At 44.2% G+C, this 144,179-nt stretch overlaps 1 protein-coding gene and 1 long non-coding RNA gene across 2 annotated transcripts; both read right to left on the reverse strand.

Moving 5' to 3' along the window:
- Positions 1-21,930: 21,930 nt before the first annotated feature.
- Positions 21,931-25,893, reverse strand: LOC142491990 (uncharacterized). The gene is made up of 2 exons (XR_012800638.1): positions 25,806-25,893; positions 21,931-22,285 (listed from the first exon to the last, which is right to left on the reverse strand). It is a non-coding gene; the product is annotated as an uncharacterized LOC142491990 (long non-coding RNA).
- A 25,162-nt stretch (positions 25,894-51,055) lies between these two features.
- MYCT1 (MYC target 1) lies at positions 51,056-102,126 on the reverse strand. The gene is made up of 2 exons (XM_075594760.1): positions 101,945-102,126; positions 51,056-52,169 (listed from the first exon to the last, which is right to left on the reverse strand). Exons 1-2 carry the CDS (start codon positions 102,003-102,005, stop codon positions 51,640-51,642), a joined length of 591 nt encoding a protein of 196 aa, XP_075450875.1. The 5' UTR covers positions 102,006-102,126; the 3' UTR covers positions 51,056-51,639.
- Positions 102,127-144,179: the final 42,053 nt, after the last annotated feature.

Raw genomic sequence — 144,179 nt, forward strand, 5'->3', positions numbered from 1 at the left:
AAGCTGCTTTCTGTCATGGCTTATGTCCTAATCTCATAAAGTGAACATAGGTTTGAGATCTGGCATGTATCATATCCTTCCTGAACACAGTGGTTCCAGCAAATGCAGTTTTCATTTTAAAGGAAAAGAAAATATGACTCATGTTAAATTGTTAGTGAACTTTTCAGATTAAATGTTGCAAGGAAAACAGTCTGTACTGCAGCAAAAATATGATTTTTTGCACTGAGCAGTCAAGAATTCTTTAGTAGAGAAATGTCAAGGAGTACTGTGGAATCTACTTGCATGAATAATACTCAAGAAATGAGTATGGCAGTAAGCCACACAATATATGCTAGTGCAACATAGTCCTCCAAAAAAAGAAAAGCAATCATATTTTTCTCTTCAATAATGTTAATATCAGCACATAGTACAATAAAGAAACAATGTATATCATTGTACATAAAATTGGAATTCATTTGCAACTTTTGTAATACAGCAAATCAATGCATTTTAATGCAATTATAGGAAGACTGTATCTTAAGCATATTATTCTTTTGGCTGATGTTGTTTTTTTAATGAGGAGTTGGTAACCTGTTATCCAGAATAATTACAGCAAATACAGGTGCACATAAAGCCATTTATATATGTCTTTGCTTTTACTCTAAAACCTTTCTGAACAAATCTTAGTACAGTTGTTTTCATTTGTCATTGTATAATGTTACTTCAAATATATAGGCTTAAATGTTTTTAATATATGGATATCCTCCATAAAGAAATTCTGGAACTGGAAATCTGACAAGGTAAAACAATATTGCACTCAGAATTTGCTGAATTTAATGTATCCCAATATTATGATATAGGTGCATCCCAATAGTACAGTATTAGGTTTCTCCTCCCCAAATCCTTGTCAAGACACACCCTGAATCACAAACTGATACAAATGGAGCAAGGATTGGAGCAAAGTGCCTTGAGGCAGCCTTTATTTGGTTACAGTAGAGGGAAAACAACTCAGGGACCTTCTGGTCATAACAGACCCCGTCTCTAAAAATATGACTGACATACAAACCATTTCATGGGCAAACCTAAGGGCTACAAATGTCAAGGATGTGTTACATTCAATAGCCTTACTTTATGGCCTAATTTTACACACCCACACACCCACACTCTGACAACTCCTATAAGATCAGACATCACATAACATGCACTAGAACATAGTTACATAGTTACACAGTAGATGAGGTTGAAAAAAGACATACGTCCATCAAGTTCAACCTATGTTAAATTTAGACAACAGATACTTTATCATATATCTATACTTACTTATTGATCCAGCGGAAGGCAAACAAAAAACCCAGAATCATATCATCCAATGATATCTCAAAGGGGAAAAATAAATTCCTTCCTTACTCCAAGAATTGGCAATCGAATAACTGCCTGGATCAACATCCTTCCCATGTTTACTTATTTGGTATATCTCTGCATACTTTTCCTTTCTTAAAAGATGTCCAATATTTTTTTGAACAAATGTACTGTTTCTGCCATCTCAGTTTCCATGGGTAATTAATGTCACATTTTAACTGCCCTTACTGTAAAGAACCCTTTCCTTTGTTGCTGGTGAAATCTCCTTTCCTCCAACTTAAATGATGACCCCGAGTCCTTTGTACTCTCCTTGGGATTAAAAGTTCTTATGAAAGCTCCTTGTACTGTCCCTGAATATATTTGTATATAGTTTACATATCCCCTCTTAGACACCTCTTTTCTAATGTAAATACATCCAATTTAGATAGCCTCTCCTCATAAATTAGAATGTCCATCCCCTTTATTAATTTGGTGGCTCTTCTCTGCACTCTCTGTAGTTCTAAAATGTCTTTTCTATGGAGTGGGACCCAAAATTATACTCCATATTCAAGGTGTAGTCTTACTAATGCTTTGTAAAGGGGCATAATTATGTTTACTTCCCTTCCATCCATTGCCCGTTTGATGCAAGATAAGATCTTGTTTTCCTTTGCAGCTACTGCATGACTTTGGGCACTATTGCTAAACCTGCTGTCTACAAGCACTCCTAAATCCTTCTCCAACAAGGATTCCCCCAATGTATTCCCATTTAATTTGTAAGTCGCCTTTTTATTCTTGCTTCACAAATGCATTACCTTACATTTATCTGTATTAAACCTCATCTGCCATTTACCTGCCCAAGTTTCCAGTCTCTGCAAGTCCTTCTGGAGAGAATTTACATCCTGCTCTGATTCTACTACCTTACACAATTTAGTATCATCAGCAAAGGTGGGGACTTTGCTCTTAATGCCAACCGCAAAGTCACTAATAAACAAGTTAAAAAGGGGTCCAAGTACCGATCCCTGAGGTACTCCACTCATGACCTTAGCCCAACCTGAAAAAGTTCCATTTATGACAACCCTCTGTTGTCTATCCTTCAACCAGTTTTCAATCCAGGTGCATATTTTTACAGAGTCCAATTTGCTTTATTTTGTACATAACCATTTGTGTGGAACCGTATCAAAAGCCTTTGCAAAATCTAAGTAGACTACATCAAGAGGATTACCCTGGTCTAAATTCCTACATACCTCCTCAAAGAATCAAATAAGGTTAGTTTGGCATGATCTATCCTTCATAAATCCATGCTGACTATTACTAATAATTTTGTTTTCCATTAGGTATTCCTGATTATTATCCTGTATTAAACCTTCAAGTAGTTTCCCCACTATTGAAGTCAGGCTTAGAGGTCTGTAATTCACCGGTTGTGTTCTAGCTCCCTTTTTAAATATAGGCACCACATCTGCTTTACGCCAATCTTGTGGTACTGAGCCTGTGGAAATGGTGTCCTTGAATATCAAAAATGTAATGGTTTGGCTATTACGGAACTTAACTCATTGAGAACTCTTGGATGTATGCCATCAGGGCCAGGTGACTTATTTGCTTTAATTTTTTTTAAACCGCCTATGAACTTTTTCCTCAGTTAATCAATTGTTCATTTATATGGAGGTTGTGGCTTCCTCTTGCAGCACTACTATTACAAATTATTCTTCCCTGGTAAACACAGTGGCAAAGAATTTGTTTAATACCTCTGCTTTTTCCTTATCTCCAATAATCTGCCTGCCCATCTCACACTGAAAGGGTCCTAAATTTTCTTTTCTCATGTTTTTGTTAATAAGGTACTTAAATAACTTTTTGGGGTTTATCTTACTTTCTATTGCAATTATTATTATTATTAATAATCTTTTTTTATTATCCATTTTTGCTAATTTGATTGCCATTTTGTAATTTTTGTTGCATTATTTATCATTCTGATATGATGCATCCTATTCCCATCTGACTTAAAGAATCTAAACACCTGCCCCTCCTTTTCAATTTCCACCCCTACCTGTTTATTTAGCCACATTGGTTTTGACTTATTTCTTTTATACTTATTACCCAAGGGTATACACTGATAAGTTTGCTTTTCTAATAATGTTTTAAAGACTGCCCATTTATCTTCTAAAATGTTCCCTGCATTTTTTACATATCTACTTAATCAAATGCCCATGTGGACTCTATTACATTGGCAAAACGCAGAGACAATTTAACGAATTTATGGTCGTCTATCTATCGAGCATTAGAGCAGCATTGCACTCAGGACAATCCTATCAACCAGTTGACAAACACTTCTAAACAAAGGCACACAAGCTGTCAACGTTGAGAAGCATGTAAAACAAATATATATATATATATATATATATATATATATATATTTGCTGTGCTTTTCTGTGTAGGGAGCCTGCAGCTGGCAATAAAAATGGCCATACATATGTGAAAAACATAAAGTTAATCCCTGCGCTTGTCACATTGGGCTAACAATATATGGTGAAAAATTTACTGTATGACAAAGGAGACTTTTGGTTGCATCTTTTGATCAAATTATGACAAGCCTGCTAACCAACGTCAAGGTAAGCCTCAGTAGCAGGTCCCTATGCTAAATGCATGCAAATTCTATTGAGTTACAGTATGTGAAATATGCCCTGAAGGATCAATAAATAAAGCATATACTTCTGTAACTTTGCGCAAATTCACATATTTTCCCCACTTCACAAGCAGTGAGTGTCCTAAGACTTGCATATATGTGAGTATTTTTACTGGTATACAGTATATCAGTTTTTTAACTGCACAAAGTCACAGAAGCATATGCTTTATTTATTGACCCATTCAGGGCATATTTATCATAATTCACTAGAATTTGTATGCATTTAGCATAGGGACCTGCTATTGAGGCTTACCTTGATGTTGGTTAGCAGGCTTGTCATGATGTGATCAAAAGTTGCAACCAAATGTTGAGAAGCATGCATTTAACTATGTTACCAAGCCACTTTGAGTGGGCAATGTGGGAGAAATCCTTTTATGAAGAGAATGATAGTGGATAAATTAATTCAACACTGTACAGCCTAGAGAACTGAATACCAGTTTGACTCTATCCTGCTTCCTGCAAACGAGATAAGGACAGTTTCATACAGCACTTTGGTTATGCATTATCCAACAAGGATGAGGACCAGTCATGCCATTTCTGAATATGCACTGGCATTACTATATTGGGCATTGGTTCCATGTTTGTGGGTGGGTGATATCCTATGAACCATTTATTTGCTTGAGATACATTTGCCTGACTCCACAAATGAGGTGCCCCAGGTCAGACAAGTTGTTGCACACTGGGACACTCTTGGATCAGGAGATTGCTGATGCTTCATCATGCAAAAGGTGGGCATATTCTAGACACCTTCATATGGAGTAATGTTCAAGACCCTCGGTAAGTATTGCTGCTGGAATTTGTTTTTCCTGGAAATTATGCACTTAGTCTCCTGTCCTGTCCATTGTTATTTAACTCTAAACTGTACTTTACTGTAATCTAATAAAAGATTTGTCTGACTCTGGCATTCTTCTCAGGGATGTCTTCTCTCTACCTCTTTCATATCTAAAGCTTTTTCCCGCCTAAAACCTCTCTCACTCACTGCCCCACACCTCTGGAATGCCCTTTCCCTCAATATTCGGCTAGCACCCTTTCTACCCACCTTTAAGACCCATATTAAAACACACCTCTTTAACAAATCATAAGGGTAGCTCCGTGGCTGGTACTATACGCCTCAACATCAACCTGGGCCCTTTGCAGATGCCCTTACCAGAACACCCTCCTAATGTCTCTGCACGTTCTTCCTACTTAGCTCTTCGGGCAGGGATTCCGTTTCCTAATATTACTTTTATGTCTGAAGCGCTTATTCCCAATATGTGCTATATTATTATGTCACCTGTATTACTGCTGTGAAGAACTATGCACATAGATGGCACTATATAAATAAAGATATACATAATACATAATCCCATTGTTAGCCAGGAATACTTCAATGTGATTGTCTGTTCACTAATTCAAGGAACATGTTCAATGCCGCACTATTTCCCCATTTTGTTCCCTATGGAAAAATGGATTTGCATGTTAAAAGTCCATATAGGACAAAGATTCATAACACAGAACGAAACACGTGCAAATACCATAAATTTGTGGACTTTGTCATTTGTCATTAAATTGTCTTAGTATTCTCAAACTTCAGTTAAAACAGTAATTTCTGGACAATTTAACTATTGTGTGGTATTATACGAGTCTATAAATAAGCGTAGTTGTCACTGACAGTCGAGGCACGGAGAAACAGAGTTGTCCATCAAAGATCTGCTATTGTCGGTCATGACGATCAAGCACTGTCTTGAAATCAAATAAAAATGTCAATACTGAATATCACTTAAATTCTCACATTAGTGCTACTGTACCGGAAAAGAAATACGGTTAATATAATATCACCAACTGTAAAAGACATCCATGTAACAATCGTATGCGCGACAAACTGTCCGAAAGTTGAAAATCCAAAAACACAAAACTTATTATTCTCAAGAAGGCTGTTATGTATGAACAGATACAGTATACTGACATCATGGACACTGTGGAAAACCAATCAAAAACCTAATGCACAGTGAAACAGAATCACTGCCACCTAGATATCAAAGTAAATCTGCAAGTTTTTGGTTTACCGTTTGTGAAGTGAAGAAAAAAGTGTGCTTCAAAAAAAACAGTGTCAAATCTGCAAATTATCAATGAACAGTATAAGATACATGTATACACTAAGATGTGTATACACTGAGATGTGTATTGTACACATATAAAAAAAAGTACATACAAAAGTGTTAAAAATGATTAATATCAATTATGTTATAATATGTGATAAAGTGCATAAACATCAAAAACAACATCAAATTAATTTAAAAAAAATGCAAGAATTGTCCAATCATAACTAAAAAGCAGATCTAAAACAGACTCCTGATAACTATAGTCCTGGTCTTTTCTTATATTCTTATAATAGACTTCCGTAGATGTACAGTAGTTACTTTAAACTTTAAATTTGCCTCTCTGACAGGTGCATATGCAGCTCTCACACAGTAAGATTGTTGTGTATGTGGATGTATGCAATGTGTTTGTTATTCATACAAACTGTCCTATAGGGTCAAGTTGGAACAGGCCTTGAAGGGGCTTTTTACCCCAAAGTGTTAACATTGCCTCCTGTTTATTTATCTATTGTTTTTTGTTTACTCAGTATTGTTTAATGGCTTTTCTCTCTTTGTTATCCCTGTGTTCCTTGTTTCTCTGTACCATTAGTTTGTTTTTTGTATAGCATTATATTTCCCTTGCGCTTTCTCTTGTGTGCTATGGTTTTTGAAGTGGTGGATTAGTACTATATATCTGCTTGGTATCCTTTCAACTTTAGGTTACCATTAAGTGATCATGCTTAGTTAAGTTTAGCTGTAATATTACACTCTCTGATTTACACTTTATCTTGAACGAGATGTGTGTATCTTTACATCTTAAGGTTACGATTATATTTTTATGCTGCTTTGAGCATACAGGTAGGTGTCATATTATACTCTCTGACATTTAATATCTTGAACTGGATGTGTGGATGTGTTGTACTTTCCACTTTATTTTTTATATATCTTTCATGTCTGATGCATTGTTTATTAAATAATCATTTCTCATTTTTAGTGTTATAATATAATTCTGTTTGTAGGGAGTCATTGATACTCTTGTAAGACTTTAATCTACTGAGAGTGCTGAGGACAATTTTGTAGTCTTTGTACCCATCATTTTGTATTTGCTGGAATATTATAGTAGATAATTTTTTTATGGTCGATTATCTTCTTCTGGTTGTTTCTTGTACGATTTAATTTTGTTAAATCTTTGATATAGAAATAGATTACACTGTGCTCTTGTATCTACCAGTATATAAACTGTACAGAACGCATAAGCGGTTAATTGAATTTGGGTGCATGCCCGTACTACCGGTACATGAACTAGGGAATGCATATGTGGTTCATTGAATGAGCGTTCTTAGTAAATGAAATTTACCTTAATAATCCTTGGGTAGAAGCAGAAATTTGGGTGGCAGCAAGACATAGTTGTGGTTCAACCCATTGTAGAAGTTGAAAATGGGAGGAATTGAAAGGGGTCTGCTGCACATAGTGTAAGGACCTGCCACCGCAGCAGTTCCCCCTTGGCACTGTTGCATTGCTGTATTTCTCTGTCTCTACCAGCATGGAAGATATCTGAGATTGCTTTGCCTCCCCCAAGGAGACCAGGAAGTGAACAATCTTTGCCTTCACCCAAGATGGCTGAAGTGGCTTCATTCTGCCCTTAACCAAGATGGAGCTTGTAATGAGCTGCACCTGTTCCTGGCACTTATAAGGAAGCCATTTCCATGCGCCCACTGTCTGAGCAGTGAATAAAGTGAAATAACCCAGTGAATATATATGGAAAGAACACATATATCACATAACAGCAGCTCTGTCGAACATGATCCTCAGAAGTGGATGCTCTTTGAAGAACCTCATAGAATGAAGCAAGCACAAATGCATGCGATATGGTGCATTAACATTTTACACTGAAAAGACAAACAACACAAATGGGAAAATGCCAACACAATTTCTCCACTGGTAAAAAGCAGAGAGTGAGTTCGGGCGCACTCCAACCCCGAACCCGGCCGCTCCTCGATCTTTGCACGTTCACGTGCACTGTTTCCCTGATCTGCTTCACTCACTCGCAGCATTCTCGGGTCGCCTGGCGTAATCTGGTCGAGTTACTGGTGGAGTAGTAGGATAGTATACTGGTCCTTGAAGTCAAAAAAGCCAGAAGAAGCTGACACACGGGCAAACATGTTGGGCTTTTTGGACTTCTGAGGCCACTGTACTAGCCCACTTTTCGGAGTAAAATGTTAATGCACCATATCACATGCATTTGTGCTTTCTTCATTGTATGAGGTTCTACAAGGAGCATCCACTTCTGAGGATCATGTTCCACAGAGCTGCTGTTCATATGTGATATAAGTGTTTTATCCATACATTTCACTTTATTCACAGTGTTACTCCATTCACTTTCAGTTTGCGCCATTAACACTTTTGTGTTGAGTTAGGTGCAGATAGGTGGCAGAGGATAGAAAAGGTCTGTTCAAGGGCTTTCTCATTCTGAAATTCCTGAGATGAAATATATCCGTCCAAAAAGGGTGCAATGCCCAGAACCCGCTGCTCGTGCCAGCTCATGGTATTCTAATAAAGCACTCATTAATGCTTAAGTCGTGTCTAATACAATTCTTCCATCCTTTTTTGCTGTTGTTATACAAAGGGTATTTTCTACTGATAAATCTCAGTAGGGTTACCCTCTTATCAGAACTTTCCTGAATGGCAAAATATATCGACATCACATAGTTGTACCGTGGTCTAACCAGTGATTCCTCATTGCATTTCCCTGCCATGTTAAAGCATAATGAGAAATATTTAGCTTATTTTGATTGAAGTATCTAGATCTAGTTTTTTTTTTTTTTTTTTTTTTACAAGGTCAGATTGCACAAATGAAAAACTGTCTCCAACCAGACATTTATTTCTGTTTTGTTACATTGTATCTTGTATAGAAGCATGTGTAACGTTTTTGTCAGGTACAACATGGCATGGGTAAAGATGCTGTATAGTGTGCCATCTGCCGTATACAATAAATGAATCATACTAATCACTGATAAAAAAAAAAATATTTTATATATTGGCCCTCTTTTTGGCTGACAGAAGTCCTGGTATGGGCGGGATCCTCTTCTTTCGGTCTGAGCTGGAGGGGTCAGGATCGGGCATCACATACACCATGTGATCGATAGGGACTTCTCCTCCCCCTCCTCCTCACGCTGAATATGAAATTCTGGAATGCATATGCTTTCTAGACAGTTGACATGGAGAGTACATGCACAGCAATGTTCCAACACACAGTTTAATTAATGCATCTATTTCTTGATTATTTAATAGGCGAAACTGTAATAAGATCTAAAAAAAGAAAACAAGGTGTGTTGCAAATAAGGTTTTGCTGTCATTTGGCTGAATATAATCAGGTGTTGTTATTTTATACATTTCCATTCAGGGTGGGAGTAGAAAAACTTATAAGATGAACACAGAAGGTCCATATCTCACAAACAGTGTATGTATGCCTAAGAAAAAAATGTAATATATAAAAAATATACATAACAACAGATAGGGGGCTATGCACTAAACTCAATGGGTTTGCGTTCTGATGTTCAAAAAAAGCACTTCCGTTAAAAAGTGAGGCCGGGGACGCGATTCACTAAGGCCTTGAGCCCATTTTTTAATGTACGTGCTCTAAACACCCACAGTGTACTGTACGTGTTGCTTTTTTCCCCCTGCTAGCGTTCTTAAACTTCACATACGCTAGCTGATAGAAAAAAAAGTCGCATGTAACATTTGTAAATAACTAACTAATATACCAAAACTACAGCACTTAACCTATAATGAGCTAATGCTAAAAAAAATGTGCCTTAAATTAAATGGTGTGCATACTTAATTGCGCCTACAATATAATAAAGTGCACATACAATATCAAGTGAACGTGATGACTAAAAAACAAACAAATAAAGCAGCCTAAGTTGTCCCACAGTGCAGGTTATCTCCTTAACCTACACACAAAACTCATACAAAAACCATATGGGATACCTGGCGCTAATACAGTAGAAAGTGTCTATACAGTGCAGTCCTTTAAATGTCCAAATGATGTTCCCAAGCAAAATGACGATTGCAGTTGGATTCGTTAGTCCCCCCTAATAAAGGGTTAAAGAAAAAACACAAATTGTGCAATATATCTGGACAGGTGCATACAGGACAGTACGACCACAGTGAACTACTGCTGCGGCCGAGTTTATTCGAGCATTTGCCCGTTCTCGGCCGCAGCAGTAACCTGGCGCGCGCCGGAGGGTGCCGGGCGCGCGCCGAAGCAGCAGAAGAGCGCCCTCCGATCGGGGCGCTCTCCCTCCCGCTGCCGGGTCCGCCAGGTCCCCCGGAACCCCCTGCCGCCGTCCCCCACATCGCGGGACACCAGGGCTCCCTCGGGGAGCCCTGGATGCGCGTGCAGGGGGCGCAGGCATCCGATGACGTGTGACCGCGCATCAGTGATGCGCGGCACGCTGAGGGAGTGCGGCTAGCACGCCGGGGCATCCCCCGGCTTGCGGTGCTAGCCGTGCTCGGATTAAACGTGTCGGTAGTGTACTTACAAGATTAATCTTGTAACTTTCAGTTGAGAGGATCTGTGCTTTAACCTCTTCCTTGCTGTGATCACGAATCCCACGCGAATCTTCTCAACCCTCCTCTTCTTTAGCCTCTCCCAAGTAGATATTCGGAAGGCATGATAAGGAGAGAATACAGCAAGATAGTTTGGAAAGTACAACACAATTTATTAAAATATATAAAAACAGCCAAATGTAAACTCACAAATGGATGCAGTAACACGTGCAATACTAGGATGCCGTCCGCAGCTTGCTAAAGTGTCCCTTTTGCTTGTTACAAATCAAGTACAGCGGTATGGCTCCTCTCAGCAGCAACTCAGTGCCCAGGACTCTCTTCGCCCTCCCTGGTGTGTTCTGGCGCTGGTCCCGCTGACGTCACTGCCTGAGCGCCGTTCAAACAACTGGGAACCTCCTCTGCAGATGGTACCTCTAGGGGGGAGGAGTTCTTGACCGATGAAGATAGAAGAAGGTGATTAAAGAAAGATAAAAGAAGATTCGAGTACCTGATCCGGATCTTCATGGCGGATGGCATCGGATGCTGTTGGAGGCCTTCAAGGTACGTGAGCTTCCTGTTACTCCGGGAGTCGGAGGGCCACCGATTCTAATGGTAAGTAATATATTGAATGTTTGTAAATGTCTCTTTTTACAGGTTTCTTCATTGGATGTGTTTTTTGATTTTTTGGGGGAGGCACATTGACTGATAATATTTTAATCTGTACCACTTTAGGGTACAGATGAATACATTATTATGACAATATTTGGGGGGCATTTGTGGCTTGGTATTGCTGTTGGTTTTTTTAATGTCAGTTTCTTATGTGGATGTGATTTTTTTTTTCCTGCTTAATGGTAATAAAATGTTTGTGATTGGTGTTCGTTTGTAGTTAATGTTGTATTATGTTAGCTAATGCGTTTTATGGTTATTTCAGATATTGTTTGAATGTATTTCTTTGTCTTTTAATGTTTACATTCATTAATGTTGTAGTAATTCATTGGTTTGATTGGTTAGTGTTACTATTCATTTTGAGTTGGTTTAGGAATTAATTGTTTTGGTTAATGGTTTAATTAATTCATTGTTGATGTTGTTATTGCTTGTATTCATTGGATTAGCTGGCTAATGTTTTTATTTAGTGAAGTATGTTTTTTTGGAGTTAGGTTTTATTATTGTATATCTGGTGCATTAATGTATTGTAATTAGGGTGCCCATTGAGTGCTATAGAGGCTTATCATGCCCATATTATTATTATATGGGTATGATGTACCACTATTCTACTCAATGGGTACAGGCTGGGTATAGTCAGTTCAGGGTGGGTGCTTAGGCCTCCCGGGTTTGTATCGGGGCAGGGTGGGTTAACCCCTTAATGACTATAATGGTTAGTAACCCCTACGGTGATTAAGGGGTTAGGGGCCATTAGAATGTCTTTATTATGTATATACTGTATGCTGTCTTTCAACGGATGACAGAGGGACCTGCTGTTGTTGTAAGTATAACTGTATTTATTTACTTTATTTATGTATGTGTAGCCAGGTCTCCCCAGCACTCCAACACCCCCCTCCCCTGGTGCGCGATAGCGGGTACCGCCGAGTCACAAGGCGGCCCCGCAAGACAATCACGCGGGTGAGGGCGGTCAGGTCCCGGCTCGGGGGTTGCCGGGGACGTTGTGCTACTCCTTCCCCCAGGGGGGGAAGTAGCGAAGAGCCAGTAACTGTCACTACAGAGTGTGCTCTCCAAGAAATTTTTCTGGGGGAGGCTCACGGACGCAAAAGTGAGGTACCCCCACATGTTCAGTTCGGGGCACCCCACAAATGGTCTCAGCTGGTCTCGATTATTGAGTGTGATGTACCATGTAATCTGAGGTGTAAAGTCGACCTGATAAGTGTACCAATTATGACATGCAATTTTTTATTGTGTAACCTTATGTCAGGGTATGGCGTTCTCCAAGCGAGGACGTTGGAATTTCCACCAGGGGGAGAGTGTAGCAATGTCTCCCCAGCACTCCAACACCCCCCTCCCCTGGTGCGCGATCGCGGGTACCGCCGAGTCACAAGGCGGCCCCGCAAGACAATCACGCGGGTGAGGGCGGTCAGGTCCCGGCTCGGGGGTTGCCGGGGACGCGTGCGGCCGGTTGCCAAGGCCGCACGCGCGTCTCAGGGCTCCCAGCGCTCCCGGAGCCGGGCGGATAGGGCGCCGCCATGTTGCGCCGGGTCGCGCATGCGCAGTGAGTCCCCGGCGGCCCGAGATAGTCGCGCATGCGCAGAAGATCGCGCGAGGGCAGGGAACAGTTGCGTGAGGGCAGGGAAGGCGCAGGAGAGTCGCGCGAGAATAGGGATAGCTAGTGAGAGGTTGTAGCGGCCATTAGGGATTAGTGTAGGCAGAGGGAAGGCGCGCACGCGGCCCCAATGTTATTGTAAGTGCCCCGGGACTACAATTCCCATGAGGCTTAGGGCCAGGCACACCAGGTGGTACAGTGTGGCCAATGAGGGCCAAGAGTCTGAGAGGAATTGGATACAGTTTCGCGGGCAGAGAGCTGCGAGTTTAGTGAGAGACCGGAGCAGCCCAGGGAAGGAGGTAGGGTACAGGAGTCAGGGACTCGCTGTACTAGGCCAGCACCCCCAGGGCCCGAGATAGCTCAGCTCCCCAGTAAAGTGAGTGTTGCCAGGGACAGCCCTCAGGTTAGGGACCCTGCCACTTACATTAGTGGGAGCTGGGAAAGAAAGGGTAAAGAGAGTTGGAGTCAGGGAGCTGTGAGGGAAGGAAGGGTGCGGGGAGCGAGTGCAGCATCCGGCCCCATATAGGTACCCACACCCCAGGTAGGCCCCAACTCCCCACTAGCTTAGTGGGTAAGTGCTTAGAGAGGCTTAGGGACGTGGGTAGTTAGGGGAGTGGGACAGGTCCTAACCCTTTAGGCCCATAGGAGTATCCCAAGCCACCATAGGTTGCTGTATTATAGGGACGGCCTATAGTGCAGCACGTGTCCCTTATATAGGTAGGGACACAGAGAAGTATTGCTGTTCCCGTGAAGCGGTTGGGCCCACGTTGGGGTCCACAGAGACTGTTCCGGAGTGGGATCGCTCTAGCGGCCCACGTACAAGGAGTGCGGTTGAAGGATCAGAAGGAGGCATCGCCCGACTGATCCTTTGAGAAGATTGTTGCTGACCCGAGCACCGGAGTGCTCGGCAGGTATTATACCATCATATGTGCACCAACAGGCCTAGAGGTTCTTAGTGACTGCGCAGTCACCCATTGACTATCTCTGTAGGAGTACGGGACATTGGGTGGGGTTCTTGGGACACTGGGTGGGATCACCTGGTGTCGGGGAATCGTCCTGCGAGACGTCACTGTCAGTGTCTCCTCGTGAGAGGGACACAGGTTATTATTATATGTTAGTAAAGTCATTAGTTATATAATCACTGTGTGTGTGGTTTCTGAGTGGGTTCCTATGTAGGGTCATTCTACATTTCCATAGAATCCTACATAGGTGGAGGCGCTGAAAGAAGAACCGTTCCAGAGGATTCATCCCAGGCTCTCACTAGCGGAGGCTCAGACCTCCTGTAAGCCTGCAGGTATACGCACCACACCGGTAACACCGCATGTTCTACTCACCCACACTATATACGCGATTGGGTGGGGTGGAATACCCGTTACATATGCTAATTCAGTGTTTAATAATGGGCAAATAATCTATTATCCATATCTAGATAATAGTTATTTTGCACATTATTGTACTGTATGTGTTAGGGGGGTGTATTTAGTTAGAAATAATGTTTAGTATTTTTGTAAGCACAACATTGGTACCGCAGGCCCGCGGGGACCCCGGGACGGCCGCGGGGTCAGCCGGGGACATCCGTGCGACTCCCGGCCTCCCTCGGGGACCCCCGCGGGGTCAGCCGGGGACACCCGCCGGCCTGTTGTATGGGTTTTGCGCATCCAAAAATGTAAAGCAAGACATTTTTCAAAGTCCAGCTTTTTTTGCGTCTACCTTGAGCTGACGTGCTCTGTTGAAAGCAACTTTCGCGTACGCTAAGGTTACGTAGCTTAGTGCATCCCGCTTAAGGGCAGAGTTTAACGCAAACAGGGTAACGAACGAGCAAAGTTGGACTTAGAAAAATTTCCTTAAAAAAGTCAGTTTTAGAGCTCAAAGTGCCTGTTTGCGTGGCTTAGTGCATCGTGTTCAGCGCAACATCACGTTCTAAGAGCACTTTGCTCTCTAAAAACGACTTAACAGAGCTTAGTGCATGACCCCCATAGTGTCTAAATAAGTCCAACAAAAGGAAAGGGAAGTCCCCAGAGGCAATACTTATCTGGATATAGATGAATCACAGATGTCTTGGATCTCCTCTGTTAGGGTGGAGACACGGGTCTATCTGAATAGAAATTAAAACACATGGAAAACGGTATGACCACAGCGATCTCCCTGGAGAAAAACAGAAATATATATTGATAATGCAACTATCTTCGATAAACATAGATCTTTTATGTGTAACGGAGTTTCCCTGGCCCAATCTCATGTTGACCCCCTTCTGTGGAAACTGACCCATGTTACATAAGGTGTAGTGTGGTGTACCTGCTGGCTTACAGAATCCCTGAGTCTCCCGCGATGGTATGGGGGATGGCATCAGGACTGGCTCTTGTGGTATAGCTGAGAGTTCATACTCACTCATGGTACAGCGCCTCCATCTCTTCCAGACCCCCAGCATAGTAGGGAGGAGTCTCTGAAAGAGAACCTCTTTGTGCACCTTCTTCCCGAATGACTCCACAATCAGGACAGAAGCGATCTTTATCTTTGACATCCTTTTTTGCAGCATACATTGGCCAGCTGCCCATCATAGTAGCCAGTCGTTAGCCGCTCATCACAACCCAAAGGAAGTCCCTGGACACCAATCCTAGTCAGGGCCCTAGAAGCTGTCCTTGCTCTTCCCTTACTCCCTGATGGAGTAAGGGGAATAGCGTGCCACATCACTCCCCAGAGGGAGGGCCAGAAAACCTGCCAAAGCCTTGACAGTTTGCTTGGTCAGACCAGTCTCACTCAGGTGGGGTGAGACACTGCTAAATACAGGAAATGCTGTGCACTAAATAGCTCCAATAGGCACCGCCCCTGTGTCACTGTAATTGAAAACAGCCTGATGACACTACCTTCACCAGATACTACACAGCATAGGAGTGTGAGGGAAAACCCCATGATTACTCCTGGCAAACCTGCCCTTAACAGGGATTATTGCACAGGAGGAGAAAGACATATAACCCCAAAACTACACAGGGCTACACTCTCCCTCTGGTGGATCCAATGGTCCCCACTTGGTCCTAAATTTTCTGGGCCTTCCTTCAGATGAACAACCTGCAAAATTACAAAAATATAATTTATTACACAACAACAAAAGTGCATTACTGTACACAGAAATATTTCTTAATACAATATAACTCTCCTATTCCTAGAATTACTCCCAATGGAAAATCCAACTAATAATAATGCCTGGGATCAGGTTTCTTAACTTCACCCCCGTTGTGGTCTATTATGGTAATACAATAAGACTTGGGCGGACCGTTCTCCGGTCGGTACATCAGCTTATGCTTAAAAGTGTTCCGGCTATGCTCCAGATGCACATCAGATAGCACACCCTTTCTTCTGTCCTGTAGGCAGAATGACTGGACTTTGATTTTAGGTAATCCTCTATGGCTTCCCTCAGCCAGGTGTCCCATTATCCTCAATCTCTTGCATAATGGGTTCTGGGACATACGGGTACTCAAACCCATGAGATTGTTTGTATCTGGCTACTATGGCTCTTTCTGCCCTGCTTACCTGACCAACTTCTTGTTCCCTGCTTTACCTGGCAGTACCCAGGACAAGGGCTCTACAGGTGCAATGATGTCATATAGTATAGAGGACCCTTTTGGCATGACTATCCCTTTCTGGATCTCATCCCAACTTCTCACGAGCTCCTCTTGGGCTTCCTCAGCAGAGTACACCCCCACATCCCACCAATGATCAACTACATCTCCCCGCATCAGGGTGAACCGGGTGCGGTCCAAGAAGGCCGAGTATCCTTCGTATAATGAGCCCACCATTTGGTGCTACGCCCTGATGACTGCTCCCGTATTACTATTGCAGTCTCAACCCTTCCACGTCCCACCAGACGAGACACCAGACGTGGCACTAGAATGAGTGGAAGCGCCATAACGCTTTGGCCTTCCCCATACTATATGTGTGTAAACTGTGGGGTTCATTCTGGGCGGTTTTACATAGGGCACTACTTCCCTCCCTGATCCTTCATCCGAGGTGATACAGTCCCCCCAGTCCATGGTTGACACAGGCCGTTCCTCCGAAGTATCCCGTGACTCCACAGACTCACCCTGGCTTGAACGTGACCCCACGGGAGACGTGGCAGGGGTGGAGGCATTGGCCTTGGCACTGGGCAATGGGAATGGGGAAGTGTCCTTGCCCTTAGGCAAATAAACTAAGAGTTTAGCGATGCCATGACCCGTGGTAGCTTTGGGTGTGGCCGACTCACCAATCCTCTTTTCTCTGTGGCTTTGCACAGCCTGCCGGTATCTGTCCATATCCATTTGAGACAGGCTGGTACTAATCAGCGCCACTGACGGATGCTTCCGGTCTGCTCCGCTGTAGGAACCGGAAGTGATGTCATCATCCTCTCGCGAGGTTGCGCCATCTAGGACTGGGTCCCGCACCGTAACTTCCTCTACTTCTTTGTCCGGCACCGGATGTCCAGCGACGTTGCTCGGTTTGGTCCTTGGTCGGGGCCTTCTCTTCAGCCATCTCCACCAGAGCCTGTGGGGAGTAAGAGGGTATCTCACCACTCCGCTGGCTTGCGATGGGATCCGCTTCTTCCGGTCTCATCTCCGGCTGTTCCTCCGGCACACTGGGAGTTGCCACGGCCGTGGGACTCTTCCACGGTTCCGGCCGCACCAGCGCTTGTTGCCAAGGGATGTCGATGTGCAGTGGGCCCAGGTGACAGGTAAGCCATTCTTTTTCTGCAGCACCGCTGTAGTGGTCCGCCGGTAGGCACATCACCACCGATGCTCCGCTCCCATTCTCGTCGTCCGACGAAGATGACGGTGATGAAGGTAGGGGCACCTCCGCAGGGGACAGGCCTGCACACCATCCTTCTCAGGCGCCACCTTCAATAGCGATCCCCATTCTCCGGGATCAGCCACCTTTTCCTCCTTAATCTTGGGCGGTTCTACTGCCGTCAGCATGGCTGTAGCTTCTCCTGCCCCAGCGTGGCCCGGTCCAAATGGCTCCACGGCCCACAAGTAGGGGATCCCGCATTGTGGACATCTCGCCGTTGTGCTGGCTTCGCCTCCCGGCAGTCTACACAGCATGCATAGACACCGGAGGACCTCTCTCCCCCCTGCTTTCACTACCAGGAAGCCACCTGGAAGTTGGTAGGGGTGGATATCAAAGTCCGCCATAATTTGCTCACTAGTTGCACTGGTTAAAGGAGACACTCGACATGACAGTCTCTCTTGCTCGCCAACTTTGCGCAACTGAAGGCGAGGAAGCTCACATTCGGCTCCTCCTTCACTCAGGCATCTTTGTCCCATTGGTTCGTGCAGTGACCCCTCCCTTTGGTGGAGTTTAGAGGAGGGTCACTCAGCTGCACGTCAGGACCCAGAATCGGCTCCGAGCCTATCACAGTACAAGGGGGCACGGTCACGGCTTTCGAGCCACATCCCCAGCCAGGGCAGGGTTCAGACTTTCACGCCAGTCCCGGCCAAGTTTCTGCAAAACTATTCTCTGTACACAGCCCACGCGGTCTCCCAGGTTGGCGGGAGTCGCCATTTTTGCTCACTCTGCAGCCCATTCTCACAGTAGCTTCAACTTGTGTAGTAATCACCGACTGGCAATCAGGTACCTCATATTCCATCTCACACACAATGACAATGTCCTCACTGGTCTCCTCCTCTGATGCACCCAGAGAATTCAGGCAGGCCACAAAGGCAGGACACCATGTCCTCCGATGCCAGCAAGAATGTATACAAAAATACAATCTAATGGCTATAATCTAATGGCCCCTAACCCCTGAATCCCCTTAGTGGTTATTAACCGCTATAGTAATTAAGACGTAAACCCACCCTCCTCCGCTACCCACCCAGGAGGCCTAACCACCCACCCCGGGACCCACTATACCCACCCTGTACCTGTTGGTTGGCATAGTGATACATAATACCAATAGAATACGGGCATGATAAGGAGTGTATACACAGTATACACTCACAGTGCCCCACTGTATACACAGTATTCACAGTATACACTAACAGTGTCCCCACTGTATACACAGTATACACACAGCGTCCCCACTGTATACATATGTAGCCTTCTGACTTCTGTTTACCAGTCTGCCCCTCTCCTGGCAGTTAGCCCTGGTAAGAGCAGACCCGCCAGGATTAATCCTGGGTTTTCCCCACCCCCAGCAGCTTCAGTGAGTCACAGGGGAGGCGGTGAAACTAGGCCTGTGTGCGTCCAATCAGGGACAGACCTGGTTCCTACTTTTCCTGTACTTAAGGGGCTGCACTGCTAAATTTAGTCAATGCCTCTACCTGCTTGAGAGAGGCTGGTCTACCCACAACAATTGTGCAGGGCTCTGCCAATCTGCATTCCCTTCCTTAGGGGAGTGGAAGGGAGTCTATACCCCTTACTCCACAAGGGAGTAAGGGAAGAGCAAGGACTGCTGTGCGGGCCCTGTACCTGCAGTGGAGGTCCAGGGTACATCCTGAGGGTGAAGCCCCAAGAATGCTGTAACCACTGTATGAGGTATGTATGCTGACCATCTGCAGTGTATAAGAATAAAGTGTGTTCCTGTTCAAATATACCTTCCTGCCTGAAACTGCAATCTATCAGGGGAGGGAAAAGAAGTTCACCTGTTGGGATTGTCCCCACATCCCTGGGGCTTGCAAGAGATGGAGACGCTTTCACCGTGAGTATGAATCAGTTACTGTTACTACCCCAGAAGCCTGCTCTGTTCTCCCCTACAACAACGTGGGAAGCTCAGATCTACTGTGAGCCAGCAGGTATTCACCACACCACGCCGAATAGCAGTGATCTCTCCCAGTGGGGGGTGGGGGGAGGGGGTTAACATGTTACACATAGTATACACACAGTGTCCCCACTGGATACACAGTATACACAGTATACACACAGTGTCCCCACTGGATACACAGTACACACACAGTGTCCCCACTGGATACACAGTATACACTGTTTCCCCACAGTATACACAGAATACACACAGCGTCCCCACTGTATACACCGTATACACACAGTGTCCCCACTGTATACACAGTATACACAGTGCCCCCACTGTATACACAGTATACACTCACAGTGTCCCCACTGTCCCCAGCACACTGTCCACACACACACGCTGTCCACACACATGCTTTACACACACCTCCGTAAACCTAACAAAAGAATGCTAGCTGCCTGAAGCTATCCACACAGCAGCTTAACTACACATGTCACCTTCTAGCTGCGTTCCTGCTTCTCCACCAACGGGGGGGGGGGGGTAGAAAGGGGCAGGGATTTGAGCACTTCGACCAATCGAGGGGTGGGGATTTCAATTTTAGGCGCCAAGCAAGCAGGGGAAGAAAAGGCCGAGCTCATGGTGGTGGCGTCGCTACGTACGCGCGCTTGCGTCCGTGGCACTTCCGGGACTCTTACCTGATTGCCTATGGTAGTTACTCAAGTACCTGTGGCGCTGCACGCTTCGACGCTGCTAAATTTTGCCGCCACAACTCAAATTTTGATTTCGGGCTTCAGTTGCGTTACGTCAGTGTCACTGAGCTGGTTCAGTCAATGAGGGCATACTAGCTCCGTGACGCGTCCATGACGCATTCGCCACGCCCCCCTTCCACACACCCCAATCTCCTGCAGCTAGCGCACACATCGCTGGGGGCTGCAGGAGTGCGTGCGGAGGCACGCACGGTAGCGCACACCCACACCACAACCATGAGCTCGGCCTTAAAATTGAAGGGAAATTGCTTAAAGTACCTTGTGTTGTGTAGGCGGCCATGACGGCTCTCCTGCGGGCAAAATGTACCGCCTGACCACTGTGCTGCAGTGGTCCTTCCAGAAATTTGTGAGCTGCAAGTGGAAAAATTGAGCTTCATTGGTCGAATTTCCTTGCTACACAAGCTAAAAAAATACTTTGTGACTGCCGCTGGACTATTTAGAGAGAGCTAAGTGGGACACAAAGTGGGATCACACATCACTCTTAAAAAGATCATCAATTTAAAGCCCTGGCAAGGGCAAAACCAAGTAAATTAACTATCATAAGATAGTAACTGCAGATAAACTGTGATCGTTCTGTGATCTAAGATAGCTGTTGTAGTAACTGCATAAACCACTCAATATGCGGAACCAGACACAAAGGAACGTTTGCATCTATGTTATCCTATTATTATTATTGATTTGCCTTATCAAATTGTATCCTGAATAATACAATTATACATGTTATTATAAATTGTTGTGGTTATTGCTCTGTCTCCTCATCCTCAGAATCTGTTACAGTATGTGCCTGGCCTTTCCCCGTAGGTGCATTACAGTATCTGAACCATAATAGGTACCTTGGTGTTTGCAGCTCTGGGTGGGGTTGCTATGGCATAAATGTCAGGGTTTCTCCAGAAAGAATAGCCCAAAAGGGGGGGAAACTGGACTGGGTTGTTTTCTGTGCATCTAATACTTATAACACTACCTTAACGTAGGGATTTGGTCCACTACACTACAATATTTACATTGGTCATACAGTATATGCAGCAAAAGCTAATAGTCTAAAAATTTAAACTACAGTATACTGTTCAGGAAAAGTGACCAGAAACTACAACGAACTTCCTAATAACAAACTTCCTAATATGGTCATTATTACGTTGATGCATCTTGTGATTTGTAATGCTTGCCAAACAAATTTTTGAAAAAGAGTGCATGCTAAAAAAGGTCAAAAGGGTAAGAGAACTTAGTATTATTGTTAATTATTATCGTGAATTTGTAAAGCGCCAAAATATTCCATTGCGCGATACAATAGGGTACAGAGATTTGATCACTACATAAAGAGGGTTGCATACAAATAAGGACAAACATGCACAAACAGATACAAAGATGTACTTATAACCAGTGCTTGACAAATCACCCAAAAATCTACTCGCCGCACCAAAAAATCTACTCGCCACCTAGTCCCGCCCCCAACCCCGCCCCCAACCCCGCCCCCGCTTAAAAAAAAATACATAAATAAAATAAATTGAATAAATTCCTAGTAAGAACATTAGTTTTTGACATAAGTTTATTTACTATATTACATTATACTACAATTAGTCTTTGTTACGTGTGTGTGTGTGTGTGTGTGTGTGTGTGTGTGTGTGTGTGTGTGTGTGTGTGTGTGTGTGTGTGTGTGTGTGTGTGTGTGTGTGTGTGTGTGTGTGTGTGTGTGTGTGTGTGTGTGTGTGTGTGTGTAAATGTCGGATCTAGAAAAAAAAAGCCAGATGTGAATGACTAGTTTCCTGCACCCCTTAACCAGTGTCTGGATGCCCCCGCTTCACAATATTTAAAGCAGCAATCCCGCATGGGATCTTACCTGATCCGCAGTTCTTCAATGTCCAGGTACCCTCATTCCCGCAATGTTATACCTGTCTTCTGGGTTAGGGGGGATTCCGTGTGAAGCTTGAGTCAGATCTGGAAGAAAGCAGTATAGGTTATTTCGGTGTAGTATAGGGCAGTTAATATATACAGGGTAAATAAGATATCCAGATCGAGAGTGTGAGGCAGAGAGTGAGAGAGAGACAGAGAGGGGAGAGAGAGACAGAGAGGGGAGAGAGAGACAGAGAGGGGAGAGAGAGACAGAGAGGGGAGAGAGAGACAGAGAGGGGAGAGAGAGACAGAGAGGGGAGAGAGACAGAGAGGGGAGAGAGACAGAGAGGGGAGAGAGACAGAGAGGGGAGAGAGGGAAGAGCGAAGAGACAGAGAGGGAAGAGCGAAGACACAGAGAGAGGAGAGCGAAGAGACAGAGAGGGAAGAGCGAAGAGACAGAGAGGGGAGATCGAAGAGACAGAGAAGGGAGAGCGAAGAGACAGAGAAGGGAGAGCGAAGAGACAGAGAAGGGAGAGCGAAGAGACAGAGAAGGGAGAGTGAAGAGACAGAGAAGGGAGAGAGAGCGAGAGAGAGAGAGACAGAGAGAGAGAGAGACAGAGAGGGGAGAGACAGAGAGGGGAGAGACAGAGAGGGGAGAGACAGAGAGGGGAGAGACAGAGAGGGGAGAGACAGAGAGGGGAGAGACAGAGAGGCGAGAGACAGAGAGGCGAGAGACAGAGAGGCGAGAGACAGAGAGGCGAGAGACAGAGAGGCGAGAGACAGAGAGGCGAGAGACAGAGAGGCGAGAGACAGAGAGGCGAGAGACAGAGAGACAGAGAGGGGAGAGACAGAAGGGAGAGACAGAGAGGGGGGAGACAGAGAGACAGAGAGGGGAGAGACAGAGAGACAGAGAGGGGAGAGACAGAGAGACAGAGAGGGGAGAGACAGAGACAGAGAGGGGAGAGACAGAGAGGGGAGAGACAGAGAGGGGAGAGACAGAGAGGGGAGAGACAGAGAGGGGAGAGACAGAGAGGCGAGAGACAGAGAGGCGAGAGACAGAGAGGGGAGAGACAGAGAGGGGAGAGACAGAGAGGCGAGAGACAGAGAGGGGAGAGACAGAGAGGGGAGAGACAGAGAGACAGAGAGGGGAGAGACAGAGAGGGGAGAGACAGAGAGACAGAGAGGGGAGAGACAGAGAGACAGAGAGGGGAGAGACAGAGACAGAGAGGGGAGAGACAGAGAGGGGAGAGACAGAGAGGGGAGAGACAGAGAGGGGAGAGACAGAGAGGGGAGAGACAGAGAGGCGAGAGACAGAGAGGGGAGAGACAGAGAGGGGGGAGACAGAGAGACAGAGAGGGGAGAGACAGAGAGGGGAGAGACAGAGAGACAGAGAGGGGAGAGACAGAGAGACAGAGAGGGGAGAGGCGAGAGACAGAGAGGCGAGAGACAGAGAGGCGAGAGACAGAGAGGGGAGAGACAGAGAGGGGAGAGACAGAGAGGGGAGAGACAGAGAGGGGAGAGACAGAGAGGCGAGAGACCGAGAGGCGAGAGACCGAGAGGCGAGAGACCGAGAGGCGAGAGACCGAGAGGCGAGAGACCGAGAGACCGAGAGACGAGAGACCGAGAGACCGAGAGGCGAGAGACCGAGAGACGAGAGACAGAGAGACAGAGAGGGGAGAGACAGAGAGACAGAGAGGGGAGAGACAGAGAGACAGAGAGGGGAGAGACAGAGAGGGGAGAGACAGAGAGGGGAGAGACAGAGAGGGGAGAGACAGAGAGACAGAGGGGAGAGACAGAAAGGGGAGAGACAGAGAGACAGAGAGGGGAGAGGGGGAGAGACAGAGAGGGGAGAGACAGAGAGAGAGAGGGGGTGGAGAGACAGAGAGGTGGGGAGAGACAGAGATGTGGGGGGAGAGACAGAGAGGTGGGGGGAGAGACAGAGAGGTGGGGGGAGAGACAGAGAGGTGGGGGGAGAGACAGAGAGGTGGGGGGAGAGACAGAGAGGTGGGGGGAGAGATAGAGAGGTGGGGGAGAGACAGAGAGGGGGGGTGAGATAGAGAGGGGGGAGAGACAGAGAGGGGGGAGAGACAGAGAGGGAGGAAAACTGACTGACGGGGGGGGGGGGGAAACTGACTGACGGGGGGGGAACTGACTGACGGGGGGTAACTGACTGGGGGGGTAACTGATTGGGGGGGTAACTAACTGGGGGGAGTTAACTGACTGACTGGGGGGTGGGATGACTGGGGTGGAGGGGTGACTGACTGGGTGGGGGGGGGGTGACTGACTGGGTGGGGGGGGGTGACTGACTGGGTGGGGGGGTGACTGACTGGGTGGGGGGGGTGACTGACTGGGTGGGAGGGGTGACTGACTGGGTGGGGGGGTGACTGACTGGGTGGGGGTGACTGACTGGGGGGTTACCTCTGTGTCCTGCACACACACACACACACACACACACACACAATCTCACACACACACACACACACACACACACACACACACACACACACACACACACACACACACACACACACACACACACACACACACACACACACACACACACACACACACACACACACACTCTCTCTCTCTCTCCCATACACACACACACACACTCAATCTCTCATACCCGTACACACACACACACACACACACACGGGAAGGGACATGCGCCGGAGGGGAGAGGGGGTGTAGAGAGAGAAACACCCCGCTACTTCCTCCCGCCCCGCGCCAGCAGCGGGAGCACCGAGGGGAGAGAAACACCGGCAACTGCAATATCTTCAGACCCGCGCGGGCAGCGGGAACACCGGAGGGGAGGGGGGGAGAGAGACAGCCCGCTACCTCAGTATGTGACCCGCGCGGGCAGCGGGAACACCAGAGGGGAGGGGAGGGGGGGGAGAAACAGCCCGCTACCTCAGTATGTGACCCGCGCGAGCAGCGGGAACACCGGAGGGGAGGGGGGGAGAAACAGCCCGCTACCTCAGTATGTGACCCGCGCGAGCAGCGGGAACACCGGAGGGGAGGGGAGGGGGGGGAGAAACACCCCGCTACCTCAGTATGTGACCCGCGCGAGCAGGGGGAACACCGGAGGGGGGGGGGGAGAAACAGCCCGCTACCTCAGTATGTGACCCGCGCGAGCAGCGGGAACACCGGAGGGGAGGGGGGGGGGAGAAAAAGCCTGCTACCTCAGTATGTGACCCGCGCGAGCAGCGGGAACACCAGAGGGGAGGGGAGGGGGGGGGAGAAACAGCCCGCTACCTCAGTATGTGACCCGCGTGAGCAGCAGGAACACCGGAGGGGATGGGGGGGGAGAAACAGCCCGCTACCTCAGTATGTGACCCGCGCGGGCAGCGGGAACACTGGAGGGGAGGGGGGGGGGAGAAACAGCCCACTACCTCAGTATGTGACCCGCGCGGGCAGCGGGAACACCGGAGGGGAGGGGGGGGGGGGAGAAACAGCCCGCTACCTCAGTATGTGACCCGCGCGGGCACCGGACGGTGGGGGAGGGAAACACCCCGACTTTTGCAGTATGTTCCGACCCGCGCGGGCAGCGGGAACACCGGAGGGGGGGATGTATCAGTGTATACTGTATATAAATATTTAATGTGTATTATATTCCCCCCACCTGAAGCATCTGTCCAAACTCCTCCATGACCGGATCCTTAAATTGTAAATTATAGGAGCTGACACAATTATACAGGAGGATATGAGGAGGAGGAGGAAGGGGAGGAGCAGCAGACGCGCATGCACGCACTCACTGCCCCCCCCCCCCATTACTTACCCGTGAACAAAGGGCGGTTTGAAGTCCTGGCAACTCCATCCCGCGTCACAGCCAATCAGCTACGATTTTTTTTTTTTTTCAATTTTTTTTTTTTCTCGAGCAGGGGATTTTTTTTTTGCAGAGCAGGGGAAAGGTTACTGGCCAAGAGCCAATATCCGATCGCAGCTGGCGAGCTGGCGACCGGGTTTGTCGAGCACTGCTTATAACCGTAGTAGAATAACCGTAGCCATTGTGTTACTAGCAATATTAAAATCAGTGCCTGACTTGTAAAAAAAGAGAACCCGCATGGCCTGCAGCTTAATATAGTTTCCTATTATCAAGAATCAAATAAACTGCTGCAACTGCTTTCTATGGTTTGTCAATACTTGAGTGGAATTAACACTACTTTAATATTCTTCCTAATTGCCTTTTGTGAATGTGGTGTATTTTCGTTGATGTGCTTTAGTGTTATCACCAGCTTTATACCCAACGTGGAAATCAGCACAGCAAAATGAACTAAACAAAACAATTATTCCTTCCTTTGTCATTTTTATTTCTCTCTCTCACCTGTATAGACTTTTGGAAGTAGTTCTGTAATTTGTTTATATTGATCATAGAGACATTCTGTTATTTGCTTGAAAAACATTGTTTTTCTTCGATAGGCTGCAGATGAGACGTCATGCACAAAGGGCAGGTGGCAGGAAAATGAACCTGCATGCTTCCCATTCTTTCCTGAGAGATTATTACATCACTAGGAATGCACTGCTATCCACCTCAAGTCTTTTCCTTTTCTTAATTGTATTGCTCCCTGCATTGCACAGTTTTTTCAAAATCAATAGCTTGTTGGTAAACTCTGCCAATAAATATAATACTTTAAACTTTGCAATATTCACTTGAGTACTGTTGAGTTTGACCTTATATAGCGAGGTTTACCTTGTCTTCGTGATTGACATTACATTATTTGAGATATGTATCTATAAAGTACATCACCCAAAACTAGAACCGTGACAGTAAAATAATTGGATACAAATGCAACACCATACAGGTAAGTTATGTTTTAAAAAACTTTATTTTTTGGAGAGTGGCAGGAGAAGGAGTGGTTCTGGTGCCCTTCCTGTAATACTGAGGGATTTTTTCTAAAGCCTCAGTTAGCAGTGCAGGTAGAACCTCAGGCTCAGCAGCAGCATATGTACCCTTTGCTTGCCTAGTACCAGCAGCAGGAGTAGTAGTAGTAGTTCTGTTGCTTCACCCCTGTGTGCATGCCTCAGGAGCCTGCAGCAATAGAGCTCTAAAGTACTCTATGCTGTGGACAGTGGTGCTATCCAGCATCTGAGATAGTTCAATGCTAAAGCTGCTGCCCTGAATAGCAGAGGTTTTGGGTTATGATCCTGTTGGGCCTACCACTAGTATCCAATTCATCACTAGGAGGGTTGGGAAGTAATCTAAATATACTTTTCATATTTCAGTAGCTCATCTCCCAGGTATCTATGGTGTGCTCCTTTTTGAACACAGTTGTTTCTCCATATGTCATTTGGAGGGAGGTTTGAGGTGGGGCTTGGGACTTTACTAAAAAAGGCTCCCCTCTCTGACTCAGGAAGTGCTAACTTAATATACCTACAATTCTTCCCCCCTTGAACTTTCAAATATATTTATGTTACTATAGCCCCATTCTCTCTCACCCCCTCCCATTTCACCCCCCTCCGACTACTCCTCTCTCAACCCCCTCCCACTCCTCTTCTCTCACCCCCTTCTTCCCTGCACCTGCTCTGCAGTTCTGCCAGTCTGCGGAGCTCCTTGTAATCGGGGAGAATGTGCGGGCGGCCATTTTGCGCATGTGCAGTGTCGGCAGGAGTGGTGGCCATCATTGAATGGCTCTGCATGCACCGAGGCAGAACTACAAGTCCCAGAATCCTCAGGGGGGGATAGAACACATGGGCTGGCTGAACCAATGGGAAGAGATGCAGCCCTTGAGAAGCAGGATATCCTATGTGGGGATCAAAGTGACTTTGGGGAGTCCGGATGGAGGAGGAAGGTACTGTAGTGTGCAGGGAGCAGTTGGCTTCCTGGACTTGGCCAGATCTTGCCATTTAGGCCCCAGATAGCCCTACCCCGTGAGCGGAGTATTGTAGGGAAGGCCCCAGATAGAGACTTTTAGAGATGTGTACAGAGGTACTTTTAATGGAGACCGATTAGAGTGAAATTATATCTTGGGTTTATTGCACCTGTTCCTTTAACATGGCAAAACATATAAAAACAAACAAAGTAAAGGCCTACTTCACTTTGGAGAATAACTAAACCTTCACTCCAGCAATTTCTAACTGGGCGGGTAGCTAAGCGCTATACCAGCAGTCTCCAATATATTCGGCTCTCGCCACATGTAGCGAATAGGACTGTAACGCTTGCGCTGCCCACAAGAAGGACAGGACCCCGGTACTGAAGTGGGGAAGTATCAAACAACGCACCCACTGCAGCGGAAGCATGCCTGGCAGGGGGATTGTCAAACGTATCCCGGTTGGAGAGAGTGGGTTAGTTGATACTTGCCAAGGTCTAGAAATAGAGAGGTCAGAATAGTCAAAGTCTGTTAGCCGTGGTCTGGGGTTGGAGAGGTCAGAATCATGGAAGTCCGTAAAGCTGTGGTCTGGGGTTGGAGAGGTTAGAAATGTGGAAGTCTGTATAGCCGTGGTCTGGGTTGGAGAGGTCCGCAGAGTCGAGGGCAAGCCAGGGTCAATATCCAGAGGTGTTTCAAGGTCAAGCCGGGTCGGTACACGAAGAGTCAAACTGCAAGAATAAAACATAACAAGGAACAAGGCACAACAGACGCAGGAGCTCAAGGCTACAACAAGTTATGCTCAGAAAGGTAGGAAAGGAACTGCAGGGTATTTATAGCACCCAGGAAGCAGTAGCAAGGAAGGCGGAGCGGTGGCGCGGCCTCCGTGGAGGCAAGGATTGGCTGCAGAAGACAAGTGAGCTGGAAGTACTTGCCACGCAGCTGGGGAGTGGTACATGACATCACGTGTGCGCGCCGCGTGCAAAAGAAGCACGGCGCATCCGAGGGGGTGGAGCTAAGCTCCGTGGCACTCTAGAAGAGCTGCGCTTGAACTCTGTAAGCAGAGCGGGGGTGCCAGAGTGGAGGTCTGCACAACAACAGGTAAGGAGGGAACACGTCGCAAAGGATGTGTTACCTGATTACTTAAAGTACCCCCCCCCCTTTAGGATCGGCCTCAGGACGAATCTTGTGTGGAAGCCTGGCGTGGAACTGCTTAACAAGCCGGGAGCCTGAATCTGAAGAAGAGGTATCCATGAGCGTTCCTCTGGTCCGAAACCTTTCCAGTGTACGAGGAATTGGACACCTCCTCTGGAGTATCTGGAATCGATTATGGATTGTATTTCGAATTCTTCTTGACCCTGTACAATGACAGGTGGAGGTTTAGGTGAGATGTCAGGAAACTGAGAACTTTGAACAACAGAGATGTGATGTGAGATGTGAAAGACTGCCGGGATTTTCATAGATTGAGGCAGTTGTAAGCTGTACCCCACAGGATTGACCTGTTTAAGAATGGTGAATGGGCCCAGGAATCTTGGGGCCAGTTTCAGTGTAGGTGTCTTCAATCTTATGTTCTTAGAGGAAAGCCACACTGTAACGCTGTGCTCACCACGAACAAGGAGTGACCCCGTAACTGAGGTTGGAAGGATGAAACCCGCACCCGCAGCTGCAGAGGCACGTCTGGAACGTGGACAGTCATTATAGCCGGGTCTGATCTGAAGAGATAGCGTAAGTCCAGATACTTTCTGGGTACTAGGGAGGAGCCAGGAGAGTGGTCGGTGCCGAGAGCCGTGATCGTAGGTTGGAGCCGGGTGGTTGTTGGTATCCAAAAGCCGAGGTCGAGGGTTGGAGAGGTCGGATGGTCAGGAGGCAAGCCGGGGTCGATTTCCAGAGAGGGTCCTAAGTCAAGCCAGGTCTGTACACAGGAGGGAATACGAGAACGAGGTGAAAGCACTAAGGACAAGGCAAGGCACAAACGTGGGTAACACAAGGCTACAGGGAACTATGCTCAGCCAAAGAAGGAATGGCTGAGCAGGGTATAAATGGGAGCAGATTCAATAGGAAAAGAGTTTGGAATGGAGGAGCAGCCCCAGAGAAGGCTCCTTCTGAATCTCCTTCTGAGATTTTGCACCCATCCCTGTCTGCACCATGATGTGTTAAATAAAGAAACTTTTTACTTCACCGCTGCTGTCCTGTGGAGTCCTGTTGCTGTGATCTGCATTGCCGCATCCTGTGGTTATCAGACCTTATACTCAACCCTGCAGAAGCATGCACACCAGAGGAAAACGGGCATGGTTCACGTGAGTCATTGTATTCATCAATACACTGGGAAATACATTACAGGTGTTCATAGGCGTTTTTAGACTTGGTCCTCATTGGGAGTGATGCGGGGGGGCTCATATATCTCCACCCACAACACTCACCAGGACTTTATATATATGTCTTCATCATACGCCCACCTGCATATCCCAGCACTCACTTGTGTATAATTCCAACCGTTCATTGCCTTTCTTCAATCAAGAAAATTGTTGTTTATTATATATGCATTACCTTGGGTCGTTCAGAGCACTATTATAGAACTATGTTCTTTTATCTTGAAGGCCTAGAATTACCTGTACAGAGGGTGAATGTATAACATCCAGTGAGATCTTTTCCTTGTGACCGTCACTAGTGATACACACAAGAAAAACCCGCACAGCTTATGCTAACCACAATGAGGTGCTGACTGGATGGAGACTGATTATATCATATAGGAGAAAAAAGGACCCAGTCTTCCAGCACTCTATCACAACAAATGTAGAACTAGTCACTAGTGGAGAGAGTGAGAGTAGGAGTCTCTAATTGTATTGTATTGTATGTCTTTATTTATATAGCGCCATTAATGTACATAGCGCTTCACAGTAGTAATACACGTGGTAATCAAATAAATAACAGATAATATAAATAGATCATGGGAATAAGTGCTTCAGACATAAAAGTAACATTAAGGAAAAGGAGTCCCTGCTCCGAGGAGCTTACAGTCTAATTGGTAGGTAGGGCGAACGTACAGAGACAATAGGAGGGAATTTTGGTAAGTGCGTCTGCAGTGGGCCAAGCAATATGTATCATGTGTCCAGTATAATCCACAGTGCTATTCATATGCTTCTTTAAGCAAGTGTGTCTTAAGGTGAGTCTTAAAGGTGGATAGAGAGGATGCCAGTCGGGTATTGAGGGGAAGGGCATTCCAGAAGTACGGGGCAGTAAGTGAGAAAGGTTTAAGGCGGAAGAGGGCTTTAGATACAAAGGGGGTAGAAAGAAGACATCCCTGAGAGGAACGCAAGAGTCGGAATGGTGCATAACGAGAAATTAGGGCTGAGATGTAAGGAGGAGCAGAAGACTGTAAAGCTTTAAAAGTGAGGAGAAGAATTGAGTGTGTGATATGGGATTTGATCGGAAGCCAGGAGAGGGATTTCAGGAGGGAGACGCGGAGACAGATTTAGGAAAGAGTAGAGTGATTCTGGCAGCAGCGTTTAGGATAGATTGTAGGGGTGACAGGTGACAGGCAGGAAGGCCGGACAGCAGGAGGTTACAGTAATCAAGACAGGAGAGAATGAGGGCCTGAGTCAGAGTTTTAGCAGTCGAGCAACAGAGAAATGGGCGTATCTAATGAAATGAAGGATGACTGAAGAGGATGTCCGTCGATAGCCTCTAGACCCACTGATATTGATTTTTTGATCAGCGGAATCTTATGTTTGGTAGCAAAATCGTGATCCACAAAATTTCCCCCAGACCCGGAGTCAATGAATGCAGAGGCAGGGACTAGGAAGCCACGACCCTCAAGGAAGTTTGGCAGCAAGACCCTGGTAGGTAGACCTCTCTTAATAGGAGGGGAAGAAGAAATGGTACCCAATGAGACCCCCTTATACCTTATTGGGTGTTGGCGTTTCCCGGATTCGTGGGACAGTGAAGCACCAGGTGACCCGGCAGTCCGTAGTAAAGACATAATCCTCCGACGTTGTTTCTCTGAAGGGGAGAGCTGGTGACTTCCTAACTGCATTGGTTCTGGAGCCTCAAGAGCTGGGAAAGTAGAAGGAGACAGACTGGGAACAAGAGCAGTTGGTGTGAGAGAACGTGAGTGATGGCGCTCAAGCCTCCTTTCTTGAAGGCGTTGATCCACCCGAATACACATGGCAATAAGATCCTCGAGCATCGTGGGTCTTTCTTGAGCAGCTAATTCATTCTTTAATGTCTCGGAGAGACCTTGCCAGAAAGCTGCAGATAACGCCTCATCGTTCCAGCCCATCTCTGCCGCGATGGTCCGAAATTCCAGAGCGTATCTTGCAACCGGTCTGTGACCCTGAGAAATGTGAAATAAAGAAGAAGCAGCAGTAATCTTATGACCAGGGGTGTCAAATACTTGTTTAAATTCCTTCTTGAAGCGTGGGAAGTCTTGGATAAGCTCCGGTCTCTGCTCCCAGATGGGGGATGCCCATGCCAGTGTGTCTCAAGTTAATAATGCAATAATATACACCACCTTAGATCTATCAGAAGAGAAGCGGAAGGGGTTAACTCGAACTGTATGTCACATTGGTTGAGGAAACCTCGGCATCCATGGGGATCTCCCGCATATCGATTGTGTGTGGGGATACGTGGCTTGAGCGAGAGAGAGGCTTCAGGGGAAGAAACAGACAGAGTAGCAGGTCTAATAATTCTGGATTGTGATTGGTTAAGAGAAACCATGGCCAGGTTTTGAGTCAGGGAAGCAATCTGATTATCCATGTATTGAAAATGCTCAGACATAGAAGACAGGGCTTGGCCCACCTCAGGAGGGTCCATGTTTGTTTGGCTGAGCATACTGTAATGCTTTTGCTTCCCACGAGCAATACAGGACCCCGGTACTGAGGTGGGGGAGTAGCAAACCACGCACCCACAGAAGCGGATGCGTGCCTGGCAGGTGGATTGTCAAACGTATCCCGGTCTGGGTTGGAGAGAGTGGGTTAGTTGATACTTGTCAAGGTCTAGAAATGGAGAGGTCAGAATAGTCAAAGTCTGTTAGCCGTGGTCTGGGGTTGGAGAGGTCAGAATCATGCAAGTCCGTAAAGCCGTGGTCTGGGGTTGGAGAGGTTAGAATCGTGGAAGTCCATATAGCTGTGGTCTGGGTTGGAGAGGTCCGCAAAGTCAAGGGTAAGCCGGGGTCATTATCCAGAGGGGTTCCAAGGTCAAGCCGGGTCGGTACATGAAGAGTCAAACTGCAAGAATAACACAGGACAAGGAGCAAGGCACAACAGATGCAGGAGCTCAAGGCTACAACAAGTTATGCTCAGAAAGGTAGGAAAGGAACTGCAGGGTATTTATAGCACCCAGGAAGCAGTAGCAAGGAAGGCGGAGCAGAGGCATGGCATCCGCGGAGGCAATGATTGGCTGCAGGAGACAAGTGGGCTGGAAGTACTTGCCACACAGCTAGGAAGCAGTGCACGACGTCACGTGTGCGCACCGCGTGCGAGAAAAGCACGGTGCGTCTGAGGGGGTGGAGCTAAGCTCCGTGGCACTCTAGAAGAGCTGCGCGTGCGCTCTGTAAGCAGAGCGAGGGTGCGCGTACTCGCTGCTACCAGAGTGAAGGTCTGTGCGACAACAGGTAAGGAGGGAACATGTCGCAAAGGACGTGTTCCCCGATTCCTTACTGTGGCGATATGGGGTTAACCAGGCCACTAATAAAGGCATTATACCCGGCTGGTTAACCCTAAATCGCGTTGGGACTGAAGGGGTTTATTGTGTGTATACCGTTGTAAGAGATGTGTGCAGAGGTATGCAATGGAGACCGTTTTTAAGGTGAAATTAAAATAAGGCTTTATTGCGCTTGTCCCTTTTAACACAGCAAAACATATGAAAACAAAAAACGCCTATCCCTAATTAAGGGCTCATTTACTTCCCCAGTCCCTTTCTCCAGGGCTGGAGGGATCATCCCATTGCCATCCTATTCCCCAAAGTCTCAAGAGATACCTTAATGCAGGTGGCCCTTCATGTCAGTCTCTGGTAGGTTGCTGGGTCCCCTTTGTCCAGGAAATAGGTCTTTGGGTGTCTTGATCTCAGCAGAGCCTTTCTGCTCAAGACCTTTTTCCTCTTGTCAGCACCCTTGTGTACTGAGGAAAATCTCCCTTCCTGTCTCTGAGGCAGGCTTTTTTGACACCTGTAATCAGCCAGTTGGTGTTGGTTAATTGTCTACCAGCAGTTAACCACCACACTGCTGGATTAGAGGCACATTTCTGACCTGTTTTCCCCTCCACCATCTGTATTGTCCCCATTTTGCAGCTCAAAACCTAGCTGCAGCTATGAGAATTTGTGTAAAATGTGCCAATTATATTTGCGATACAAGGGGGAGCTGCTAGCGCTAAACCAAGCGCTGATTGAAGAAGCGTGCCAATGAATGGGTGGCCGCTTTGAAGTATTGGGATCACTTCCTAAGCCCTAGACCTCTAAACCGCAAGGTCAATTGGATAAGTGGTTTGCGGTTTAGCTGAAGTGCTTTTCTGTCAAAATGTATCCGCCAGTCTTGTTAGCCACTTAACTTGAAGGGAGAAAGTATATTGACGTGGGAACTAGGTTAAACCACAGACCACCTCACAGCCTGTCCAATTAAGTGGCTAACTTGCACTAGGAGTGAGCTAGCAATCTAATTTTTAGATCCCAGGTAGCTGAAAAAATATGACACACATATTTGTTTTATATTGTTTATAAAGATAGAAACCACATATAAAGAATAAAATGTGTTTCAGTGCTGGTTTTAAATGTGAGGACAGGAAACATTTTTCTGTCATCCCAGTAATCAATCCTTCAACATGCAAATATGTTAAGGGTGAATGCGCAGAGGGATTTTTCATCTCCGTACTTCAGAGGCACCCTGCAGAGTTGGTGCCTCAGTGTCTATGAGAAGTTCGGAGTTGAAAAGCCTCAGAGATCATAGATGTTAGGATGGCCGGAGATTGTAAGTACCAGATACCGGCGTGAAGTATGGGCACTTCACACTCGGTGGCCAAACCCCAAACTTAGTGTCGCCAGGTAAGTGGTTGGACCCGGTATGCTAAGGAGCTCAGGTGTGAGGTTAGCACATGCTCCGTGTAAACCGGGAGGCAACTTCTGCCCTTTTTGCAAAGTACTGGCAAGTCGGGGATAGGTGGGAGAAATGTTCCCATGGGTGGGATTGGTTGTGCAGGTTAGGTATAGGGCCCTTAACCCTATAAAAATGCCTGCTGACCAGTCCCTAGCAGATTCATCTAAGATTTTACCAATTAGAGCGTCAGCGGTTCCGGAATGTGAGGGGTTAATTATATCGTAACCAAGGATCGTGCACCTCTTCTGGAATTCATTAGAGCTAAGGGTTCCCGAACGAACCCTGTAAGGACTGAACTAACTTTTCCCTGTTGGCGGAGATATAGGGGTGTCAACTTGTGCCCCTAGCCAGGAACTGTTACACGGATCAATTTGCGCACCCACTTGCATGCGTGCAGGGGTGCCCAGAAACTTTGTTTCGTTCCAAAAACATTTGATTTCATTCCCTGTACCCAGTAAGCATTTTATTAAGTGTAAATTGTGAAGATTTGTGTGTTTGTCTGAAAAGAAATAAATTACAATTTATTTTACTCATCTTGTGTGCCCAGTCCAGAATCCCGGAATTAATTTGTATATAAGTCTTGGTCTCCCGTGACACTTACAAGGACAATATTGTCATGGTAGCCACAGGGTTATAATATACACCAAATCATCTGGGTTGAATTGAATACAACTGTGATATAATAAAGAGATTTTATTCCTTAAAAGACAGGTGGACACACAATGTTGGACATATAACAAATGGAATATATACACTTACTTGGGAAGGGACAATGAAATAACCAGGATTCAGGTTAGCAGTTCATTAGGTATCAGGTACAATTCAGGTATAATCATGAAGAACATGGGCATAGAGCTTACAATCGTTTATACACTGGCGACACACTTTATTCGAGCTTGGCTAGTCCCACGAATTCGGGTATACCCGGGTGTATTGAGGTTTGTGACTGTTTTCTGCCCGAGTGCATTGAGGTATTTTCCAAGCAGGGATTGAAGCATTTTATTCCCGCTGGCTGCAATAATGCACAGTATATATATATATACTGCATTACAATTCATGAATTTATGCCATCTGGTAGACACGCGAAGCATTGCAGCCTATTAAATCCTAATCATTATCATTTAACAGATCAGCCGCCCATCAGCCAGGCATGAACCCAGGCTGGGAAGGCAAATGCAACGGGGCTTGTCAGAGGTGAGGAGTGGCGCATTCCAGGTATCTGCCAGGTACATACCGGGTATTTGCTCGAATAAAGTGTGTCGGTGCAGTATGTGATTTGGGCCCTATCCCTAACATTGGGACTCAGGTATTGGATGACAATTACCTGGACCCAATTACCTTTTGCCAGCTAACGTGGAAAGCAGCAAGGTACCTGCCCCCAGGTTGTTGGCACATGCGCACAGCTCTCTAGTCAGAGTCCCATTTCCTGAACCCCACACTAAAAGGTTGGCGTCTCCAAGTCTGCCATTTGGGATTCTGGCCCAGGAAACTCCGACCAAAGGTGTGAAGTATGACACTTAATACAAGTACCCACATCCTGCTCTTCCCCGCCCTAGAATACTTAATCAGGGTGGGGGAGCCTTTGATCAGGGTATTCCCTGTAGAAACACTGTCACACCCTGGCCATTAACATACCTCATGGGCCAGTAACTTTCGCGGGCTTTACTGTGGGCATGAAATATAGTAAACCTACAACATTTTATATATATAAAAATATTCCGTTCGGTTGGCCGAGCGGGCTAAAAATTGCCAGGCCCTCATGCCGTAGGGGACTCTCCATGGTGGCCAATTTTCAGCTCACTGCGACCCACCGAACCGGAGATAACAATATTGGATTTTAAAACCTCATGTTACACAGACTGCATTTCTCTGCCATTGGAGTAAATGGCAAAACCACATTTTACACAGTGAACCGCACTCCGTTCGTTTAGTCTGAGAGGGCTGGGAATGGCCATGCAACCATGCCGGAGGTGTTACTACCTGGTGGCCCGAATCCCAGTCCTCTAGCCCTCACCGAACCGGAGATACGGATTTCAAGTTTATATAGTTTTACACTTAGCTGTTTAAAACCTAGCGGCTTTTCTTCGCTATTGTGGTCAATGGCGGCGACCCTCGTGGCGGGCGCGACTCTTTCTCGCATTCATTGTCCATTGGACCCTGTTGGGGTCGAGTGAGGGGGTCCCCACGAGCTAGGGGCAAAAAGAATTTTATTGCTAGCTGCCCCAGAACCGGAGTTATCAACTTTAATTGATGGTGAACTTGGCCGTAACCGAGTTCCCACGGCAATTTAGCGATCAAAAGCTCTTTTCATTGAAATAGTAGCGGTACTCGGATACTGCGGTTTGGCAGGCAGCCAACATGGTTATAATGTATCACTTCGTTCTTGGAAAGCGGACTCGAGGTATTTCCCATTGAAATACATTACGCCATTCATTTCAATGGGGAAGCTCCGCTCATCCTCTCGGGCGCCATCTGCTGGTCTTCCTAGGTATAGGGTCAAAAACCTCGCAATCTCCATTGACTTCTATGGAGTTCCAATGGCGACCTATGGACAGTGCCGGCAAATGGTGGGTGAAAAGGCGGGAAGAGGAACAAAGGGCTATAAACAGTGGTCGACAAATCACCAAAAAATCTACTCGCCGAACAAAAAAGTCTACTCGCCACCTAGTACCACACGTGTGTTGCTTGGGCCAATAGGAGCTCGCCACGATGTTAAATCCACTCGCCCGGGGCGTGCAAATGTATAGGTTTGTCGAACACTGGCTATAAACATACAAAGACAGTTAACCCTTTCCCTCCCGACCTGATCCCAGTGTATGTGCTTGGTGTAGCCACTGTAGGATCAGAACACATGTAATCAATAAAATACATTACAAACAAAGGGGGATACACATTGTACTGAGGCAGGGGAATAAAAATACATTTAACCATTTTTATAGTTAACCCCTCGCCTCCCACATGATGGTGGGGGTTGCCAGCTGGGGAATAACCCCTTTATTACCGGCTGGCAACCCCCCTCGTGACAAATGTATTGTGGCGATATGTTAGGGTGTGGAGGAGAGAGGTGGAGGTGATGGGGTCGAGCGAGAGGTGGGGGAGAGGTGGTGGGAGAGGATGGGGTAGCGGGGTGAGAGAGAGGAGTGTAAGATAGAGAGGCAATGCAGTGAGCATCGCAATTCTTGAGCATGACGCTATTGTTCCTGATACAAAAATGTGGTGTATATGAAATGACAGTGTTTTTTAGCTTTGAATTCCTATTGGATAAGAAAAAAGAATTGGTGCAATTAGCGCTAAAAGCTAAAATGAGAATCTTATTGAAAAATATTATACGTGTAATGCAAGTGTTTACACTTAAAAACCTTATAATATTAAGGCAAGGCTGCCAGGAATAACTGACCCAAGACACAGTCAGTGAAATCATAAAACAAACAATACAAACCGGCGCCTAAAAAGTCCAAAAACAGTCTGTATAGTGTCAATTGGAATGAAGTGCAAGGAATTGCTTCGAATCTTGTACTTCCTAGGATATTGATAGATCCACAGCAAGGTGTTACGTGGTATATGAAAAACAAGCAAAAAAAAACATCATAGTGCAAAGTGCTGGTTAAACACACAGACAACACAAACACTAAACAAACAAATACAAAACAATTGACAAATACAAGCAAGGCTGGAAAATTAAAGGCTTTAAGCGCCGCCCCTCCTTTGTAACGCTAAACCAAATAACGTCACACCACACAAGGTTGGAAGAAAAGGTCACAGCTTTATTTTAACACCCGCTGTTAAAATCAACCAGCCTTCCCGCCAGCCCAGCAGGATCCATGCAAAATGGGGGGGAGATCCTTGCCCAGACAGCCAGCAATTGGCCCGCTCCCTCCCCCCGCCCGTATCATGTGCATGGGGGGGAGATCCTTGTCCAGGCAGCCAGCAATTGGCCCGCTCCATCCCCCCGCCCAAAAGCACTGTAAAATGGGAGGGGGAGATCCTCATTCAGCCAATGTTGGGCTGCTTCCCTCCCCCTCCCGCCCCTAGGGTCATCTTAGGACCAGCCCTAAAGCTGGCACCCAGCCTTTTACCAGCGTTGATTGGGCATAGGCCGGCCCGGCCCTAAGCCGGCGCCTCCAGCCTGCCGAGCTGTTCTAGGGGCTCCAGCTGACAGGCGTACCCTAAAGTCCTCGCTCGTTCTCCGTCTCCTGAGCTTGGCTGGTGCGGCAGCTCCGCCACACGGAGGCCCCTCTGCCGGGCACCGGCTCCCCTGGGGCCGACAAGCCCACCCAAAGCTGCGACCTCTGACCTTAATTCCTCCTGAAAACTCCCCTTGATGTTATGTAGGAACACCTCCAAACCCTTTGGCGATAGATGTACACCATCTCTTTGGTGCCCAATGGATGAAGGAATGACCCATGATCCAAACTTCCAGGGTTCTTGCACGGCTACCTACTGAGAGGGAAAAACATGTTAATATTCTTGCATCCGCACGCTGCTGTGCCCTTTGGCCCTGATGTAAGCTCTATAGGCACTGGACTTCCACCTCCCCAGTTTTTTTATTTGCTCCGGCGTACAGCCGTTTTCAGCTGCCGCTGTAGCGGCGCCGATTCTGAAGGAATGAGTACCAAATAAACTAGGATCCATCCCCCCAGCTGCAAGGCACCACCTAAAAACGCTTTGAAACTGGTACCTTGTGAGCGGTGTCTCGTCCTGATGGACGAGGAAATTGCCCCCTACCTTGGGCCTATGCCTTGCGTAGCGCTTAATCAGCGCCACTGGGCACACTTTTTCATTACGGTTCCTCGTGAGATGAACCCACGCTCCCCTTCCCGCTTGGTCGGTTTTAGACCTGTGGATCTTGCACGCCACCGACGTAGCATTAATAATCACGTTTGAGAAAAGCAAACCCACGCCCTGGCTTGCTTTAGATGCTACCACTAGCTCGCCAACCCTGAAGGCGCCAAAGAAAGACACGGCAAATGCTACTCTGAACAGTTCCCTTTCTGCTGTATTGACACATACCTCTTTTGCTGCCATCATCAATAACCCAAGCCTGTCTAGCGTTACCGGCTCCCTACCGTCAGTTCTATTGGCTTCGCCCCTACCCCAGCCTATGAGGATTCTCCTTACTATGAAATCCTTGGTTATGTCCTTGCGGTTATGGAGCTTCAGGAAGAAAGCCAAACCTGCCAACATGGCCCCAACACTGGTCCGCGTCACCCCAGCTGCCTTCTGGGCCTGGAGGAAGCTAATTATCAGACTACCTCTACCACTACCCAGTAGCAGACTACCTCGCTTACCCTCAACGCTGTCCTTGAATGCTAGCCATGTGTGCCAAGCCCGGAGGTAGGTTTTCCAGGTGCGTGGGGCTAGCGACTTCTGGACCAGGTCCATTAGTCCGATATCCCTATCTGCCAAAGGTGACGTGGGCACGTTAGACCTATGGCATTTGCCACTGGCGCTGCTCACCTAAACGCAGTCCAATTGAACCATGATAAGGCGTCTGCTATCACATTTAATCTACCCGGGACATGCTTGGCTTTAAAGTTGATGTTGCTGCGCATGCAAAGCAGCACCAGCCTCCGCAACAGCCGGATCACCGGCTTGATGTTGCGGAGAGGCTGTTTTCTGCTCCCACCACCCCCAGGTTGTCAGACCAGAATATGATGTGTATATTACTGAGCTCCTTAGCCCAAAGCTCTACCGCCACTATGATGGGAAAAAGCTCCAGGCAGGCAATGTTCTTTGTTAAACCCGAGTCTATCCATGCCTGGGGCCATGGTTCTGCGCACCATTCCCCTTTTAGGTAAGCCCCGAAGCCTAGCGACCCTGCCGCGTCTGTGAACAACTCTAGCTCTTGGTTACTATGGCCCCCTTCTATCCATAGCTTTTTGCCATTAAAGTCCTGGAGAAAAACTTCCCAGACACCCAGGTCTGATCTAAGCTCTTTAGTGACCCTGATGCAGTGCAGTGGTCGGGATGCCCCCGCGGTCGACCTCTCTAATCTCCTGCTGAAAATCCTGCCCATGGGTATGACCCTACATGTGAAATTTAGAAGCCCATGCAGTGCCTGCATCTGCCTTAGTGTAACCTTCCTAGCACCCTTGCATTCCTGATTAAGACCCCTCAGTTTGATAACTTTATCCCTGGGCAACCTAGATTCCCCAGCCACTGAATCGATCTTGATCCCTAGGAATGATAAGGTGCTGACCGGGCCCTCTGTTTTGTCCTCAGCTATGGGTATCCCCATGTTATGCATTAGCGCAGAGCTGCTCTCTAAGAGCCTCTTGCAAAGTGTGAACTCAGGGGGCCCCACGAGGAGGAAATCATCCAAGTAATGTGCTATAGTGTCACACCCCGTACGCTCCATTATGCACCAGTGTATAAACGTGCTAAATGCCTCAAAAAAGGCGCAGGAAATGGCGCAGCCCATGGGGAGGCACATGTCCATGTAGTAAGCCCCCTCGAACTTGCAACCCATGAGCCTGAAACTATCTGGGTGTAATGGTAATAGGCGAAATTCTGACTCTATGTCAAGCTTGGCCATAAGGGCCCCACTCCCATAAGTCCTGACTATGGTGATGGCCCTATCGAACGATTGGTATTGGACATGGCACGCCTCCTGATCGATAGCGTCATTGACGGATCTGCCCTTGGGGTAAGATAGGTGCTGAATGAGCTTGAATTTGCCTGGTACTTTCTTTGGAACTACCCCTAAGGGGGATATGATTAAATTGTGTATGGGCAGTGAGTGAAATGGCCCTGCCATGCGTCCCAGGCTTACCTCCTTGTTAATTTTTCCTGCACAATGTGCGGATAAATCGAGGCGGATTTAAGGTTGCGACTTGCGCGGGTGGTTACCAAATTGGACCCAACTGGAATGACAAAACCCTCCCTAAAACCTCTCTCGAGAAAATCCGCTGTCGCCTGACAAGGGTAGGCCTGGAGCCATGGCAACATACATTCTAATTTAATTGGCGTTTCTGACCTTGCCGGGGCCACTATCAGCCTGCTTGCCGGTGGTCTTGGCTTTTCTAAAACATTTCTGAGCTGGGTGGCCGCCGCGGCAGATTGAACAAACGTGTAGGAACCTACACTCCCCTCCCCTTGAGCAAGAGTTTTTATTGAAGTCCCAGCACTTTGATCTCTTGGGTTTACCCAGTGGTTGATTAGCTGGCCGCCCACCCGGCCCCCTGGCAAAGGGAGCCAATTTCTCCTGTGTAAACCGGCGGATCCATAAGTCCAAGTCCTTAGTGCCAAAATTCAGAACGGGGTTACCGTGCATCTTGTGCCTAAACTCCTCATCATATTCGTGCCATGCTGTGCCCCCATACGTTTTGTGTGTGTCGTGTATCAGTTCAATGTATTTAAGGACATTCAGGCCCTCCTCTGGGTGCTTCTCCAGCAGGCAGCTGGCTAACACTAGGTAACCCCTTAGCCAGTTGTCCATGGTTTTATGCTTGTTACCGCCCTCATCGCCTGCAGCCTTCACTTTTTTCTTGGCCTGCAACCCCTCAGTAGAAAGGTCGTATACGTCTGTGAATTTCCCTTTTATAATTGCTTTTCTCACCTTGGGTGTAACCCGACTGGAGAGAGAGGTCATAGCGCAGGCGTATGTGTCCTTCCCCTTCATCGCTGCGCTGGCACTGACGTTACCGTCCTTTATTTTTGGGGCCTTGCTCTCCCCCGCTGCCGCCTGCGTTGCCCCGCTTGGCCTAGCCTTAAGTGCCCGGTTAATTCCCACTAGCTGTTTCTTTAGGAATATATACATAAGGGTCTTGTGTAGTCGTGTTGCACTCTCTGACTCTGAAATGTCGCTGTCGCTGTCACTATCCGAAGCGCTACTCTCAGTACTATACATAGGATTCATTTCCTTACCCTGAATCCCGTTGGTCGTTTCAGCATCCTGCGCTGACCCAGAGGTGGAGCATGTCGACTGGGTGCGGCGTCTATTGTCCTCTTCGCCGTGCGCCGCTGAAGGTAGGTAGAGGTCCTGGTCCGACTCCCAGGCGTGAGATGACCACTCATTGGCCGCCGCTTCCTGCTGAAACTGAGAAGACCCAGCCTGCGGTTCCCATGCGGGAACCAGGGGCTGGGTCACATTAAATCCCCCGACCCGACGTGACCCCCGACTGGACCGCTCGCGCCCCTGCCAGCTGAAGGTAAGTAGGTGGGATGGTTGGGTATAACGTGTGGCGGTATGTAATAAGTTGGTGTTTCACGGTAGTAACCCTGCTCACAGTCTGTCCTGTACTGTGAGGGGTAAGGTTGAGGTCGCCCTGAGGGGTGAAATTGAGGTCGCCCTGCAGTACCGCTAGGGACCTCATGGTGGCAATGCTGCATTGAAGGGCCAAGGCAAAAGCCTGCCTCTGCAGACCTGCCTGTGACCTCCTGTCCCCTTAAGGAACTCGGGCAGGGAAACCCCCCCTCCCAATGCTCATAGAAGCCTGTGGAGTGAGAGGGAAGCAGGGGGAGGGGCCAGGCTGCAGCCCGCGCGGGGCAAGACCGCCCCTCCCTCCCCTGCTGCTGCTGCACATGGGAGGGAGGTGAGCAATGGCACCGAGGAGCACGTTGACCCCGGCCGGAGGGGTAAGTGAGCAGGGGGAGCGGGTCCCACCCCACAGCCGGCGCCTGGCAGTCACCCCGATCCGGTTGAGAAAGAAGGAAGGGGGGACCTGGCCAGCGTGCGCCCCGGGCGGCGCCTGATATTCCCTGCGATCGGGGTGAGGAGATTGGTGGAGCTGGATGTGGCCGGGGGGGTGATTGAGCAGGGGGAGCGGGGCCAAGCCAGCACGCGCCCTGGCCGGTGCACGCGGCGCCAGATGGTTCCCGCGGTCTGGTTGGGAGGGCTGGTAGTTGGGAGTCAGGCCATCGGGCAGCGCGTTGCCGTCACCGGCAGGGGGATGAGCGGGCTGGTGACGCGGGGGGGCTGGCGGAGGCGAGGCCGCACACTATTGAGGGCGGAGTGGCTCACCCCAGAGATCGGGTCCTCCAGGCATGAAGGCTGTCGGCGGGGAGCCCAGCGAGACCACGCTTGGGCAGGTGAAGGTGAGCGCGGGCGGCGGGGCTTCGCGGGGGCCCGGACCGGGAGGTGGCTGCGGGAAGAGGGGCGCTTGGGGGAGAGCCTGGGAGCAGTGGGGGGGGACAGGGGAAGGAGCGGACGCTGGCGGGAGGCGTCTGCGCTTGGCGGGGGACCTGGCCGGGCTGGGGGAATGGGCACATGGGTTTCTGCCCGCACCTCTGCACTGGGATCTGCGCGGGGCAGACACACACCTGATCCTCTGTTGCAGCCGCAGCATAGGATTCAGGATCCAGGTGGGTGAGGCTGGCAGGGCTTGAGGGGTCTTCATACAGCGGGGAGCTGCTGTAATCCACGAGGCCTGTCATCATATCTGGAAGATGTGCAGATCCGCAGCAAAAATCCTGTAAGGTAAGGTAAAAAATTCCGTTAGCCCTGACTCTTCCCCCCAAGGACCGTCCCTTTATAACCTCTCACCCCCTAGATGGGAGGGGACAAGCAGCCTTCCCACTCCGTGGGGGAAGGGGGTTATCCGACCCCCCAGCTCACGCCAATCAGGACGTCGCAGCCCTTAAGGAGCCTACGACCCCATAATGGGACCTCTGCCTCATCAAAAAAGAGTTAATTTAATACAACATCTATTTAAAATAACAAAATGAAAACAGTGGCAGGCAGCTGGTCCGGTCACATAAAACCGGAATCCTACTCACAAGATGTTACGAGTAAATGCGCATTGATTAGCTGTCACTGGGAGGTGTTGGTTATATCTCCAATGGCGTCGGGCTGATGCAGGAACTGCTCCGACGCTATCGCACTCTACTGGACCGGAAATCCGTCACTGGGGGTGGGCCTTGGGTAAAACCGCCTCTTCCTGCTGCTGTAATGCAATTGAACGCTACCAAGTTGCCTGCGTTCTGTTGGTGACAACTCTAGAATACTGCCCTACACGTTTCGTGCGCATGCGCACTTCATCATGGGATACCGCAGCTCTTTACAGTAGGTATATGCAAAGGTAATGCATACACTCACAGCACACTGCACACACTCACAGCACAGTGCATACACTCACTGCACACTGCATACACTCATAGCACACTGCACACACTCACAGCATACACACCACCAGCACACAGCACACTGCACACACTCACAGCACACTGCATACACTCACTGCACACTGCATACACTCACAGCACACAGCACTGCATATACTCACTGCACACTGCATACACTCACAGCACACTGCATACACTCACAGCACACACAGCACCAGCACACAGCACACTCTCACAGCACACTGCTGTAACGCCTGTATGCCCGCAGACCTGGCCAGTCCCCAGTACTGAGGTGGGTAAGGCTATAACATGCACCCACAGCAGTGCGGGCGTGCCCGGAGTGTGGCAGTGCGTTGCCGGGCCTGTAGAGAAAAGGTTAGCAGATACTTGCAATGTCCTGGGTATGAGAGTTTGGATAGTAATGTTCGTGTGCCAGAGTTCAGGGGTAATAGAGATCAGCGTAATCAAGTCCATAAGCCGGTGTTCGAGGATAGGAGAAGGCAGCGTAAACGTATCCGAATGCAGGGTCCAAGGGCAGGAGAAAGCAGGGTAATACAATTCAAAGCAGAGTTCAAGCCAGGGAGATCAAGAGGTAAACAGGGACAGGAACCAGCACTGAAAGAGACAGGAGAGCCAAGCATAGAGACTGCACACACTGGGGTCACAAGAAGCTATGCAGAGCAATGAGCTAGAGGACAGACAGGGAATATAAAGGAGGGAGTACCAATGGGAGAGAGAGGAGGAGCAGAGGGTGGAGTGAGGGGTTGTAGAGATGGGTGAGAAGGAGAAAGGGAGGAGACAGGTAGATCAGACAGGGAAATGGCATGCACACTATGAGGGGCGGAACCAGGGCTCAGGGAAGACCTACAAGTGGAGCGTGTGCGCGCGCCTTCTTTAAGGGCTGGATGCACACGCACAGTGTGTGCCAGGGAGCGTGAGGAGCGTCGCGCCGCAGGGGCGCTCGCCAAGGACGGCGACGGGGCAGAAGGAGCAGCTGATGAAGGTAACGTGGCAGGAGAGGGAATCGAGGAGCGCCGTGAGCGATGAGCGCCGCGGGAGGAATTTGGAGTTTGGGGATAAGCGCGCACCTTGCGGGGAACGCGCGTGAGGGCTGGGCGTGCGTCCGAACAGGGCGCAGAGGAACGGGTGCGGGAGGAGGAAGGGAGAGATGAATGAGGAGGCGGAGGAGGAAGGCCAGAGGCAGGGAGAACAGGGGTGACGGGGACACATTGAGAAGCAGGAATCCCCTGAACCGTCACAATTGCACACACTCACAGCACACTGCATACACTCACAGCACACTGCACACACTCACAGCACACTGCACACACACACAGCACACACACCACACACACAGCCTCCCCTACCTTTGGTGTCACAGCCCACCTTTGGGGGCATCGTGGGGCTGCTGGGTGAGGGGGGGGAATGGTGCAAGGCTGGGGGATCGGTGCGAGACTGGGGGGTTGGTGCGGGGATCGGCGCGAGGCTGGGGGGGGTGGTGCGGGGAACGTCGCGAGGCTGGTGGGGGGGCGGTGCGGGGATCAGTGCAAGGATGGGGGGGGAATAGGAGGGGGGGATCAGTGCAAGGCTGGAGGATGGTTGCTGGTGCAGAGCTGCTGAGGGGAGTGCGGGGAATGCTGGGAGAACTACTGTGGCTGCTAGGGGCCATGTAGGGCTGCAGGCGCCTCACTCCACCTCCCTCCTCCCCCCTGCCATATACATGGCTTTAAAACACACATTTTCTACCTTGCTAGCCTCCACTTCCCCCACCATTACAACTAGCAGAGCGGCCCCTACCACTGATTGCACCACTCTCTCTTGCGAGGGTTGGGCTGGCACCCACTTCTTTTATGGCCCGATCCATGGTGGTGAAACAAGCTTGGTTGCAAGAGGAGTCAAAGATGGCCCTCCCTCACTGAGGATCCCCCCCTGCTCATCGAGGGCTTGCAGCCCTCCCCATAAAATTGAAGCCCAGTTGGATGTCCGGCCATGCTACCCACCAGCCGGCCCATAGGCCGCAGCCTCTCCTACTCCTGAGAAGACCCAGGCAGACCATGCAATTCAGGGGATAATTGTAGCTGTGTCACCGCAGCCTTACCTGAATAAATGCTCTTCCCCTCAATACCCGACTAGCTATATCCACCTTTAAGACCCACCTTAAGACAGACTTGCTTAAAGAAGCATATGGCTAGCACTGTGGATAATACTGGACACATGATACATAAAGCTTGGCCCCCTGCAGATGCACTTACAAGAATGCCCTCTTACTGTCTCTGTATGTTCTCTCTATCTACCAATTAGATTGTAAGCTCCTCAGAGCAGGGACTCCTCTTCCTTAATGTTACTTTTATGTCTGAAGCACCTATTCCTATGACCTGTTATTTATATTATGTTATTTATTTGATTACCTCGTGTATTACTACTGTGAAGCGCTATGTACATTAATGCGCTATATAAATAAAGACTTACAATACAATACAATGACGCCCTGCTTGCTCTCCTACTGTTCGCAGGCCCTGGGAAATCCCCTGCACTCACCTTGGGGATAACTGGGACCTATGCCCAGAACCCACTGCTTAGGGACCAGCCACAAAGGGGTGTAGGCAACCTCTGAGGATCTGGGGGATGACAGAGATGCCAAAGTCCTCCTCACCCCCAGCCATTATTAATGCTGCTGCATTCCTGTTCCTTGGGCATCACGCGAGGCCCTCCATGCCTTGTCCACTCCAATCCCTCCATGAGCCATATTGGCAACCTTGTCTGCCTGCCTGACTGCTGCCCCCATCCTTAGATACTCTCCTGGGATGCAGAGGAATAGTTCTTCATGGTGAACTCAGTTGAAGAGTGAAGTTCTGTGTGTGATCAGAACTCTACTAGCAGCATAAGTGTGTGTAGGTCTATATGGGGAAAACAAGTGTGTGTGTGTGTGTGCAGAACTCTGCGTGTGTGTTTGTGTAGAACTGCAGGGGGGTTAAGAGTGAGTGTGTTAGTTACTGTATTAACTGTGTGTTTCATGTATAGGATTCTGTGATGTCACTAAGGCCTTGTCTCCACTGCTCGCGGCTGTTCGCACGAATGGCGTGCACGGCGCGAACAGGATACAGCCTTCTAAGGGGCCGGTCCCAGTTACTGCTGCCGTGTGCCGGCAGAAAGTGCAATGCGTAATCTCCTGTGCCAAAAGGCAAGATTTTTGTCTTTTGGTGAGGCGGCCGAGCATTTTGCACGTCACTGCGGCAGTTCAGACAATGAGGGCGAACCAGCCATGTGACATCATGGCCACACCCTCACCGTGCCCCACCAAGCATCCGCATCGCGAGTGATCTGAAGTCCTCCAGATCACTTAGGTGCATTGAACGAGCGCCACCAGGCACCCCGTCGTGCACACAACGCGTGCACTGGGGCCGTTGCCTAAGAGTGTGTGGTGTGCGTGTCAGACTGTGTGGTTAATGTGTACCTGAAGCCAGACATACACACCTGATTTCACCCATGCCTCCATGTCATCTCTTCCCCTGTAAAGTGTGTTAACCCTCTCATTTTAATACTGACTAACCTTAAAACTTGCCCCACAAATCAAGCATCCCAATAGCCTGCACTCATGGTTACCATCCCACACTCAGTAACTCCTACTGTTCCACTCATTGGGACCAGGCACTGCCATCTACAGCACTTATTCCCTCACCTTCTGTCTCTGCAAGTTCCCCATCAAACCTCTTAGATTGTAAGCTCTTCGGGGCAGGGATTTCCTTTCCTATTGTCTGATTTTATTGCACTTATTGTATTATTATAATACCCTGTACTTTATTATTTGGGATGCGCTGAGTACACTTTTGGCGCTATATAAATAAAGACATACAATACCTAAAAAACTGTGTGTGTCATTTTGTGTGTTGGACTATGTGGGGTCAATAAGTGTGTGTGAGATATAAATACATTTATTTTTGTGCCAGCATTTCCTTATGTAAATATTTGTTGTATTAATCCTACAGTGAATATCCAGGTATATTGTGAATCAGAAGGAGGACATGAATACTTGACTTCCATTTGTAGCAGACAAGAAAAATTAGAAACAAGGAAAGCTCAGCCGGTTAGTGGCAATGCAAAAAAAAAAATAACATGATTTTAACAAAGAATAATGATGGTCAGTTGCATCTGAGGAATGAATTGCATAAACCCAAATACCCCTTCTTTTCATGAAACTTAATAAAGAACATTTATGTGCACGTCTTACGCATGTCCTCCAAACCTATTATATATCTGAACCAGAATGATTCCTGCTGCTGAGGTGGGGGCCTGAGTTCCTATGGTCTATATCAGGGGTGCGCTAACTTTTTGGCTTGTGCCCCCCTGTCTTCTCTCCCCCACTTTTTGCGACCCCCCTTCTTACAGGCTCCTTGGCATGGCAGCGTCATATGACATCAGAACATCATGTGATTTCGCGTTGCAATGTGCTGCCATTTGACCTCGCCGCGTTGCCAAGTAGCCTGGTAAGACCAGGTCAGAGAGACTTACAGAGGCCTCGCACCTCCCCCGGCATTTCATTTAAATGCTTTGGGGAAGAGCACGGGTCTCTGTAAATGCCATGCCCCCCACCTAGATAATCTCGTGCCCCCCTTGGGTCCTCCCAGTTTGGGAACCCTTGGTCTAGATGACATGCTACCCGTGGCTTGAGGTCACATAACGAGAAAATAACTACAAGGCTGGTGTGATATATCTGTTTATATATATGATATTGAGACTAGAGAATCTGGTCAACATAACTTTACACAGACACTGCATGGGTTTATGTCAGTGTCAATGAAGATGTGGCCACCCAATTCTGGGTATTTAGGCCTATGTGATGCCAGAACACCATTGGAGCCAGTGGTAGATATTGCATTGGGCCCGATAGGCCTAGGGCTGCAAAAAAGCGACACCATGTGGTGTCATACTGTAATTTGACGCTTAAGAAGGAGCAAGGTAGCACGAAGGAGGAGGGCGGCATGAAAGAGGTGCAAGGCACCAGGTAGGTGCCTAAGAGTGGCAGTTTTCTAAATCCACCACTCGCTGGAGCTCTTTAATGCAACAAAGTGTAGCAGGCCTGTACCTTGTAAAGTACTTCAGTACAACTGTAACTGCAACCATTGAAGGTCACCTCCAATGGCGATCATACTCTGTCTAACTTTCAGTTGATGATCTACTAGGCATCTCTGTCCGCTGTGCTGCTCTCCCTCCTGTTATAGTCCACTCTCTCTCTCTTGGTGGGACACAGACTGGCCCTGAAGCATGACTAAACCCGTATATTATTTTGTTGTCAAATTTGTCATTTTACCCTTTTTTTTATTCTATAAAAAAAAATCTGCTACCGTAGGTCTGAGGCTGGCAATCTGTCAGATGTAAGAAATGGGGTTTTCATTTGATGCAAATCTGGGCACAAATATGGTACTTTTCTTAAAAGGAAACTTTCTGTTGTGTTCACAAGTAGATTCATTTTTTTTGTACTTTGACTACTGTACATCGTTTAAAAAAAAAGGTGCTGTGCAAAAACAAGTCCTGTTACACATTTGAAGATTGCTGCCTTGGTGATGCAGTATTTCTAACATAAATAATCAAATTTTTGCATCACAGGTTCAGCTGTTGCGCGTTGGTTTCTTTCAACACTCACAAAGCTCAACTGAAGGAGAAAGGCAGAATAGATTTCTGGACTATCCCCAGAGGTTTGCCACATAGGGAAATTTATTGATTACGAGTTTGGAGACTTATCTTTTAAAATATTAAGGGCCAGATTGACTAAAATTGCTCAGTCACATGGCACTATTAGCCACCTTTTAAAATATTCAGTGCTATATTTCTTAATATGAACAAATGGGCCTTAACATGCTTGAAGATTGAGCACCGTTCAGTAAATCTGTCCCTTAATATTCTAAAAATAAATAGACAATCAAGTGAGAAAAAAAACAAGATAGGTTTATTAGGGATTCATAGTCATATTTCATAAAAGATAAATATTTAAAATACACACATTAACTGTTCAAAGACGCAATAATTTTAAGATAATTGAAAGGAAAGACTGCACTGTATATTTGCTGTTGTTGATGTATCATTTAGATAATACAATCCATATGCTTATAATGAGGGTGATCAAATATTGTCCCCAATGTTGCTGCTGTCCAAAACTGTCACAAGTTTACACCCTATTACTTTACTGATATAAGAATGTTAGCATCCCTAAACATTACTCCCCCCCCCACCCCACCCCCCAGAGCAAAACAGAGAAATAAATCCATACATCGTTCCTTAACAAACCACAATACACAGCAAAATCAAACAAACCATGATACACCACCACTTCAAACAAACCATGAAGATGATATTCAAGAAGGTCCAATAAACTGCACTTCAGAAGTGAGCACACTACTGTATTTAGTGTTATATACTGTATGAGCCTGGAAGCACTAAGGAATTAATTTTTCAATGTGCAGGAAAAATCAGTTATTTTTTAAGGACTACAGTATATCAAATATTAATGTTCAAGAGTCTGGAAAAGCCTTTATGATGCTCTCATACGCAGGTGGAGGAGTGTGAGTTGAGTGACCAAGACGGAGGCTATTATTTGACCAGTGGAATTCAGGGCGGCTAAGACTTCCACTCCTGTTGACTGTTGGTGATGTATTGTTGGTACTGGGTAGAGTAACTAGTTGACTATCAGCTTCAACTGTGAGAGGGGGGCACTGCAGGAATGGATGGAAAGTTGAGGCCCGGAAGCTTGGTTTTCTAGTGAATGGGTCAGCCTGCTCTTGAGAAGTCTGTCTTTGGAAGGTCAGGCTGGCCAGACTGAGGTTACTCCGGCGCTCACAACTGCTGTTGCGGTAAAACCCAGACCTGTTTAAAGCATAGTTATGAGAAGATACCCTAGGGCGGCGACTTGAGGAGCTGGGCATCCTTGAGGAGATATGTGCACTGGCTCTACGGCGGGATAGGCATGTAAACAGAGTCCATATTATGCCTCCAATGACTAGTCCAATCCCAATGGAGACAGTAAACGATAATATCACACCACCTGTGTAAAAAGAAACACTAACAGTTATTAATAAGTGAATACATTTTTATAAGTAAATATTATAAAGAAAAAGCTAATTAAAAAAACATTTTTATCAGTATGTAACTTATTTGGCTGAAAATAATGTGTACAAAAAAAAGAATGATCTCAAGCTGTATACACTAGTATTTCAAATGCAATTTCAGTTTTTTGTTTTACCTACAGTATTTTGAAAAAGGAGATAATAAAAATTATTGCATTTATTATTCACAGTCAAATTGCAAACCTATGGAGCTACTGTATTCTGTCTCTTTGTGTATATGTCATCAAAAGTTAAGCTTGCGGAAAAGCACATGTAGAAAGCCCTTGTTAAGAATTTCTTACTACTGAATCTGCAAAAAGCCCCCAAAATTAGCTCTCTGCTGCAAACAATTATTTAATAAGCTACTAAAGCTTATCATCTTATTTGATAGCATCATATTAATTTAATATTTATCATTAAACTTGTGCAGAAATCACAAATATATATTGCTCTTGTGTGCGCCTGTGTGCGCCCAGGTTCATAATCCAAACATCACGACATTCATTAGTCTGGTGGAAGCGGATACCAGGGATGCTGTTAAAAATCAAAAAAGAAGCTTTTTTAACCTCACCAAAGAGGGCTTGCAATCAAGTCACTTAAGGATAATACAGCAATCATTATTAAGTCAGCGGACAAAGGGGGGGCATAGTTGTGATGGACAATGAACAATATAGAGCAGAAATAATGCGGCAACTTAATGTATGCTTGCATTACAAAGCACTGAAAGGTAATACCACCCACATTTATAAAAAGGAGATTGATACCATAATACAACTTGGCATTAACAATAGGTGGATATCGGAGGAAACGGGGAAATTCTTAACACAGGAATTCCCGATCACTCCAGTAATATACATTTTACCCCAAAGGGCATAAGTCTTTGACCTATCCACCAGGGAGACCCATCATTGCGGCGATGGGCTCCCTATGTCACCCCCTCTCTCAGTATATTGACTTTCATCTACAGCCGATTGTGGTCAGTACGCCAAGCTATATAAAAGACACCACTGAGTTTATTAATAAATTGGAAGCCTTGGATTTTGACCTTACTAACTGCCTCCTGGTCACATTGGACGTTTCGAGCCTTTATACGAATATTGGGCATGCTGAGGGTATGGAAGCAGTAAAGGATCATCTAGACAAATTCATTGGTTATACTGGTCCGCCAATATAATTTTTACTTCTGCTTATAGACATTGTGCTCCATAAGAATTTTTTCAAATTCGAGAAACAATTCTTTCTACAATGTATGGGCACAGCGATGGGGTCTAACATGGCCCCATCGTATGCCAATCTGTTTATGTCCCAATATGAACAAACCCATATCCTGTATGATTCCCCATATGCTAATAATATCAGGACATATATGAGATATATTGACGATCTGTTCCTGATATGGGATGGCTCTGAAGCAGACCTGTTGCAATTTTTGGAATACCTGAACTCTATTCCGTCAAACATAAGATTTACCCTCAACTACAGCAATGAGCAGATCGTCTTTCTTGACACTGTTGTTTACAAGGGACCTACCCGGCTGCTGACGAAGATTCATCATAAAGCAACGGACAGAAATACCCTACTTCTGGCCAGTAATCACCACCCTGAAGCTCTGAAGAAGGGGTTGCCGTATTCTCAATTTCTTAGGGTCTTGAGGATCACCAGTAGGAGTGACGAATGTGAGGAAGCGCTACAGTGTATGACACACAGGTTCCTTGCAAGAGGTTATAACCACAAAGAGGTGAAAGAGGCCTTAGCCAAGGCAAGAAGGTTTTCCCGTGATCAACTCCTGAAACGAACCATCCAAACCAGCACTTCAGATCGTTTTGGGATTAATACCACTTTTAGTACTTCATCATGTACTATTCGTAGAAGTATCAGGAAACACTGGCACATCTTGGAAAACGACAAAAGGATTGGGAAAACCTTCACCAACCCACCATTATTCTGTTACCGCAGGGGCCAAAACATAGGTGACCTATTGACACAGGCAGATCCGGTATCCAAGTATGCCAGCCCTACGAATTGGCTCTCCAAAACTCCCGGTGTACATAAATGTCATGGCTGTATAAACTGTCAACACATGATATTGGGGAAAAGCTTTGTCCATCCACACAGTGGAAAAGCCATTAAAATAAAGGATTACATGAACTGTGAGAGTAAATTCGTTGTATACATCATCCGGTGTCCATGTGACCTGTATTATATTGGAAAAATCACACGTATGTTGAAGGAGCGTATGAGCTTGCACCGCTCCTCCATCAGGAAGGCATTACTTGACAGTACGAATAATGAGGATCTCAAACTGCAACCGGTAGCGAGACATTTTAAAGATCACAAGCATAGCTTGGCAACGCTACGATGCATGCCCATCATGCAAGCACATGCTGGCCCCCGTGGAGGAGACAGGGGCAAATTGCTGTTATAACTTGAAACACGCATGATTTTTGAACTGAACACAATGGCTCCGCGAGGACTAAATGAAGATTTCAAATTAGGATGTTTTTTGTGAGTGCATCTTTTGAATTTTTGTTCTGTGTCCTTTTCTCTTCATTAATGCATAGATGCTCATAATTAGGTTTCCATTGCCGGGACTTTGCATTATTGTTCCCCAATGGTGCAGCACTGAATATTAATATTTAACCAGTATGCCATTTACAATTGCCTAATGTATATGCATGTTTTTGCTCTACCTCCTCCTTTCCCTTGTTATCCCTCCCTCCCCTTGCCATCTAAACAGTCACCCTCAGCTCTGGAAATTGTTTTTAATACCCTTATGTGTTGATTCACTTGTTCCTTCACTGTCATTTTCTTTAGGGAGCTGCCACGCTGATGCAATTGACACTGAATGGGGTACCAGATTGGCGTGACGTTCTGGTGCTGTCACAGAGCCTTACACATGCGCAACTTTACTTTGAGCTGACTTCCCAGGACTTTATGACGCCACAAATGCGTTTCCTAGCAACATTGGACGCTAGGATTTTTTTGTCCACCGGGGGGAGCCTGTACTCATCTGCACATGTGCGATAGCATACATTGCTCTGTCTCCTGATTTCCAAGATGGCCGCCGTACTACCTCATACACTGATTGCACTCGTGGAGCTCCAGGATTGTACAATTAGCTGCCTCTAATTGTCCACACATGGTGAACTATGGGGTATATATGTTCTCTGGGTGTCATTCTCTGGTAGCACCCCCCTGAGGAAGGTCCTGCCAGGACCGAAATGTTGGGTTTATAGTGTGATGTTTTGTCACTGCTAATACATGTCTTTTTGCTATATATGAGTGTTGCTGCTTTTGTGCCTTCTCTTATGGGAAGACAGGGTTTCTATATTGATTTCTATGGAGCATGCACCTTGACTTTACATTTGTTGCTTGGAGTGCTGGCTGCTGCTTTTTGTTATATATATATATATATATATATATATATATATATATATATATATATACAGCTTAACCCCATTATAGCGCGGTCCTCGGGGGCCACCCGCGACCACCACGTTATAAACGGGGTCGCGGAAAAAAAATGGCCTCCGAAATGTATTTTTTTTTGTGGTGGTACTGTGTCCGCCGGAGGGGGAAAGCTGGGAACTCTCCCAGCGTTCCCAGACCTGGTGGGGCAGCGGCAACAGCACACAGCACTTACCCGGCATCTGGCAGCTCTTCTCCCTGTCTCTGCTTCCTGCTTCTGCTTCTGTCTTGCTAGAGCAAGCTTCCTTAAAGAGACAGTGTGTCTGTGTGTGTGTGTGTGTGTATTTGACTGTGTGAGACTGTGTGTGTGTCAGTGTGTCAGTGTGTGTGTGTGCAGTGTGCTGTGAGTGTATGCAGTGTGCTGTGAGTGTATGCAGTGTGCTGTGAGTGTATACAGTGTGCTGTGAGTGTATGCAGTGTGCTGTGAATGTATGCAGTGTGCTGTGAGTGTATGCAGTGTGCTGTGAGTGTGTGCAGTGTGCTGTGAGTGTGTGCAGTGTGCTGTGAATGTATGCAGTGTGCTGTGAGTGTGCTATGAGTGTATGCAGGGTGCTGTGCAGTGTGTTGTGTGTGTGTCAGTGTGTGTGTGTGCAGTGTGGTGTGTGTGTGTGTGTGTGTGTGTGTGTGTGTGTGTGTCAGTGTGTGTGTGTGTGTGTGTGTGTGTGTGTGTGTGTGTGTGTGTGTGTGTGTGTGTGTGTGTGTGTGTGTGTGTGTGTGTGTGTGTGTGTGTGTGTGTGTGTGTGTGCAGTGAGTGTATGCACTGTGCTGTGAGTGTGTGCAGTGTGCTGTGAGTATGTGCAGTGTGCTGTGAGTGTGTGCAGTGGGCTGTGAGTGTGTGCTATGTGCTGTGAATGTATGCAGTGTGCTGTGAGTGTGTGCAGTGTGCTGTGAATGTATGCAGTGTGCAGTAAGTGTGTGCAGTGTGTGTGCAAAAAAAAAAAAACTTTAAAAAAAAACTTTTTTTTTTTAATTCGGGATCCATGCTCAAACCGCGTTATAAGCGGATCTGCGTTATAGTGGATCATGCTATAACGGGGTTGAGCTGTATGTATATATATACCTCATGGGCCACTGTTGGTGCCAGCACGGTGTTGGAGCTCATATACAGCTATACTATAATTCTAAGTTGGATTCCGTCTGTTTGTTTGTTTGTATGTCAAAGCATCGAAATCTCAGAAACGGCACCACGTAGCACAACAAAACTTTCATTGTACATTCTGCTGCGGATTTGTAGGTCAACACAACTATTTTGAGCTTCCAATGTGACTCACCTCCCAAATTATGGGTATTCTAAGTTTCCCTCAACTGTCCAGCAAATCTGTTAGAGCAGGAGCAGGGGGCGGGTGGCGTTACTACTAAGGGAGGGGGCATGTCCTTGTCTGGATCGGGGCTATGTGTGTGTGTCTCTGTGTCTCTCTGCATGTGTGTGATGTGAGATGTGCGAGGGAGATGTGCCAACTGGGGGAGGGGAAGATGTGCCAGCAGGGGGGAGGGGGGAGAGATGTGCCAGCTAGCGGGGGGAAATGTACCAGTGGGGGGAGATGTGCCAGATAACAGGGGGACAAGTTCCGGCAGCGGGGGGAGATGTAACAATGGGGGGAGGACGTGAATATGTGCCGCCAGCGAGGAGAGATGTACCAACGGGGGTGGGGTGACGGGGAGATATGCCGGCAGCGAGGGGACATACCACATTAGCACGAGTAGATGTGCCGCCAGCAGGGGGGGAGGTGGGGTGGGGACATGTTCCGGCAATGGGGGAGACACACACACACACAGACACACACACATATACACACAGACCCACACACATATACACACACACAGACAGAGACAAATCTCACCCCGTACTACATATAGTACAGCAGCAGGGGGGGGGGCCTGGGGGGATGTGCCGGCAGCGGGGGGGATGGGAGGGGCGGGGACATGTATTCAATATTACACAAAAGCACAACAGCTAGTATATATATATATATATATATATATATATATATATACAGTTAGGTCCGGAAATAATTGGACACTGACACAATTTTCATTATTTTGGCTCTCTATGCCACCACAATGGATTTTAAATGAAACAACCGAGATGCAATAGAAGTGCAGACTTTCAGCTTTAATTCAAGGGGTTGAGCAAAAATATCATATGAAACGTTTAGGCATTGCAACCATACACAGTCCCCTTATTTCAGGGGCTCAAATGTAATTGGACAAATGAATACAATCATAAATAAAATGTTCATTTTTAATACTTTGTCGAGAATCCTTTGCAGGCAATGACTGCTTGAAGTCTGGAACGCATGGACATCACCAAACGCTGGGTTTCCTCCTTTGTGATGCTTTGCCAGGCCTTTACTGCAGCTGTATTCAGTTGTTGTTTGTTCGTGGGTCTTTCTGCCTTAAGTTTTGTCTTCAGCAAGTGAAATGCATGCTCGATCAGGTTGAGATCAGGTGATTGACTTGGCCATTGCAGAATATTCCACTTCTTTGCCTTAAAAAACTCCTGGGTTGCTTTCGCAGTATGTTTTGAGTCATTGTCCATCTGTAAAGTGAAGCGCCGTCCAATCAACTTCACTGAATTTGGCTAAATCTTAGCAGACAATATATCCCTATATACTTCAGAATTCATCCGGCTGCTTCTGTCTTCTGTCACATCATCAATAAACACGAGTGACCCAGTGCCATTGTAAGCCATGCATGCCCATGCCATCACACTGAATCCACTGTGTTTACAGATGATGTGGTATGCTTCGTATCATGAGCCGTTCCAAGCCTTCTTCATACTTTTTTCTTCCCATCATTCTGGTACAGGTTGATATTAGTTTCATCTGTCCAAAGAATGCTGTTCCAGAACTGGGCTGGCTTTTTTAGATATTGTTTGGCAAAGTCTAATCTGGCCTTTCTATTCTCGAAGCTTATGAATGGTTTGCACCTTGTGGTGTATTTGCACTCGTGAAGTCTTCTCTTTATGGTAGACTTGGATAATGATATGTCTACCTCCTGGAGAGTGTTCTTCACTTGGCTGGATGTTGTGAAGGGGTTTTTCTTTACCATGGAAAGGATTATACGATCATCCAGCACTGCTGTCTTCCGGTGACGTCCAGGCCTTTTTGTGTTGCAGAGCTCACCAGTGCGTTCTTTTTTTCTCAGAATGTACCAAACTGTTGATTTGGCCACTCCTAATGTTCCTGCTATCTCTCTGATGGATTTTCTTTTTTTTTCAGCCTAAGGATGCCCTGTTTCACTTGCATTGAGAGCTTCTTTGACCCCATGTTGTGGGTTCACAGCAACAGCTTTCAAATGTGAATGCCACACCTGGAATCAACTCTAGACCTTTTACCTGCTTAATTGATGAAGAAATAACGAAGGAATAGCCCACACCTGTCCATGAAACAGCTTTTGAGTCAATTGTCCAATTACTTTTGGTCCCTTGAAAAAGAGGGGGCTACATATTAAAGAGATGTAATTCCTAAACCCTTCCTCCAATTTGGATGTGAATACCCTCAAATTAAAGCTGATAGGCTGCACTTTAAGCCCATATTAATAATTTAACTGTAACTTGAATTTATTTTGGAACACAGCCGAAATAACAAAACTTGCAGCAGTGTCCAATTATTTCCGGATGAAATAACCGGTTTGAGGGTGGCACCATAAAGCCTATGGAAGTTGGAGGCGTGTATCATCCCTAGAGGTTTAGCAGTGAGGATTCCCCCCGAGCTTCTAGCACAGGACCCACAGGATCCATCTCGCCATGAAAATGTTTGAGTGGTCATTCATCCAAGCTCTGGGATAAGCTTCAGAATCCTGGTGAGCCCAGCAGTTGGATTTTGAAGGGAGCCCAGTTGATTTGGATAAAGTGGATTTTCCTGAACACCACAGAAATAGCTAAGACCACATTTCTCTGCTCATGTTCATCTGTTATCTTGTAAATTAAATTCTTTAGCAGGAATTTGATAGTACTATATACAGAGTGCACTATGGTCTGTTTCTCTTTTTGTCTCTCCTGTGGGCTGTAGTTCCACCCCCCAACCCCCCTCTGTAAGGATACAAGAGGATTGGTTTCTGTTGAGACATGAGGATAGAATCCAATACAATAAGGAATGGTTGCTAGATTCTATGTTTGCCAGTGTGATTGGGTAAATGATATGCAATATCTATATGGTCATAACAGCATTAAGGGCTTTATTTACTAAATGCAGTTACCATACAGCAGCTAACTGCATGTAATATGATTACACTCATTTTTAATTGAGTCCCTAAGTCAGCTGTGTCCTTATGGGATCAGCATTTCATCCAGGTCTCTTCTTTATCTTTCATCCTTTATCCGCACGTATTTTATGGAAGATAACAGCACATATTTTGGTTTTACGAACTTCCTGTATTTTATTAGTGAGGTAATGTAATACAAGGATCAAATTGCCTGTACAGCTATTCTTAAAATAGGACAGTGCTGTGGGTCTGGTGGGAGGCAAGTCTGTTCTATTTTATACTTATTGTTATAATATGACAGGGTGCATCCACATGGAGCTGGACGTTTTGCTGAAAATGGGCAAAGACAAGTTTAATGAAAACTCCAGGTCAGTGACTTATAACGGTCAGGGCAGCCAATCCTTGAGTCATCTGTTTGTTTTGAAGTTTTATCTGTAACCCTTTTTCTGCCATAGCTTGAGTAACAGCAGAGGCATAGCCTCTAATAATAATAATAACAATAATAACTTTATTTCATATAATGCTTTTCTCCCAATGGGACTCAAAGTGCTTCACAATTACAGTATAGCGTGCGATATGCAGCATTGTACATAGGATGGTTACAGACACAGTCCCTGCCCAGATGAGCTTACAATCTATGATTTTGGTGCCTGAGGCAAAGGGAGATAAAGTGACTTGCCCAATGTCACAAGGAGCTGACACTGGGTATTGTATCAGGCTCCTGCTTCATACTCGGTGTCATTGTTCTAAGAGTCAGCGCCTTTATTCACTGAGCCGCTGCTTCTCACTGTAATAACATTGCCATGATAATAAAATGTCTGGGGCATTCTGGGTAGTTTTAAGTGTTAAAAACAGAACAAAAAGAGTGATTGTACTAAAAGATGTTTTAAAAATAACATTTTGGAATGTAAGAAGCAGTGCTTTCCCCAATGGCTAATATTTTGTACGTCATTCAAATCATTACTGGTAAACATTCAATGACAGTGGCTGAAGAATTCCACACAGGGGGTCCATTGTAAGCAGAGGAATGGCGCCCCATGGAGCTGGCCATGACTTGTACGGAGTGCATGAAAGGTTCCAAGGTCAAGTGAGAAATCTACAATATAATTTTGTATTCAAAGATAGAGGTGCCACCAGATCCACTTTTCTGCACTACAAAAGTAATATTAGCTCAGTACAAGCCACGCAACTGAAATATTCATATTTCATAAAATGAAAAGTAAACCAAATGTAGTCATACATTATATTACTAGTAGTAAGTATACATGGAAATATGTATCAAATGGGTATACATACGACAGCAGAAAGACAGAATAAAAACTTTTTTTTTTTTGCATGTTCCTTTGTGAAATGTAATAAACTTGTTCATCAAGCATTCTACATTTCACACAGATTGTTAGAGCATATTATATTGAGGCAGTTTGCATACAGTGTTTGGGCTTAATACAATGGCGAAAAAAATGATAGCCCTGAATTTTACATTTTTCATATAAAAATTTAAATCAGGACTCATTCTTCTGCCGGATTGCAGAATTCGGAAGGAAAAACACAATCTTGATGCTAAGATGCATGTTTAACGGGTATCCTCAAGGCTAATTATATGCAAAAACAATGGCCGTTAGATATCTCAATAGGACGCCATGTGAATTTAGCATTGCCTCACGTTAGCTTAATATAACTCGCGTGACACTTGTACCCTTGACCTTCGCCCATTTTGTCCATTTTGACACATGTGCCATTGATTCTTGCCCTTTCCATTTAATGTCACCCAAATGAATTCAGATACTTTGGTTGGGTACAAATGACCACAGCCTTTTATTAAATATAAACTGCAACTTCATGAACCTGGCAAGCGAGTAGCACCAACCAGTGAACCCACTTAAAACCCACTGCCGCTACATGACCCAGTGAGGTCCCGCTTATGGAGGCCAGCTGCACCTGGCCCTGACCCAAGAGAGCATCCTGTTGGACTCCTCACATTCCACCAAATTAACCACCTTGGAAAAAACTGACCAGTCCGCACCCCTGCGACAGTGACAAACACAATGCCACCAACAACACCTTTAACCATATCCTCTGTTTTTGTTATTGTTTTTTTTCTAAAGTATAAAATGTCACAACACAGTTATAACAATAAACATAAACCTGAAGCCCAAAATGGGATGGGTAGGCAGTCAGAAGATGGGAGAGGTAAGTTACGGGGTGATACACCCTTAAATTACCTCTCACTTCCTCATCCAACCCCAACCCCAACATATCACTCATGTGTGAGAGACAGAGAGAGAGGAATAACACACTGAGGGACATCTGTGCTCAAAAAGGAGCTGGTAGACACGTTAATGGGATAGTCAAAGTATATTTAAATGACTCGCACCACACACCTCCTAAAAGATTTCCGTAAGACCTACTGTATACTGAAAAGACTTAGACATTGTAAGAAAGGGAGCACCAATGTCAGGCCCAGCAGGATCAGAACCCACAACCTCTGCTATTCTGGGCAGCAGCTCTAGCTTTGAACTATTTCAGATGCTGGATAGCACCACTGTCCACGGCATACTTTAGAAATCTACTGCTCACACCTGTTGCTAATCATACTCATCGTGGACTCTCCCCCTGACTTTGTTAAACATGATTGGCATAAAAATATCAAGTGAGATCTTTAAACTTTCAGAGTCTTTAACATCAGTTTTTCATGCAATAATATTGTTCAAAAGTTGGATTCCTATTACTTAAAAGGCTTTTTTCTCTGGCTTGTAACTTAAATGTGACAGTGGGTGGGGGAGTGGGGAATGTGGATGGACTGGGCGCTTCCCAAATAGTGTTAAATTGGTGTAATTAGTGACACACCTTAGGTACACATAATAAAACTTACACCACAAAGTGATAATAAAAATAATAGTGTACAAGTGCAGCTCAACTTCCTCTGGTGGGACAGTTCCAAGTCCCAGGATGTAGAATTTTCTTTTCTTGGGGTTGAGGAGGAGTGCAGGATAAGCTCGTGATATGCAAAAAAAAATAAATATATATAGTGCAGATGGTAGATCACTGCTAAAAAGATAATCAATATAGGAAATGAACTCACAAAAACGAAACCGGAAGTGACGCGACGGCAGAGACTGATGCGGAACTACACTGTGAGGTGTAAGTGAAAGTGAAGCACCGGGCAGCAGCCTTACACTTCACCACCCTTCTATCGGCGGTTCTCTCCACCACCCATCTAATTTATGGAAAATGTGAGTTTCCTTAATATTTGTGACTAATACATATTTATAGTTTATACAGTATGCACTATTTGTGGTTTCTTTCACTTGCATATCATCCACTCCACTGAGAGGTATCCTGACCCCAGCTACTGTACACAAAGGGCTCCAGTCAGGGACAGATGGATCTCTGACATGCAGTAACATAATACGATTTTTGTGGGTTCATCTCCTATATTGATTATCTTTTTAGCAGTGATCTACCATCTGCACTATATATATTTTTATTTTTTTGCATATCACGAGCTTATCCTGCGCTCCTCCTCAACCCCAAGAAAAGAAAATTGTAACTTAAATGCAGCTTTGTTTTATTTCCTCCCCCATGTAGAATGCAGCAAAATATGTGTAAATAGTAGGATAAAAAGGCAATCATGCTTGCATTAACGAGATTTTCAGTGCAATATTCAATCTCTGTCAGTTAATAGCTTCACTGTGTTAGCTCATATATCCTGTCATTTGCATAATGCGTAGCTTGCCTACTTCTGCATGTATGTTTGACGTCAAGATGGGGTGTTCTGAGAAAAGATTTAGCAGACCGTGCACAATGAAGTGTATGTAAAATGCATTATGTTTGTCCAATATTAACAGCCGGTTTGAAGTTGTCATTCCGTGAGTCATGCTTATACAGATCTACTAAGGCAATAGTTAACATCTTTGATGCCGCGGCAGCTAAAGGTCACGTCACTGCAGTGGTCGCAGCACCGAAGAATCCAATTCAGACGCATGGACACCACCGCAGTACGATTGTGGCAGACACTGATGTCCCCAGCGCTTTGGACTTTTGCCTGTTTGTCCGCGGCGCTGGGGACAGTAAATCTTACTACATATGTACACAGCTCTCAATCTGTTGATTTACTTAGTAAAAAGATTATCAAGAGTTATCACTCTAAGGGGGATACTCACTTTAAAGAGTAATTCTAGTCAAGTAAACAGAGCATCTGATATGCGTAAGATGAAGATCCTGACTTTTATGATGGTTACCTAACTGACGTCTATAGAGCATCTGATGTGGAGTAAGGTTATTATCTTGATTTTACAGTGGTTCTTTATTATTGAATTGAATGAGTGGGTCAACGTATCAAAACAATTCTTGGTCAAAAAATCTGCAACCTACTTATCAACGAAAAAATTCCCATTTAAAGCAGTAGGACTTTATTCTTTGATACATCTGATGGAATTGGTTTTGCCCCAGAATTGTACCACTTTTTCCCTAAGTATTTTATTACAAAGCTTAGGTCATGTCCATGGTCCGCGTGACCACATGGAGGAGTGCGCGCATGGCGCAATCACAATGCCTTAAGGCAATGATCGCGACCATATACCGTGTGTGTGCAAGCGTGTGCCAGCGCGATGGGGGCGTGCGGTTCGCGAAGAATCAGATAAACTTGATTCTGAGGCACAACGGCCAGGTCACATGAGTGGTTCGCTGAATGAGGGCGAATCAGCTCCGTGATGTCATGGCCATGCCCCCCGTTGCGTCTACCCAGTCCACAAATCGCTGCAGCTAAAACGCGATTAGGGTCACACGTATGTGCACGGTCGCGAGTTTACCATGGACCCAGCTTTATTCCACTGAATAGCGCCAATGTCTTCAAAAGTTTTTTTGCACATTTTATCACAAGTTTGCTGGAAATGCTGCATTTGTGCTAAATTATTGCAAAGGGTCAATTTGCTTGAAAATAAGCAAAATGTTCCACTTTTTGACAAAGCACTCTAAGGGCCTCATTCAGAGAGGGTTGATAAAAAATATCGCCAGGGAATTTAAAATGACTGTTTTTTGGGTGTTGCTATCACAGTATTCAGAAAGGCTCGATTACCAGTGAAAGCAAAATTCCCAAAACGGGGGTGTTGCTGCCAGCGAGAGCATCGAGCCTCTGAAAAGGCCTAAACCGGTGATTCAATTCTGCTGCAGACAGAGCGACTCTGAGAGAGCCGCCTCTCACAGCGGAAATGTCGCCCGAAAATTATTTATTTAAATATATATTTCTTTAATAGTGTAGAGGTGCAGGGGGTCTCCGGAGCTGAACCACGTTGGTTTTATGTCCGGGGACCCCCTGCTTCCCGAGATACAGGCACCTTTATGGGGTGCCGGTATCTCCTATGCAAGGAAATGTCCCGGTCACGTGACGCGGGACATTTCAATGCAGAGGGATACCGGCACCCCATAAAAGTGCCTGTATCTCGGGAAGCAGGGGGTCCCCGAACATAAAACCAATGTGGTTCAGCTCCAGAGACCCCCTGCACCTCTACACTATGAAAGAAATGTATATTAATAAATATTTTAATAAACATTAATACACGCCCACCCCCCCCTCCTCCGCCCAAACCCATACGGTACAATAATGGGCCAAATAACTATTATCCAGATATGGATAATAGATTATTTGCCCATTATTAAACACTGCATTAGAATACAAAAATAAAGTAAATAAATACAGTTATACTTATCACAACAGCAGGTCCCTCTGTCCTCCGCAGCAAGAAAGCATATACAGTATACAGTATATAATAAAGACTTTCTAATGGCCCCTAACCGCTTAATCACCTTAGCGGTTACTAACCGCTATAGTCATTAAGGGGTTAACCCACCCTTACCCGATACAAACCCGGGAGGCCTAAGCACCCACCCCTGACTTACTATACCCACCCTATACCCATTGAGTTGTACAGTGGTACATCATACCCATATAATAATAATATGGGCATGATAAGCCTCTATAGCACTCAATGGGCACCCTAAAGACAATACATTAATACACAAGACATACAATAATAAAACATAACTAAACTCCCCAAAAACACCCTTCACTAAATAAAAACAGTAGCCAGCTAATCCAATGAATACAAGCAGTAACAACATCAACAATGAATTAATTAAATCATTACCCAATCAAACCAATTAATTCCTAAACCTGCTCAAAATGAATAGTAACACTAACCAATCCAAACAATGAATTACTCCAACATTAATGAATTTAAACAGTAAAATAGAAATAAATAAATTCTAACAATCTCTGAAGTAACCATAAAACAAATTAGCTAACATAATATAACATTAAGTACAAGGAACACCAATCGCAAACCTTTTATTACATTAAGCATGAACAAACAAACAATCACATCCACATAATAAACTGCAATGAAGCCGCTAAGGTAATGAAGTTGCTGTACATGCATTTTTCCTGCATCGGATGCATGCCGGGGGGGTCCGGAGCTGCTATTAATAGCTATCAGCTCCGGAGACCCCCGGCATCAATCCGAGACAGGAAAAGGGACTGATTTTTTCTAAGTCCCGACACATCGCAGCTCATCGAGGCCATCTCCCGACCAATTTACCAAAAGTTTGAGGTGAATTGGATTTGGGGAGAAGAATGCCTTTTAGGGCTGCGATGGGCTGCGATAGGCCGTGACAGCCGACTCGCGGGTCTCTGAATCACGCGAGTTTATGATCCTTGAGAAAATGGTCGATAAGCGGCTGATCGCCGCTCAATTGGCGAATTTCTGTTGGTCATAAAATTTTGTGTCCTACAGGCCGTTATCGAGCACTTATCGAGGCTTTCTGAATACGAGTAGCCATTTTGGTCGATAAGTGCTCGATAAGGGCCTTATCGAGGCTTTCTGAATGAGGCCCTAAGTGTGAAACATGTTAGAGGTGAAGCACGTGTGAAACACGTGTGAAACATGTTAGAAGTTTGCCAGCACTACTTCGCTACATGATTTTATTCATTAAATACCTTTTTGGTCACTTCATGTTGCTTCATTTTCGGCTGTGCACCGGTTGTTCCTGATTTGATCTCCTCCTGCTACATACCCTTGCCTGGGAGCACGCCTGACAGGAGTCGGCCGAAGCGGTCCATAAGTAATACAGCAAGATCACCATTATTGGGCTTTAGAACAAGCCAGCTGATCTTTACAATGTATACAACCCTCTCTGTTTCTTCGTGGTGTATGACTGCGCTGGGTGTTCTGTTCTTGCAGCATGCCTGCAGTAGTCTCCCTCCTTTGCGAAGTGGCTACAACACTATATATATATATATATATATATATATATATATATACACACACCACACACACACCACGGATCTTGACTACAGCTGACATATTAAGGACATTTGAAACTGTCATGCTGTTCATTATTTTCTATTGTGTGGCCTTTTGAGCACCAGACTTAAGGGTGTTTAACCCATTTCTACCCACTTATTCCACTGAATAGCGCCAATGTCTTCAAAAGTTTTTAGCAAATTATTTCACGTTTGCAGGAAATGCCACATTTGTGCTAAATTATTGCAAAAGGTCACTTTGCTTGAAAATGAGCAAAATGTGCCATTTATTATATAAATTTCAGACGAATTTTATGAAATTTCGAAAGTGATGGTAAGAAGCACTATATAGAGAGCTAAAGCACAATGGGGATGAGTTATGAAAGCAAATTTTGAGCATCATTTATGCAAATTGTGTAGTTTACATCTTGTGTCTCTTTGCACCAATGTATCAAGGTCCTTTCTCCAAGTCTTGCGCAGTGTGCGTCAGCTTCCAAATTGAGGGATGTCAGTAGGAGCCCTAAGGGAGAAGTTACACGATGCACAGATTATAATGACAGGTTCCAAACTCTTCTTCTTGGCTCATCTTTACTTGTGTCTGTGTGTGTGTGTGTGTGTGTGTGTGTGTGTGTGTGTGTGTGTGTGTGTGTGTGTGTGTGTGTGTGTGTGTGTGTGTGTGTGTGTGTGTGTGTGTGTGTGTGTGTGTGTGTGTGTGTGTGTGTGTGTCTGTGTGCGTGTGTCTGTGTGTGTCTAGTCATATACCGAATGTAAGACAAGGAGAGTGTGTGGGGGAGCAGCATGACATTTCTAATCTCATGGAGAGTTAGCACTTTAGGAATAAAGGGGCCTCATGGGAGCTAAAGGGAAATCTGTGCAACTTGTTGATGAGATATCAGCACAAATGAAGAGAGTCTTAGAGCTTTGGTAAACAGGAAAATGCACAAGGAAAATATGTTACAGAAAAGGGAAACCCTGACCCGATACAAACCCGGGAGGCCTAAGCACCCACCCCTGACTTACTATACCCACCCTATACCCATTGAGTAGTACAGTGGTACATCATACCCATATAATAATAATATGGGCATGATAAGCCTCTATAGCACTCAATGGGCACCCTAAAGACAATACATTAATACACAAGACATACAATAATAAAACATAACTAAACTCCCCAAAAACACCCTTCACTAAATAAAAACAGTAGCCAGCTAATCCAATGAATACAAGCAGTAACAACATCAACAATGAATTAATTAAATCATTACCCAATCAAACCAATTAATTCCTAAACCTACTCAAAATGTATAGTAACACTAACCAATCCAAACAATGAATTACTCCAACATTAATGAATTTAAACAGTAAAATAGAAATAAATAAATTCTAACAATCTCTGAAGTAACCATAAAACAAATTAGCTAACATAATATAACATTAAGTACAAGGAACACCAATCGCAAGCCTTTTATTACATTAAGCATGAACAAACAAACAATCACATCCACATAATAAACTGCAATGAAGCCGCTAAGGTAATGAAGTTGCTGTACATGCATTTTTCCTGAATCGGATGCATGCCGGGGGGGTCCGGAGCTGCTAGTAATAGCTATCAGCTCCGGAGACCCCCGGCATCAATCCGAGACAGGAAAAGGGCCTGATTTTTTCTAAGTCCCGACACATCGCAGCTCATCGAGGCCATCTCCCGACCACTTTACCAAAAGTTTGAGGTGAATTGGATTTGGGGAGAAGAACGCCTTTTAGGGCTGCGATAGGCCGCGACAGCCGACTCGCGGGTCTCTGAATCACGCGAGTTTATGATCCTTGAGAAAATGGTCGATAAGCGGCTGATCGCCGCTCAATTGGCGAATTTCTGTTGGTCATAAAATTTTGTGTCCTACAGGCCGTTATCGAGCACTTATCGAGGCTTTCTGAATACGAATAGCCATTTGGTCAATAAGTGCTTGATAAGGGCCTTATCGAGGCTTTCTGAATGAGGCCCTAAGTGTGAAACACGTTAGAGGTGAAGCACGTGTGAAACACGTGTGAAACATGTTAGAAGTTTGCCAGCACTACTTCGCTACATGATTTTATTCATTAAATACATTTTTGGTCACTTCATGTTGCTTCATTTTCGGCTGTGCACCGGTTGTTCCTGATTTGATCTCCTCCTGCTACATACCCTTGCCTGGGAGCACGCCTGACAGGAGTCGGCCGAAGCGGTCCATAAGTAATACAGCAAGATCACCATTACTGGGCTTTAGAACAAGCCAGCTGATCTTTACAATGTATACAACCCTCTCTGTTTCTTCGTGGTGTATGACTGCGCTGGGTGTTCTGTTCTTGCAGCATGCAGCACTCCTTTGCGAAGTGGCTACAACACTATATATATATATATATATATATATATATATATATATATATATATATATATATATATATATATATATATATATATATACACACACCACACACACACCACGGATCTTGACTACAGCTGACATATTAAGGACATTTGAAACTGTCATGCTGTTCATTATTTTCTATTGTGTGGCCTTTTGAGCACCAGACTTAAGGGTGTTTAACCCATTTCTACCCACTTATTCCACTGAATAGCGCCAATGTCTTCAAAAGTTTTTAGCAAATTATTTCACGTTTGCAGGAAATGCCACATTTGTGCTAAATTATTGCAAAAGGTCACTTTGCTTGAAAATGAGCAAAATGTGCCATTTATTATATAAATTTCAGACGAATTTTATGAAATTTCGAAAGTGATGGTAAGAAGCACTATATAGAGAGCTAAAGCACAATGGGGGTGAGTTATGAAAGCAAATTTGGAGCATCATTTATGCAAATTGTGTAGTTTACATCTTGTGTCTCTTTGCACCAATGTATCAAGGTCCTTTCTCCAAGTCTTGCGCAGTGTGCGTCAGCTTCCAAATTGAGGGATGTCAGTAGGAGCCCTAAGGGAGAAGATACACGATGCACAGATTATAATGACAGGTTCCAAACTCTTCTTCTCCGTAACATTACCTTTTGTATCTGTATCTACAAAATCTGTCAGGTCTAAGGTGGCATAACATTTTGTGGCTAACAATTTGTGCGTGTGCGTGTGCGTGTGCGTGTGCGTGTGCGTGTGTGCGTGTGCGTGTGTGTGTGTGTGTGTGTCTGTGTGTGTCTAGTCATATACCGAATGTAAGACAAGGAGAGTGTGTGGGGGAGCAGCATGACATTTCTAATCTCATGGAGAGTTAGCACTTTAGGAATAAAGGGGCCTCATGGGAGCTAAAGGGAAATCTGTGCAACTTGTTGATGAGATATCAGCACAAATGAAGAGAGTCTTAGAGCTTTGGTAAACAGGAAAATGCAAAAGGAAAATATGTTACAGAAAAGGGAAATGTTTAGATGCTGCCAATGGGAAATAGCACATACCATAAACAGCAATTTCCCAGTGTAGTTTCTCACCCATTCCCATGTGATAAAAGCAGCACTGCACCTTTAGGAACACCATCATCTCCTTTGAAAAAAATTGTGTGTGTGCCGAGCACACGCATTTTAAGTGAAACTTCTTTGTCTTTTGCCACAGAAATTGTATTTGTAATGGTGATGTTTTTACTTAGAAATAAAAACACAATTTCAGTGCCAAAACGCAAGGAAATTTGACTTAGGCCATGCCTATAGTGCCGTCGATGGCGACGGCGAAACGACGGGTGACGTCACCCGTTGCCATCGCCACCGGCGAAAGTTATATTTCGCTGAGCGGCGGCGCGGAATTCTGGCAATTTGATTGGTTTAAGGGCCGTCACGTGACACGACAGCCCTTGAAAAATCTAATTTTGCCGGCTACCAGTTTTGGCGACATCACTCCTTCGCTTTGTCGCCGTCGCGTGCACTATAAGCGCACGCGGCGGCGGCGGCAATGCTTTTGTTTTTGGGCAATGTCGCGTCGCCATCACCGGCACTATAAGCATGGCCTTAGAACACTTGTTTTAGCTATTTGCACTTCTATATTTATAATAACTGTGAATTCCATGTGTGTGTGTGTGTGTGTGTGTCAGTCATTGTGTGTCAGGCAGTGTGTGTGTGTATGTGTGTGTGTCACTTAGTGTGTGTGTGTCAGTTAGTGTGTGTCAGTTAGTGTGTGTGTGTCAGTCAGTATGTATGTCAGTGTGTGTGTGTGTGTGTGTGTGTGTGTGTGTGTGTGTGTGTGTGTGTGTGTGTGTGTGTGTGTGTGTGTGTGTGTGTGTGTGTGTGTGTGTCTCTCTTTCAGGGAATGTGTGTTATTCTCAGGGTCCTCTCCTGACTCTCTTCACTAGAAGCCTTTTTAGTTTAGAGCATACAAGGAAAGTGGTTCCTAAACCAAGGTGCTCCCCCTACAGACAGCAGCAGTGCTAACTGGTAACTTTACTCCAAAGCGTCTGTTTCGTGCTGTTTTTGGATAAAAATTCCCATTGACTTTCACAGCCATTTTGGAGTTTAAAGAATTGAACCCTAGTCTAAAGATTCCATGCTTGACATAAAAAAAAGTAAGTAGGGGAAATACTTATTTAACGCAGTGTCCGATAGCTTGCCTTACTCACAGGTATATTAATTCATCGGTGCACTATTGTCATTTCTAATTATGAAGGATGTGCCAGAAATGTAAAATTCCTACAACATTCTCAGATTCATTTTTTTTTATTGCGTTGAATACTGAGGGAGAGTTCAAAAGAGTCTTTAATGTAGACCAGTAAGTAACACATTAGCCATAAATGTGAGAACCCTGAGGTATGCATTGTTATGTCAGCTTGGGTTTGCTGTACATGCACTTAACAGTCACATTTGACTAAATTAAGTTCCTTTGTGTTGTCCTGTGTGTCTAACAAACAATACATTCTGGCCACCTTTCAAATTCAACATGAGAGAAAATGCCTAATGCTCATCCATAATATATCATATTTAGAAAGATGATACTGAGGTGCATAGGGATAATATAACACATAGGTACAACGTGGCCCAAAGGTGTCAAAAAGGTCCCTAGTAAATTGCACTCTTCAGGTAGAAATAATAATAATATGATTATATGAGTACCTTTAAAGAGGATGCATGTGTAACAGTGTTTCCCCCACCCTATGTGAGATTCCCCTGTTACCAGGTGTATGGTGCATGCTACCTGTTGGCTCACAGAATGCAGAGTGGTCCGGCGATGGTTGTGGGGACTTCTGAACAGGCTTCTGGGGTACATACCAGACATTTATCTCTGGTAACACAGCGCCTCCATCTGCTGCAGGCTCCAGGTGTATGGAGACAATCTCCTACAGATGAAAGGTACTCCACCCCCCACCCCCGAAAGATTGCACACCAGGCAGGAGTTATAGTGAACTGGAACCAGATTATTCCTCTGCATACACAGTATCACATAGGCTTCTGCCCAACACAGCTCAATACAGGTCTCCAATCTTTGGATGGTCCCTGGACCTCCAGGCCAAGGGCACCCCGAAGCAGTCCTTACTCTTCCTGTTACTCTTCCTGTTTGTTACCTGTCTCTCCCAAGGTAGAGACAACTGCCTAAATTTGGTGGTACAGTGGAAGGAAGGTACAAGGTCTGAACCCAGTATTGGGTGGAACACAGTCCTTGTCCCACCTCCTCCCCTGTCACTCAATGGAGTTGCCTCTGTGGGGAAACCCCATGATTGGTTCTGTCACTGCCTGCACTGTTACCAGGGCTTACATGACAGGGAGGGCTGACTGGTAGCCAAAGCAGGCATAGCTACACATGAATAAAAATAATAAAGTTTTATTGCATCAATAGACTTAAACATGAATCATTGTATACAGTACAGTGAACAGAATATACAGTATATACTTTTAAAATCTGCATCAGTGAGGTGATTCGTGTACATGCACTTAACAATCACATTTGACTAAATTAAGTTCCTTTTGTGTGGTCCTGTGTGTCTAACAAGCAATACATTCTTGTTCCTAGGTTTACTAATTTCAATAATTAAAGAATGCTTCAGAGTTTATTGCAAGACACCCCATTTCTTTCTTTTTATTTTTTATTTATTCTAGGCTCTATTGTAAAATTATTTCCCAGTTTATATGTACATATAGAAATATATATCTTGTATTTTACCTTTCCCATTAACTGATTTCAAATTCAGCACTCGATGACTGTAACGTTGGAATTGTGGCACCTTTCTCCAATTCATGTGCCTAAAGTTATGTACAGTATGTATTATAGTTTGTTTTTTCTTATATACAGTAGCCCTGACAATTTACACACCACTATAAATAGAATGACTCATTAGAACTTATAAAATACATTGTGCCTGAGGCACAGGGAGATACAGTGACTTGTCCAGTGTCATAAGGCGTGCTAACATTGGGATTTAAAAATGGGTTCATCTGTTTCAAATTACATATTGAGTAGTATTGGTTATTATGATGACTGTGTCCTAGAGGTGCACATCGCAGAAGAAGATCCCCCTGCTGACCTTATGCTGTTCACCTAATATAGGAGGACTTTCCAGACGTACCATTTCCTGTAGCTGGGAACTCCAGATTAAAGGTTTTTTTCCCCCTTAGTACCAGTAGGCATTTAAAAGAAAGAAGCAACAGACATATTTCACACCAAATAAAGCTACACTTTACTTTATGAAATAATAATAATGTTCAAATGCGTACTGAAGTCTTAATCTTCACTTCCTTAAGGAAAGAACATGCATAGCTGTAAAGTGTTAGAGTATGTTCAGACAGCAGAGAAAGTCATTATGACTCCTACTGGCATATTGCAGCAGGGCACCCCGTAATAGTCTAGTGGAAGATACAGCCATTCAATACTTTGCTGCACCAGGGGTGATCAACTCCAGTCCTCTAGCCCTCCCAACAGGTCAGGTTTTCAGGACATCTCAGCTTCAGCACAGGTAGCTCAATCAGAGGATCAGTCAAAGACTGAGCTTCTGATTGAGCTATATGTGCTGAAGCAAGGACTGATTGAGCTACCTGTACTGAAGCAGGGATATCCTGAAAACCTGACCAGTTGGGGGAGGGGGAGGCACTAAGCCATATGCAATATGTTCATAAATTACCTGGAAAAAAAATTGCTATAAAGATCAGCAGAAGGATGTAACAACTCAGGAAAGAAAAAATGGATCCAATGAATACAGTTTACTGCAAACTACAGCACAATGTACCGTATAGCTGAGGTCAAAAGGACAAACCGAATGTTAAAAATAATGAACAAAGACTAAAAAAAAAAGATATACTGTATGCAGGAAGTATAACAATGACATTTTATCAATCTTTAAAGCATTCACTGTTTGTTTAAGATCAGGAAAATGAATCAGGACAATGGTAGGCCAGGTCCATAGTGCCTTCGCCTGTATGGAGGCGTGCGCGGCCGTGATGTCACTCGCTTAAAGCGGTGCGTTTTTTGGCCATGGTACGTACGTCGTCCGTGGGCGTGTCTGGGGGTGTGCCAGTGACGTCACGAGCTGGTTCGCCCTCATTGGGGGGAGAACCGCTCACGTGACCTGTCTGTCACGCTGAGAAATCAGTTTAACTGATTTCTCACGCAATGCCCGCCCCCTCCTGCTTCCTGCCTTAGGGCAGTCTGTTCGCTCAGCGTGTGGATGCCTACCCACGGTCTGCAGTACCATGGCCCCAGCCTAGGAAGGGGGGGGGGGAGGTTAAATGCTATGCGGACATGTTGTGAAGATTAGTCCATATTTTCTGGCAAGTAGGTAACTGATGGAGGGTGTATCATTAGGGTGAACAGACGTTCAGGTTTACCCAGGACAGTCCCATTTTTTTATGATGTGTCGCAGTGGGCCGACATACCGCAAAATGTCCCATTTTTTGTTGAGTGTCCCAGTTTTCGCAGAGGATTGGCCTAGCAGAGAATGATGGGGGCAGAGATGGATGGGGGCAGGGAGGAGAGCAGAGCAGATGATTGGCCTGGTAGATAAGGATGGTGGTGGGGAGGAAAGCAGAGTAGATGATTGGCCTGGTAGAGGAGGGGTGGGGGCGGGGTTAGCATCAGAGAAGGGTGGGGGTAGGGTTAGCAGCAAAGGAGCCCTTTTGGTAAAACCCAGAAGCAGTGAGTACTTCTGATGTCTGCTACCATGGCCAAAGATGGGCTCCCCTCTGCTCCAGTGACAGGCAGGGTCTGGAGAGACAGAGTGCTGACACACACACACACACACACACATTGGGGAGAGAGACACACTGACTGGGGGGAGAGAGACACACACACTGACTGGGGAGAGAGCGAGAGACACACACTGACTGGGGAGACAGAGACACTGACACACACTGACTGGTGAGAGAGAGAGACACACAGACTGGGAAGAGAGAGACTGACTGGGGAGAGAGAGAGACTGACAGGGGAGAGACACACACACACAGACCTGGGGTGGGGGAGAGCGAGAGACACTCACAAACCTAGGGGGGGGGGAGAGGGAGAGACACACAGACCTGGGGGAGCGATATATTGGGAAAAGGATGGAGGCATATAAGTAGTACTGCAAACATTTTTTTTACTGCAATAGAAGAGCTACAGGAAAGCGTTGGGGGCACAACCCCTTCCTGAGATAAAAGCTACTTGTGTGGGAGAGAGAGACACAGATTGGGGAGAGAGAGGGACGGTATCTGTGTGTCTGCATGGGGAGAAGGGTAGATATAGTGGAGGAGGTGAGGCGTGAGGAAAGAGGGAAAAGGTGTAGAGGATAGAGATAAATTAATAAAACAGTATAAATGGTGACGCTATTGGACAAATACATTATAATATTTATTTTTAAGTGATTTGGTTTCAATTTTTATTATGTCCCAGTTTGACTTTTGGAAATCTGGTCACACTATGTATCAACAAAAAAACAAAGAAGCCCAAAGCAACATCCAATATAACAAAACTACATAGTGAAATACCTTTATATCTCTTAAAAAAGGGTAATTTAGTTAAAAACGTTGGCCAAAGTGTTATAAGCCTGCTAGCCACATCAAGGCATGACCATTAGCAGGTCCTAACACTAACTTATTAAAAGTCTTATTTACCTCTATAATTAGAGGAAGAATGATTGGATTGGATCTGTCACAACCAGCTGCATTCAAGACCTGCTCACTTAAAAAGTGGGGAGGGGTGAGCTTAAACCCTGGGAGGGAGGGGCCATTGACCCCCAAAATTGCTGAGACCAGCAGGACAAAGTTAATAAACACACAGATACCCAGCAAGCTCTAAGAAACCCTATATATCATACAGTTCCAGATAAACATACATGTAATAGAGAAATTGAATATACTGTAGTGCCCACGGTTATTCTAACACAAACCAGTGGCAATCACCAAAAAGATCCAGGTACACCCAGGTACATGCTGGATACATGCCTTAAACTTGCCTTAAACTAGACCCAGCATTTCTGCATTGATTAATGGCCCATCAGATTAACAGCGGGGGTCCCTGACAGTCCCATTCAAACTGAATGGGACTGCCAGGGACCCCTGCTGTGTTAATCCTATGGGTCATTAGTCAATGCAGAAATGCCTTAAACTTGCCTTAAACTAGCCATGTTACACCCAGCTTCATACCCAGAATGTAACCGGGCTAGTTTAAGGCAAGCTTTAGAATACTCGTGGTCTCGTCTGTATAACATGATATACAGTATGAAACCATCAGAGGGTGCAATCAGGTGTCAGGTTCTTGTGACCTTTGGCAAATCACTTCCTCTCTGTGCCTTAGACACCAAACATAATGTATATTGTAAGCTTGTTGGGTCAGGGACTGTGCCTATAAAATGATATGTGTATGTATGTGTATCGCATGCTATATTATAAATGTGAAGCACTTTGAGTGCATTGGGAGAAAAAAACTGTATGTAGATTAAATTAATGTATTATTATCCGTACTTGTACTCTCAAAGTCTCCAAGTTTAGGAAATATTGCCTCATATTTCCAAGCAGTATTAAATCTGCAGACCAACCAACATCCTACATCAGTTCTGTACTATGAGAAATTACTTATAGCATTTTTTATTTTAAAAAAATCACTAAATTGGAGACAAACGATGACGTCACTGAGGATGATGGAGTAGCGAGAGAGTTCTGAAGACCCTCATAAAGAATCTATATAAAAAAGACATTTTACGATGGATTTTGCCGAACCCTACAGGTGTCCTACACCCACCAGATAGTCAAGCATGACTGGAAAACAAAAAAAGCTGCAATCGCAGGACATTTCTTGTTATTTTAACGCAGCTCAGCAAACAGCAGGGCTAAGGGGGGTTGGGGGGGAATCAAAATGGGGCAGCTCCTAACAGAAAAGGGGAGCTAGTGCCTGAAGTACCAAGAGGAGAGGAACTCACGAAAACATATATGGAAAATGTATTCCTAAAGATGTGGCTCGCTTTTCAAGAAGACCTGAAAAAGGCAGTAAGTGGCTTCAAGTTAGAGATCGACGGCCTAGCACAGCGCACCACAGACCTAGAAGCTAAAATGGAGGAGGCCCTCCAGCTTCAATCTGCATCGGACAATGAAATAGCTCGCCTGGGACACGAAATGAACTACTCTAAAGATGGCCTAGAAGGACAGGAATATTGTGACAGACATCAGAATATAAGGATTAGAAACATCCCTGAAACAACCATGCAAGAAAACCTCCACACTTACTGTACCTTACTAAGCTCTTAATGGTAATTGTACCAGATCTTCAGGAGACAGAGCTAGCAACAGATCTTGCCCGCGGGGCCCCGGGCCCTAGGCCAGAGGACCCGAAGAGGAGGAGGGACACAATAGTCCGGCTACACTACTATGCAAGCAAAGCAAAATTCATGAACGCATGCAGGGGAAAAGAAAATATCCTATTCGAAAATGAGTCACTGCAACTCTTCAATGACCTCTCACGAGTAACAATAACTAGGAGACGAGAGCTGCGTCCCCTAACAATACTTCTAAAAAACAATTGGATCCAATATCGTTGGGGGTTCTTACTTAAGTTGATAGCAGTCAAAAACGGGAGGCACCTCACCTTGAGATATCTGGAAGAAGCCAATCTGTTCCTCAAATCACTGGGTATATCCCCCGAAGACCAGAAAAAGGAACCCGCAAAGACGCAGGTGACAGATCGCAACATGTTCCCCCCACAAACATCGGAAAGACATGTCTGGGGCGACCATTCCTGCCGCACTCAAATCTGCACCAACAATACCGGACAGTCCTAATGAAACATAGAGCTTCACGGAATACATCACCAACCCTTTAGCTGAGGCCCCCGAGCGCTGTCTTCGAGTTGTGGATTCGGATCTCATCTCCCTCTCCTCCGCCTCTGGCAGAGAGATGTGGCAGGAGGATTCAACCTCGTGGGGTCCTTGATATAAGCGCGTGGGGGGATGGAGGATAAGGGAATGTGTCCTAGCCGGTCCTGGGGGCCAATGGTGCGGCCTCGTGCAACGAGAGGGGGTCCTGAGAGACTGACAATGGATCACGGAGACTATCTCCCAACTAGTTAGACATAAGGCCACAAAAGGTTCAATTATGAAGGGAGAGAGGCTCAACATCAGCATCACCCTAGACTTGGTGGGTGGGTGGAGGCTTTACGGAGGAACCTTTACACAAAAGGAGACAACCCCGAAATAAGGAGCCCCTACTCTGTTAGCAGCACTAACTAATAATAACTACACGTAGGGACAAGCAACAGCCAAGTTACACGCATCCCTGATCCACTCATATGGGTGCTTAATGTTAATCTTTGTGTTATCAAAGTCAGATATGTTCAGAAATGTTTTGTTGATACTAGAAATGTGTGATTACACTCCGATGAAGTTATAAGATGAAGAGGTTAAAATGTTCTAGATAGGAAGTGGTTTGAGACCCCCTCCCCCCTACACATCTCTACAAATGGAGAAAAATCCTGCAGCACAGGGTAGCAAACAGATATAGACTAGAAGAAAACAAGCGCTCTCCCTCCATGCACTATGCATCACCCCTTCCACTCCTCCCCCTTCCCTCTAACCCCTCTCCCCCACCCCATTCACCCTCCCTCCCCCTCCTCCCCTTCTTCCCCCCCTCACACCCTCCGTTCCCTCCACTTCCCCCCTCCCCCTCCCCCCCATCCCCCTCCTCACCGCCGCCCATCCCCTCCCCCTATCGCCTCTCCTCTCCCCCTCGCTCCCCGGAACCAGATGGACTTTCAAACCTATATTATAAAAAGTTTCTTCCGATCCTCTCGCCATCTATGTTGGAGCTGTTTAATTAGTTCCTTGAAGTCGGTTAGATCCCAGCGCCCATGGCGGCAGCGAACTTAGCCATAATAAATAAAGAAGGCCGAGACCCACTCCAATGTGGCAGCTACTGCCCAATCTCTTTATTAAACACGGATCTTAAGATCTATAGTAAAATCCTAGCAAATAGACTAAACCATATCTTGCCTATGTTGATCCATATAGACCAGGTACAGTAGGGTTTATCTAGGTTAGGCAGGCCTCAGATAATACCTGGAAAATAATTTATATTGTTGAGCACGTGTATCTCACCGGAACTAATGTGATCCTGCCTTAACGCAGAGAATGCATTTGATAGAATAAATTGGCAATTTTTAGATAGAATGAAAAAAATCAGATTTGGGGGCCCATTTCTACAAGGTATTAGAGCCCTATCTCGGAATCCTACAGCCTCGATCAAACTTCCGTGTAATAACGGATACTCAATAAAAATCCAAACGGCACCAGACAGGGCTGCCCCCTATCTCCTCTGCTCTTCGCGCTGTCAATAGAATCCTGCACCTCAAATATTAGAAACAACCCACACATCCAAGTTATTGCCATAGGTGACAAGGATTACAAAATATCCCTATTCGCGGACGATATTATCTTATCTTTGACAAACCCCCAAATAACCCTTCCCAACCTTCAATCCACATTAACAGAATTTGGCAAAATTTCCGGCTATAAAATAAATAATGGCAAATCAGAAGCCCTACATTTGACCCTCCCAACACAAGAAATTGATCTGCTACAAATACATTTTAAGTACAATTGAGAAATTCTCACATTTGTAAGTATCTGGGAGTCAAAATAGCCAGAAACTATGGCTCCCTCTACCAATGCAACGACCCCCCTTTATTTGATAAGATTAAGAAGAACTTACAAAAATGGATCAAATATCAGATCTCTTGGATTGGAAGAATAATATCAGTTAAAATTAACATTCTCCCCAGACTGCTAAACTACTTTCAGACTCTCGCAATCCAAATCCAAATCCCAACCTCAGAATTAAAAAATCTACATAGACTAATCTTCCAATTTATTTGGCAGAATAAAAGGCCGGGGACAGCAAGATCAGTCATGTTAGCATCGAAAGCAAGGGGAGGTATGGGTGTCCCGGACATACTAAAATACTACCAGGCTGCCCAATTGGTCCCGATGGGATGCGTGGGATCCATCTGGAATAGAACCAAAGGAAAATTTACTTATCTAATTTCCATCCCAGTTAACACCTCTTCTCAATAATCCGGATTTTCCCAGTTCAATCAATATAATAATACAAATATATGGACAGTGGCAGACCTTCTGAGTAAGGGGAAGATTCTTAGCTTTCAGGAACTATGCATCAAATATGAGGCTCCTGGCCTTCATATATTTAAATATCTTCAGTTACGGAATTTCGTGAACAAGATATCCCATAACTCAGCCTTTCCTGAGATTACCAGCTTTGAGTCATACTGTCAGAAGGGAGTATATCAGAAAAGGCTGATTACAAAAATTTACCTGGGAATAGAGGCATCAGGAAATCATCAGGAAATCACCCCTGATCATAATTACATGCTTAGATGGGCAGAGGACTTAAATGTTACTATAGACAGGGATGAATGGGAAGATATCTAGGGATACGCGGCCAAAACATCAATCTGTACCACGACAAAGAAAACATATATAAAATCCTATTCCATTGGTACCTAACCCCAGATAGACTTAGACAGATGTACCCAGACTTGTGTTGGAGGGGTTGCGGACAGAAAGGGGATATGGCCCACATATGGTGGACGTGCCCCACAATACAAGACATTATAAAAGACACCACAGAGGAAACGATCCAAGTGAACCCCCTCATATATTTTCTGGCAAAACCAATAAAAGATATAAGCCACTCACTGAGACGGCTAATCTCATTCATATTGACAGCAGCCAGATGTTCAATAGTGGCCTCATGGAAAAAAATATCTCCGTCTTCCAGACGCACAGTAGAGGTAATGACCATGGAGAAACTAACTGCATTCTTGAAACAATCGACAGATACCTTCTGTAGAACATGGGAACCATGGATTGAACACTAAAATAAACAGAAAATAAACATTTGATTGATGCTGGGCTTGGGACGGAGGGGATGAGGGAATCCAACACCCCCTCCCCCCGGTACCCCCTCCCCTCGTACCCACCCATCCCTCCCACTGTTGTCTTTCGGAATATAATTTATTTTATTGTCTGCCCCACTTTTTACGTTTTATAGACAGCAATGGTATAGCTCAGTTGCTTAGATCAACCAAGAGGATCACTAATTCCACACCAACCTGTATGTATCCGCTGTTTAGGGGAAATACAGAATGTTGGATGGGGATATGTTAAGTTGATTCTGTACAGCTGTATTTGATGCCTGCTGTAAGGTTTTGATTTAACATATGCTGTAGAACTCAATAAAATTATTTGAAACAAAAAAAACCCACTAAATTACATTTTTAATGTATTATAATGTAACAAGCATTATCTGTTTCTATAGCAACCATTTACAGTCACATCCCCTTCCTCTTCTGAAACAAGCTCTGGCACACACCTTTTTGAGCCTACACTGCCGACACACTTAATTGCAGTGCGGCCAGATCCGCAAGCCGGGAGATTTCCCGGCTTGCTAGTGGCCGCCCCTCGGCGTGCCGCACGTCATAGACGCGCGGTCACGCGTCTTCGGGAGCCTGCGCCCCCTGCACGCGCGTCCAGGGCTCCCCGAGGGAGCCCTGGTGTCCCGCGATGTGGGGGATGGTGGCAGGGGGTTCCGGGGGACCCGGCGGACCCGGCAGCGGTAGGGAGAGCGCCCCGATCGGAGGGCACTCTTCCGCTGCTTCGGCGCTCGCCCGTCACCCTTGGGCGCGCGCCAGGCTACTGCTGCGGCCAAGAACGGGCAAATGCTCGAATAAACTTGGCCGCAGCAGTAGTCCTCTTTTTAACAGTACACAAATTGTATCTAGTGACTGCCTGGTCACATGATTTTCCTCACAGAACTTTGCATCTTTGGTCCTCTTCTGTTGCACTAACAGTCATTTAGTGAACTCCTGAGCCGATTCTTCGCCGATCGATCAGAGGAGAACGGATCGATCGGCAGCTTAGCTAATTACTTATCATTGTGTGGATTGTATTGATAGACATATTAAAAGGGGGGGGGGGAAATAATAAAAAAACAGCAGCTTTGACTACGGCTTTAAGAGGTAAAAATGGACTAGTGGCTCTTTACTATGCCATAAGACCATACATTAAAATCAAATGATCTCTTCTACTGAGTGGAAAGATTAGAAGATGTGTGCATGTAGGCCTAACACAATTTTCCCTGAACTGCTATAGTTTCATCCATATGAGGCCTAGACCCATTTATTTAACCTTTTGGTGAATTGTATACCTATCCAAAAAGATAGGCTTACAATTCCTTCCTTTAGCTGATATTAATGTAGAAATGTGTGTCTTTGAAGCAAAGATGCTTGGATGAGTGAGAGGTAGAATTAGAACATGCACCCCCATCAAATACTACTATTTTGTACAATATTAATTAATTGTATTTCAATTTCAACTTCATCTGCTCTCTCTGTCATAGTTAGTGGGGCAGGATACATCTAGCATGTGCTACTAATAAGATTTTCTGTCATTGCTTTATTTAGGGTGATTTGTGTGCCAACACTGTGTAGAGTAAGACTCACTTACAGTACAGATACATCACAGTTCCTCAAATACTGCATATAGTAGCTGCATATGGGTATTGATTTTGAACCAGTATAGTAAGCATTTTTCTGAAAATCTTTGTTGTTCATTAATTAATGCTTCATTAGGTGGCCTCGCCTGAATCCTCTCTCCTTAAGAGAGCCTAGGTAGCTCCACTGACAATCCCTTATTTAGAAGCTTTGAAATGCTTTTTATATATGTGTATGTATATATATATATATATATATTATATATATATATATATATATATATATTTATATATATATATACTGTATATACTATATATATATATATTCAAATGAATATCAAGTGCGCAAAAACACAGGGGTTAAAAATTCCTATACAATGCAGCCACAATGCTGATTTTAACACAAAAACCCAAATATCAATGATACAGATAGCATCCGGCGCAATTAGAAATGAGTGGATAAGTAAGGGGTGGGTAAGTATGACTGTATTAGTATATTATGATAAAATGGATCTTTGTACCTCTACCCAATTTGAACAACAATGTTTACCCTATAAAGGGCACCAGTATTGATACAGAAACAAATTAGTAGCATACAATGTTGCTAATGAGACAAGATCGAAATGGAGATAAAGATATAATAACAGTGTCTCTGTGCCTGCTGAGAGTTTATCAATACCTTTATTGTATACTGCTCCAAAATTAAAGTGGGTAATGGGACCTTGACGCTGCAAGTATTCACTTTTAGATATAATGTGCCTGATAATTCTGGCACTACAGCACCCCAGCCTTCCGCCGAGTCATCCTCCAACACCACAACCCGCAGCAACAAATCTCCGTCTGGCTCTTTGAAAGACCTCCGAGTCAGGTATTTGCTCGGTCTGCCCAGATCTTTTTCCGTGTCTCTCCGATTCCACTCCGCAGCACCTCCACTAGATCTCCCAGGTCGTCCCCAGTTTAGCACACAGCCCGCCTGGACGTTCGGCCACTCACCACGTACCACAATATCTCCCAGTTTATAATGATTTTTTTAGTATTAATTATAATTATTGTTAAACTTAATATATACATATTAAGAACATTTAGGTTGAATAATTTTCCACATAGTAGTAACAAGAATGTATAGTAGAATATTAATAGGTAATTTATGAGATAATTAATGACTGTATTCTATGTAAAATTAAATATTTTAAATTAATGTTTTGATTAATACACTTTTAACAATTGAATTATACTTTTTATTTATATTTACTTTTTGGTGATTGTGGTTATTGAATGGGATTGGAGTATTGTTTGGTGGGCAAAATAGGAACATACTATAAATTATATTATTTATATTTTAAATATTATATTGTATCTATAAATTTTATTTGTGTCTCTAACTAGTGTACTATAAAAAATGGGATAATTGTATCCCCACAGGTCATTCCATTAATTTTTCAGAATAAATATCATTGAATATGCAATATGTACCCCCATTAGATATTTATTAATGTAATTGATTAATTTGTAGATTCTATTTAATGTTTTGCATTTTATTGTTATCACATTTAGTATGAATATTGTAATGAACTCCTTTTAATTGTAGTTGATACCTTTTCTAATGTATGTCAAATGGTAGCGGTATATGGAGTTTTGATAGGAGGTATTGGATATGAGCTGCTATATAAGGATACCTCTAGGTAAATGGAGGAATTGTACCTATACCCCAGATTAAGAAAGCACAGAGCTTTTGAAATGCGTAGGGTGTACAGAGGATAGACGCAGGGTCAGTGCTTTCTATTGTCGCCAATTCAAAGTCTCCTGAAACCCCTTGACCCCCTCCACCTACACTGAGGGAGATCGGAGTGTGATTGGGAAGTACAAGGACGCGTGCGCGAGTGCTTGTGCGTGCGCCCGGGTACCGACGGCGATTGAAGGAAGGGAAGCACAAGCGAGGACAGGAGAGGCACGTCAGAGGAAGCTGACACCAGATTATTTATTAATCATATGCGGAGTCCTAGTGCTGAGTGCAGCATCACAGAATGTGAGTGGGATTTATCCCCAAGTTTTTATTGTGTTTTTTCTTTATTAAAACAATCTGCACCATAGAGGGATGTTTGTTTGTGCTCTTCTCGTTTCCACAGTTTTTTTCTACTATTTATATGAGAGTTTGGGAGTACTCTCGAGGATGAAGCACCCACCCTAAATTGGACGATTAGGCTTTTCTATTTTTAATGCCTTTGGTAATTTTTATTATTGGTAAATCATAGAAATTGTACATTTTTAGCGCTTTTTGGAAGTTTTTATGTATTCTACAGTAGAGGGGCGTTTGTAGGGGGTGCACATTCTCCATTTTTTTTTCTACATCATACAGTAGAATAAATAGATTTATACATACAGTAATACGCAATTCATTGTTTGAGTGATACAGAAAGTGAACACGACAAGCCAGAAGACTGTTGGTTCAAAACTAGTTAAGATATATTTTGTTTCTAATAATATATCTTTTGTTAGACTAATTATTTTGCATTGAAAAGTCAATTGAAGGTTAAAAATAGATTCCAGTTAGAGCTGAAGTGGGAACACCCAACTATGTTTCTCATGCAGTGAAACAATACTGTAGCTGAATGAGTCATAATAGTTCAGCTGTAGCCAAAGTTACTGCACCCACTGGTAACGCAGAATATCGTGTTAAAACGCAGACTAGCACAAAGTTTCCATAGGATTCAATGGCAGTGATAACGCAGAATATCACAGAATATCCCACCATATTGCACCAGTGAGGGTAATAACCCTGGGTACTTTATCAGAATAATGCGTTACAATCGAATTATAAAAGCAAAAGACAACAAGAGGATCCAGAATAAAGCAGTGAAATATTAACCAGATCAAATTATTGGTAAGATCTCATCTAGACTACTATGTTCATTTCTGGAGACCTTGATATGTATTTATTAGATTTTCCCGGTTGTAAAACCATTGCAAAACCTATGCAAAAATGAACCGTATTTATCAGAGAAATGTAATCCAGTTGAATGCAATGGGTTCTGGTCAATTCTAGTTAACCGATTTTGCCCCAGATTAGCCAGGAAGGACTTAAATAAATTAATGAGTGTGCAAAGAAGGGCTACTAAAATTGTGCATGATATACAGCAGGGGTGCACAAACTTTTTCCTGTGCGCACCCCTGCCTGCCCACCCCCTCTTGACCCTGGCGTCAAATGATGCACGGGGTCATGTGACATCACATTGCCATGGTAAGGCTGGAAGGGAAGGTAAGTGTATTACAGAGGCCCCGCTCTGTCCCCCAGCATTTAATTTAAATGCCTGAGGGGGGAGCATGGAACCTCAATAAGTGCCTCACCCCCCCTCCCCAGGGAAAATCTAGCCCCACCTGGGGGCACGTCCCCCGGTTTGCGCACCGCTGATATACAGCATAAAACTTAATAGGTACAGTTTTGAAGACAGAAGGGAGAGGGGGTAATAGCCTCCCAAAAGAGGTCATGGAATCCAAAAATCATTAGGAAAGAGAGACATCATCCTCTTCAATGTTTGAATATAAGCCAAGAATCTAACAGTGTCTGAGGTTTTCCAGCTGATAGATAAAAGGGCAAACTAGATGGACTAAGCTGTTTATAGCTGCTATCAAATTCTGTTTCTATGTTTTAATATTATACTAATATTATAGTGTTTAGAAATATTTTTCAGAGTTAATTTTTAAAGAAGTAAAGCTGAAATGTTGAAGGAATTTAACTGTAATGGTTCTCAAACCTTTCCTCTCAGACCCCTTGACACAAATTAGAGATAACCAATGCACTTGCACATATGTAGGTGAATGTACAAAGTTTGTGCAGATGCAGCCACCAGTATCCGCTGATTTGCTTTGGAAATCTGGAGCAATCTCCAATAAACTGCATCATTTCAGTGAGATTTCTGCAACCAGACTCATGGCCCATCGGATTAACACAGCGGGTGGTCCCTGCAGTGTTAATCTAATGGGCATTAGTCTGGCAGCAGAATTTCACAGAAATGTTGAGGCATTTACTGTGAGATGCCTTAGTTTTTACCTAATCAAGTGGTCGGATATGGGTGACATCTGTATATGAATAGAATGTTGGCTAGTAACCTCAGAGAACTGGTGTGGCTTAGGGCACTGGTGACAGGCATGGAAACTCATTAATTTCCAATGGCACTCATTCTTTTTAAATTTAAAGTGATATTATTACAGTTTGATGAGAAGTAGAGTCGTTCTTCTTCTTCTTGGGGAGCTGGCATTCCAAAGTTTGCGGAAGCATATAATTGACATGAATTCTGATTTTTAGCCTTTGATGGAAAGAAAACTTTCCTAATTTCCAAATATATATATATATATATATATATATATATATATATATATATATATTGTGACAGGGTCATTGACTCTGTATACATTAGTAGGAGATGGCAGTATGCCTGCTTTCCAGTAGACGAGGGGTTAACCCAGCTTATTAAGCAGTCCACAGGTGATTCAAATTAAGCTAGCTCACCTGCTTTAAAACAGGAAGAGGAAATGCCTCTGGAGAAGCAGTTGCTCTCAGGCACAGAGAGAAGACAGAGGAGTGTTGACAGACAGACACAGGCTGCTCAGATTGATCCTGTCCCAAGGGGGAATTAAGCTCCCAGGTAAGGAGCCAACTGGTGTTGTTGAACATTGTTGGGCTGGACTTGGTTAGCTAGCCAGCCAGGTTCATAGCCTGCACTTTTGTTTAGTCAGTTCCCCGACCGGGGATAGGTTTTGTTTACGTTTATTGCCTTAAAAGGACAGAGTACCCATTGTTTTGGTTACACTTTTGAACAAATAAATCCACCAGCATAATATTTCACCAGAAGAGTCGTGTTGTCTCCTCACTAACCACGGTCATCCTGCCACACGTGGTATCAGAAGTGGGATATCGAACACCCTGTAAAAGGGGCGGAGCTACAGATTGCGACTGGTGGAACCTGTCCACGCGGTAACTGTCAGCATGGAGGACGTTGTGAAGGCCTTAGTACACAGCACCGCTGTCCAGCAGGAAGCTAACAAACAGGGACTGGAAAGCACGGCTGCACAACGCGAGACCAACCGCCAAACATGCCAAATGTTAGTGGTATATGGACTTTTGAAAAGAGGTATTTGATGAACTGCTATATAAGGATACCTCTAGGTAAATGGAGGAATTGTACCCATACCCCTGATGAAGAAAGCACAGAGCTTTTGAAATGCGTAGGGCGTACAGAGGATAGATGCAAGGTCAGTGCTTTCTATTGTCGCCAATTCAAAGTCTCCTGAAACCCCTTGACCCCCTCCACCTACACTGAGGGAGATCGGAGTGTGATTGGGAAGTACAAGGACGCGTGCGCGAGCGCTTGTGCGTGCGCCCAGGTACCGACGGCGATTGAAGGAAGCGAAGCACAAGCGAGGACAGGAGAGTCACATCAGAGGAAGCTGACACCAGATTATTTATTAATCATATGCTGAGTCCTAGTGCTGAGTGCAGCATCACAGAATGTGAGTGGGATTTATCCCCAAGTTTTTATTGTGTTTTTTCTTTATTAAAACAATCTGCACCATAGAGGGATGTTTGTTTGTGCTCTTCTTGTTTCTACAGTTTTTTTCTACTATTTATATGAGAGTTTGGGAGTACTCTCGAGGATGAAGCACCCACCCTAAATTGGACGATTAGGCTTTTCTATTTTTAATGCATTTGGTAATTTTTATTATTGGTAAATCTTAGAAATTGTATACATTTTAGCGCTTTTTGGAAGTTTTTATGTATTCTACAGTAGAGGGACGTTTGTAGGGGGTGCACATTCTCCATTTTTTTGCTACATCATAGAATAAATAGATTTATACATACAGTAATACACAATTCATTGTTTGAGTGATACAGAATGTGAACACGACAAGCCAGAAGACTGTTGGTTCAAAACTAGTTAAGATATATTTTGTTTCTAATAATATATCTTTTGTTAGACTAATTATTTTGCATTGAAAAGTCAATTGAAGGTTAAAAATAGATTCCAGTTAGAGCTGAAGTGGGAACACCCAACTATGTTTCTCATGCAGTGAAACAATACTGTAGCTGAATGAGTCATAATAGTTCAGCTGTAGCCAAAGTTACTGCACCCACTGGTAACGCAGAATATCGTGTTAAAACGCAGACTAGCACAAAGTTTCCATAGGATTCAATGGCAGTGATAACGCAGAATATCACAGAATATCCCACCATATTGCACCAGTGAGGGTAATAACCCTGGGTACTTTATCAGAATAATGCGTTACAATCGAATTATAAAAGCAAAAGACAACAAGAGGATCCAGAATAAAGCAGTGAAATATTAACCAGATCAAATTATTGGTAAGATCTCATCTAGACTACTATGTTCATTTCTGGAGACCTTGGTATCTATTTATTAGATGTTCCCGGTGGTAAAACCATTGCAAAACCAATGCAAAAATGAACCATATTTATCAAAGAAATGTAATCCAGTTGAATGAAATGGGGTTTTTTCCTTTGATAAATCTGGTCAATACTATTTCACCGATTTTGCCCCAGTTTATCCAGGAAGGACTGGATATCCAGGAAGGACTTAAATCAATTAATGAGTGTGCAAAGAAGGGCTATTAAAATTGTGCATGATATACAGCAGGGGTGCATAAACTTTTTCCTGTGTGCACCCCTGCCTGCCCACCCCCTCTTGACCCCGGCGTCAAATGATGCACGGGGTCATGTGACATCACGTCGCCATGGTAAGGCTGGAAGGGAAGGTAAGTGTATTATAGAGGCCCCGCGCTGTCCCCCGGTATTCAATTTAAATGCCTGGGGGGGAGCATGGAACCTCAATAAGTGCCTCACTAAGGGGAAAATCTAGCCCCACCTGGGGGCACGTCCCCCGGTATGTGCACCGCTGATATACAGCATAAAACGTAATAGGTACAGTTTTGAAGACAGAAGGGAGAGGGGGTAATAGCCTCCCAAAAGAGGTCATGGAATCCAAAAATCATTAGGAAAGAGAGACATCATCCTCTTCAATGTTTGAATATAAGCCAAGAATCTAACAGTGTCTGAGGTTTTCCAGCTCATAGATAAAAGGGCAAACTAGATGGACTAAGCTGTTTATAGCTGCTATCAAATTCTGTTTCTATGTTTTAATATTATACTAATATTATAGTGTTTAGAAATATTTTTCAGAGTTAATTTTTAAAGAAGTAAAGCTGAAATGTTGAAGGAATTTAACTGTAATGGTTCTCAAACCTTTCCTCTCAGACCCCTTGACACAAATTAGAGATAACCAATGCACTTGCACATATGTAGGTGAATGTACAAAGTTTGTGCAGATGCAGCCACCAGTATCCGCTGATTTGCTTTGGAAATCTGGAGCAATCTCCAATAAACTGCATAATTTCAGTGAGATTTCTGCAACCAGACTCATGGCCCATCGGATTAACACAGCGGGTGGTCCCTGCAGTGTTAATCTAATGGGCATTAGTCTGGCAGCAGAATTTCACAGAAATGTTGAGGCATTTACTGTGAGATGCCTTAGTTTTTACCTAATCAAGTGGTCGGATATGGGTGACATCTGTATATGAATAGAATGTTGGCTAGTAACCTCAGAGAACTGGTGTGGCTTAGGGCACTGGTGACAGGCATGGAAACTCATTAATTTCCAATGGCACTCATTCTTTTTAAATTTAAAGTGATATTATTACAGTTTGATGAGAAGTAGAGTCGTTCTTCTTCTTCTTGGGGAGCTGGCATTCCAAAGTTTGCGGAAGCATATAATTGACATGAATTCTGATTTTTAGCCTTTGATGGAAAGAAAACTTTCCTAATTTCCAAATATATATATATATATATATATATATATATATATATATATATATATATATATATATATTGTGACAGGGTCATTGACTCTGTATACATTAGTAGGAGATGGCAGTATGCCTGCTTTCCAGTAGACGAGGGGTTAACCCAGCTTATTAAGCAGTCCACAGGTGATTCAAATTAAGCTAGCTCACCTGCTTTAAAACAGGAAGAGGAAATGCCTCTGGAGAAGCAGTTGCTCTCAGGCACAGAGAGAAGACAGAGGAGTGTTGACAGACAGACACAGGCTGCTCAGATTGATCCTGTCCCAAGGGGGAATTAAGCTCCCAGGTAAGGAGCCAACTGGTGTTGTTGAACATTGTTGGGCTGGACTTGGTTAGCTAGCCAGCCAGGTTCATAGCCTGCACTTTTGTTTAGTCAGTTCCCCGACCGGGGATAGGTTTTGTTTACGTTTATTGCCTTAAAAGGACAGAGTACCCATTGTTTTGGTTACACTTTTGAACAAATAAATCCACCAGCATAATATTTCACCAGAAGAGTCGTGTTGTCTCCTCACTAACCACGGTCATCCTGCCACACGTGGTATCAGAAGTGGGATATCGAACACCCTGTAAAAGGGGCGGAGCTACAGATTGCGACTGGTGGAACCTGTCCACGCGGTAACTGTCAGCATGGAGGACGTTGTGAAGGCCTTAGTACACAGCACCGCTGTCCAGCAGGAAGCTAACAAACAGGGACTGGAAAGCACGGCTGCACAACGCGAGACCAACCGCCAAACATGCCAAATGTTAGTGGTATATGGACTTTTGAAAAGAGGTATTTGATGAGCTGCTATATAAGGATACCTCTAGGTAAATGGAGGAATTGTACCCATACCCCTGATGAAGAAAGCACAGAGCTTTTGAAATGCGTAGGGCGTACAGAGGATAGATGCAAGGTCAGTGCTTTCTATTGTCGCCAATTCAAAGTCTCCTGAAACCCCTTGACCCCCTCCACCTACACTGAGGGAGATCGGAGTGTGATTGGGAAGTACAAGGACGCGTGCGCGAGCGCTTGTGCGTGCGCCCAGGTACCGACGGCGATTGAAGGAAGCGAAGCACAAGCGAGGACAGGAGAGTCACATCAGAGGAAGCTGACACCAGATTATTTATTAATCATATGCTGAGTCCTAGTGCTGAGTGCAGCATCACAGAATGTGAGTGGGATTTATCCCCAAGTTTTTATTGTGTTTTTTCTTTATTAAAACAATCTGCACCATAGAGGGATGTTTGTTTGTGCTCTTCTTGTTTCTACAGTTTTTTTCTACTATTTATATGAGAGTTTGGGAGTACTCTCGAGGATGAAGCACCCACCCTAAATTGGACGATTAGGCTTTTCTATTTTTAATGCATTTGGTAATTTTTATTATTGGTAAATCTTAGAAATTGTATACATTTTAGCGCTTTTTGGAAGTTTTTATGTATTCTACAGTAGAGGGACGTTTGTAGGGGGTGCACATTCTCCATTTTTTTGCTACATCATAGAATAAATAGATTTATACATACAGTAATACACAATTCATTGTTTGAGTGATACAGAATGTGAACACGACAAGCCAGAAGACTGTTGGTTCAAAACTAGTTAAGATATATTTTGTTTCTAATAATATATCTTTTGTTAGACTAATTATTTTGCATTGAAAAGTCAATTGAAGGTTAAAAATAGATTCCAGTTAGAGCTGAAGTGGGAACACCCAACTATGTTTCTCATGCAGTGAAACAATACTGTAGCTGAATGAGTCATAATAGTTCAGCTGTAGCCAAAGTTACTGCACCCACTGGTAACGCAGAATATCGTGTTAAAACGCAGACTAGCACAAAGTTTCCATAGGATTCAATGGCAGTGATAACGCAGAATATCACAGAATATCCCACCATATTGCACCAGTGAGGGTAATAACCCTGGGTACTTTATCAGAATAATGCGTTACAATCGAATTATAAAAGCAAAAGACAACAAGAGGATCCAGAATAAAGCAGTGAAATATTAACCAGATCAAATTATTGGTAAGATCTCATCTAGACTACTATGTTCATTTCTGGAGACCTTGGTATCTATTTATTAGATGTTCCCGGTGGTAAAACCATTGCAAAACCAATGCAAAAATGAACCATATTTATCAAAGAAATGTAATCCAGTTGAATGAAATGGGGTTTTTTCCTTTGATAAATCTGGTCAATACTATTTCACCGATTTTGCCCCAGTTTATCCAGGAAGGACTGGATATCCAGGAAGGACTTAAATCAATTAATGAGTGTGCAAAGAAGGGCTATTAAAATTGTGCATGATATACAGCAGGGGTGCATAAACTTTTTCCTGTGTGCACCCCTGCCTGCCCACCCCCTCTTGACCCCGGCGTCAAATGATGCACGGGGTCATGTGACATCACGTCGCCATGGTAAGGCTGGAAGGGAAGGTAAGTGTATTATAGAGGCCCCGCGCTGTCCCCCGGTATTCAATTTAAATGCCTGGGGGGGAGCATGGAACCTCAATAAGTGCCTCACTAAGGGGAAAATCTAGCCCCACCTGGGGGCACGTCCCCCGGTATGTGCACCGCTGATATACAGCATAAAACGTAATAGGTACAGTTTTGAAGACAGAAGGGAGAGGGGGTAATAGCCTCCCAAAAGAGGTCATGGAATCCAAAAATCATTAGGAAAGAGAGACATCATCCTCTTCAATGTTTGAATATAAGCCAAGAATCTAACAGTGTCTGAGGTTTTCCAGCTCATAGATAAAAGGGCAAACTAGATGGACTAAGCTGTTTATAGCTGCTATCAAATTCTGTTTCTATGTTTTAATATTATACTAATATTATAGTGTTTAGAAATATTTTTCAGAGTTAATTTTTAAAGAAGTAAAGCTGAAATGTTGAAGGAATTTAACTGTAATGGTTCTCAAACCTTTCCTCTCAGACCCCTTGACACAAATTAGAGATAACCAATGCACTTGCACATATGTAGGTGAATGTACAAAGTTTGTGCAGATGCAGCCACCAGTATCCGCTGACTTGCTTTGGAAATCTGGAGCAATCTCCAATAAACTGCATAATTTCAGTGAGATTTCTGCAACCAGACTCATGGCCCATCGGATTAACACAGCGGGTGGTCCCTGCAGTGTTAATCTGGCATTAGTCTGGCAGCAGAATTTCACAGAAATGTTGAGGCATTTACTGTGAGATGCCTTAGTTTTTACCTAGGCAAGTGGTCGGATATGGGTGACATCTGTATATGAATAGAATGTTGGCTAGTAACCTCAGAGAACTGGTGTGGCTTAGGGCACTGGTGACAGGCATGGAAACTCATTAATTTCCAATGGCACTCATTCTTTTTTAATTTAAAGTGATATTATTACAGTTTGATGAGAAGTAGAGTCGTTCTTCTTCTTCTTGGGGAGCTGGCATTCCAAAGTTTGCGGAAGCATATAATTGACATGAATTCTGACTTTTAGCCCTTGATGGAAAGAAAACTTTCCTAATTTCCAAATATATGTATGTATGTATATATATAATATAATATATATATATATATATATATATATATATATGTATATATATGTATATATATATATATATATATATATATATATATATATATATATATATATATATATATATATATATATATTGTGACAGGGTCATTGACTCTGTATACATTAGTAGGAGATGGCAGTATGCCTGCTTTCCAGTAGACGAGGGGTTAACCCAGCTTATTAAGCAGTCCACAGGTGATTCAAATTAAGCTAGCTCATCTGCTTTAAAACAGGAAGAGGAAATGCCTCTGGAGCAGCAGTCTCTCTCAGGCAAAGAGAGAAGACAGAGGAGAGTTGACAGACAGATACAGGCTGCTCAGATTGATCCTGTCCCAAGGGGGAATAAAGCTCCCAGGTAAGGAGCCAACTGGTGTTGTTGAACATTGTTGGGCTGGACTAGGTTAGCAAGCCAGCCAGGTAGATAGCCTTCACTTTTGTTTAGTCAGTTCCCCGACCGGGGATAGGTTTTTGTTTACGTTTATTGCACGTAAAGGGAAAGAGTACCCATTGTTTTGGTTACACTTTTGGACAAATAAATCCACCAGCATAATATTTCACCAGACATGTTGTCTCCTCACTAACCATGGTCATCCTGCCACACAATATATATATATATATATATATATATATATATATATATATATATATATATATATATATATACACTGAATATATATATTGTATATACACTGTATATATACAGTTTATATACAGTATATATACAATATATATATATATATATATATATATATATATACACAGTGGTCGACAAATCACCCAAAAATCTACTCGCCACACAAAAAAATCTACTCGCCACCTAGTACCAAACATGTGCTGCTTGGGCCAATAGGAGCTCACCACGATGTTAAATACACTCGCCCGGGGCGAGCAAATGTATAGGTTTGTCGAACACTGTATATATATATATATATATATATATATTAGTTTTCTTTAAAACTAGTTCAAAACAAGTGCAAAAACTGCAATTCAATTCAATCCAAATTCAATTTTAAAAAATTCAATTGCAGCAATTAGGGTCTTTTCTTTTAAATCTTGTTCAATTCAATTGTCCCCACTAACAATTTTCTTGTTATGTGGGACAGTCTCTCAACAAATTGCTCTAGTAAACTTACACTCCATATTATGTTAAACTTTCTCAAATGTGTCCCAATGTTGAACCCCCAACAATGTTTTTTTTTACTAATTATACTGGTCTATTTATGATTAATCCAAATGTTCACTGAATATTGATTCTTATATATTGATGTCAGTGTGGATTTGTATTTTAATATGCAATAATAAATAATAATTTAACAAGACAGTCTGTATTCCTTTCCCTCAAATTCTTCTCACTGCCTCAAAATGACGGGAAGGTGACAAAGGATGTTCAAGAAGGTGTATAGGGGCACTTGTGCTGGCAGGTGCAACCATACTATAAAACCATGAACCATATACCCGGCTAAAGCTAGTTGCCAACATACTGTACAGTTGAGGCCGGCATTGCAAATAAGGCCTTAACACTCAAATATTAAAGATACAGAAAAGTGATGCCCCCATTCTTTGGTATGTCAGATTGTCCATGGTTTTAACAGCGTTCAGGGAGACAGGATGAAGGCAGAGAGTACTAAGAATCCCCAGAGGTTAAACACCAGCTTTCATTGAAAGTGCCATCTTGCTACCTACAACTGCCAGACTCTTGCCAGGTGAAGCAGCACTGCAAGAACTGGGAAGATCAGTTTGAAAAAATTAAACATAATATTGTTGACCTTAGGGAAGTAAGAAGAAAAGATATGGGGACCTATATATTACAGAGTTACAGAAAATGTAGGAATCAGTAAAGTAGGCTTCATCATTAACCAGAAAAAGTAACGAGAATGACCGCTCAATTAATAAAGAGAGAAGAGTATCAAAGATAACTAAAGTTTAAAGAAGATAAATCAGCGACTTATGATTTGGAAGAAGCAAATCACTGTATTTAAACAAGATGATTTATCAGCAATAAAAGACCATGCACTTGTCATAAAGAGAATTAAGGACTTCTACAAGAAATTAGATCAAACAGGGCATAATCAAGAAGAAGAAAAACGAGAATATGTATTGAGTCATTCTAGAAGTAACAGAGGTAATAAATCCATGAACAATGGGAGGCCCCAGGGTTAGATTAAATTACAACTGAAGTCTTGATAGAAGCTGGGGAAGACGTAACAAAAATCCATGCAAAACTCCTTACATGCTGCTTGCAGAACAGGACATTTAGAAAACAGTGAAGAAATGCCATACTAATGTTTATCCATAAGAAAGGAGACAAAGAAGACCTCAATAACTACAGAACAATTAGTCAACTTCCAATCACTTACAAAACTTTTATACTCAACAATTGACTGCCACAGGCCCTAGAATTTACCCAGCCTAGAGAACCATTTCATAGTGGATACAATAAAATGGACCACATCCAGACTGTGCAAGAAGTGATTAACAGAAGTCATGAATGTGACCTACCACTCATTTTTGGATTAGTAGATTACGAAAAAAAATGTGTCTATACCATAGACATGCATTAGGAAGACAGTGTTTAAGGAACATACAATGATATTATAAGTAACATTTACAAGAATATCACATCAGTCATTAGATTACATGAAAATACAAGCAAAATAAGGAATGGGATGGGTACGCAACAAGGTGACACTATGTCATCAAAGCGTTTAACTGCAACACTAGACGAATTGTGCCAAACATTGAATTGGGAAGAAAAAGGAATCTACAATGAATACTTGAGTCACCTACAATTTGCAGACAATATTGTTACAGATATATCGAGACTTACTGTCTCCGGATCTGCGGCTCAGAAAAGGTTAAAGCACTTTGGGATGGTTCATGCTCCTGAATAGAACCCTCCAAAGTGCTAATCCTCTGGCACCGGGGCAGTTGTGGTCCTGCAGCTTTCCCCAGTGCCAAAAACAGTAAGGGCCTCATTCTAGTAGCTTCGATCAACTCATCGAGGATTTTGAGCAGTTTTCGCAAAATTTTGCTATGTAGCTATTCCGAAAGCCTCGATGAGTTGGTTAACTCATCGCACATTTTTGGTGATTACTCACTCCTGGCAAAACCCATCGCTCGGGAGCTGCAAAACATCTGCAAATCGCATTTTGTCTGAAATCACAGTATTCCAGTCGCTCCGATTAGATAATCTGAGCTCTGTAATTGCGGGTTATCAAAGATTCATCCCATCAGCCCTAGGGTGGCGAGATGGGATCTGCGAGCAGGTCTTTGAAAAAAATGTAATTATCATGCATCAGATTGAAGCGGGAGTCTCCGGAGCTGATACACATTAATACCAGCAATTTGATGCAATAAAAATGCATTTATAGGCAGCTTCATTACCTAAGGCAATGAAGGGGTTAACTACCAGTGCCATATTTATTGCGGGTAGCGGGGGTGGGTAAAGGAGGTATTTGGCCTGTGGTGTTTAGGCCTTTTTGGGTGGGGGTTGCAGGAGGAGTTAACCCCTTCATTACCGTAGCGGTTAATACCCACCTGGTAGGTATAAACACCCACCGTGGGGCAACAACCACTTTCACCCATCACCGCTACCCACAATAAACATTAAAAAACACAACTCTAATACCCACCTCCTCTACCCCCAACAACCCTCCCAACACAGCACAGTAATGGTGAAAGAAACGAGAGAACAGTCCTTGGTGCACTGCCAGATAAATGAAACTGGATGTTAAAAGTCCAAAACCTCTGAATAACGTCCGTGAATAACACTGATGTAGATCTTGGGCTCTCTTGGAGGTAAATCAATATCAGAAAAACAATGAGACAGAAAAAAACATTGCACAGTATCTCTGGTTATGGCGACAGACACAAAAAGAGAAGCTAACTACTTACATAAAAGCAGAAAGCATAGACCTTGAAAGGTATCTTTGGGACTGGACAGCAGAGGGTCTCTGATTTCTCTGCACTCCTGTCTTCTCCAAAGCTCAAATGATATGGAAGTCACGACACACATAAAATACAGAAAGGATGCAGAATAGTGTAAAACCATAACATTTAATAAAAACAAAAAAATCGCAAACAATTGCACTCACATGCTGTTGGATCTTAAAAACAGATGACAAACGTGCCGTCCGCAGGCTTGATTACTGGGTGCGTTGTGTATAGGTAGAGGTTAGGTAAAGGGACTGTCTCCTCCTCTCGGCCACGATTCGGAGCACCAGACCACTCTGATGACGCCACCAACACAGCGCCGTTCCCCTCTTCCTCTCCCCTGTGTTGGTGACGTCATTAGAGGTGGTCTGGTGCTCCGAGTCGCGGCTGAGAAGAGGAGACAGTCCCATGATCTAACCTCTACCCATACACAACGCACCCAGTAATCAAGCCTGCGGACGGCACGTTTGTCATCTGTTTTTAAGATCCAACAGCATGTGAGTGCAATTGTTTGCGATCTTTTTGTTTTTATTAAATGTTACGGTTTTACACTATTCTGCATCCTTGCTGCAATTTATGTGTGTCATGACTTCCATATCATTTGAGCTTTGGAGAAGACAGAAGTGCAGAGAAATCAGAGACCCTCTGCTGTCCAGTCCCAAAGATACCTTTCAAGGTCTATGCTTTCTGCTTTTATGTAAGTAGTTAGCTTCTCTTTTTGTGTCTGTCGCCATAACCAGAGATACTGCGCAATGGTTTTTTCTGTCTCATTGGTTTTCAGATATTGATTTACCTCCAAGAGAGCCCAAGATCTACATAAGTGTTATTCACGGACGTTATTCAGAGGTTTTGGACTTTTAACATCCAGTTTCATTTATCTGGCAGTGCGCCAAGGACTGTTCTCTCGTTTCTTTCACCATTCCCCACTAGCCCATATGGATAGGCTTGTTATTTGCCCTTTTCTTCATACACATGGTTTTTGGGGTTTTTATATTATATATTGCACTATAGAGGTTATTAACTCTTTTATTGCACTATTTTTTGTCACTTTTTAGTAATAGGTTGAGCGCTTAGTATATGTGTTAGTTCTTTTTTTGTATTATACAGTACAGTAATGGACACAATTACTATTGTCCAGATATGGATAATATTGCATTTGCCCATTCAAAATAAAAACAACCAGCATGAAGTAAATAAAACTTCTACTTACCCCTGCCAGGGTAAAGGCCTCCGCGTCATGTCCTTTGTTGGCTGTAACACAACAAGAAAAAATACAATCTAATGGCCCCTAACCCTTTAATCACCTTAGCGGTTAGTAACTGCTATAGGAATTAAGGGGTTAACCCCCCTCCACCACTACCCACCCGGGAGGCCTAACCACCCACCCTGGCACAAGTACCACCACCCTCTATCCATTGATTTATACAGTGGTACATCATGCCCATATTATATGTGCATGATAAGCCACTTTAGCAGTCAATGGGCAACATGAAAAAAAATCATGAGGCCCAAAAATACACAACAATAAAATAAATGTAACACCTACCAAACATAACAATTAAATTTAACGCCTAAACAATCTAAAAATGTAATAAAAAAGCCCTAGAAATACATAACAATTAACTCAAAACAATAAACAGAAATAGAAAACATAACCATTAATTAAACCTAAAGTTTTTAAACATACAGTATTTTAATAAATGACATAAATGTAGAGAATATATTAAATAGAGTTCACTCTAATAAATGTTGCTACGCAGTGCTGCCCCTCATTCTAACCAATTTTAGTCAAGGACCATATTTACAAAGTAGTTCCAAAACAAAAAACACCATAATGTGTTATGGCTTAGTACTACTTACTGTAGTTAATATGGCCGTAACTGCCTAGTTGTGTGTCAAAGTTGTTAAAAGTCAGGAAATGTCAAGATAATGTCATTTTTCTCCATTAGCAGACATTCTTTTACATCAAAATGCATCATTAGCAAGTATAAAAACCTTGTAATTTTAGTTTACACCTAATAAATGATTGCGTTTCCAGGTTTGCACCACCTTAGATCTGTTGGGCTTAAATTACACAATGAGAAAGGCAAACTATTCTATTTGCATGCAGGTAGAGCCAGACATTAAAAAGGTTAAGGTGGGTATATAAAAGTGTCAAAAACCCTCCACCTTACAGTAAATAAAAATACCACTTGTGGTGCTTTTACATGTCTGACCCCAAAAGTCTTCAGCTGTCTATGAGTAGGTTTACTGGCTATGCACTTCTTTAACCAGGTTGTGTTGAAAGGCTGTGCATATGTTTATAGAGTTCCATGTTAAAATGGATGAGAAGTAAAGAGTGACACACTGTGCTCATTTAAATGTCATTTCCCAGAATCCCTGGCTGTAGTGAAAGCACTTTTTGCCAAGCGATAATGGGGGAAAGACAGGGTTGCAGACCTGTCTGAGGCATGCAAATGCCCCACACGTGGTATTTTTAGTTGATTAAGCCAACTTTGATGCATCTTATTGCACCTTAATTGGAAGGCTATCAAATACAGTAGCTCCAGAACTCAGAATGCAAAATTAGTCAATCCTATTTTATAATCTTCTGTCTTTTCTCAATGAAAAATGGCAACAAATCTAAGAATACATTGGGAAACAAACAAAAACTACTGAATTGGCTCAATTTGTTTCAGTGACCTTAGGTCACATAATAGCTTTTAATTATTTTCGGGTGAGCAGCTTTTGACTATGTTTACATAAATAGACTTATTTTAGCAGTATAAATGTTCTCGCTACTATGTGGCACATGTAAGAAGGCAAAAGTGGTGCAATTCTGGGACAAAAAAATCTGCACAGTATGTGTCCAAGACAAAAATCCTATTGAATCAATAAGATTTTTTTCCTTTTGCCCCAGAATTGTACAAATGTTGCCTCGATACATACATTTTTAAGTTTCTGGTGAACTGTGCATCATTTTCATAAATTAGCATAAGCCATTTTAAGAAAATAAATATTCTTGTTATAAATAGATCTTAGATTGTAAATCATTAGGAAGAAATATTATGCCTAAAGAACCTTGTATTGACGCTTCATTTCAAGTTTCTATAATGTTACATTTCCTCATGTAAAGCTCTTGGGGATGATTCACTAATGTAAATTCAGCGTTAATGTTACCTCGAACAGTCTTTAACTGCCTTTGACTTGAATGAGAGTTAAAGTCCATTTGGATGCATTTACCCTTAACTGGCTTAAATGAATAACTCACAAAGGCACTATCAACACTATGTAAAGAGAAAATACAGATAATGAAAGTAATAACTGATAAACTAATATGGAGAACCCAGTATTTTGTCAGACAATTATACTAGCAAGCCATGTAACACAATTATTTTTGATAAGTTATTGGTTATGATTAAAAAAACAAGCTTATTTTTAACATAAATTGAAAAATTCTAAACAATTGAAATAGGCATCCTGATCATAACCAAGAAATAAAATGTCAGCCTTACCCCAGAAATTTTCCGGAAATAATGCAAACCATGTACTGTTATGAGCAGTGTTGTTAGCCATAAGATCCAAAATAAAAGCCCAATTTAAATATATCCAAGCTAGTCATGCAAGAGCTCTGAACTTGTGTGTGTTTCAGCAGAGAAGTTTTTCTACATGCCTAATACATTTTGTTTGTATCAAAGGAAACATGAGTAGTACACTTCCTGCTTTTAGGCTCAAAGTTAGCAAGTAGCTCCTTATCTGGGGGCACCACACAGTTCCTGAGACATGGAACAATTTCCTTTTCGTCATTTCCTCAGCCATACCGAATTGACTGCAAACAATGCACAATTCCCTTGCCTTGTAAAATACATTTAGTTCTATCATTAATGGATGACAAGCAAGACTGTAATTCCTCCCTTTCACATCCCTCTTGACACATGTCTGCAAAACCAGTTCCCTTTACTGTATTTTTTCTCTTATGAAGTGTATGCTTTGCGTTTTTCTGCTACTGTATTAAATACAGAAGTCACAGTGAGTGCGTGTCTACAATAGGATGTCTATGGAAAACTATATGAATAGTTTACTAAGTTTATATTGTGCAGAGCCCAGAACACCCTTCCCTATTCTTATGCAGTATCTTTAATATGACCTCTAAGATTTGATCGTTAAAATCTGAATTTGCTCCTATATTTTAATAGTGTTCTTTCGTATTGTTGTTGTATGCATTTAGCTGGATATTTGTTCAATGTTAAATGTTTCATTTAATACTGTACTTGTGTCCATTTGTATACAGTATATAGTACATTTGTGTGTGTGTGTGTGTGTGTGTGTGTGTGTGTGTGTGTGTGTGTGTGTGTGTGTGTGTGTGTGTGTGTGTGTGTGTGTGTGTGTGTGTGTGTGTGTGTATATATATATATATATACTTTATATAAATGTAGCGGTCATGTAAAATGGCTACAGTCATCTCTCCTGCTGACAGTAAGGCCTGGTAAGTTGTGGGCATGCCAGCAGTAATTATGGAGGTTTGCCCTCACACCCTGGTGGGGTGCCCTGTGTATGGATGGGAGTGGTCACATGCTCTGACTCCATGGTTAGTGATGTCAGAGGTGTGTCAGCTTCCAGAGTGTACATAAGGCACAGCACTGTGTCTAAAAGTTAGTCTAGTTCTGGCAGGAGTTCTGGTTCTAGTACAAGTTCAGCTAAGAGAAGGAAGAGTTCTAGTCCTAGCCTGAGTTACTGGTTATGTTTTAGTAACTGCAAGAGACTGTGTCCAGGGACCTGGCACAGGGTAAAGATATCCCGGCTGGGATAGGGAATCCCTATTATAGGAGAGCTTACCTTTCAAAGGGAAGCACTGACTCAAGATGAGTGGCTAGACATTCTACTGCGTGGGGCAGCTAGCCCACATCAATCAATAAAGATGCTCTTATTCGAACACCCTCTTGTGTACATGTGTAGAGTGAATGTACAGAGAGGAGCACCACGGAGGAGTTCCTCAACAGGATCATCCCCATGCGGACGCAGGGACCCTGATGAGGTGGAGGCGCTGCACTGGAACTAGGTGAGACTCCGCACACTACCTCAGCTGCCTGTCTGGACGGGTCCTCCCCACACACAATCATGCGGGAGACTCAGGAGTCCTGTTGCCAACAGGTGCACCACCAGACACTACCACACTGTAATGGGGGCCGGTTAGACCACAGGGGCCAATGTGAGATTGGGTGGGTCAGGCCGGTTCACACAAAAACCGTTACATTTGGAGGCGAGCTGCTGAGATCAGATCTGTCATCAGGACAGGCTCTAGCTAGGCACACTGGCGCCACTCTGTGCTGCGTAGCGACGGACCTAGGGGTGGTCAGGGGGCTGACGGGGTATTGTCAGTTCGCAGGGACGACCTAGGGGCCTGAAAGGGGTGAGGGGTTTGGAGCCGGGCTATAGCTGACCGAGTCACCTTGAGGTAGTGCTAGTTGGTAGGACGCCAGAAGGGATAGCCTGTTAACATGGTCAGGAATCCTGGAGAGGGTCTGCGCTAGGCTGACCAAGAGAGGTAGACGCCCCAAGTACTGCATGGCAGAGCCAGAGTACTCTAGCCCATTCCAGACACTTACCATAGGGAGCACAGACTGGGAGGAAGGAGTCACAGCAGACACTGAGAGAGTGAGCCTAGCCTGAGGTAGTGCAACATGAGTCCAGCCTAGATCAGGTACACATGTGGTGGTGCATCTGAGCAATCTTTATTGTACTGATGTGGAGGCTGCCCCGCAGAGCGGAGCCCCATGTACGATAACTGTTACGAGAGAATGGAGGATCCGCGTGGTGCGGAGAACACAAAATGGCGACCAGAGGCTGATGGGGAAGGCACCCGTGGCGTGCGCCCCACTGAAGAGCAAACTGTCGCCGAGTTATCATTAACCAATCTGCTCTGGAGTGGAGCGAAGGCCGTGGCTGCCCCGTTTTTATCCTGTCTGGGACATCGAGGGGCCACCCTTGAAGAGTGTGAGGAAATTGTGATAATTGGGGGAGAACCCCGCGAGGAGAGCAAACAAATTGACTTTTTGGGCTTAAAAACCAACCAAAATGGCGGTTCCCGCTTGCTAGGGAAACCGCATGGGACAGTCACAGAGAAAATGGCTGATGCAGAACTTGCAAAGAGCTGGCCGGGAATGGCGCGAACAGCAGAGCCCCGCCCTGATGGGGGGCATGGCGCGAAAGCTATGGCTGCGCCTTTATGGACAGTGACTCACTCAGCCCCTGTGTTGAGTCAACCGCTTAGTCTATGGGACCCTCCCCTGATTTCCACCAGGGGGAGTGACTTTCAATTATGGCCTGTGGGAATGCACCCACTGGTCCCAGGGATTGATATCCAGACGGCGCCACTACAAGAAGTAGTTCCGGCCGCGGAGGTAACGTGCAAAAAGGAGGGATATTTTGCACGAAAAGCAGCAGCTAGGAGAAGGCGGGAACTAGCCGCGGGAAAAGAATCCAGCTCTGAGGAGGAAACTGGCGCAAAAACGCAGACCGCGCCCACCAGGACTGAGAGAGGCGCGGCCTTAATTAAGGGGCATGATATTCCCCTGTGGGACCCACCCATAATTGCAACCCCTGGGGGCGGGTTCCAGCTATGTCAGCGGAAGGAGGAGCCGAAGCAGGAAGTGGCTGGCCCAGAAGCTTCTACCGGTCAGTTGCGAGGAACCACTGACCTGGAGAGACCCATACTGAAAGTGCTCCCTACAAAAAGAATGGCCTGCCCCTCCGCTGTGGGAACTATGGTCTCCACCCAGCCCTACTCAGTACCCGGCGGGCTACTAGTAGTAAGGGTGGCTAACACCGAGACGGTGGTCGGGCTCTGCCTACAATGCGGGCTGCCCGGAGGCACTGTCAACACGGCGGCACATTGCCCACATTGCGGGACATTATATTTGTGGCCCATGCCCACATTCATACCTATCCAACCTGCTGACCACCTGGGGGACATGGCTAAACGCTCCGCCGAGTCCCCTGGCGCACTGTGGCTCAACCGTGCGAGTCCCGGAGAAAGGGGACTGGAGTCGACCAAGTCGGCTGGGTCAGCATCGACCGAGGCGGTCGGGTCGCTCCCCGACCGCGCAGAGAAAAGACTTTCGCCACGCTCGGAGACCCCGAGATCCGGGAAGGGAGATTACTCAGATGAGGACCTCCGTGAAGTAGCGGTGGCGAAATCGGGATCCAAGAGGGACCCAGGACGGACGACACCCTGTGGGGTGAGTGGCAGCTGTCAGAAAGACGGAACGTCCCCCGCAGATCGGCGAGCCGAGAGACGGAGTCCCTCCGCCTCAGAACGTGGCGGCGACGGACGAGAGACGCCGGCACCCCTGCGGACGGGTAAGAGGAGTCCCTTCACTTACCTTGCCCCAGCAGACGTGTAGGAGCAGAAGGGCCGTGCCAGGCCCGAGGCGCACGTGGAGAGACGGCATTACTTCCGGTGAAGACGACGGCAGAGCTTCCGGATGTCGTCATCGAAGAAGAGATCCCGAATGGGGGTCCAACCCGCGATGACGGCGTTTCCGGTTCCGGGGAGGACATCACTTCCGGTGGCGACAGTGGAACCGCTGGGAACAAAGCAGCGACGCTTCGGCCATCGGGGGAAGGTCCCCGATCACCTCCAAGGCCCAGAAGTTGGATGGGCGATCCGAGGACTGAGGAGGGTGAGATATCCTCATTGGACCAGTCTACGGACAGCCAGGAACGGGTCGTAACCCCGTGGGGTCCTATCACTCGCCCCTATGCCCCATCCCCTGGCCTAGATAAAGCCCCTGCCCCTGTCACCTGTTCCACGGGATCCCCGCCTAGCCTGGAACTCATGGACATACCTTTGGGGGGGGAGGAGAGACGGACTGGGGAAAGACAGCGCAGTGGCGCTACGGAGGGTGATTCTCAGGGAGGGGGAGAGTTGAGAGTGGCCGTGGTAGGCAGGTGGTTGCCCCCTGCAGTTCCTGAACCGGTGAAAAAGGCCCCGGGATCTTATAGGTGGTCTGTACCGCGATCTGAACGGTCGTCGGGGGTATTTTCCCTGGAAGATGATAAGGAGTCAGGGAGGTCAAATAAATTTAGAGAGAACCGTTGGTGGGCCCCACTATTCGAAGGGTACTCCGCATGGATGGACCGCACTCGGTTCCTCATCCGGCGAGAGGATGTAGTGGATTACTGGTGGGCTGTGGGAGAGTTCACACCTGAGCAAAGGGACCGAGAGTTGCAGGAGCGGTGGCTACAGATTGAGCATAGGGAGATAGAACCCATGGGTCCTAGCATCCTATCAAACCCTGTGGACCCTGATGAGCCCCTATCATGAGTGTTACCTGGGAGGGCCGGTAGAGCTGACCTGACCAGGATAAGTAGGGCCGAGCGGACCATAATGGCTCGTTATAAATCATCCCACGGGTTGGAGTACCCGTATGTCCCCGAGCCTCTCATGGACGAAATAGAGGAAAACAGAGGGAAGTGGCTTAGGGGGGCCATTGAAATGTACTTAGTGGGAAGAGGAAGTGCAGTGGTAGGGAAGAAGGCTGAGGAGCGCATAGAGCACTTAATACGCATATGGGGCATAGGAAGGAACATCTACAAACATAAGGTGACCTATAGGCCCGAGAGGGGACTGCCGAGACATTACTATGTTACGGTCCTGGATATGGGTGGTAGGGAGGTACGTAAACCTGACCCCAGTCACTACTTTTAGGGGGTACTGATACATTGCGCGGGTTCGTGGCTGCTGGTCGGGGCGGGCTTGGCGGAATGTACTGTAGACATTTTTTTCTGTGTGTATTATGAAAATTTGTAAGATGTTCTAATTATGTTTTGTGTTTCAGTGCTTCCTGGAAAAGGGTAACCAATTTAGGTCCCAGCGAGGACGATGGGATTCACCAGGGGGAGAATGTAGCGGTCATGTAAAATGGCTACAGTCATCTCTCCTGCTGACAGTAAGGCCTGGTAAGTTGTGGGCATGCCAGCAGTAATTATGGAGGTTTGCCCTCACACCCTGGTGGGGTGCCCTGTGTATGGATGGGAGTGGTCACATGCTCTGACTCCATGGTTAGTGATGTCAGAGGTGTGTCAGCTTCCAGAGTGTACATAAGGCACAGCACTGTGTCTAAAAGTTAGTCTAGTTCTGGCAGGAGTTCTGGTTCTAGTACAAGTTCAGCTAAGAGAAGGAAGAGTTCTAGTCCTAGCCTGAGTTACTGGTTATTTTTTAGTAACTGCAAGAGACTGTGTCCAGGGACCTGGCACAGGGTAAAGATATCCCGGCTGGGATAGGGAATCCCTATTATAGGAGAGCTTACCTTTCAAAGGGAAGCACTGACTCAAGATGAGTGGCTAGACATTCTACTGCGTGGGGCAGCTAGCCCACATCAATCAATAAAGATGCTCTTATTCGAACACCCTCTCGTGTACATGTGTAGAGTGAATGTACAGAGAGGAGCACCACGGAGGAGTTCCTCAACAGGATCATCCCCATGCGGACGCAGGGACCCTGATGAGGTGGAGGCGCTGCACTGGAACTAGGTGAGACTCCGCACACTACCTCAGCTGCCTGTCTGGACGGGTCCTCCCCACACACCATCATGCGGGAGACTCAGGAGTCCTGTTGCCAACAGGTGCACCACCAGACACTACCACACTGTAATGGGGGCCGGTTAGACCACAGGGGCCAATGTGAGATTGGGTGGGTCAGGCCGGTTCACAGAAACACCGTTACATATATATATATATATAAACGTAATCCACTCCAGCAGGAGCAGACACAAGACAGCACTCAAAGGTGAGTAAGAAAACTTGCATTCAAAAATAAACATAGCACACATGTTTCAATACAAGTGTTCTTACTTTCCTTTGAGTGCTCTCTTGTGTCTGCTCCTGCTGGAGTGGATTACTTTTCTCTTATTATTGGTATAGGACATGCACCGCAAATGGTTCCCAACAAGCCCAATTGTCAAGGCAAAAGAGGAGCAGCGAAACTAGAGCAGGGAGAGTCATTCAGTGTACTGTATATTCAATGTATCTACTGTCCAATTATCACCCCATCAGTCATCACTGTTAGAGAGGGGCCTGTCCTTTTCACCAAGTACAGGCCCTAATGCTTTTCAGTTATTTGTGGACCCTAACAGTTTCATAAGGAAAATCACACTGAAAAGATATTTTAATATTCAGGACAATAATAAGAAACTAGCTAGTTTGACAGTGTCTATTAACACACAGGAAGATATGTGTATTGAAGCCCGTACAAGTTTATTGAAGGAGTCTGGAGAAGTTTCAGGCTTTTCGAGTGATGCTATTGACAATTTTGAATTGTCTTTACATTCTACGAGTTTTATTGACCTGACCTGGAATTGGAGGAGGATTTAAGGATTGTATATTCCCCCTTCACACCCAGGGAAGAAGAGAGGGTGTAGGGGAGAGAGGGTTGGGGGAGGGGTGGAAGAAGACGACAGAGGTAGTAAACACTACAAAAGAGGCTACAGGAATTTTTAATCTTAGCGACCTCACACTAGGAGAACAGGAAGTAAAAGTACTAAGTAAAGGTCTAAATTTTGCAACCGCTAAAAGAACATCCTCATTCCAACTATTCATAGACATGCAGAAATATGTCAGAAGATTAACCCTAAAGAGGTATTTTTTTAAATCTAAAGATGAACAGAGATAACAGACATATGGGATTATAAGAGGAGATGCTGATAAATTCAAACATACCACTCTGAAAAAAACCCTCCAAATTTTACCCGAGTCATTGTAGAGGCCCATATTTAGAAACTTTTCAAAAACTCATTGAAGAAGATCTGAAACTATTATATGGTCGGGATAAACAAAGAGACAGTAAGAGACACAATCTAACTAGGAGGGAGAAAGAAGCCCTAGACAAATTATCACAAAATAAAGATGTGGTAATCAAACCAGCAGATATGGGGGGGGGGAGTGTTATACTCAATACCACAGACTATATAGTAGAAGCTGAAAGACTACTAGGAGATAATAGTACTTATAAGAAATTAAGAAGTAATCCAATATCAGAGTACACTCAAATAATGGATCATCTCATAGAAGATGGTCGACAAAAGGGAATTCTGACTAAAAAAGAATATGAATATATCAAAATAGATAAACCTAAAATTCCAGTCTTCTACTACCTTCCGAAGGTTAATAAATCACTAGAGAGACCATCAGGATGACCGATTATATTGGGTATAGGGTCTCTTACCCAGTATCTGTCATCCTATATAGATACCCTCCTCCAGCCCTCAGTAAAGAAATTACCATCCCACCTCAGAGATACAACTCAAGTATTACAAATTTTAAATGATATTGTCTGGGAAGAAGATTACATTTTGGCTACTTGTGACATTACAACACTGTACACATGCATTGAGCATCAACAAGGATGCGAGGCTATATTATACAGCCTCAAAAAATATGAGACAATGGAGGATAGCAAATGAATTTTATATTAAGTGGGATTGAATTCATATTACATCACAATGTCTTCTGGTTCGGGGGAGATTTCTTACTCCAGACGAAGGGCACGGTGATGGGTACAAGATTTGCACCTGGCTACGCCAACCTATTTCTAGGTTGGTGGGAGGACCAGACCATATGATCCAATGCGAGCTGTGGCGCGGGTCTCGTACTCTATCGCCGCTACATAGATGACATCATAATCATTTGGAAAGGGAGTCAAGATTCACTAGTCACATTTTTTAATGAAATTAATATCAACAAATGTAACTTAAAATTCACATATAACATCAGTACCACACGTGTGGAGTTTTTAGATCTAGAGATTCTTATTGAAGGAAACAAACTACAATCTAAGACCTTCTTTAAAACAGTCAACTGTAACAATTATATTAGTGCATCAAGTTGTCATAAGAAAAGTTGGTTAGAGAATGTGCCATATGGCGAGTTTAGACGCATTAAAAGAAACTGCACGAAAAAAGAAGATTATGAAAGTCAAATCATCCCGATGAGGGAGAAATTTATTGCAAAAAAATATCAAACTAAAATCATAGACAACGCTATAACAAAAGTAAGCAAACTCGACAGTTCAGATATGTTGGGGTATAAGGACAATACAAGCAGAAACATATTAGAGAACATTATGATTCCATCCATGACTACTGTTAGCACGCAGTCAAGTAAAATTAAGGGAATTCTGAACAAACACTGGCACATACTACAGACAGATCAGTGGCTGAAAGATATAATTGGTACCAAGCCCGATGCCATATTTTCAAAGGCACCTAATCTTAGACAGAAACTAGTGCCCAGTTATCTGAAAAACACAAAAGAAAAATGCTGGCTAACTGAAAATTCTAAAGGATTTATCAAATGCCTAAACTGCAAGGCCTGCAAAAATAACAAGAAACAGGAGACAAAAATCAAAGAATTTAAATGCAACATATCTCTTACAACATATACAGTCAAATCAAATATTGCATGTAATAGTAAGGACATTATTTATGCCCTAGAGTGTAGTTGCAAATTACAATATGTAGGCAGGACTATCCACAAATTGAAGACCAGGATAGTAGCGCATGTAAGAAACATTCTGAAGGGATTAGAAACTCACAGTGTGTCCCAACACTACAAAATAAAGCATAACCAAGATCCAGGTTGCTTGAGATTTTGGGGGATAGAGCACGTGATGCAAGATTGGAGAGGGGGGGACTTTATTAAAAAAATGTCCAAAGGGGAATCCTACTGGATTTTTACCTTACAATCATTAGCACCGAAGGGACTGAATATCAATATGGAGGTTACATCTTTTTTGTGATCCCCTGCCCTCTACATACCCCTATGAAGGCTATACACAGATATGCCCTCAAAAGGGATGCATATCCTCTTTTAGATCTATATTGTCTGTTAAAGTGGAAATAGCTTTGGAATATCCCTCAGAATAGACAAAGCGTAGATTCCACAATAATTTTTTTGAGTACTGCTTTTTATACACAATTTTAAGTATTTATATTACAGTATATGGTTTTACATGGAAGTGGAATCGAAGACAATATACAGGGAGGAGGAGCTTATATATGTATACAGACCTATGTACCCATTGTGATGTGTACACCTACATTAGGGATGTTTTTATTAAGGAGTTTTCAGTGTTTGGTCTATTTTAACAATATGTAGGATTAATGTATCTTTGACTGTGGATATGAATTTAATAAACTTAGAAGAAAGCATGAGCATTATATGGTAAACACCGGACTGCTTGCCCCAGCTAAGTATGTACAAGCTGATTGCAGCCAATTGCATGGAAGCAAGCAGTATAAGTATGCTGTACAATCAGTGAACCCATACACCACTGAGGAAGCCTTTGGCAAAACGCGTTTGGTGGATTTTGGACGTTGCAAGCCACCGTACTTGGAAGGAACAGAACTCTGCCCAATCAGCACGAGAACCGGCGATGCATGCGCAGACCGAGTCCCAAATGAGGGACAGAGCTAGGGAGGTGAACCAAGGCTGCGCGCAATCCTTGAGGAATCCCTGCATGCAGTGAACCGGTGATTATAAGCTGAGAAGGCGTCCACGTGGGCATCCCCAGGATTGGGAATAACGTGGAGAGACTGTACCTGAGGAGATACGCTGGAAGCTTACTCATAAAGCATACACAAATGGCCACTTGTGAGTAGGATTTTAACTGTGTGTGCTCATTTAATAAAACGTTATTACGCCATGCTGTTTTTCTTTTCTACTTTAAGCCACTGCTGAAGAGAATATGGAGAAGTGCATCTGATGAGAGGAAGGCACTAGTAAGTGTCAAGCCCTACAATTCTAAGGTTATTCTGATTTTCTACAATATCAACGTGTATTATACATTTCTCTGTGTTCTGTGTTTTCTCTATATCTCCCCTCTACACATATTGAGGAGAAGAAGACTTAAAGTCTACGCGCTGGAGGACTCTGCTTCTTCTCTACTTTTCTTCCCGTATCATTTTAAGGGAGGATTTGTGGACACTTTCTACAATCTAGTATTAAAGGATATCGAGTCACTGTGTTCCAAACCATATGAATATAATTCAAATCTTTCCAGGGGTGAACTGGATGCATTGAACATTCTCAAAAATCACAATGTTGTCATTAGACAGGCTGACAAGGGGGAGGCATAGACATCAAGGACAAGTCTGATTACCTCAAGGAGGCATTCAGGCTCCTGGGTGACTTGGCCTCCTATTCTGTCTTGTCGACTGATCCTATTGAAATTTATCAGAAATTGTTGAAGGAACTTCTCACTAGAGGGTATTATTTCAAAATTTGATTTTAAGTTTTTATTTTGTTCACATCCACGCACCCCCATTTTTTATAATTTGCCAAAAGTGCATAAGTCGCTGTTTGATCCCCCTGGAAGCCCCATTATCTCCGGGATGGAGTCGATGATGCCGGGCCTATCCAAATATGTTGATTATTACCCTTTGTAGCCTGTCACGGTGGACACAAAATTATCAACACTTTTTATATTTTTGGGATTCTCGATTGAACACAAGAAGGAGCAAAATAAATTGTGATTTATTTCCTTACTAGACAAACACACGACAACTTCAGAATACACTTAATACAATACTTACTGGGCTGGGGAAACTAAATAAAATGTCCTTTGCGAGAAAGCGCAGGAAATGCAGTCTCTGTTTAAAGGTCCCGTCGCTAGATCGCAACTTGCCGATCTAATAACTTGGCCAAATCAAAGAATTTCGTTAATGTTCATAGACATTCATTCGGGAGTCACCAGGGCTAACGAATTCCGAAGTTTGGGGTAAATTCTTGGTTTCAATGGTATTAACCCCTTGCGTACTGGAACCGCTACCGCTGTGCTTGAACGAAGTCCTTCGTAAAGCGTAGTCACATCATGAATCGTATCTGGATCACTCTGGGGATAGTCCAGCGGCCACAGTTATAGGATGATCCAGGCTATCCTTAACATGTGCACCCAATCCCCTCAGAGATTATATTTCACCCACCAATCTCCATTTGCCCGCAGTTTACAAAACCGGACGAAAAGGCTTTCCGGTTTGCAAAGCGCAAGTTTCAGCTTGACACCTATGCAACTTAGCATACCTGTAATACACCCTTTTGTTGGTGCCCCTTAGTCTGGGGTTTGGCCCCAAGATGTCAATGGCCCGGAATCTGTAACTTATCAGGATTCGGCCATGTTTATATTATGGTGTTCTGAGGCTTTTCATTCCTGTCACATCGCTAGACTGCGGGTCTCTGGCTCAGCTGGACCTCTTTGAAGTGCAGGAAAGAAAATATCCTCAGCTCATTCACCCCTAACATATTTACAGGTCAGAGGATTTTTCCCAGGCTCACAGAAAAAAACTGTTCCTGCCTGTACAGTTTAAATTCACAGTATTACACACTTTATTAAAACTTCATGTTCTGGGTGTACAATGACTATAATTTTTATATGTATGTTTGTGTTTTACTGATTTATACTTGAACACCAAAAATCAGGGTGCTGGGTGCCTCCGTTTGCGAGTTAGCCCCCTTAATTGAAATGCTGGCTTGTGGGAGCCAAGTTCACCTACTTCCCACGTCAATTGATACACTTCCCACGGCAATTGACTTTCTGCCTTTCAAGTTACGGGGTTAACAAGGTACGGATACATTTTTATCTGTAAACCACTTCAAATCTAACCGCAAGCCACTTATTCAATTGACTTGTGGTTACGGGGTTGAATAGATAGAAATGGATACCCATACTTCAAACAGACCACTAACCGCAGCCACACTTCTTCAATCAGCGCTGGCTCCGGAACTCACGACTCCATCTTGTGTCTCAAAAGAATATAGCAGGCATTGCATTTACTTTTGTTACAGCAGGCAGGGAATAGCCTGCAAATCGGGGTTAAGAAGGCTGGGACAGGGCAAATACAGCAGTGCAGTGCAAATACTTTTAACCCTTTAATTCCCAATGCGAGTTGGGATTAATCAGCCAGGTATAATACCTTTATTTAGGCCTGATTAACCCTGTTCTCACCACATAGCCAAGCTCAGGTCACATATTAGGAATACGCTCCACGTTGTTGACTCCATCTCGGAGTTTAAATGGAAGCCTTCTTATCTCTGGGCCACATGTGATGTGGCTTCCTTATACACATGCATTGATCATTCCAGGGGGATTTAAGCTATCAAGTATTGGCTTGATACCGACTTATCCATTCTGGCTATTCACAAAATATGTATACTGCACCGACACACTTTATTCGAGCAAATACCCAGAATGTACCTGGCAGATACCTGGAATGCGCCACTCCTCACCTCTGACAAGCCCCGTTGCGTTTGCCTTCCCAGCCTGGGTTCATGCCTGGCTGACGGGCGGCTGATCTGTTAAATAATAATGATTAGGATTTAATAGGCTGCAATGCTTCGCGTGTCTACCAGATGGCATAAATTCATGAATTGTAATGCAGTATATATATATATACTGTGCAGTATTGCAGCCAGCGGGAATAAAATGCTTCAATCCCTGCCTGGAAAATAACCCAATGCACTCGGGCAGAAAACAGTCACAAACCTCAATACACCCGGGTATACCCGAATTCGTGGGACTAGCCGAGCTCGAATAAAGTGTGTCGCCAGTGTACTTGATAGTATTAGGTTTATTTTGACTCACAATTATTTTTTGTTTGAGGCTTAATTTTATTTACAGATCTGTGGAACGGCCATGGGCGCGATGTTCGCACCTACCTATGCCAATCTTTTTATGAGATATGGGGAAGAAATATCGGTGTGCCAGAATACGGAGCTCAGGCCTCGTGAAATATGGCCGTTTCATAGATGATATAATATGATATGGGATGGCGAGGAGGCTATTCTATCCAATATTCTGAGTTCTTTCAACAATAATAATCTAGGACTTAAATTTACGTTTGAGATCAATGCTTCTTCTATAGTATTTTTAGATCTCGTTCTAGCTTCAGATTTAGATTTCAATATTGTGACTGCTACTCACTTCAAATCAGTATCTCTGAACAACTATGTGCATGCATCCAGCAACCACCATGAACAGTGGCTCAAAAATATCCCGTTAGGACAATTTCATCGGTTAAAAAGAAATTGTACTACAAAAAAAAGATTTTTATTGTCAATCAGAAACCCTAAGTGACAAATTCATAGCCAAAGGCTATGACACTAAACTTGTCTCAGACTCCTTCAATAAAGTAAAGGCTATGGATAGGTCCCTTTTACTTAGTAAGTCAAAATTGAAGAGGAAAGCACACTTAAGTTATGGCACCCCTAGAACAATGGTTGAAAATAACACCACTGGTTTGAGGTTTACAACCACTTACAACCAGTCATCCAGGTTAATTCGTAATATTTTGAATGACCACTGGAATGTCTTAAAGTATGATCCTCAACTACTGTAGGACCTATTCTTCCGGACAAGGCTTCGATCATCTTTTATATATGTATGTCACTTGTTATGATAGCATTATATATATTGAGCCCTTATGCTAACAGTTTTCAGGTTTTTCTGAGAGCTGATTATCTATTGGCTCAACAATCAAGAGTTAAACCAATGAAAGTGGCAGTCACTGGTTACTAGGCAACCTCAGGAACATAAATATACAGCCTATGGACTCCTATCTATCCCCTTTGAAAAAGTCGCATGTGTGTGACGAAACGCGTTAGGGTACGTCATCACGCATTGACATTACGTCATCACGCATGTGCACGATCAGCCGGGTCGCACACGGAGCAGATTCGTGGCTTTACAATACAGGAGGCTTGATTCCTGTTACAAACGGAACCTTTAAGGATGCTTAAGAGGTGTTTTCAGCCTCAGCGGACCACTGTCTTTTCCAGTCCAAGAAGCAAGACTGACTGTGGATAACAGGCGCTGAGATATCCAGTTGGCGGTGATATTGATTCACAAATGGCCTATTTTTACTCTATCCTTGTGAGTGATATTCCTCCCCTCCCTCCCCTTTCCCATCAATAAATGTACTTTTTCACTCTATGGGGCGTGCGCTCTCTCTTCTCTCTTTTCTCTCTCTCTCTCTCTCTCTCTGTCTCTCTGTCTCTCTCTCTCTCTCTCATATAAAAAGCATCCGGCGCAATGTAGAAATATAATAATTTTAAGAAAGATACATTTGCTACTTATGATAATCCCTAGTACATTACCAGGGATAGCACTAGCATTGCATAAATAATAAACCAACAAACAATCAACCGACTAAGGGCATCATGCAGTAAGCAGCGAAAAAATGCATTAGCCAGTTTAGCAATTAGCCATGTTTTTGGCGTGTTAATCTGGCTGTATGCTGTAAGGGGCGAATCCCTGGCGAATGAATTAGCCACCACCATTTGATGAAATGGTGTGTAACCGGTGGCGGGACGGCTGCCTGGCGAGAAACTGCCGAGAAGCCGTCCCCTGCCGAGTTGTGTTTGCAGCAGAGAGAGATCCGCTGCTCTCTCGGCGCAAACATCAGCACAATCAAAATTATTTTGAAAAACATTTTTAGTCATAGTGTACATGTGCAGGGGGTCTCCGGAGCTTAACCGCATTGGTTTCTGGTCCGGGGACCCCCTGCTTCCCGAGATACAGGCCCCTTTATGAGGTGCCGGTATCCCTCTGCATTTTAAGGTCCCGATCACGTGACCGCGGAATGTAAACAAAGCAGAGGGATACTGGCACCCCCTAAAGGAGCCGATTCCTGCAGCCTGCACAGCTGCCCAGAAGGAGAAGGTGCCGAGTCTGCGGTTCCCCTGCTGTCTGTCAACCTCTGTATGTTCCTGATCGGAAGCCGTCACCCTTGCGCCGGAAGTGACGTCAGACGCCAGTCATCGCGATCCGACGAGGAGGACTGGGAGTTGCAGCAGCTAGAGGCTATCCACATAGACGCCGGTTTCACCTCTAAAGTAAACGCTACGTGTACATTGTTTATGTACTTATTGTAAGTACAACTTTTAACCCGTTTTTAATACAAACTGTTTTTGTCCGATCTGTACCATGGTCTTTCTCTATTTATCCTGTGGCATGTGTACCTGAGTGAGATCTCCTTCACCTCAAACTCGTGAAGATCCTGTATTTGCAGCCTGCTACACACCACCTTACTTTGCAAAACGCTTTATATACACCTACTTATTGTAAGTAGACATTCTATAGAGCCAAGATAACTCAGAATTCGCTTTATCACAACATATTGCACTATTATATTTCCTTTTATTTTTTGGATGTTCCTGCGACTTTTGCTCCCTTCCAACCACCTGTATCCACCCCCTAAAGGGGCCTGTATCTCGGGAAGCAGGGGGTCCCCGGACCTAAAACCAAAGCGGTACAGCTCCGGAGACCCTCTGCACATCTACACTATGAATAAAACACACATATCAATAAAGACTCGTTCTTTACCTTACAGGGTATCTGCTATGGTACCGAAGCAGCATGAATATTTATTTAATAATACTGTACAGTGAGCAGGGGGTCCCCCGAGCTGAACCGCATTGCTTTGTGGACCAGGGTCCCCCTGCTTCCCGAGTTACAGGCCCCGATATGTGTGATCGGATGGGCAGTGTCGCCGCCATGTTTATAGCGTCCCATACGCTACGTGCCCGCAATAAACATGATGTCCACACTATCCGATGCCCCAAATAGGGGCCTGTAACTCGGGCAGCAGGGGGTCTCTGAGCCACAAATCAATGCGGCTCAGCTCAGGGGGCCCCCTGCTCCCGCACAATATTATTAAAATACATTAATGCTGTAAATTGCTATGTATGATACTCAAATACGCAAACGATTTACCTACCGAGAATTTGGTGATGTCTGAGTCAGTCTTGTCTTTTGTTTTCTTGTCGTCCCCCCTAGTGCAATATATCACTTCTTCATGTTAGCTGAATTTTATTCGAATTGCTTATATCAGTGTCATGTTATACTTTGTTCCTGTACCTTACCTGAATAAAAATACAAGTTATAAAAATAAAAAATAAAAAAATGCTGCTTCACTGCCATAGCGGATAGCCGCTAAGGCAATGAAGGAGTTAACACATAATAGCATGTTTATTGGGGACAAATGCCCCCAATAAACATAGCAGCAATACACAACATACAATACAGTAATGGGCAACATTACTATTATCCACAAATGGATAATAGTGCAGTTGTCCATTTAAAATACATACAGAACAATAAAGACATTAAATACATATAGCACTCACCCATGTGCGGCTGCCACGATGAAGGCCATCCTCCTCTTCATCCTGCCCCATCCGCTTCTGCAAAACAGACACAAGAATAAAAACATCCAATGTAATGTCCCCTAACCCCTTAATCACATAGCGGTTATTAACCGCTATAGTCATTAAGGGGTTAACCCACCATCACCCACATACACTACCCCACTACCCCCCCACCCCCTGAGGCCTAACCACCCTCACCCACTACCCACAAGGGAGTCCTACCACATACCCTTGGGGCCAACACCCCCTCCCCCCAGCACATAGCGTACAATAATGTGCCAAATAACTATTATCCACATAGGGATAATACATTATTTGGCCATTATTAAACACATTAAATACCATAGTAAAATAAAAGAAAATTCTACTAACCTCATCAATAAGAAGGCCCCGTCGCCAGCATCATCATTCTGTTCCGTTGCCAAAATAATAAATAGCCAATACATTTCAATGACATTCACATACCAATGAACCCCTTAATCACCTTATCGGGTACTAACCTCAAAGGTAATTAAGGGGTGAAGCCATCCTGCAATGGCAACAGCACTTATCCATAACATCCTCAATGAATTAAAAAGCAATTTCCTAAACAAATCTCATGTAATCATTCAATCTAAAGCCTCAAATGCAAACATTGCATTTACATTGTATACATGTAGCATAAAATGTAAGCTACATGTACACGCTGCAAATCAATGTTAACAATACAATAATCCAACTAAAATAGCATTACATCACAAGAAGTATACTATGTTAACCAATAAAGTCACCATCAATAAATTAACATACATGAATTACATCCCTAAACAATTAAAATACCATCCATACCAGTTACACAATTAACTACTGTATAGCAACCGTTACAGAGAACAAGTTAGCATCATGCAAAAAAGGACACCAAAAATTTCAATATACTAAAGCAAGCCTCACCATTACCTACAATACAGCATAGAAGCCAAAAAATTACATCTCTCTAATAATAAAATACATTTAGCACACATCGATGCATAGCAGCATAGCCAAAATCATTTACAATACTGCAAATCAAGCTTTAACAACACTATCATTTCTTACCCTGTATGTATATATCTCTCTAGACATACATACATACATACATACATACATACATACATACATACATACATACATACATACATACATACAGTGGCAAGCAATGATGTGCATAAAAAAAAATAAACACATGAAAAAGCAAAAAAAAACACATTTACTTTAAATACATTTCTTTATTTAACTTACCATTACTTGACCCACTCACCGACCGTTGATCAGCTTACTCACGAACCAATCCATGAACCGGAACCCATAAAATAAAAAACCATAAAATAATAAACATTAAAATAATAAAACACGGCAATCCAGGGGTCTTCTAGTTGTAATCCATCTTCATTTGTATTCTTCTATCTTCTTCCGGGGTCTTCTCCCCATCTGGTGCCACACCGTGGTCTTCTTTCTTCAGTAGGAGGTCCTTCCTCCTCGGCGTCTGGCTTAAAAATGAGACGACATAGGCTTTTAAAGGCCTATGACGTCACATTTTCGTCATATGGTTCCCACGGCTCTGATTGGGCCGTGAAAACCATGTGTTTTTGCCGATAAAAAAAAAATGATGACGTCACTTAAAGGCAATGAAAGCACAATCAACATGGCCAGCCTATCATGGTACGGCAGCCAATCAGAGCATGGGAAGTCTATCCCTACTCTGATTGGTTCTAGTACCATGTGACAGGCTTTCAATGTCGTCATATCCGTTCTTCCCCAAGCCTCTGTCACATGGTCTACTCGAGCCAATCGAGTTGGGATGGAGTTATTAGTATACCAATGAGATAAAATAATGGGTATTAAAAACAGTGATCGCTGAATATTTCGCCTTGAGAAAGCTCTCGCGAAACGCGCGCGTCGGCGGCTTGGTCTTCACACATGCACGCGCAGGGGTCTGATTCCCACCACATCCACAGTCTCTAACCGTGAGTTGATGCGGTTCCCTGCCTGCACGATCTATACAGGCTCTCAGAGTGCCCCGATGGACACTTTGAGCCTCGCTGTAATTTGATAAAGGCAACTGTTGCTCTTATGTGGCTAAAGTATCTAGTTTTGTTCCCCTCTTACTGCTGTTATTCAGGGATCTCCTGACAGCAGCTATAAGGGGATACTTCACTTCCAACACACAGTCTGTTTCACTCAGCCTACCTACATGTGATCACTAGTGTGTCACGATTCCCCTGAGCACTACTATCACAAAGGTGTGTTAGTCCATGACCCAGTATATACAGACCTCTACATCTGGGTATCTGTCAGCGTTAACCCTCAGGTCTACAAAGGCAAAGTGACACAATGTAATACACATCATACTATTCAAATCATAGTAGGATTGAGCTGAGAGCATTATTTAGGCATCAATCACTATTTGGTGTTTTTATACTGTATGAACCAGTACCACTATTTTATAATTGTATACACTACCACGTGGTCTAGACAGTCTCTGATATATGGGAGACTGAGTTTATTCTGTGTCACTATGCACACTGTGCAAATAGCCTTTTCTTTAGCGTCATAAGGTTATTAGAGGTCATATCCTCCCTACCACCGCACACAGAAGGAGGTTACCTTAGGTCAACCTGACTCAATATCCAACTTACCTTAGAAACATTCTACCGAGACTCATTGTATGCTGGAACTGTTCAGATCTCATGCAATCATAGTTTATCCACTAAGATTTTACATTATTATTCAGTTCATTTTACTCTGCCACTAGTGATTTGCACCCCAATACTTACCCTAGAGCCACCCTGTAAGAATTGCTTTTCACTTCAGATCCTTATAAGGAATGTTGTTTAGTGTGTAACTTGAATATCACGTACACACAGCTATCATAGACCCTGAACCTATACGGTTCGAGTATTGAAGGTCAGATTACCTTCAGGTCGTCTGTTTTTAATACCCATTATTTTATCTCATTGGTACACTAATAAAGTTATGTTTTAAATCATTCACTCATCATACAGAGCGTGAACCTGAGTGCTGCAATTGGGTTCTATCTCTACCCTACTCCCCTTACAGTAGATAGAGACAGGTACATCAAGAATCTTTAAGATTGCTAAATGACACAGACATACTTGAAACTTGCTAAAAATCCAACAGAAGGTTTCTTGTTGGAATTAGAGAATCACTTGACAATAGGGTTAAAGAAAAATATCCTTACCAGAGATGAATTGGATTTTATTCTTGTTAATAAACCTACAGTACACTACCAGTATTTTATTATTTACCGAAACTTCATAAGGATGCAATAAATCTGCCCGGGTGACCAATTATTTCGGGAGTTCAATCCATTACTTCTAATCTTTCTGCTTATATAGATTACTTTCTCCAGAAAACGGTTCAAGATCGTAAATCACATTTGAGAGACACTACGCACATACTTAATTTATTAGATAATATCACTTGGTCAGATAATCACATATTAGTCGCATGTGACGTAACATCTTTATACACTGTTATTGATCATGAACAGGGGTGTAAGGCAGCACAACACTTTCTTGAGTTAGATACAACACACACCGGCACTTAATGCTTTTCTTATTAAGAATATTCACTTCACCCTCACACATAACTTTTTTTAATTTCACGATGATATCTATCAACAAATCACGGGTACCGCTATGGGCACCAGATTTGCGCCTAGTTATGCCAATTTATTAATGGGCCTATGGGAAGAACAGAACATCTGGGCAAATAACGATTATGGCACAAATCTGGTGCTCTATAAACGGTACATATATGATATCATTATAATTTGGTGTGGCGATCAATATACTTTAAGTTTATTTTTAGAACACATTAATTTAAATTCGTTTAATTTAAAATTCACGAGTAAGCACAGTAATCTTGAACTAGAATTTCTGGATTTCTCGTTCTCCGAGATCCTGTTCTGCACCCTCATCTTCCAACAACACCAAGGGTGGTGTTCACTAAAGCAAATACAATTAAAAAATACATTGCACCCAGCTGTTTAAAAAGTACTGTAATATAGAAAGTACAGTAACTCAAAATCATTTCTGAATGTCAAAGGATTCTTTAAATGCCTCCGTTGCAAAATGTTCAAACTTAATTTTCAGGAGGCAAATCACATCAAGAAATTCTCATCCACTCACACAAAAGAAGAATTTGTTATAGACAAGTTTATCAATTGTAACTCTGTGAATTCGGTATATCTTATACAATGTCCATGCAATAAACAATATATAGGCTTATATATATATATATATAGACAGTATACTTCGTTTTTCACTTATGGTTCTCCATTTTGGCTTTATTTTTGTTAAATAAATCATGACAAAGTGTAATATGTCATGTGTTGTTGTTCATCTGAGGTTGTAACTACCTAATTTTAAGACCTGCTAAGGAACAGATGATTGTTATTATGTCCTGATATGTAAAACCATAGAATTCAACATTGTGGAGAGACTCAGAGCCCTCCTGTTGCCTCACAGGTATGCACAGCACTAGGAAACATACATGTAGCGACCAAATCTCACAGAGGGTGGGGTTAAAGGTGCTACATTACAAATACTGCTGCGGCCAAGTTTATTCGAGCATTTGCCCGTTCTTGGCCGCAGCAGTAGCCTGGCGCGCGCCCGAGTGTGACGGGAGCGCGCCAAAGCAGCGGAAGAGCGCCCTCCGATCAGGGCGCTCTCCCTACCGCTGCCGGGTCTGCCGGGTCCCCCGGAACCCCCTGCCGCCGTCCCGCAGATCGCGGGACACCAGGGCTCCCTCGGGGAGCCCTGTACGCGCGTGCAGGGCGGCCACTAGCAAGCCGGGAAATCTCCCGGCTTGCGGTACCGACCACACTGCAATAAAGTGTGTCGGTACTGTAGGTACTCACTGTACTAAAGGGAAAAAAAGCCTCTAGGGAGGAAAGTGGAGCACAGCACAAGGACGGACAGCAGGACCAGCACACCATGAGTTAAAACTAATTTATTAGTATATAGGGGGAGACACCATAAAACCGGACAACCACTCACTCTGACGCGTTTCGGGCTAAGCCCTTTGTCAAAGAGGCTTTTTTTGCCAACTCTGCAATCAAGTTGGAGGCACGCCTGCATGGATTCTCTGCTGATCTACACTACTCTACAATCAAAAAAGTGAGTGGACTATGATATATATACTGATCTCTGACTGGTTCACCTATTCTGTTCTGTGACTTACTTGAGTGTGGTAGGAGAACAGGGAACTTTCAGCCTTTGGCGTTATGTTCCCCTAATACCTATAAATCCCACTCTAAGATTGGAAGCCCTATTGGCAGTCACATATTCATGAACAGTTTAAAAGGTTGACTATGGATATTTATCCTCAAGAAGCAGTTTTTCCTCACTAATAATTCAAGCATAAAGAATAAATATACGTGGCATATGGGACTTGTTACATTATATACCTGTGTTATATACCTGTTGCACCATTTGGACTCAAGTCCTGTTCTCTATTTACACACTGTACTAATATTTTAAATAAACTCTGCTTTATAATTCATCAAGTCAGTTCTGTACTATGAGGAAATACTTGTAACATTTTTTTTTAAAAACAACTCTAAATTAAATTTTTATGTATTATAATGTAACAAGCCTTTTTTGTTTCTATAGCAACTATTTACAAAGTCACACTTTGAATACTCCTCTGCAGACATTTAGTGAACCCCCGAGCCAAATCTTTGCCGTTCGATCACAGGAGAAAGAATCGATCGGCAACTTAGCTAATTACTTATCATTGTGTGGATTGTATTGATGCACATATTATAAGGTAAAAAAAATTAAATTAAAAAAAAAACCAGCAGCTTGGACTGCTGCTTTAAATTTAGATGACAGATATGTATCGTATATTTGTAGTTACAGTATATTTACAGTATATACAGTATATTTATCCAGAGGAAATCAAACAGAAGACTCCAGTTAAACATTATCCAACAATGTCTTATAAGGTGGAAAAATACATTCCTTCCTGACTCCAAAAATTGCAATCAGATTTCTCCCTGGATCATCATCCTCATAAGGGGAAGACACCGCCACCGGGACGACCTATAGTCTCAGGCATTGGCAGCTTAACTGAAAATGCTAGTGATTACATTGACCGGGTCTTGAGACCGTTTGTTGTAGCCCTTCCATCGCATCTTAGGGACACCAAAGACATTCTCTGTAAAATAGAGGATGTCAATGTTACTGCAGATACTATCTTGGTGTCCTTAGATGTCGAGGGGCTATATACAAGCACCCCTCATGAAGTTGGCATATCCGCAGTATCGTACTTTCTGAAAACTAGAGGTACCCACCTCTTAAAACACAATGAGTTTGTTCTTAAGCTTCTGACATTTGTTTTAACCAAGAATTATTTCTGGTTCAACAAGATACTCTACCACCAGACCCAGGGTACAGCAATGGCACTAAATGTGCTCCTTCATATGCTAAACTGTACTTGGGCTGGTGGGAAGCTGAAGTAGTATTCTCTGAAAATATGAAAAACTTTACAAACCAAATACAAATGTGGTATAGGTATATAGATGATATACTTTTACTCTGAAAGGGGTCAGAGAAAAAGCTGTTAGAGTTTATTACCATACTGAATACTAATGCTAATAACTTAAGACTCACCATTGAAATTGGTCCGACTAAGATTTCTTTCCTTGATCTCAAAATCTCAATCAAGGAAAATGGGGACCTATCATCAACTACATTCAGAAAAGCAACTGCAACCAACAGTATCCTTAGGGACAATAGTCACCACCCCCCGAATCTTATTAGGAACATCCCAGTTGGTCAGTTCCTTCGTATAAAATGAAACTGTACCACATCCTCTGAATTCAAAAAAAAGATTCCTGGCCCATGGTTATAGCAGGAACAGTGTGAAAATGGCTTACAAAAGAGCCAAAAGCACCTCTAGGGAAATTCTTCTTAGAGATAAAATTCATGAACTTATTCCAAATTCCATCAGGTTCATTGGAACCTATAATTCTCAATGGGAACAGGCCAGAAAAATCTTCCAAACACACTGGAATATTCTGAGAGCAGATTCAGATCTAAATGAAATACTTAAAACTTGCCTTGAAATGACACCACGAAGAGCTAAGAATCTACGTGACCACTTGGTCATGAGTCATTTCGAAGGTGAAAAGAATCCAAACACTTGGCTACCAGAGAAACCAATCGGCTGCTTTAGTTGCCATAACTGTAAGGCGTGCAAGTCAATAAAGACCTCAAAAACATTCCAAAACTGGGACAATACCAGAAATTGTGACATAAGAAGATTCATTAATTGTAGATCTTCTGGCGTTATATATCTGGTTACTTGCATCTGCCAAAAGAAATACGTGGAAAAAACTAGACGGCCCCTTAGGCTCCGCGTATTAAAACATCTAGGTACTATTCACAACCAAATGGATACACCTGTAGCCAGACATGTTTTGGAACATCACAATGGAGATAGCAACGTTTTAACATTTGTTGGTATAGATCAATTTTCACTCGGCCCCAGAAAAGGTGACTGGGATGAGACCTTATTACAAAAGGCATCCAGATGGATTTATACCTTAGGTACACTCTCCCCTCAAGGCCTGAACGAGGGATTTGTATTCTATCCATTTATTTGATAAATGTCCCTTACCTTCTGGGAATATATCCATCTTTGCTGCTCCAACAGTATTCATCTATGACTATCTGGTTTGTACCGCTAGAGGCCCTCAGAGACTGTTTACATTGAGACTGTCCTTTTCTACACACATCCATTCATAATTTTTCTGACTACCAGAAGCCCTCGGAGACAAACATGATACCAATCAACAATCAACCAATAGGGTACATGCCCATTACCTTTAAATAGCGGATATTTGGAAGGGTTTGCTTTCAGCCTCGACAAAGCCTTCAAGCGAAACGTACGTCGGCATTGGGCATACTTACGTCATAGGTGGCGGCAACCGAGACTTTCCGGTCCGCCACTAACGCTCACTGATCAAACTAACTACTCCATCTCCTATGTTGGAGTTGCACTCCATGTGTCTGTATACTCAGGAGGGGGGGATTTAATGCGCAATATGCGCGGAAGGACTTATGATCAGCCTCCGGTTTAGTGGCAACACAGTGTGAGTCGTGACACCAAGAGACAAAGTGTCAGACGTTCCTAGTCTGTTACTTTGTCCAGTCACGCAGTGTGTATGCTGCTTTTTCTACCATCACTACCTTTCTAATTGTGATACAATGGGTCCATTACTATATGCAAATCTAGACTGTTCATATTAAGTGCATATAATGTTTACAGCAATATGGTCAAAACACTAAGACTTATTAAGGTTTTCCGGCACAAGACGTTGTCGTCTAGACACCTTGCCAGACATTACTAGTCTGCCAATCTGTCTGACTCGCAGCTCTGGATTTACCTCATTTATTGATTACTATTTTATCTAGCTGTATTGCACATTATGACAGGCGGGATATACGTCCGCGGGATACCTACTAGGACGTAGCCAACTACAATTATCCACTTTAACATTGCGGTATCACATTCTATGTAATTCCATAGGTTCCCTATATACCATTCGGGACATCCTGACAGACGTGTTGCAGTCTGTCTTCCTGTCCTAAATACTGAGTTTATGCATTTGCTTGTGTTGGCTAGAACCTCCGTCCTATCCACATTGTCAGCGCATGTTCATCTAAGAATATCCTCTTAGGGCTGTGTGTGATATATTGTGAGCTCAGTCACATGTTTAGTTGTGTCTAACATTTATATTCTGTGTCCTTTAGGCTCACAACTATCCACCAGTGATTGTTAGGTGGTGCAAATTAGTACCTACTGCTGCGGCTCATCTGAGTCTAACACATCGCCGATTTTTCCCTGGCTTTTTCCTGGAATGTGACGCACTTCACCTGGAGCATGCCGCATTCATTTTGCGTTCTCAGCCACGGGTCATGCGCGGTTGACGCGCGGTTGATGCGTTTATTAAGAATGGTTCGGATTTAATAGGTTGCAATTCTTCGCCTGTCCGCCAGATGGCAGATATTCATGAATTGTAATGCGCATTCGCTTCAGTAATGTGTCGACTTGCAGGTGTTTCGTTTAAAAAAGATACCACAGGGTGCTATTGTAACTTGGCCTTGAGACTGAAGGAAGAGGTTGCAAAAATGTATCAATTTAGGCTTTTCATATTAAAGAAAGACAAAGACCTGCCGCCCGCCATGAGTGTTCAAGTGCAGCCCGTTTTCCAAAAACCTGACAGAAGTTACGTGTATTTGATATGGGCCACGATTAATGCAACAGATGATAAGATGGCAACAGTTGTACAAATGTATCAGTATTTTATCGAAAACTATGACTTTTACAAATTTTCGCCAGCTCCTCATATGTGGAAGCGTGCAATAAGGAAAAGGTTATGTAGCGATCCCTGTTTTTATCGTATTGAGCCACAATTTGTTGGAGGGTATTGGTGTGTATCACTGGCTTTTTCCTGTATCTATGATCATGCAGATGGCAAAAGGTGAAGAGTCGTGTTAAATCCAACTAAGAAACGACAGTCGCTGCCAAGAAATGCACCGGCACCGGCTTCCAATAACGGTCCCACCGTCAGTGACAACCCTTGCTGTCTATCCAGAACGCCTGAGCCGGATTTCGCGTGCAGTTTCGATCAAGCTAAGCTTGCATGTACCTAAGCAATTTCTAGCCTCCTCAGCTGACTACAGGTGGACTAGTCCTGCAGCAAACTATCGAGGTGGATGATCAAGAACACTGGACTGGCAGTGGACCGGCGCCGGCGCCAGCTGAATGGGAAATTCTATGGTGAGTATTGTTGCCGTATTATTTTCTGTGTTTTTTTTATTTTGACAATACAGTCAATATCGGTGCGATTCAAAAGTCAAGCGATTCTCCTGTAAGCAATATCATTGGCTGAGCGGCTTCTACAGTACTGTACTTCAGATACAGTACTGAACAATTGGTGGAACGCTAGGCGCATGCACATTGGAACCTTCTTGAAACGCATATGCGTGTCATTACATCGACGGTAGGCGCATGCGCATGTGAACAGGAGACGCCCCCCGAGAAAATTATTGGTGGGACTGGCTGGGAACTTCTTTAGGGGGCTGACCATTACAGTAAAACTTTTCTTTTTGTTTTTCCTCAGAAAAAAAAACGGCTAATGGAGGGATTTCGATGGATAATATCGCTCTGTGTAACAATGCCTGCACATTGCTGAATCGGATTTAAAAACCCACGTACCGGAGTCTACAGTTTAGAGGCCGTTGTTATTGATTAGGATAGAATACTGTATCTGAAACAGTATGCTGATGTTTTCCGGCAGTACAGTATACAATACTTTTTTTATATACAGTATACTGTGTAATAAACCCGAAAAAATAAAAACTATGCATTTATTCTACATGTTTCACAGTACTGTACATACATTATGTGTCTTCTACAGTATACAGGCATACCCCGCTTTAAGGACACTCACTTTAAGTACACTCGCCAGTAAGTACACATCGCTCAATAGGCAAATGGCAGCTCACGCATGCGCCTGTCAGCACGTCCTGAACAGCAATACCCTGTACCGAAGCTGTGCGCAAGCGGGGAGGCTATAGCGCCTGTTACACATGTCTTATTTACATCAGTTATGCACGTATATGATGATTGCAGTACAGTACATGCATCGATAAGTGGGGAAAAGGTAGTGCTTCACTTTAAGAAAATTGCACAGAAGCGCACAAGAGATGGAATTAATAACAGTATTTTAATAAAACAAACACATAAATAGCTGAGAGGATCCAACCCCTTCTCAGCTCAAGAAGTAAAATGCCCAGAAACTAAAACCATACATATGGTCTCTTAACATAAAATGTCTAGGGAAAATACATCACATACAACAAAAAGACATATGCATATGATCCATGGATAAGGCTTATACACCCCTTCTTTAAAAAGAAAGCCCTGCATATTAGTGTGATCACTAGTCTCTGTCATCAAGAAAGGCTTCATTTTTCAGAGGATACAAATGAGTAGGTCTGTTTTGCTTATGAGGCACGAAGCACGTGGTGCGAAACGCGTAGAGGTCACGACAGGTCATCCTGCGCGTGTTTGCTGAGAGGCTGAGACGGAGCCTGCCTGAGGCTCAAGTGGTGGCTGTTTCATCTTCCCTGGTGCCGCGATCCGGATCCTGTGCGGTCATCTGTGGACCCCCACCTTTGCCTTAGTGTAAGTGTTCGTCTCCCCCTGTCAGCGGTTATATAGTCCTCTATGGCGGTTTTCATTTAAATCCCCTTGGGCTGTTAGTACTTTCTTTGTTTATTTTTACACTGATTGTCTTTTTGTTGTATGTGATGTATTTTCCTTAGACATTTTATGTTAAGAGACCATATGTATGGTTTTAGTTTCTGGGCATTTTACTTCTTGAGCTGAGAAGGGGTTGGATCCTCTCAGCTATTTATGTGTTTGTTTTATTAAAATACTGTTATTAATTCCATCTCTTGTGCGCTTCTGTGCAATTTTCTTTCTCTGTTTCTCAGGGTGTCCTCCCCCCTTTTTAGGGGGGATCACCTCTGAAGTGGGAGCCTCTGGGGAGACGCTCCATGCACGTGCAGCACAGGGATTTTTCCAACAATAACTTCTGCAGCACGAGCGCTGAATATCCTATTCCTGCTTCACTTTAAGTACATTTTCGCTTTACATACATGCTCTGGTCCTATTGCGTACGTTAATGCGGGGTATGCCTGTACAGTGCCAGTACATACAGTACAGTATAGTATGTGTCTTCTATTTTTTTAATACTCTTATACTGGGCATGCTTACAGTATACAGTGCAGTATGCCTCAACATTCTAGAAACACTGTATTTTGGTACAGTAGCAAAGGCGCCAATGGAACAATGTAAAACAAATCAATATGTTCTTTTATTGGTGGAGTAAGTACAAAAACATTTATTTACAAATATTGTACAATGTAGAAACATTTTAAGTGCACAGCAATTCAAAACATCAACAGGTGTATGGTTTACGGCTACAGTAGTGAAAACATTTATGTGTAGAAAGTAAAAACATTTACAGTCAGTCAGTATGGTTTACAGTCACATGTTTTAAAAACAAATTCTTTATTCATAAAATATACAAAATGCAACATCTCCTTTATTAAATTACGGCAAGTCAAAACATATACAGTGGAATGGTGTGCAAAACAGTCTGCACTAGTACAGTCCTCGAGGGCAGCAAACAGGCCCGGTTTTCAGGGTAACCTTTGAAAACCGTGCCTATTTGCGGCCCTCAGGGACTGGAATTGTGCAGGTCCTGTGTGTGTGTACAGCAAGTTAAAACATTTCTGTATAAATACAAGTTAAAAATCACACAACAACATCTCCTTTATTTAAGTACAATAGGTCAAAACATGTACAAATGTACAATACAGTTAAGCACAACAGTATGGTCTTACCTGTGATTAAAAAAAATCTTTATTCATAAAATACAGTATACAAAACGCAACATCTCCTTTATTAAAGAAACATATACAGTACAGTGGGATGGTGCGCAAAACAGTCAGTCAGGCCTGCACCACTACAGTCCTAGAAACCTTGAAAACCATGCCTGTTTGCGGCCCTCAGGGACAGGAATTGTGCAGGTCCTGTGTGTGTGTACAGCAAGTTAAAACAGTAAGTTAAATACAGTACAGAAGGTCAAAACATCTCCTTTATTTAAGTTCAGCAGGTCAAAACATGTACGGCACAGTTCAGCACAACAGTACAGTATGGTCTTACAGTTCCCGTGATTAAACCAGAAAGTCCACCACATTGTCCGTCCATGGCCGATTCCTTGCATGGCGCAAAACGCCATTAATGCAGTCTCGAACGCCTTGCATTACAGGATCTGTAATTGGATAAAAGCGCCGCATTTCATCCAGAATGTTCTTTCTTAAATTGGCAGGAAGCGCCTTTTTTACGCGATTTCCTTCGTAGTTCACTCTGAAGGCCCAGTTGCAGTACAACGAGTAGGGAACATGGTGCTTAAAAAGTAACAAGGCATACTTGTGGGGTGCACCAGCACTCATCACCCTATACTTCTCCCTGAGCGCCGGTGGCAGATCGCACAGGGTGATGTCGGGCACCGTAACGATGCGAGCGAATGTAGGTCTTCTGCGAGCGGCTGTGCTTGAGGCGACGGGCAATGGTAGGTTGTCTGGGAGGAAGCTTTCCTCCGGTCTTGGTCGCCGTGATGTCCTCTGGCGTAGTCTTGACGGGGTTGTCATGTCCTCCTCAACGGCATACATATACACTACATCTTCTGGTGGAGGGGGTGCACTTGGTGATGGAAGGGGGTCGATGCTCCCATTCATCACATCCATGTCACCCCCCTGCTCCGGCGTCTGGGAAACAGGGGCATTAACACCGAGCAAATGATGTATACCCGCTATGTCAGCCTCTATCTTCTCCATCCGACGATCCATCCGTTGATCCATATGTTGCATCCGTTGATCCATATCTAGCATCCGTTGATCCATATATATCATCCGTTGATCCATATGTAGCATCCGTTGCTCCACATTTAGCATTGTCTCCAGAAGCAGATCTATCTTTGCCAGCACAATAGAGTTCCCGTCGAGATCCACACTTGTCCCCTTCAGCATCCGGTCTAACGAGCTGATTCTTGCGCATGGAATGTGGACATCTGGGTGGTTGGGTGCAACGGAGGATGAGATGGGGGTTCCATGGAGAGAAGCGGCGGCATCGAAGATGGGTGTAGGAGGTGACCTGTGGATATCCGGTAGAGGAGAAGCGGCAGCATCGTTGAAGAGGGATGGAGAAAGTGACCTTTGGATTTCCGGACGAGAAGCAGAGTCATCTATGAGCAAAGGAGAAAGTGACCCGTGGATTTCAGAGGCAGCGTTGTCGGATAGAACTGGAGAGGATAGACTGTGGGTTTCCGGGAGGGCGGCGGCAGCATCCAGGACGAGGGGTAGAGAAGACGGGCTGAAGATTTCCGGGACAGCGGCGGCAGAGTCGTCGAAGCGTATGTGAGGAAGAGGTCTGAGGGTTCGATGGGTTGGCTGCCAATCATTTTGCGTCGAGAGTACAGCACCGTATATCTTCTTGACATAATAAGGCTGACGTCTATCAAAACCCTTAGCCTTTGGGGACAGCAGAAGGTTTTCTTTATTGGCCTTAGCCTGTCGCTTTTGCCTTGGCGTGGAAACGGCAACCGCCTTTCGCTTTTTCTGCTTGACAGGCACGGCAGAGACGAGTGGGTTCCTGCGTCCGTAGAATTGGGGTTGATCCATGGAAGCAGAAGGCATAATGCAGTATCTGGCCAAGGGCAAGTTCAGATAAAGATCATCGAGTGGTGGGCTATGCAAAGTGTGTAACCTTTTATGCATGGCAGCGAGGTGGGCGTATTCTAATGTGAGTCATTACCATATAAATACACCATCCATTTTGTGGATTCACTGCACATTGAATACACATCGACTAAACATCGAATATACATTCTGTGTTTGTATTTCTTTCTACTCGCAGCAATGCCTGTTAAAAAGATTTCCAAGGATCTCAGCATGCGAATTAAGGAGATGTACACGAGCGGACACCGAATTACTGCTATCCAACGCTGGTTAGCTACTTCTGGCCTCGTTGTGCCAGCAACCACGTGAGCTATCATGCACACGGAAAAAACAGAGAACGCAAAAGGGCACCAAGGGCAACAAATGCGTAAGTATATTTATATAACTTAAAAAAAATTTTTATATCAAATAATATACTGTAGATCTACAGTACTGTATCTAATATTTTTGTTATTTCTGTATATTTATATTACAACAGTATATATATATTTTCTATTTATATTTATATTACAACAGTGTATATATTTTGTATATTTATATTTATATTACAACAGTACTGTATATATATTTTTTACATTTATATTACAACAGTAAATATATTTTGTATATTTTGTATATTTATATTACAACAGTACTGTTTATAATTTTTTTATATTTATATTACAACAGTATATATATTTTTTATATTGCTGCATATTAATAGAACAATATATTGTATCCTGTTGATCTACTTTCTCTAATATTTTTACTTACCAGATTGTTTTTCTTTACATTGTAGGGAGACAACTCTTCTGGTGGACAAAATAAGTGAGGAAAATGATGAGAAGAGTTCATTAAGGGTCAAATACACTCTGCAGGAAAATCACAATTTCACTGTATCCGAGACCAGCATAAAGAAGATGAGACACAGCATTGGATGGAAATATGGACATGTGAGGTTAGTACTGGACATTACAGGAGGTAAAAGTGTTGTTTAGGAAACTTTACTGTACCGCTAAAAATATTTATTCCTTGTCATTACAGAGCGTACCCCATGATACGGGACGTAAACAAAATAAAAAGAGAGGTCCAGGCCCAGGCATGGATCGACAGTGGGGAAACTTTCCAGGATTGCATCTTCACTGACGAGTCTAGTGTGTCGCTGGAGAGCAAGCTTTGCATTCCACAAAAACGGCCGCATATCTTTGAAGCCGCGTCAAAAACACCCCGTGAAGCTGCATGTGTGGGGTGCCATCTCTAGGCGTGGACCAGGATGCATTGTCATCTTTGAAGGTAAAATATATGAAATATAATGTAGCCTTATGCACTGTACTTTACTAGTGTAGCCTTACTGTATGCACTGTACTGTACTATTGTGCAGTTTTTTGAGCACTTTTCTTTTCTTGCTATAGGAATAATGAATAAAGCTTTCTTCCAAGACAACATTGTCCCTGAGATAGTGCAATACATCACACGCGAGTTCCCGAATGGTCACCACTTATACCAGGACAATGATCCGAAGCACACCGCGTCAACAGCGCATATCCTTGAGCGCGGTATCAACTGGGTGAAGACGCCAGCGGAGTAAGTGTGGTAACCGTGTCTCATTTTTCCCCACTGTTTTTACTGTGTACTGTACAGTATCTCTTAAACTAATTGTCCTTTTTTTCCAATGACAGATCGCCAGACTTCAATCCGATCGAAATGGTCTGGCATCAGCTGAAGGACCATATCCAGAAAGTGGCGAAACCCCCCAAAAAGGACGAGTTGCTGAAAGGCATAATGAGTTTTTGGAACGATGTACTCACCGTGGACCGCTGCAATAAATATATAGACCATATTGCCACTGTGTTGCCCATTGTGATCGCGCGTAATGGGCAAGCATCAGGAAAGTAGTAGTATTGTAAGTACAGTATGATACAGGTAAGTATGACACAGATTTTTTCTTTCCCAATAGTCAGAGAATAAAGTGGTTACAGTTTTTTTCTTTACAGAGAGAGCAGCACCAGGTTACAGTACATAGTATTTAATAGTAGTCAGAGTAAACACTAGTTCCAGTATAGACTAGTTTGACAGTACTACAGTAACTGCCTACTGACTGCTCAATTTTTTTCTTTCCAGAGAAAGCAGCACCAGCCATGTACAGTAGTACTACACAACACACAATGCTATAATACAGTACGCACATAACTGCACTAATTTTTTGTTTTCTTGTCGTTTCAGGAAAAACGGGTGGCCTGGGGGGAGGTGGGGTGATGTGTCCAGTCTAATCTGTTTGTACAGTCAAATGTACAGTATATAAACAGCAGTAATGATGTACACAAAACCTCTTCTCTCTCAATGAACTACTGTACTGTACACAGAATGAGGAACAAGATAAAGACGGAAAAAATAATATTACTATATATATATATTATACATTACAGTATATATTATTAAATAATATTCTTATAAATGTGCATTATTCATGTTTCCCCATGTTTTACAAATGTTTTCTAAATGTTTATCCAATTTTAATCTGCCAGAAGAACTTAATAAAACTGCATTATGTATTATTCATGATTATTTTTATATTTGTATTTTTTGGTTCCTGATAAAATAAAATAAATATTTATTCACATTCCTGCTAATCATAATCATTGACAACAACCACAACCCCCCTCCCCCACCCCTACAGTACACCAATGAATAAGAATGAATGACAAAACAACATGAATCAATTTATGGTTTTTTTAACTCTCAATTCTCACAATGCTGTGCAAATCAGATTTACATTTAAAAATCAAGAAGGGATTTTCCAAAGCCTCAAAGGTTTGGGGGATGGGGTGGAGTGAGTCATGTGCAGTAATCAGGTCGCTCCCATCTCATAGATGATTACAAGCAGGCGCACTGAGGCTTTGTAGCTCAGATATGGACGGATTAAGAACACAATGGCAATATTCAGAAAATTAACGAATCTATGGAGAGAGGGGGTTGGGTGACTCATGTGCAGTAAGCAGCAAGCTCCCATCTCTAAAAAGATTAGAGTACACGCAGGCGCAGTGAGGCGATTGACACTCGGGTAGGGACGGATTAAAAACACAATGACTAACTAACTGCAGAAAATTAACGACTCTGTGGAGGTGTCTGTCGATAAGAGTTTGTGTGCGCGTGGGGGAGGGATGAAGGATTAGTTGTGCAGCAGTTCAAAGAAATAACATACTGTAGAGTACAGTAATTTCAAAAGGCAGTTCATCATAATACTGTAATTTGATCCCTACACCCCCCAAATACAGTAAATAAAAAGCACACAAATCAACCATGTGCAGGCAAACGCACAGATTTAATATCATAATATCATAATATCAAGATTGTTTTTGCAGGCTTGTGGATAAAATAACAGTTAAAAAATCATAATTAATTTTTTTTGGGGGGGCACTCAAGCAAGCAGTGGTGGGTAAAGTTACAGGCGTATGAGCAGGAATAAACTAGCTCCCATCCGAAAGAGGATTACACACAGGCGCATAGAGAGGTGATGCTCTGTGCAAATCAAATTCTAGAAGGGATTTTCCAAAGCGTTGCCGTAAAGAAAGCCTCAAAATTCCCATCTCAAAGAGAATTACACGTAGGCGCAGTGAGGCTTTGTAGCTCAGCTATGGACGGATTCAGAACACAATGGCAAGATTCAGTAAATGAACGACTCTGTGGAGAGGGAGGGTTGGGTGACTCATGCGCAGTAAGCAGCTCCCATCTCAAAAAGGATTACACGCAAGCGCAGTGAGGCTTTGTAGCTCGGCTATGGACGGATTCAGAACACAATGGCAAGATTCAGTAAATTAACGACTCTATGGAATTTCAAATCCTTGAGCTAGCGTTCGTGGGAGAGGGGGCTACAGGATACAGCTGCATGAAGTTCAAAGCTGAAGACGTACTTTAATTTCAAAAGGCAGTTCATCATAATAATACACCCCCAAATACAGTATGTAAAAAGCACACAAATAAACCATGTGCAGTCAAACGCACAGTGTCGCAGTCAAAAGCTACAGCACAGATTGAATAGCGTAATACAGTAAGATGGTTTTTGCAGGCTTGTGGAGAAAATAAAAAATTACAATAAAAAAAAATGTAAAAAAAAATTTTGGTCACTCACTCAGGCAAGCAAGCAGTGGTGGGCGAAGTTACAGGTGCATGCACAGTAAATTCCTGCTGTCAAGCAAGAATGTGATTGAAACCAAACACACGTTCAAAGGAATGGTGTGGGAGAGATGTACTGCATTGAAGATAAGAAGTTGAAATACCCTGCAGTGCAGTTAATTATCCTGAGCGAGTGGAGAGTGCTATATACAGTATGCCGAAATGTGACACTGTTACAGTACAGTACATGCCTATGCGTTTCAACAATTTTCAAATGAGACATACTGACACAAACTGTACTGTAGAACAGCACTGCAAATGAATGTATACTTTAAATATGCAAATTTACAATTACTGCGCTCGCACACACAGACTGTGTACTGACGTAGGTTGAATCGCGAAGGTATATGACTTCCAAGACAACAGCTCGCAAACGCCCCCCTGAGTTTTTACACGGCATTGCAGTATTGCAGACAGTGAGAATAAAATGCTAATATCACGAGCGCGAAACAAATGCAGTTCACTCTGGGCGAAAACGACAAAAAAACGAACCGAACCGGGATAATCTGAGAGCCGCGGATCTAGCCGACTTAGACTCAGATCGGCCGCCACTGTATTGCCTCCAATAGGGTTAATTATCCTTCATTCCTGTACCCCATCTCCTTTTTAATATTTCGCCAATTTGTTCTAGTTCACCTCACATAGAGGTCGATCCATATATTTTAATTGAGGATTCCTCCTAATAAAGTTTAATTTCTAATTCATTCAACATTACATTTAGTTATATTACTTACCTTTATTAGCAGGTTCCTGGATTAGCAGTATCAGTTAACCAGCCATTTCAGTGCTCTCAGCATAGGGTTTCTGTTTATTAGTTGATTCTTTTCCCCTGATTGTAGCACCTTAGTCTAGGCAGTAGTGAGGGTCTCCCTTGTCCTTCCCTTTTCCCTCTCCTTACCTTTCCCTGGTTATATATCCTTCACATATATACAACAGTTAAGACAATACTCTACACTCCCAATAAGAATAACTAATGATTAGGTCTTTAATTAGACATTGCTTGATGAAATCACCTTCGGTAAAAGGTTTCGAGTGTTTAGCTATCAACTCCGACAAGACGTAGCTTGCATGCACCACCGCTTCACTTTCTTGTGATACTTTAGTAAACATGAACTGTTGTTTTTTCAGTCCCAACTTGAGCTCTTTCAACTTATCTTGTCTCATAAATCCTTCGTAATTATCATATTTTGATTTATGTTGTTCATAGTGACGTTTAATGTTATATAACTTTGGTACACTAATAGCATTATTACATATCAAGCAGATTATTTTATCTTTTACTTCACAGCAAAAATACTCCAATTCCCACTGTTCTTGGAAATTTCGATGTTCGTCAGCGATTTTTCGTTTAGTTTTACTTCCACTTGGTTTCGATAAAGACATACTGAATATACAAAGGGCTGGAATAAATGAGTAATCGTTAACACAAAATAATAATTTTTTTTAATAAAAATCAATATTTTTTTCTTGAATATTAATTTACCAGACACAGAATAACTGCACAAATTAATAAACGTAACGTAAATAAACCTATTTTTCTTGTTCTCCGAAAGCGAAATATTTCATGTTAGGTGCACCAAGCAAGCCAGTAAGAGACTAATGGCGTGGTAGGTATTATTATCGGCTGCTAAAATATTTGCTGCTAGTATTAGTGGGGGGGAAATGGTGCACCTGCACGTAAGGTCACTACATAGATGCAACACGACTATAGTAATCGGTCATTGGCGAATGTTTAGGGTTGACAGGTGGCTTGTCCAAAAATACTGGACACAATACTGGACCCCCACGCCCCGGCGAATACATATAAAAAATACCCCCACAGCCCCCGAATATATATATAAATAATACCCCCACACTCCCGAATACATATAAAAAATAACCCCATGCCACCCGAATACATATAAAGAAATATCCCCACTCCCCCGAATACATTTTAAAAATACCCCACTCCCCCGAATACATTTAAAATATAGCCCCACCTCTAGGGTGACCAGATTTTCAAAATGAAAAACAGGGACACATGTATTTTTTTTTATAAAAAAAAAATTACATCACATGACGCCCTCCCGTTGCCATGACAATGAGGCACTGACATGTTGCCATGACAATGAGGCACTGACATGTTGCCATGACAATGTGGCATCATGTGATGCCCCTGCAGTGTTTGTTTGTATAGAGGTGGGGGCTTTGCTTGGGCCCTTCAACTCTTACAGCCAGGTCATTATTTGGTCAGGAATGCCCAATGCCCAATTCTTAACATAACACACAAAAAAATGTAATACCAATAACTAACAACCCCAGACAATGTTTATCTAACCGTCAAATAAAATGTCTAAGGCCCTTGTTCAAGCATGACTGACACAGAGAGTGAGAGTGTGACTGACACAGAGAGTGAGAGAGTGACTGACACAGAGAGTGAGAGTGACTGACAGAGATTGAGAGAATGACTGACACAGAGAGGTAGAGTGAGAGAGTGACTGACACAGAGAGTGACTGACACAGAGGGTGAGTGAGTGAGAGACAGAGAGTGAGTGAGTGAGAGACTGACTGACTGAGACGTAAGTGAGTGAGTGACTGTGACGTGAGTGACTGACTGACTGTGACTGACTGACTGTGTCGTGACTGACTGTAACGTGACTGTCTGTGACGTGACTGACTGTGACGTGACTGACTGTGATGTGACTGACTGTAACGTGACTGACTGACTGTGACGTGACTGACTGTGTTGTCACTGACTGACTGTGACGTGACTGACTGACTGTGACGTCACTGACTGACTGTGACGTGACTGACTGACTGTGACGTGACTGACTGACTGTGACGTGGCTGACTATGACGTGACTGACTGTGACGTGACTGACTGTGACGTGACTGACTGTGACGTGACTGACCGACTGTGACGTCAGTGACTGACTGACTGTGACGTGACTGACTGACTGTGACTGACCGACTGTGACGTGACTAACTGTGACGTGACTGACTGTGACATGACTGTGACGTGACTGACTGACTGTGACGTGACTGACTGACTGTGACGTGACTTACTGACTGTGACTGACTGTGACTGACTGACTGTGACGTGACTAACTGTGACGTGACTGACTGTGACGTGACTGTGACGTGACTGACTGTGACTGACTGTGACGTGACTGACTGTGACGTGACTGACTTTGACGTGACTGACTGTGACGTGACTGACTGTGACATGACTGACTGTGACGTGACTGACTGTGACGTGACTGACTGACTGTGACGTGACTGATTGTGACGTGACTGACTGTGACGTGACTGACTGTGATGTGACTGACTGATTGTGACGTGACTGACTGTGACGTGACTGACTGTGACGTGACTGACTGACTGTGACATGACTGACTGACTGTGACTGACGTGACTGACTGACTGTGACGTGACTGACGTGACTGATGTGACTGACTGACTGTGACGTGACTGACGTGACTGACGTGACTGACGTGACTGACGTGACTGACTGACTGTGACGTGACTGACTGACTGTGACATGACTGACTGTGACTGACTGACTGTGACGTGACTGACTGTGACGTGACTGTGATGTGACTGACTGACTGTGACGTGACTGACTGTGACGTGACTGACTGTGACGTGACTGACTGTGATGTGACTGACTGTGACGTGACTGACTGACTGTGATGTGACTGACTGTGATGTGACTGACTGTGACGTGACTGACTGTGATGTGACTGACTGACTGTGACGTGACTGACTGTGACGTGACTGACTGACTGTGACGTGACTGACTGACTGACTGTGACGTGACTGACTGACTGTGACCACTGGTTTCTTTGTTTTATTTTGTATTTTTATTGTATTGTATAACCACTAGCTGTGGTTTTTCTTTTCTTTTAAATAAAGTTTTAACCCCTTAGACTATAGTGGAACCCTACAAACAATACCAGAAGTGAAAAGAAACCATGACAAGTGTGTACTCACACTGGCCCGTGTTAGTATTAAGTTATATTGCTTTTTACCCCCATCTACCCCGAATAACAGGCTGTATTAACATCATTATTTGCCAGATGTTCACAGACAATCTGTATTAATCCCCTAATCGGGAGACATCAAGATACTGTGATAAAAAACCACTCACATTGGCCCATGTGAGTGTTTGATTATACCATTGCATTGCAACGATTTATTGTTTCATTGCTTCATCACCCTTTCCCACACCTTGGCTGCTATATATATACATTGATCTAACTGACTGACACAGAGGGTGAGTGAGTGAGAGACAGAGAGTGAGTGAGTGAGAGACTGACTGACTGAGACGTGAGTGAGTGACTGACTGTGACGTGAGTGACTGACTGTGACGTGACTGACTGACTGTGACTGACTGTGACTGACTGACTGTGACGTGACTAACTGTGACGTGACTGTGACGTGACTGTGACTGACTGTGACGTGACTGACTGTGACGTGACTGACTGTAACGTGACTGACTGACTGTGACGTGACTGACTGTGACGTGACTGACTGTGACGTGACTGACTGTGACGTGACTGACTGACTGTGACGTGACTGACTGACTGTGATGTGACTGACTGTGATGTGACTGACTGACTGTGACGTGACTGACTGACTGTGACGTGACTGACGTGACTGACTGACTGTGATGTGACTGACTGACTGTGACTGACTGACTGTGACGTGACTGACTGTGACTGACTGACTGTGACGTGACTAAATGTGACGTGACTGACTGTGACGTTACTGACTGACTGTGACGTGACTGACTGTGACGTGACTGACTGTGACGTGACGTGACTGACTGTGACATGACTGACTGTGACGTGACTGACTGACTATGACAGGACTGACTGACTGTGACGTGACTGACTGACTGTGACATGACTGACTGACTGTGACGTGAGTGACTGACTGTGACGTGACTGACTGACTGTGACGTGACTGACTGACGTGAGTGAAGTGAGTGACTGTGACGTGAGTGAAGTGAGTGACTGTGACGTGAGTGAAGTGACTGACTGTGATGTGACTGACTGTGACGTGACTGACTGTGACGTGACTGACTGTGAAGTGACTGACTGTGACGTGACTGACTGACGTGACTTACTGACTGTGACGTGACTGACTGACTGTGACATGACTGACTGACTGTGACGTGACTGACTGACTGTGACTGACTGACTGTGACTGACTGTGACGTGACTGTGACGTGACTGACTGACTGTGACGTGACTGACTGTGACGTGACTGACTGATTGTGACTGACTGATTGTGACTGACTGTGACGTGACTGACTGTGACGTGACTGACTGTGACGTGACTGACTGTGACATGACTGACTGTGACGTGACTGACTGATTGTGACGTGACTGACTGTGACATGACTGACTGTGACGTGACTGACTGACTGTGACATGACTGACTGACTGTGACGTGACTGACTGACTGTGACGTGACTGACTTACTGTGACGTGAGTGACTGACTGTGACGTGAGTGACTGACTGTGACGTGACTGACTGACTGTGACGTGACTGACTGTGACGTGAGTGAAGTGAGTGACTGTGACGTGAGTGAAGTGAGTGACTGTGACGTGAGTGAAGTGACTGACTGTGAGGTGACTGACTGTGACATGACTGACTGACTGTGACGTGACTGACTGTGACGTGACTGACTGATGTGACTGACTGACTGTGACGTGACTGACTGACTGTGACATGACTGACTGACTGTGATGTGACTGACTGACTGTGACTGAATGACTGTGACGTGACTGACTGTAACGTGACTGTGACGTGACTGTGACGTGACTGACTGTGACGTGACTGACTGTGACGTTGACTGATTGTGACGTAACTGACTGTGACGTGACTGACTGTGACGTGACTGACTGTGACGTGACTGACTTGACGTGACTGACTGTGACATGACTGACTGACTGTGACGTGAGTGACTGACTGACTGTGACGTGAGTGACTGACTGACTGTGACGTGACTGACTGACTGTGATGTGACTCACTGTGACGTGACTGACTGTGACGTAAGTGAAGTGAGTGACTGTGACGTGAGTGAAGTGAGTGACTGTGACGTGAGTGAAGTGACTGACTGTGACGTGACTGTCTGTGACGTGACTGACTGACTGTGACATGACTGACTGTGATGTGAGTGAAGTGAGTGACTGTGACGTGAGTGAAGTGAGTGACTGTGACGTGAGTGAAGTGAGTGACTGTGACGTGAGTGAAGTGACTGACAGTGATGTGACTGACTGACTGTGACGTGACTGACTGTGACATGAGTGAAGTGACTGACTGTGACGTGAGTGAAGTGAGTGACTGTGACGTGAGTGAAGTGACTGACTGTGACGTGACTGACTGTGACGTGAGTGAAGTGAGTGACTGTGACATGAGTGAAGTGACTGACTGTGACATGACTGACTGTGACGTGACTGACTGTGAAGTGACTGACTGTGACGTGACTGACTGTGACGTGACTGACTGACTGTGACGTGACTGACTGTGACGTGACTGACTTTGACATGACTGACTGACTGTGACGTGATTGACTGACTGTGACATGACTGACTGTGACATGACTGACTGACTGTGACGTGACTGATTGACGTGACTGACTGTGACGTGACTGACTGACTGTGACGTGACTGACTGTGACGTGACTGACTGACTGTGACTGACTGTGACATGACTGACTGTGACGTGACTGACTGTGACGTGACTGTGACGTGACTGACTGACTGTGACGTGACTGACTGTGACGTGACTGACTGTGACGTGACAGACTGTGACGTGACTGACTGTGACATGACTGACTGACTGTGATGTGACTGACTGACTGTGACGTGAGTGACTGACTGTGACGTGAGTGACTGACTGACTGTGACGTGAGTGACTGACTGACTGTGACGTGAGTGACTGACTGTGACATGAGTGAAGTGAGTGACTGTGACGTGAGTGAAGTGAGTGACTGTGACGTGAGTGAAGTGACTGACTGTGACGTGATTGACAGTGACATGACTGA

Source organism: Ascaphus truei, chromosome 4, assembly GCF_040206685.1.
Source record: "Ascaphus truei isolate aAscTru1 chromosome 4, aAscTru1.hap1, whole genome shotgun sequence".
NCBI classification, from domain to species: domain Eukaryota; kingdom Metazoa; phylum Chordata; class Amphibia; order Anura; family Ascaphidae; genus Ascaphus; species Ascaphus truei.

Bases quoted from the DNA above. Each gene is read 5' to 3' on its own strand.
- MYCT1 (XM_075594760.1), bottom strand. From the start codon at position 102,005: ATGGCTAACAACACTGCTCATAACAGTACATGGTTTGCATTATTTCCG. The intron at 52,170-101,944 runs GTAAGGCTGACA...CTTTTTACACAG, and splicing joins ATTTCCGGAAAATTTCTGGG to GTGGTGTGATATTATCGTTT.